A 126161-nucleotide genomic window follows, 5' to 3' on the forward strand; every position below is an offset into this window, starting at 1 on the left:
TATTCTACAGGTTTCATTTAATTGTAACATCCTTCTAGTGAGTGTGACCTTGAAAAACTTCACTCTGATGTAACTATTTTAAAGATAGTGAAAATTGAGGTCGGGCTGAGGGCTGTGGAGAGAGCTAGGTGAGTGCAGCAAAAAATGTGAAGCCATATTCGTGCTCGGTGGTATCGAATCATATGAAAACGACATCAAAATAACTTTATTTCCAAAATAGTGAAAATTGAGGGGGGCTGAGGGGCTCTGGAGGGGGCTAGGTGAGTGTAGCAGACAATCTGAAGTCATATTCGTTCTCAGCGGTATCGAATCATATGAAAACGACACCCTACTCGTTAATAGTTATTTTTTTCAAAATTCCCATTTCACCCCCTACCCCCCTAAAACACATTCATCCAATTTTTCACCACGGCGCACCAAAGCAAAAATTTCTAAAACAGTATATGATGTTTGGGGGCCGAAAATACATCCAAAAAACGTGTTTCCAAAATTTTACCTCGCAATATTGATTGTTAATAGGCATAAAAAATATTAAAAAACGCCATTTTGAGGGGTAAATATGAGGGGAGGGGGTTTAAAATTTTTGTGGAGATACTTACTAAGGATATACATAACATACTGAAAAATTTTCAAAATCGGTTGAAATGGGGCTGAGAAAAGTGTTATTGAAATTTCAGAAAAGGGGGGCTCCCCAAAAAGGGGAGGGGGCGTGGATCTGAAATTTTTCACGCGGAAGTTTCTCGATGGTACCCACCTTCCATGCTGGTATCAACTCGAACACTCTCCGGGACCATTTCATCCCCCATATGCGCCGATAGCTTTTTTGTTTTTTTTAGAAAACCCCTCTCATTTGAATGGTTCTGGCCCCACCCCCCTTGGGGGTAGAAGGGCAGTTGATATATCAATAGATCGGAAATTTGACGTAGAACACAAAAATAAAGCCATTTTCGACGTAAAATCAAACCCTCGCGAGAAAATCGCAAAAAACGCCGCGGCGGGACACTTTTCACGCTCTAGCACGCGACGCACGCGGGGTACGGGGTGGGACTTTTAGTATGTTAAATAGGACCCCTTCCACTACAGTATCCCGCAAAAAAACCTTTTGTAGGAATTAGTCCGAATAAATTCTCTCATTTCATCTAAAATGACTGAACTAGAAAAAGGAAAATGAAAAAATTAGAGAAATTTTGACCCAATAAAGATTGATGATTAAATTTTTAAATAAAAGAGTTTTTTGACAGAGAAAGGAGAGAAAAGATGGTGAAAAATCACTTTTTGAAAAAACTAAAATGATTATTTTTCTTTCAATATTTCACGAAATTGAAAGAATAAATTAAAAAAATGTGGACTAGGGGGGGGGTGAGGAGGAGAGGGTGAAATTTTCATATCAATGATCTTGAAAGTAGCAGTTTGAATTATCGCCGGTTTCATGAAAGCAGGATCAAAAGTCATTCGGAATAATGCCTTTTGGATGAAGTTGGCAACGATGGTGAGAGGAGGAAACAGGAGGCTTCCGGAATGAAGTTTGGAACGAAATGGATTATTCCCCTCCACCCCTTCTAATGTAGGTACTTCTGAAGATTTTTCTCACATTTTGTATTTTTTGAGTAAATAAGTATGTCTGTTTAAAGTTTTGACCCCAAAAAAACGATATTGGATTGAAAAAATTTCAAATCATCGAATACAATAATTGTATCGGTTTTTATCGAAGTATTGATTTTAGAGGGTGTTGATTCTCATTCTGATTTTGAAATAGGTTTGAGGCTAAAATAAAAATTTAATAATTAATTTAAGTTTAAATTTAAGATTTAAAAACTTTAATTTTGAAGATTAATATGTAGCTCAATTAATCTAAAGTCTTAAAGAATAAAAATATAACTTAATTAAAATTAATTTTTAAAAATATGTCATTAAAGTTTAAATTTGATTTATTTTTTATTTTTATGAGCCCCTTGGAGAGGATCTAGCCTCCAAATTTCGAAGAATGTAGAATGAGTACCTACCTATTTATATTTAAATTCTGAACCCCACTTGATCCAAAAACCAAAATTTGGTCTCCAAGAGGGAGGCTTAGGTGCCAAAAGTTTCATAAAATGTAAGTACGTATAATTTGCTTCAGATATTTACTCAAGTTTTTAAGAACACTGATTCTGACACTGTTTGATCCCAAAATCAAAATTAAGTGAATTTTCCAACAATCTGGGCACAAGCTCATCTCTGAGTGACTTGACTTTCATTTTGGGTCAAACCAATTCCAAAATCAGATTGCATTTTTCAAACATTTTGAACACCAAAATTTCTTTTTTGGAGGTCCAGTTTTGATTTTGAGGTTAAATATTTCTAAGGATTTGATTCAGCTCAATTGAAAATTTATAATGCTAAACCTATTTTGAGGTCAAATAATACATTTTAGATTCGGATCAGCGCTTTTGAAAACTAATCGTTCGACATCTTTATTGATTTTTCAAAAAATTTGGCCTCGAGACTTCTTCTGAGGCTTAGAGGGCTTGATTTTGGTTTTGGAGTAAAACAGATTTCAAAATCAGTATCAGAACTTTTGATACCTAAAGTTGATTCAAAACACATAAGAATTTGAGACTTGAGCCCTCCTCTTAGGAAACTTAATTTTGGTTCTTGGGCCAAACTGGTTTCAAAATCTGAATTAGCATCTTTGAAAACCTGTAATTCGATACCCATATTGCATTTTTTTCTAATCAAGTAATAAACCTCTCATCTCATCTCTAATTTGGGCCTCAAATCTATCTCTAGGAAGCTCAATCATGCTTTTGAGGTTGAACGAATTTCAAAATCAGAATCAGTGCCCTTGAAAACCTGTGTAATTTGATACCCATATTGCATTTTTCAAATTTCTGGGCACCAACTTCCTTTACCAGGGCAACAATAAAATTTTGGTTTTGGGGTCAAACTAATTTCAGAATCGAAATCAGAGTCCTCAAAAATTCTACACGTTGATGTTTCTATTACTTTTTTAATGGTTTGAGGTTTTTTGGATTCATCATAAAAATTTGAGCTTTCATTTTGAAAGTTTAATTCTGAGTTTTTCAAAATCTAATCACAAATGGATTTATAACCTGTAGCCCTCGCCCCCTCCCCCAAAATAATCACCGAGAGTACGTTCGAACAATCTTGAGATATGAGCTTCCAAAATTCAACTGTTTCACAAAAAAATCGCCCATGCGTGAGAAAATTCTTCCACTTCTACTTTCAAGCCTTTTAAGAATTAGAATGGAAATGAAGAGGACTCGTTAAAAAATTTGAAACAGAACTGAAAGACCAAAACCCAAAACTGAATCTTATAATTTTACAACGTGTGATCTATTTTTTTCATCGTGACTCCTCCCCCTCTCCCTTCAATCACTTCCACTCAAAAAATTCGGAAATGAAAAATAACCATCGATAAAATTTTAGAATAAAAAATTATTTTTGCAAAAAAAATGAGTATTTTTTAGCGATATTGAGTCAAATTTGAAGACCTGTACTTGCAGGAAAGTAACAATTGAGTCAAGAAACGAAATCTTCACCAGATTTTTTCGAGGTTCAAATACAACTTTTATCAATTTATTGTGATACATTACCCACCAATCCACTTTTTCATCCAACTTTCAAAAAAGTTGATACGATCATCCCCAATAGACACCTTTGGCAATTCGTTTCGTTGGCAGAAATTGACAATTTTTCTCACACTGCTTGAAGCAAAAAATTAAAAATTGTTAATTTTCAACTTTTTTTTGCTACTTTGAGTATGCATACAAAATGTTGAAATTAATCAACTACGACTATAGTGCTGATTTTAGGCAACGTATTTTGGTCCCACTTTTTTACCACGTTAAATCAGCACCAAAATATTGCCAAAACGTGTCCAGAGGAGCAGGGAATTCAGGATTATCAAATTGTACGATAAAATAAATAAAGTTTTCAAAACGATAAAATATTAATCGAAAGATGACGTGTAAACGAACGTGACGATTTTACAATCTTGCGTACATACGATACAAATTAGCTGCTATATTCGTCTTGGAAAATCGACAGATACAAATACATGCTTGTATTTCATCATCGGAAGACGCTGAGAGATGTGGTATGAAATTTTAGAGTCTCGCTTTACCAAGACTGTGTATTTTTTTATTGCTGAGAAAAATTTTCTCTTCACGATTTCATCGCGATAAATACTTTTATAAATAATTGAATGAGTTTCGATTTAGGAATAAAATATTTTTCAAAATGCCTCCAATTCTCTCTCTCAAAAAAAATCCATAATTTAAAAAATAATAAAACATCGAGTGCAAAGGAACTGGGTATATAAATCTGACCATCGCGATACACCTTAGACCATATCTTCAGCTTGATCATTTCGACGAGGTCGAGTAAATCTCGGATGAAACACTCCAAGCTGAGCTTCGTTAGTAGAAGACGATCTAGAATAATGATCATCGTCTTCTCCGGCAATATACCGAGCCATCCTACGTAAAATATTCCTCCTATGACTACCCCAATTCCAAGGAAGCCAGCTTCGAAATGAGAATTCAACCGGTATACTTTGGCGATTCAGGAACCAGTACACGAATGGGTTCAGAGCCGAGTGCGAGTGTCCCAAGAGTAAGAAAAGCGACATCAAGTCGACCAACCTGGAGTACCGATAGTCGGGCACGAATTCCAGAACTAAACGACCACTAACGTAGGGAAACCATGCGACGGCGAAAACGATCGCCATTACAATCAGCATTTTGGCCATTTTACGACGTACCTTGAATGAAGTAGGAGCTGGAGGAAACATCGATTGATTGTTACTTCTGCTGAATAATCGCAGCCGATCGCGCAGTCCTCCTCGTGAACCTGAGGCGACTGCATTGGCACTTTGGCGTTTGAGGATCTCGTTTCGGGCGTCTAAGGCTAGCTCTTGGTTCGTCGATAGTTTTCGTTCGTTTTTTGTGAACTGTAAAGGAGTACATCGAAAGGTGTTAGAAAAATGGTAAGCTCTTGAGGGGTCATTTTGAGTCATTTTAAATCGATTGAAATGAATCGTTTGGATCGAGGTTTTGAATTCGTGTATTTCGATTCCGGTCGATTTTAACGTGGAAATGTGAGGTTTTATGGTGGGTGGGAGGGGGGGGGGTCTTTCAGGGCACCGGGGCATGAAATTTAAAAATTGTAGTCATGTCTTGGATTATGGATATTTTTAATTTTTTTTCTAAATCCAAAGATTGAATCTTGAGATTTGAGCAATTAATCCAACTTGGGGAACTCGATCAAAAAAAAGTTCAACTTTGAAATTTTAGATTCATTTTTCAATATTCAGAGGGCTCCCATCAAAATTTTGAGTCATCACCCAGATATCCGGATTTAGGGGATTGGAATTATATAAAATCAACCATAGATACCATTTGAACTTCAAATACTGCATATTGAGGTTGAAAAGCTCAACTTATTCACTGTTTTGATCAAGGTCATCAATTCATCATCTTTGAAGGGGCTTACAGTGCAAAAGTTCACGTCCCAAGCAATTTTGAATAGAATTTTTTTTGTTGAAAATTTTACGTAGAACATTTTTTGTTTGAGACTTTGGGAGATGAATGCAAAAACTCATCAAAATAAGACCTATTCTAGATGAATAGATCCACATCCACAGGTCGATATTCTCCAAAAAAAAAAAAAAAAAAAAAAAAACATTGCAATTGAATCAGAATTTGACAATTTTTCATTTTTCTGGATTGTTCAGCCATTTGAAGGATTTTTCAAAAAATAAACAAAGAGAACGAAATCGAAAACACAAATTCAAAACCCCTTTCCTCTCGTTCGAATTGACTCCTACACAAAGAAACCACTTCAAACCACACACGCACATCTTACCATCGGATTCATTTCGTTAACCGAGGCCAAAATAATGACAGCTTGGTTCGGTGCTTGAATCGGCATCGGTAGTGGGACATCTCCATTAGCCATTGCTTCGAATATGGACGCTGAAAATATCCCAGTGCCGACGGAGAAATGACATTTGGCGACAATACCCATTGGTAAAAAGTACAGTACGAGGATGTAGCAAACAACGTAGATGTTCCGGAGCATTTGGTCGGACCAGATGTCGGTGCAGACGTCGTTGTCTACTTGTCTAACCAACAAAATTGGGATGCAGATTACTATCGCGACTGTCCAACTAATAGCGGCCAGTATTTTATTCAATTGTTGATCTTTACGGTTGAATTTGGCGAAAAAAGCTGGTCTCCTGATGGTCACGTAACGATCGATGGACAGCATCATCAGCAGCATTGTACTGGTCACCATAGGGATGCTCTGTAAAACGTCAAGTATTCAGGGATGTTTTGTAGGTACCTACATTCTATTGAGTCAGGAAAATCTGTGTAGATGATTTGATTGGGGGGGGGGGGAGGTGTGTGAGAGAGTAAGTTGATAGAATCCAAAAAATTATCTAATAATTTGGGGGGGGGTTTGATTCAATACTTGAGGTGCAAAGGATAAATTGAATCATCTGCCTTTAGAACTCGACTTCACGAAAACTTATCAGAGAAAACAATTCGAAATGTGTACATGTTTTGTTGTTTTACATACCTGCACAAAATACACGACTTTGCAAGAAAACCACCCGATGTTCCATTTAGGCTGCAATATTATGATCACAGTAGATGGGCCAGAAACTGAGCAAACCAACAAGTCAGCAATGCAAACGTGTAACAAGATTATATTCCTAGGAAGTCTGTTGCTCATGTACGCTCGTATTATGAGAACGTTCCAAAATATTCCCAAGAATATAATCAACCCGTAGACGCTGACTAAAATGGCGCTCAGAACGTTTTTTATATCGAAAAGCCAAATTGAAAACATCGGTTCGACTCTTGATTCTTCTGTCTGGTTGAATACGCGATCGGTTTTCTGAAAAAATCAAATCAAAATCGAAGATGTGAAATTAATAAAATGGTCATGAAAGAAGAAAATATTCTAAATAATTACAGAACATTAATTAAAGATCTAATATTTGAGATTCATTATGCCAAGTATCAATGTTTTACTTGATTTTTTCCGGGTTTTGGCTAATTTTTCTAATTTTCCAGACCCTCACTTAAATATTTGGTCCCGAGGAGAGGATGACCAAATTATTGTTTCTTAGTTTAACAGAGCGCTTAAAAGTCCCTGAACTTTCAGTCATAACTGCCCCTGTGGTAGTAAGGTCCAAGACAATGATCACATAGTCTACAAATGTCTGTATCCTCTGCCTATCATTTCCAAATATGAGTTCATAGACCAAACAAATAAGAAGATTACTTTTTGATGACAGGTTCAACGATTTTGACGTGGCTCATTAGGTTCAACTCAGAATATGAGGCTTGTTTACATAATGTAGACTAGTAAGACTAGCTGACTCAGACAGTGGCTAGTAACCCAATTAGGACTTAATATTATGGAATAGGTATTCTTCTCTTCTCTAAGTTGAGAGGTCACTCCCACACTTTTTTATTTTGTTTATTTTATGTAGAGTGACACTCCTTCCCTAGTTTTCCTTCTTTATACCGTGTTGATTCTACATAGTTTTCCTTTGTCGGTCTGGCCAAGACTCTGGCAGGTTTTATGATTGGGAAGATGAGGGCGAGATCAGATGAGAGTTTAGCTTCATGTTGAGGCTCAATTTTGATGTACACTGTCACACATACTACAACCATGGTGTCATAGTGGGGCTTACATCCTTCCTTAGCATCCTTATTATCTGGGTAGTGTATGGTGCTGCTGCGGTTATACTCTGGGACTACACATTGATAGGGATAGGCATTTATGTCCACGAGTGTTGCTTTTACTTGTGGGACACGTGTATCCTTGTGCCAAATTAGTGACTGATCTGCAACAGGGGCCTTCGGGGTGCTGGAACTCACTGTCCATCTATTCCTTCTCAATTTAGACAACTCATTGATTTACTTATTGATGTAAAGCAGACTAGGACAAATACAAGAGTGCCTTAAACCAAGCCTGTGAATCCTCCTTGTGCTATATTCAGGTTTTGTTATACTGGTATTACCAGATACCAAAATACCGGGGATTTGTCCCGGTATTGGGGCGGTATTCCCAATACTAGCAGTTACCGATGGGAACTGGTATGTCTTCCCAGTATACCAATACCATGCACCAGGAAAAATTAGATGTTTCCCAGTGTACTAATACCGCTTACCAAGTTCTATAATGAGGGTACCAAATACCAGATACCAATACCAATACCAATACCAATACCAAAACAATAGGTACCAAATACTGAATACCAATACCACTATTTATCTATACCAATGCCATATATCAATCCCCCAATACCACAATTAAGTTTTACCAATACCAGATACCAATCCCAGTACCACAATTTTTTTTGGTATACCAGGTTACTGCCGTACATACTGTGGTATGGTATAACAAACCTGCCTTCATTATAATTATTGTTGTGCTATATTACTATTTTATGTTGTAGGTATATCAATGGCTTGGTATAAAAACCTTGTAAGTCCAGATTTTTTCAAAAATGCTTTTTTTTGTGGTTTCTTTAGTAAAAAACAATGAGGAATCCGAGTTTAAAAACCTCGGAAGTCTAAAATGCATCCTAGTGCTCGAATCGGCAAAAATCCAACATTAAAAAACACGTAAATTTCATCAATTGTACTCGTAAACTTTGAAAACTTCATAAGTCCTTGTTAAAAGCCACGTAAGTCATAGGTACCTAAGTACGTTGAAAATCTTGTATGTCGTCTCTAGAAACCTTGTATGTCCATCCAAAGCGCTTTAATCAACTATGTAATTATATTTTATCAACCTATAAAATATTATCAGGCCATACCATTAAGACCTCTAAAACATAATAATGCAATCTAAAACTGCAAATAACAAAATATGAATGTTTTAAACGTTTTTTGTGTTCTCCTGAAAAATTTAGGATATTGGACTTACATGGTATTTATACCAAGTAGAGCTGAAAATGGTTACGCTACTCTCTACCTGGTATCGGGGTAAAATACCGGCGGAACCCGCTACGGCAGGTAACAAGTTGAGTCAGATACCAGATAGTATCATATAGAGAGAATGACACGGATTTATCAGCACTCGTACAGTGTGAGTCATAACACACATCGCAACACTTGTCACACAATACTGCTCCCCCACTGACTTGTAATCATCTACCATGTGACAATTGGGTGTGGTTGATGATGTTACACTGGTACACCGGCTGCGCATTCAACTCACTATACATTATAATGTGAACTGGTGCAACATTTTTTCAACTCGCTATGCGGTACTAGCGAGTAGCGAGAATTTACAATATGGGTACAGTAGTTACCCGCTATCAGTCAGTACCATTTTCAGCTCTGATACCAAGCCATCAATATCTACCATGCTTGAAACTAATAAACATGTCCAAGTGTTTCAGATATTCTTTTCTAGGTAAAATTGGCAATTGGCCGTCCTTTGTAGCAGTACCTACCGACAAACTTTTCCCTTCTGCCTGGAGGCAAGACACTGCTGGTCAGCAGCCACTGAGTGGGCCCCTGCTCCTGACTGTCTCTGCTGTGAACCTGATCAGGATTCATGCAGGCTCCTTTCCGTCATAGTTAAAGATTGTACATTTTTGTATTTAATTTAAAAAAAAAAAATGAATGTGGAAATGTATTAGTAATCTGTCAGGGATGTGTGAAGTAGGACTTGTAGTGATGGTGTGAATTGCTTTTTTCAGAGAGGCATGTGTGGGGGTAGCAGCGTTGTAAAAACGTTATTTTATCGAAAACAAAAAACGAACAAAAAAAACGATATTTTTGAGGTTTATGGCATCGATAGTTTATGGAGACATAATGTTAAACGAAAACGTTAAATATATAATAACGATATTTATCATAAAACGAAATCCATTTTGTTTTTTTTGCTATCAATTTTTTTTCTTCAAACACTGGAAATAGGTCTCAAAAATCAAAAATGCAAAAAAATGGGCCTGCAACGGCTGCAACTTCAAAAAAATGATCAGAACATTGTTATTATAGAGGATAAATTATCAGTTTTCTGCATATTTTTCATGTTTTCAATTGTTTTAATGTTGCTCTTTTCCTAATTTTTTTTTCTAAGTTCACTGAAATTGGCCAAATTTGAGGAAAATGAAGAATAACGAAAAAAAACGAAAACGTTATTTTTAATAACAAAACAAAACATAACTTAACGAAAACTCAATTTTTCCAAAACCCAAAACGAAAACGAAAAAACGAAAACGAAAAAATGTCGTTTTCACAACGCTGGGGGGTAGGGAGTGTAAAGTTTTGCAAGAGATCTTAGTAGGTATCTTATGTTTGCCGGGGTCACTTGCTTAAAGCTTGCTTCAACTACACCCCTTCCACAAAAAAAAACTCCTCTCGTTTTTCAAGTGCACAACATTGTTGTCATACGAGTATAATAAATTTCGAGTCTATTTTAATAACACACCTGTCACATGCCTAAAGCTCAATCCAACGTGCCTTATTATTGGTCAACAACGATAAACCCCATGAAATTAAATACCTATAAATCGAATCGAAAACTTTCGCTCAGCTGGAACTTATGAAATTTCATTTCACAATAACAAACATCTTCGTAAAAATATAACAATAAAAAATTTCCAATAAACTTTCACCATACACCTGCCTGTACCTTTACAATGTTGACATAAAAATGTCATCGAGTTCGTATGCTATAATTACCACGTGTTGCATTTTTAACAAGTTCCAAAAGGACATCGAACGCATAAATATTGGAGCCAACCAATCAATAAAATTTTAATTAAAAATGTCTCGCTTTATTGTAAAAACGAAAAAAAAATCACACAGGCCTTTGAAAAGAAAAAACACACCGGTGTAATATTCTCAAGTACCAATCTATAACGCACGAGCAAAGCACACATAGTATAAAATAAAACAATGCATGAAAAACTGTTGCTCTGGCTCTTATATAACTCAAGTTTTTTACAAAAGAAAATTAAAATTACTGAAAATTTCAGCCGCTTATATGGTATATGAGGCAAAACACTGCACAATGAATTTTCCAACATGTGAACGAGAAAGTAACGTATTTACGGTTTTAAAGGCAAGAATAGCATGTTTAAAGAATGAACGTATAGCTGTAAATTTTACACGAGCGAAAATTACGCTTAGGATGTTTTTTTTTCTCAAGCAGAATAGGAACTCCGAGGCCGGGTCGTTGAGTGTGTTTTTTTTTCATTGCAGTGTGACGTTACGCCGTGAAGTAATTTAAGGCAAAATTCGATACACTGTAATGTTGCTATTCCTTTAAATTGTAAATAAGCGGGGTAATCGAGTTGTGAAATTATTTCTCCGGGTGGCTGAAATATGGAAATTACCGCGCTCTGTTCGCTATATTTATGTTCTCAATTTTCAGACTGTAAATCTGAGCTGGTGAAGTTAGCTATTTCTAGTTTATAAATTAAAAGTGTAAGTATTTCGATTTGATTGTAGAACGTTGAGTTTTAAGATTAAAAATACTGCCGAGTTTTAAGAATGGGTTGGATCTGAAGAGAACGTTATTTTGATTAAAAACTCGAAATTGTTTTCTTTTTTTGAAATGAAAAAAAATTGAACGAATTACATACGTTTTTATATTATTGTTATCAATGCAGATACATGGATTCGGTGTGATCATGTATTACGGTGGCGCGAAAAAAATTCATAGTCTGCTCTTCGATTTCGCTGAAATTGAAGTATGTTGGAGATTTTGAGTTGAAATGACCCTAAAAAAATTTTCAGTCCCCCACATGCCCCTGCGAATAGAATTTGGAGTTGAACATTAAGTAGGTCTAATAACTTAGCACACAAATTCATTAAAAATTGAATTTTTCAGGAACGGCTAAACCGATTCTGATCAAATTTGAAATTTTACAACTAGGCTACCAGCCGGACATTTCGACATTATCATCAAGTTCCAAAAGCCCAAAGCTTCCGAGTTTAACGAGCGACAACATTTTTTTCAAAATTTTTCAAAACTCATATCCTATAAAACCGCTGAACCGATTTCGAATATTTCGATGAAACGTGAAATCTCACAAAGCCACCTCCATTCCTAACGAATCGTTTAATAACAAAGTGGATCTGCTTTCAAACGAATTGTTTACCTATAAATTGATCTAATTCTCAATGAATTGTTTGTGAGAGTATTAATGCATTTTTAAGGGAATCATTCATGAACGAATTGATTATCTAATTTTTTGAAAGAGCCATTCGCGAACGAATTGATTAATTCTTCAATTTATGAATCAATTCGTTCCCAAATGATTCACCAAAAATTATTGAATTCCTTCGCGAATGATTCTTCAACTATTAATCAATTTGTTCGCGAATGATTCACCAAAAATTATTCAATTCGTTCGTGAACGATTCACCAAAAATTAAGTGAATGAATCGATTCGTTCGCGAACGAGTCACTTATACCAATCAATTCGTTCGCAAACGAGTCACTTATACCAATCAATTCGTTCGCAAACGAGTCACTTACACGAATCAATTTCCTTTGCGAATGATTCACCAACTATTAATCAATTCGTTCGCGAATGACTCATAAAAAATTATTCAATTCGCTCACAAACGGCTCACTTATACGAATCAATTCGTTCGCGAATGATTCATAAAAAATTATTCAATTTGTGTGTGAATGATTTACCAAAAGTGCAATAAATGAATCGATTCGTTCGCGAACGATTCACTTATACGAATCAATTCGTTTGCCAACGAGTCCCTTCTACGAATCAATACCTTTGCGAATGACTCATCAACTATTAATCAATTCGTTCGCGAATGATTCACCAAAATTATTCAATTCGTTCGCGAACGAGTCACTTATACGAATCAATTTCCTTCGCGAACGAGTCACTTTTATACTATAATCAATTCGTTCGCAATCGAGTCACTTATACGAATCGATTCGTTCGCGAACGACTCACTTATACGAATCAATTCGTTCGTGAATGATTCACCAACAATTATTCAATTCGTTCGTGAACGATTTACCAAAAATGCAGTAAATGACTTATACGAATTACGAATCAATTTGTTCGCGAACGAGTCCCTTATATGAATCAATTCGTTCGCGAATGATTCACCATAAATTATTCAATTCGTTCGCGAATGATTCACCAAAAATTATTCAATTCGCTCGTGAACGATTCCCCGAAAATTGAGTAGATGGATCGATTCGTTCACGAACGAGTCACTTACACGGATCAATTCGTTCGCGAACGATTCACTTATACGAATCAATTCGTTCGCGAACGATTCACTTATACGAATCAATTCGTTCGCGAACGAGTCATTTATATGAATCAATTCGTCAATTCGTTTGTGAACGATTCACCAAAAATTAGGTAAATGAATCGATTCGCTTGCGAACGATTCACTTATATAAATCAATTCGTTCGCGAGCGATTCACCTTGAGGCTAGAAATCAATCAGTATTGTTCAATCGCCAATCAGTTGTGAATGATTCGATTCACTTCGCTTGAAAACAGATCAATTCCTATAAAATACTATCACAAAAAAAAACGAATCAGTTATAAATTAATTGATCCGTTTGCGAATGATTTGCCAAGAAATCAATCATTTTATTTAATCACGTTCGTAAATGATTTGATTCGATTGTAAACAAATCAAAATTGCTACACAAAAATGTTTCAAAAAAAAGGTACTCAATTTGTTCGTAAAAGATTTGTATTTGAAGAAGAGTCGGTCTTCTCACCCATAATGCGTGAGTGTTTTTTTTTTTTTGCTAAAATTTTCAAAAAAAAACTGTTTATTACCGAAATGGCCAAATATTGCCCAAAATTTCTTCCTTTTTGCTAGAATTGACAACAAATTTTGTTTTTTTAAACACAATATTGCAAGAAAATTGTGTTTTTCTGCCAAAATTCTTCAAAATTCTGCTTTCTTTCTAAAATTATCAAAACTTTGGTTTTTTGATAAAATTTCCATGAAAATTTTGATTTCATCAAAATTACAAAAATTGCCCAAAACCCTACTTTTAAAAAAAAATTACAAGAAATGATGATTTTTGCTGAAATAGCATTTCAAAAAAGTCCTCTTCAGGTATCCTGCCAAAACTAAAACAAATCGATCTGTCTTTCAAAAATCGCCAAAAACCTGTTTCGTTTTGCTGAAATTTTCAAAAAAATTCTGTCTCTAACCAAAATGGTAAACGTTGCCCATTTTTTTTTCTTGAAAAAAATCAGCTTTTTTGCTCTATTGCGTAAAATTTTGATTTTTTGTCACAGTTACCCAAATTTGGATTTTTTGGACAAATTACCCTAAATCCTGTTTCTTTTTTAAAAAAATTACCAAAACCTGATTTTTTGAAGAATTTTCAAAAAATCCTGCTCATTACCAAAATTGTTATGATTGCCCAAAATCGTCAAAATTGCTTTCTGGTTTGCTTAAACTGCCAACAAAATCTGTATTTTTACCAACATTTCTCAAAATTCTGTTTTTTTTTCTATACCTACTTGCTTTTTTGCTGAAATTGCTATTTTTTTATATTTTCAAAAAAAAACTTTTTTTTCGCTATTGCTGAGAATATTCTGTTTTACCTCATTTTCATATTGAACTTTTTTAATCGAGTTCTCCCTCTCTTGAGAATTTTTATTTTTTTGATGGAGGATTGAAGAATGAAAGCATTTAACGCGTTCTCCTTAAAAATTGAGGCATTATTACCTAAGGAATTCTTGATTTGAAAAAAAGTCGACTTGAAAAAAATAATTCCACTTCACTCTTCACCCCCCCCCCCCCCCTCAGCACATTAAAAATTAAAACATTTGAACGAGTTTGTCCTATCAAAAAGACTACTTTCGCCCTGCTTTTTCACTTTTCTGACTTCCTAATCAGTTTTTTTTCGACGTCCAGCAGACATACGTCTGCATTCAACAGGTCTCGCATCAACCGCCCATTTTTCTCTTCTGAATTATTAAAAAAAAATTGTACCTATGTAAATACTAAATAGGAATTTCTTGGAAATCGATACCATTTAACATCTATAATAGCCTTCTAATTTGAAACTTCGAATAGGTCGCATGAACTCGCGTGTTTCGGTTTCAAATACAACGTGACACAGGTACAGGTATCAAAAAAAAAAAAAAATAGAGTGGAAAATAACAATAAAAGGGATATAAAACAGAGTAAAATACACCGAACCAAATTCTATAGGTACTTTTATCAGCAAAAAAAAAATGAAAGCGTGTCCTGGAAAGAGACAGCAGTAAAGACTACACACACACAAAAAAAATAGGATAAAATTTATAAAACGCGACGCTGCCAATGCGTCGTCGAAACACCTGGTGGCAAATAGTTTTTTACAGCATTTTGATGAGATTAAAAATTCACGCATCGCGTCAACAATGGAAACAAGGACGACGACGACGACGACGATGGTATCGTGTAACTTAACATTTCGTCCGGTTTGCAGCTTTTATTATAGTACATAACAAAAGGAAACAGAAAGTTTATAATTTTCGTAACTGCTGTCAATTAATGAACGATGAGTTATTATGGAAATGGTTTTCGAGGGGGCAAGGGCAAACCGTTCGACAAGAAAATATCTCCATAAACAATACCCCGAAACGGTTTGAATTATTGATACTGGTTGAATTTGACCCGTAGCAGTATACAAAAGGCCTTCCATCGTTTTCGTAATTTCACTATGAAAATTATTTAGATTTACAACCTACGCCAATTAAATTCGTAATTGTTTTCTAAATGTTTGGTTAAATTTCATGGTCAGCAGGGTCGCGACGAATAAAACAATCACCACCGTTACAATATGGTGAAAGTTTTCAGCTCGTCAGCGCAATGTGAATAATTGAAAAGCTCGAATGCTGCGCTAGGTGTATCTACTCGGAGCTGAGTTATTTAAAAACTAGATTTTTTTCTCGCAATCGTTCGATTTATTAAAGTTTTCTTTTTTGGCGAAAATTTTTTCAAATGGGAATAAGAAACGTGAAAAGTTAACGAATTACTATTTCTTCTTATTACTTTTCCAACGTTTTGCCCCTATTTCGTTTTTTGCTTTTTTTTAAAGCTAACTTTTAAATTAGTAAAAGTCGTGAGGCGTTTGTACAGATTGGTAGGTACCTTATAAAACGAACAAAAAAGTTATTCGAATTCGAACTTGGAAAAAATAAAAACCAAATTATCTAACATTAAAATGTGAAATTCGACGTGAAAGTTCAAAGATGAAATGAAATTTAAAAGAAGAAAAAAAATGAATTACTTTCAATCTAGCATAGTCTAAAAAATGGGGAAAAATTGCCTAATCAAATTTCAACCATACCCATGAAATTTTCCAACCTTGAACATAGATACGTAATTTTTACCATCGATCTTACGTCCACATACTACAATACGACGAGTAGGAGAAAAAAAAAGAAAAAAAAAGAGCAAAAAAAAGACCAACTATACTGAAATTACATCAGCAAACGTTAATTTTGTGCGCGTCCCATTCATTTGACGTTATTTATCAAAGTTACTCCGGTTAAATTAATTTAACGCCGTTGCTGCGCTCACCAGCAACATGAATCAATAGGTCGAAAAACACCAGCCAGTGTAAAAATTAACTACATCCGCCAAGTTTTTTCTCTATTTTTTTTATTTTCGTCATTATTGTAACAAATGCCGGATAAATAAGGGCACGTTTTGTGATCTAATTAGGTAGGTTTTTACTCGGATAATCCGCACCGTTTATATGGACTAAGTTTTTGTCGAAAGGGAAATTCTTTCGAACGAGTATAATTCACGTTCAGCTGGCGAGTCCATGCTACAGGGTACAGGAGGCCTGCAGCGGCCGAGTTGGTTCAATTTTAACCAGACTCTCACAGACGTGTATCTAATATAGATAAATGCTGACGCAACAGATTACAGAATTTATCTGCGTGTAGAGATTACACCGTAGCTGAGTAATCTTCTGTTTACAATTGTCGATTCTCACATGTTACAATGTTACAGGTATAACTACCATTTATACAGTCTCATATTAGCAAAACTGCTACCGTTCTATAGGGTAACCGTGAAATTGATTATTTTATTGTATCCTAGCTCGAATCGATATACTAGTTTTCATTGCATAGTATTTGTACGTGGAGATAAAGACAACAGAGTACGAATTGTATGATAATCTACGTACCTTAGGCCTGCTTAGAACCTATTTAGAGTACCTACCTACATAGTACACATGGAAGGAAACTCAAAGCGATAATTATTCGGGGTTTCGATTCGTCATCGTGTTGTCGTCGAAACAGCACATTTGATAGAATTTTCGTTAATGAATTTGTAATTAGACATGCATGTAAGGAGATGAGCACTTGTTGATATATGTGATTTGGAATTTGCATTATTAGTCGTAATACTTTGATTATCGGTGCACAACTTATTGCTGGCAGTTGGACGAACGGAGGGAAGTCACGTATAGATGTAAAGCTGCAGGTACATATAACCATTTATGATACCGAATACTCGAAATTTAATTACTGTATTTTGGAAATTAATTTTCAACCATTTCATGTGTCTGTTACACGAATAAAACCATTTTTTGGGGACTTTTACCCCCTTCAGAGAGGTGCTGAGGGCCGTGGATGGGGTCCAATCGAAAATCTGACATCATATTCGTGTTCAGCGTCACCAAAAACATACTATTTCATGTGTCGCACGAACAAAACACTTTTTTGAACTTTTACCACATTTGGGGAGGTGGTGGGGGCCGTGGATGGGGTCCGATCAAAAATCTGACGTCATATTCGTGTTCAGCGTCGCCAAAAACATACAATTCGATACGTCACATGCCCCAGATTTTTAAAAACAGTTGTGCCCAAATTTGGGAGAGGGGGATGGTCCCCTTCAATCAAAATATCCCATTTCGAAAATCAAATATTTCCAAAAAGCTTCAAAAGGTACATCTATGAAAATTTTTTCAGAATTTTAAATGGGAGCTCCCACTTACAGCACTATTTGGAAATTGAAACTTTTAATTTGAAAGTTCAACTTTCAACTTTTGAAAATTTCAAAATACTTGAAAAGTTCAAAATGCAATGCCTTTTTGAACCGTGAAATCAGTTTTGATCAAAGTAGCATAGCTCTGGAGGCATGCGCTGTTGAAGTTGAGTACCTCGAGACAATGTGAAAATAACTGATGCCCCCCGCCCCCTGAGTAGGCTGCGTCCAAACTGATTACCGGTTTCTTACTTATTGAGTAGGTAGACATTGTAAACAAAATTGAGTTTTTCAAAAACGCAGGATTTTTTGGGGAAGCAGAAATTTTTTATTAAAAAAATCACAACTTTGAGCAATTTTGGTTTTAAAAAAATCTTAGTAGGTACCTTCCTAGGTACCCCTTGCAGAAACAATTCAAAAAAGCAGAATTTTTTATCAATTTTAGCAAAATGAAAAGAAGGAATTTTGACAATTTTTGGATATTTTTGTAAGAACAGGATTATTGACAATTTTAGCAAGAAAGGAAGTTTTTTGCAATTTTTAAAAGACAGTCAGACTTTTTGGCAGTTTTGGCAGGAAACAGGATGTTTTTGATAATTTCAGTAATAGGTAAACCGGATTTCTGGTATTTTTTCCAAAAAAAACAGGATTTTGAGCAATTTTTATAATTTTGATGGAAATGACATTTTTTTGGAAATTTCAGCAAAAAAGCAAGACTTCTGGTACTTAATTTAAAACAAAATTGATTTTTTTTGGGAACAATGCCAAAAACAAACATTTTTGGTAATAATATAAGTGGCAGGTTTTTTTTTAAATTCCTGCAAAACAGAAGGAATATGGGATTAAGGGTAAGATTTGAGCAAAAAACAGAATTTTTCAGAGTTTTAGCAAAGCAGAAAAGTTTTTGGTAAGTATAAACAGAATTTCTTTGAAAAAAAAGGAGGAATTTCTGTTTATAAAACAAGGATTTTGTTTTTGTGTGAATTTTGGCAATTTTGGCAAGAAGCGAGATTACATTCATTCATTCATTCATTCACCCAGTCTTTCCATGTTTCCATCTTTGGTCATCTTTCAGTCTTTTTGTCTTTTTCATGTTCTTCATCTTTTTCATCTTTTTTGACTTTTTCATCTTTTCAACTTTTTGTCGTTTTGTCTTTTTTGTCTTTCTTGTCTTTTTCATCTTTTTAATCTTTTTCATCTTTTTCACCTTTTTTGTCTTTTTGTCTTTTTGTCTTTTCATCTGATTGTCTTTTCACCTTTGTGTCCTTTCAACTTTTTGTCTTTTCAACTTTTTGGCGTTTCGGCTTTTCATCTTTTCAACCTTTTTTCGTTTTGTCTTTTTTGTCTTTTTCGTCCCTTTAGTCTTTTTTGTCTTTTTTCATCTTTTCAACTTTTTGTCATTTTGCCTTTTTTGTCTGTTTCATCTTTTTCATCTTTTTTGTCTTTTTCAACTTTTTCATCTTTTTCGTCTTTTTGTCTTTTCGTCTTATAGTCCTTTTTGTCGTTTTGACTTTTTGTCTTTTCAACTTTTTGTTGTTTCATCTTTTTGTCTTTTCAACCTTCTGTTGACCTGTTGTTATGTCTTTTCTGTCTTTTTCATCTTTTTCGTCTTTTTGTCTTTTCATCTTATTGTCATTTTGTCTTTGTGTCGTTTCAACGTTTTGTCTTTTCAACTTTTTGTCGTTTCAACTTTTCAATTTGTTGTCTTATTGTCTTTTCATCGTTTTGACTTCTCGTCTTTTCAGTCTTTTCAACTTTTTGTCATTTTGACTTTTTGTCTTTTCATCTTCTTGTTGTTTCGACTTTTTGTCTTTTCAACTTTTTGTCGTTTTGTCTTTTTTGTATTATTCATCTTTTTTGTCTTTTTGTCTTTCTGTCTTTTCATCTTATTGTCTTTTTTTCTTTATGTCCTTTCAACTTTTTGTCTTTTCAACTTTTTGGCATTTCGACTTTTCATCTTTTCAACATTTTTTGTTTTGTCTTTTTTGTCTTTTTCATCTTTTTGTCTTTTCAACTTTTTGTCATTTTGCCTTTTTCGTCTTTTTTTTTGTGTTTCTTGTCTTGTTTGTCTGTTTCTTCTTTTTCAACTTTTTCATTTTGTTGGTCTTTTTGTCTTATTGTCCTTTTTGTCATTTTGACTTTTCGTCTTTTCAACTTTTTGTTGTTTTGACTTTTTGTTGTTCTGACTTTTTGTCGTTTTCACTTTTTGTAGTTTTGACTTTTTGTTGTTTCGACTTTTTGTCATTTTGACTTTTTGTCGTTTTGACTTTTTGTCATTTTTACTTTTTGTCATTTTCACTTTTTGTAGTTTTGACTTTTTGTTGTTTCGACTTTTTGTCATTTTGACTTTTTGTCGTTTCAACTTTTTGTTGTTTCGACTTTTTTTGGTCTTTTTGTCGTTTCGTCTCTTTTCATTGTTTCGACTTTTCATCTTTTCCAAAGTATGGGCCTGTAGTTGAGACGACGCTATTTGAATAAGTGGGTGTTTTCAGACCCAAGTATGGACCTGTGGTTGAGACAGACACTGTTTCAATCAGTGGGTGTGTTCAGACCCCAGTAAGGACCTGTTATGCAAAAGGGCTTAAAACCATTTGGATTTTATTGGTTGTTGTGGTAGGTGGTTTTTAAAGGACTCAAAAATATTGGTTTTTGGTTATGGTTTCTGAATTCTTTTTTCAATCATAGTTTTTCTGGTTCTGGTTTTGAAATGGTTTCAATTTTTTTAAAAATATGGCGTGGATGTGGTTTTGGTTTTGTAATAATACTTTTTTATTGAGGTAGTGGTGGTTTTTGATATGAAAAACCATTTCAAATTTTCAAATGGTTTTCTTGGTTGTGGTAAAAATTTTTGAATTTTCAAATAAATCCACCTACCAAAAAACAAATTAAAGTACGAGTATTGTCTGATTTGAGACCAAAAAATAGGAAATTTTCATCACTGGTCTGGAAAAATTGAAAAAAATTGCAGAAACCAAAAAGAACCATTCCATGAATTGGTTTTTATTGGTTATGGTTACATTTGAAAATTGAAATGGTTCTTGTGGTTGTGGTTTTCTCCAAAAGAACACAACTATTTGGTGGTTTTGGTTTTTTCAATCCAATTTATTTTTCCAACGCATTGGTTTTTTGTTGTTGTTGTTTTTGAAATGTACAGAAAGAAGTTGAAATGGTTGTGGTAGTGGTTAAAACCAATTGAAAAACAATGGTTGTGGTGGTTTTATTAGTGTGCGTAGCACACTATTGGTTTCGCTTTGAGAAATGAAATTTCATTATACATGAATGTTCTCTTAAACTATCCAACCGTTTTTTGTACCTATTGGACACCATTTGAGAATCATTAAGGCGGAGGGAATAGATTATTTTTCATTCAATTCGGATGGGTAATTGCTGAGTAATTGCAATTTTAGTTCATTATTTTAATGCATTAAATCCTAAAAAAGGGAAAAGGGGACTTGTAGAACACCTGCCGCTCATTGTACCCTGCTATACCCCCAGTCTATTCCATCTCCGCTTTTCAAATCAGCTGTCTCATTGTACCCTGTTACACCCCTCATCTGTTAGCTGTATATTCTAAGTGGGAGTGGTTTGGTGGGGCGTTTACCCAACAAATATATTCTTTTAATGCCCTAACCCACCATGTGAACTCGTAGTCGAATGGTTAGGGCATGTAGGTAGGAATAGGAATTGTAGGGTCCCAGGTTCGAATCCCCATCAGGTAGGTAGGTATAGGTGACGAATTTTTCATTGGAAATATTGGATAGGTAAATGCTGTGGAGTGAGTACATGATGCTGGTGCAAAAAAAACGAATTTTGAACCCTGTAGCCCCCTCATTTTGATTTATAAAAACAAAGTTATGAGATATGATATCATTTTGCTAAATGAATTTTCATTTCATTTATTCAAATACTTTTTACTATACCTATAGCGCCGTAAGTACAGTAAAAATTACCTTAAGATGAGTAATTTTTACTTTTTATGATATAAAAATTACTTTAAAATGAGTAATTTTTACACTACTTGGTTTATGTAATTTTAATTATCATGCTTTAGTAAAAATTATTATTATAACTGAACCGTTGGAAATTACTAATTTTCAAAACAAATTTTATCATACTTATATTATGTATTTTTGAATGGGATCCAGTTATTGTGCTAAATATATAGTCAAATTTTTTTGTAAAAATTACCCATATTTTTGTCGTGTAATTTAGAGGCAATGCGAATTCTTAACATATATAATTATATTTTATATGATTTAATAATTTTAGAATCAAAGGCAAATTCTGAAAATTGGTTTGAAATGTTATAAATTTGAAGACAATGGAAATTCTAAAAAAAAAAATGAAAATTTGTCATGTAGAGACACTGAGAATTCCAAAAATTGATTAAAAGTTCTATAAGTTGTAGATAATGTGAACTTGAAAATGATAAATGAATTATTGTATGTAATATATATGAAGATAATGAGAATTCTGAAAAATTAGAGGCATGCACTGCTTAGATATGTAATAGCGGTTATAGCTGTAGAAAAGGCAGCTAGCTACGCACACTTTGCAGCTAAGCTTTGCTTAGCTGTCTAGTTTGGTTTTGGTTTTGGTGGTTTTAAGCCCTGTAAGGTAAGCAAAATTATCAATTTTTTCGATTCAACGAATGGTTTTTCAAAAAATGTTGTTCTCGAGTCAAACATTTAACAAAAAGTCATAGTATAACCTAGTTCATTTCGTTCACGTCCCAATTTAGTATACTTCTGTACCGCGAGTTCAAAAACGTCGACCTCCCTCGCACACCAACATCCTTCTCAGAACCCCGACTAAATAAATTTCCTCTCATAAAACGGGAAACCGGCGCGATTTCGCGTTTAATGAAATACGAATATAACACGCTGTAAGAGTTGGCAAGTCCGGAAATGAAATGTACATGGAAGATGTTCGTTTATACCTATAGTATGTTTCGATAGTATACAAGTATTATACATATAAAATGAGTAGAGGTAAGTAAGTAAGTGTATATTATTATATAGATCTTATAAATAACGGTGAAAGCGAGCGACGACGTCGACGTCTGCAACACTAAAACTGGCGAGCGAGTGAAAGTAATGCTCTGCTAAAAGAAGACAAAATTAATCATTTATATCGTACGTATGTTGAATCTGATTGTGTTGTGCTCGCGGTATCCGCTCAACTTTGGTGAAAATATACGTAAGATCTTCTATTATTATGCGATACAAGTGAACAGTGACGTGGTTTTGGAAATTTCAAATATGAGTTTTTTGTCGTGTGATTATTTTTGAGTGTTGGGTGACTTGGTGACTTTTTTAAATTTTACTCGTTGAATCATGGGATGTGTTTTTACCACGTGATTTAACAGGTAGGTTGAGAGTTATTTTTTGATTTAAATATTGTTTCGAAAATATGGACGACGGCCTTTCTTTTGCCACTTTGATTTGCAAAATTTTCAAATAAATTGGCATTAGGTAGGTAGGTAGACAATTTAATTAATTTTTGTTTTAAATTTTCAAAAAATATTTATTCGTTTTATAAGTTTTTAAACCCAAGAAATTGCCATATATTTTGCTGAAATGTTGGCAACACTGATTTCGACTCTCCAAAATCGACAAAAAAAAAGTAAGCCTCGCCAAAGTACCTACAAAAAGACAGCCAAAAAAATGCACCCACTCTTAAAAAATCTTAATACACTAAAATATTAAAATACGAGAATTTTTCAATTAAATAAAAAGAAAATAAAAAAAAAATCATCTTCCTCCTACCTCTTTTAAATTCCCAGACCGCCTTAAAAACACCCTTAAGTTAATTAAAAACCATAATAACCGCAATCCTTTTACGTTGAAAACTCGTTAAACTATGCAAATTGCAATACACAATCAATTACCCATCTTGAATTTCCATTTTTTTAAAGAAATACGATAAAAATGAAATTAATTTCTTATAAAATACGAGAAAGTGGGGGAGGGGAAAGAAGAAAACACACCCCTTTGAATGGAAAATAGTACTACACAACAACACGACGAGTAAGAGCATCTCATCCTATAAGCACGAAAGGCTGTGTAGAAGAACGCGGCCTTGAAAAAAGATTTCAATCATGCAAATGAACATCGAATTTTGAAGTTTTTAATCCAGTCTACTTTTTGTGTAGTAAAAGAAGGAAGAAGCCCTGTATACCGTGGGTTTTTATTTCCTTATTGCTTTTCAAATACCCTACCATTATTCTCTTTAATTTGCTCGAATCGGCGGAAAATTTTTCCTTTTTATTCTCTTCTTCTTACTTATTCGTATACTCGTATATACAGCGTGATTCTATTGATTTGGTATTTTCTCAAAATAATTCTGCTAGAGGCTTTTGAAGGATTTTCCAAAAGCCGAATACATCCTTTTTTTTTTATTTTTACTTTTTTCCATTTACTTAATTTAAATCTGCGGAACGACGAATAGCATGTAGAATGTTGTAAAAATACTCGAAGATAAAATAAACCAAACAGAATCGATAAATTCGTGATGCTGGATGAGAAGAACGAAAAGTTTTTAGTATTCTGAAATCTGAATTTTCACAAGGTTATGTAGGTAGGCCTACTACTCGTAGGTAGTAAATTTGCCTATAGCTCCCCAAAAAAATATCACTTTTTTTCAAATCGGAATTTTTGGTCATTTTATGCCTATACGATAGGATGTAATATTATACAACGAAATTATCGAGTCGTAATCATGCACCACACAACCCACAATCGGTTTCAAACTAACTCGAGACATTCACAAAAAAAAAAAAAAACTGGTTTCCATAAGATTACGTAAATATGTGTGTATTATGCAGTATGGTGTATTTTTAACGTAATTGTCAATCGAGATTCACGATTGCTGTATCAGTTACCAGGTCAAAGTGCTGTCTACATAAATGAGAGAAAGAGATGTTCCGAATTAGGGCATAAACATTGTACTCGTATCATATGGTATCTTAATGCTCGTATGAGTAATACGAGAGTTCATATATATACGTAAAATTACATCAGATTTTTTTTTCCACTGAGAAACCACGTAATTATAGTCGTATTTTGGGCGAGAAAAAGGGAGGAGGGTTCAATGATGCGATATGGATGGTTTTTTTGGTATGTTTTTAATGCAGGGGAAGCCACATGTTTGGGGAAATTTGAAAACTACGTATTAGTTATTGATATTTGAATAAAATGTCTGATGGATTATTTTTCAAAATTTTCATTTTTTTTTTTTTTTTTTGGTAAAATATTCTAAATATTGTTGGTACTTTTTCTTAAAATAAGACCCTGGAATTTTTTTTGTATTTTTGAGCCAAAATGTTTCGTATTTTTTATAATGTTGATCACGTGTTCCTATTTTTTCATTGCAATAGCTCAATTTTTGGTTAGTGAACGAAATTTTTTAAACATGGGCTATTCGAACAAAAACAGATGATTTGGCCAAATTCGATTTTTTCGAATTTTTCCTCAATCCTTATGAAGGGAGAAAGGCGGTAAAATATGATTGTAAAGTCTGTCATTTCAAAAACAAGTATACAATGCCTCAATTCCTATGTTCAAACTCCAGCACATTTTAAAAAAATTTTTATTAGCTTTTTTGAACCTCTAAACTCGCGATTTTGAAATTTCGAAATTTCGAATATGATCCTTTATGTGAAGGGTTATCAACACTGACAAAAATCTTATTTTAAAAAACTTCTTCCAATAGCATTTTTCAACCTATGGAAAGAGGCCCTTACTGGTCGAATTTTTTTCTCATCTCCATATTTCAATTAAACGAGCCGAATTAGGTACCCCAATTTTCAAGTTTTTCACGATGATTTAGCGAAATTTTAAGCAGGTACCAATTCCATTTCTTTTTTACACTGGAATCTGCAATTGTGCACAAAAAAAGCTCGTCTGAAGAACGAATCTTCAAAATTTTGGAAAAATTCTTATTTCAAAGCAGTTACCTAGTTGAGTAGAAAAAATGTCTTGAAAATTTTTAAAAAAAAAATTCTATGATTATCAGAATTCTCATCTGCTCAATTCATAACCCCCCTCCCCCTCCTCTTCATGGATTTGAACATCATTTTCCAAAACTTTATGGTTACTTACTTCGATTTTTTATTTTTTTCCCATCTTCTTTCAGTCACGTTATTTTTAACTCTAGAAAAACGCTCAAATTCTTCCAACATTTCGGTTAATTTTCTCAATTTGATGATTTTTTTCAAAAATAAAATCATCAAAAATTGAAATTTTTTGAAGATTTAAGATGAAATTAGTGCTTTTTCGAGCAATCATTTTTTGCTTTTCATAAAAATGCATAAAATTTAAAAGAACGCTTGTCGCCGTATAAGAAATCAAAAATTCCCTTCAACTGAAGACTTTTTGCTAACATATCAAAAAAATTACGTTTTTTATCAGAATGATAATTATTTTTTTATTATTCAAAATTTCAAAAATTCAGGAACATATACTTACTTTTTGTAAATAAATCTACTAGGTACTCACTTATTTTTCAACTCAGAAAACCAGATATTTTTATTTTAAGTTTACTCGTTTACTTCATGCGAGTCCCCTCCCCCCCCTCTCACCCCCGCCCCTCCTTCACGAATAATATAAACAATGGATTGGAGAAATGTTTTCATTGAATTTCTGTGAAAATCGAGTCCTTCTGAACAAATAAAATTGTGAATTTTCATTGAATTAGGTATCATATTATTCTATCATTAGTTCGCCGAAATCAAATTAAAAAAAATTGGTTTAATGAAATTAAAATAAAATTCACCCCTCCCCCCCCATAATGAAGAATAGAGACATTTTCCTATGTACTTGTTGCAGTTAGAATAATTGTTTTTTCGTAAAATTTTCTGAATTACAAAAATAGGGGGCCTATTTTTCTAACTTCTTTTTTTTTCAAAATTGACGAAACTTGTCAAAAAACTGTTATGAAATAATCTTGAAAAACTTACTCTTCCTCTCCCATTTGAGATTTTAAAAATATTGAAAAAAATGATTCTCATAAGAATCAACTTAAAGTGGATATTTTTTAATCTCGAATTAGTCTATTCTTTCGATTATTTTTATCCTCCCTCCCCCTATCACTCCTTCACTCCTCCATTAGAATGGAAAAATTCATGAAAATGCAATTTTTTAAGAGCTTTACCTATTCACAAAATTTCTGATTTTAAATTGATTAGCAAATTTTCGTCAAATTTTTTCTTTTTCTGTCTAGATCATTTTTGGGGTGCATAAAAACTAAAATGCTTACTAAATTTTTAATGAATTTTTAAAATGTTGTCGAAGGATGGGGAAAATTAATCAGGTGAAAATGGCTTCATTAGGAACAACAAAATGTATACCTATTAAAAAAAAAAAAAAAAACTTTCTCATTCATTTCTTCAACTTGAGAGCTAAAAAAATACACTATGACACTTTTTATGCAGTTTTTCTGCCTCTTCAAAAATGGAAATTGAATTTTTGGCCTCAAATTAACGATTAAAAAGTTAAGATGTTTAAAAATTCCAAAAAATGGAATTTTGAGTCATATTTCGGTCCCTATGGGCTCAAATCGGTTCAAATTTTGGGTGTGAGGTTGAAAAACGATTTGGAAAAAAAAATCTAAAATGTTTTTATGTTGATCTTGGGACCCTCTTATCCGAAATTTGGGGACCTTGATATCAAAATTAAGGTCATTTCATAACAACTATTTGCCAAATCCCATCAAATATCGAACAAAATTAAAAATCAAAACCTCACCTCCCCTCCATGAAAATCTCCAGACGAATATTTGCTCCTAAAAATATAGCGAAGACCCAATTTTGATATTAAGAGTCCCAAAATTCGGATAATCGGGTCCTAAAATCAACATAAAAACGTTTTAGATTTTTTTTCTAAATTGCTTTTCAACCTCACACCCAAAATTTGAACCGATTTGAGCCCATAGGGGCCGAAATATGGCTTAAAAATCAATTTTTTGGAATTTTTGAACCTCTTGATTGTTTTATTGTTTTGAATTTTTGGGACCAAACATTCCAATTTTCGAGTTTTGAAATTTCTGAACGCTAGAGCGAGCTGTCTGAGCGACGCGAGGGTACAAATCGGTATTGGGGGCTTGGAAGGGGTAGCTGTAGCCCCCAAGTATAATCAGAATTTTACATGAAGGCAATTCGGTTTTGAGATATTTTGAGCAAAAATTTAAAGCTATTGAAGGCAACTATTTCTCCTTTCTTTATTCCTCGTGCAAAAATTTTTTTGATCAGACTTTTTTGATTTCTCAGACCTATTAACACATTGGTTTTGACAGCTTTGGTCAAGAAAAAATCCAGAAGTCAAGAAATGTTCACTCCATCTGAACTAAAAAAAAAATCAAAAACTTTTTTAGCCAATAAGTACCTACATGGTTTTGATCCAACTCAATTTTTGTAGAATTCAAAAACCTATAAAGCAGTTCAGTGATTTAATTCAAATTTTTTTAAAAAAAGAAAAAACACTCGTTTTAAAAGGAAAAAGTACCTAATTCTTCTTCTTCAAAAGAGATTCTTTTCATAAAACCTTGACAAAAAATTGACAGTATCAGTCAACATCTCTCTTTGAGTAATTACAACACCCTTCTTCAAACGGTCTCCAGAGTATAGTACACCTTTAAAACCGGATAAAAACTCTTTTTCCTTCGACATAGCGAATTCTCGAGATTAAATTTCGTTTTCATATCTTCGCTATCATTACTCTCGTAATCGGGAATCGAAGCAGGAGAACGAGGAGGATAAGAAGGAGCAATGGTAAAGTTGGCATTACCATTTGAAATTCTAATACCCGTACTCGATGTCAAGTATACGACGTCGACGTCGACGTCGCCTCGCAATATTACCTACCATAGGCGAGATTTTCATATCGGAATATCTGATTAAGAAATATTCTCAATAAAAGATGTCGACTAGATGATATGAAAAGAGTTTACTGGTAGAAATATACTTATCGCGAAACTCTAATATCATCTACTCTGATGTAAGTGTTCTTAGTGTTCATAGTCAATACTTCTTTCTACGTGAAATCATATCGAAGCGGGAGAAAAGTCGCAGATTTGCATCGTTTTATAAATCCTAAATCGTAAAGTTTCATTGTACAGAGTATAGTATTTTTTTCCTTATTCCAAGTATATTATTATACCTACTATAGCCTTCGAAGTGGAAAAAAAATTATTCCTTTTTCTTTTCTTTTCCTCTTTTCTCTCAAAGTGTGAAAGAAAAACGCAACTGGCATTACACCTGTTTCAGAAAAAAAAAAAAAATGAAAAGAAAAGAAGGAATAAAGTTGAATTTGTAAATATTCGCCTTTTACTTTTCATATTACTCTATACGTGTTCGTGTACTACACAGACCTACTCGTATACACCTGCCTGTGCCTTTGTATATTCGCATTACCTTGGCAGACTCGTCCTGTGAAAATAAACACAGCAATAGAACCACGTCGAGTAGGTACCGAGAGAGCTGAATTCATTCTCTAGAGGATTAATTTTCTCCTCGTAATGTTTACTCGTGACTTGTTCGCATAGTTTTTCGGTTAAAAGAAAAATTCTCTTTTTGGGTATTAAATTTTAATACAGAATTTGAAATTTTCGACATGGTTTTTGACTGCGTTGTCTCGAACCACAACACAAGTAGGTACTTATTTTCTCTCGCTCTCTATGCGATAGATATTTGTGAAAATGAATTCGATTCGTCGAACTATCTACCTATATTTTCAGAACCTTTATTCTACATAAATAATTAAATACAGGTTCCATTGGGATGTGGGCGATGAAATAGACGACGGATAAAAATCCAAAAATAAACTCCAGCGCTGGAAATTTTTGATTGTAGGGATTTTAAGACCGGCTCTTTCGATCTAGTTTGGTTTCGATTAACTCGGAGAGGAGGGGGAGGAGTTCAAAAGGTTCTCTCGTGAGAAAATTTCGGAATTTCTTTTCGTGTTTTTCCTCTCCCACCCCCTAAAATTGTTACCTCCGATGATAAAATCACGATAAGAAAATGTTCAGCCCCCTCGGTAAAAAATAAGTAGTGCTGGTGCCCCCCCCGTTTTACAAAATATGAAAAAATCGAAGAATCAGACAAAATTTTTAAAATTGTGAACTCCCTCCCTCCCTCTCCCACCATTCTCAAAATACATAGATATATAAGAAATCCTAAAACTTTATTTTTTTGAATTTAGTCAATTTTTATTAGAAATACTGTTGAATATCTTTGACTCGACCCCTCCCCCCCCCCACCATGATGGAAAAAACAGAACTTGTCTCCTTCCTCAAAAAATTAAAAAAATGAATATTTTTACGTTTGATTTTTAAAAAAAAAACAATCCTTAGATTTAATCCATCTTCATCAGAAAAGCACTATTTTAATGATTTTGATTCCCCCTCCCCCTCGGTTCTTATCAATCAGAATCATTTAAATTTCAAGTGCAGGAATTATCAACACTTGATATTTCAATTTACTGACAGTGAGGAATTAGTCTGAAGGTGAGTTTTCTTTAAGCAACTCGATTTTGCTCAGACGCCCCTGACTCGCTCAGAAGGGTAAGGGGGGAGAGAAACAATAAGGAAACGGTGAAAAGCAGAATTCATAATTCAAAAAATAAGTAGATATTCGAACTCATAGTACCCTCGAATCAATGATATCGACTTCTCGCAGTCTTTTCGAAATGGTGAGGGAGCCTGGAGGGGGATTGAGAGGTCGTATCCAAAAAATAAGTCGATATTTGGACTCAGCACATCCAAAAACCAAACAAACGACACGTCACACGACATTTTAAATTTTTTGTCATTTTTGGACCTTGTTTGAGAGCCATTTGAGAGCCATGATGGGGGGGGGGGGGGGTTGATCGAAAAAACAAACCGATATTTCAACAAAGCGTCGACAAATAAATAACAATCGATGTGCCACTTTCTACTTCATTTTTTTTTCAAATTTTGATCATAATGATGGAAGGGGGGGGGGTGCGATTCTATTCCAAAAATTAGTTTGTCAAAAAGACAGTAGATAATAAGTATAAAAAACTAAAAAAAAAATTCTCGCAGAAATTTTTTTGAAAAATTTAGTATTTCCGAGAACATATTTTCACAATGAATAGAATTTAATGTGATTCGTTCTGGGATCCTGGTTTCATCCCCCCTCCTAATAATCTAGACCAAGACTTGAAAACAAAATTAAAATCATGCGGTATATCGTTTGTTATGTTCTTGATAGCCCTGATTTCGAATTCAAAGTTACTTTTTTGTAAACAGGCCCCCTAAACCTCACAGAATGAGCTCCAAAATTTAAAAAATTTTTAAAATGCATGTGACCTTGTGGTGAGGACTTTGGACTCTAAGTTACCCACCAAAGTAGGGAACTTTATGTCCAGGTGTAGGCCACGCTGAGTCTTCTGTGGAAGCTCAGCACTCTCTGGTGGTTTAGTGCTACAGAGACCAAGCCGGAGCTGCAGATCGTTGTCTGTTGGCAATTGGCAGTTTACTTTCTATCTTAGGCAAAGGATATTTAATGCTGGATCCTAGCCTGCTGTTAAGTAGACACTCAGCAGAAACAGACTAGCTCTGGTATTGTGTTACAATTGTAATTACGTTTAACACCTGGTGCACAACTGACCAATAAACCATTGCACGATACCTTCCTATGTTCATTTGGGTTATTGGGGTTGTTCCACCTGTTGGTATATACGTACCACATAAGGCAAAGCCCATTCAGTCCCTATACCAGGGTCCCCATAGGGAGCGTAAAAGACCACTTTGGGTACCTGAGAGGGCAAAGCAGTATTTCCCCCCAACATTGGCGCCCAACATGGGGCAAGGGAGTCCCAGTCCACTACGAGACGCTGTCACATAGTCCTTTTGGGCTTCGTAATTAGATGTGACCCTTGGTTGAGTCCATTATTCAGCCGGGGCATATGTAATGGGGACTTTGGACTCCAAGTTACCCACCTAAGTAGGGAACTTTATGCCCAGGCGTCGACTACACTGAGTCTTCTATGGAAGCTCAGCCCTCTCTGGTGGTTTAGTGCCACAGAGACCAAAATCGGAGCCGCAGATCGTTGCCTCTTGGCAGTTTACTTTCTATCTTAGGCGAAGGATATTCAACGCTGGACCCTAGCCTGTGCACAACTGACCAATAAACCATTGCATGATACCTTTGTATGTTCATTTGGGTTATTGGGGTTGTTCCACCTGTTGGTATACTACATAAAGCGAAGCCCGTTCAGTCCCTATACCAGTCCCCATAGGTAGCGTAAAAGACCACTTTGGGTACCTGGGACGGCAAAGCAGTACCCCCCCCCCCAAACAACCTATGGTTTGTTGGGTTTTCAAAGGCACTGAATTCGAATTTTGGTTCATTTTTTTGATGGAAGCTTCCTTAGCCCAACAATGAACAGTTAATTTTTTTTAATTCAACATTTTTTGTGATCTATGGTTTGTTGGGTTCAAAAAAAACTGTGAATGGAGATTGAATTTTTAAAAAAATACTTACTAATTTATTCAATTTTTTTTTTTAAACTTTGGATGTCCTTATGAAGGTGATCTACATTGTCGAGGGGGGAGGGAGGCTGAAAAAAAAGTAATCATGTTGAAGTATTCTGCTCAAAGATGAAGAATTTTTACATAGTTAATTTGTAACTACAGACATCAATTTTTCATATTTTTTGTAATTTTTCAACTTGGGCGGCTTCATACAAGAGGGCTAGCATCATTGGGAGGAACAAGGGAGGTTTTCAAAAAATTTGAACAGATATCAATTTTTCATTTTTTTGTTGATTTTTTTTCGATTTTGAGGGACTTCATACACATACTTAAGGGAACCAACATCATTTGGGAGACTGGGGGAAGGTTATTTTTGAAAAGTTGCTTTTTTGGAGAGATTCTGTCCATAATGGAAAATTTTCAAAAAGTTTCTATACAAACATCAATTTTTTATCTCTTTTTATTTTTCCCAAATGGGGGGGGGGCTCCATATAAAAGAGCCAACGTCATTTGAGGGTCCAACTAAGGCTTTGTATTCCTTGAAAAGGGGGTTACCCATGTAAAACAATTATTCAAATATGGAAATGAGATATTTTCAAAAAATTTTACCTGATTTTGATTCATTCCCATTTCTTCTGATTTTTTTCAACTTTGAGGGAGTTTTATTCCAAGGAGGCCAATATGCTTTGTAGGGCCAGGGAAGGTTTTTTTTTCTTGAAAGAGAGGATATTTTAAAAAATGCTGACGCAGAAACAAAGAATTTTGATAATTTTATTATTTTTCATTTTTTTCAATTTGGAGAGGGGGCTAGCCAGCACTATTTTTTTGCAGACAGGGCAAAAATAAGAAACGGAGAATTATTTTCTCATTTGAGGTACCTAACAACTTGGAGGCAGGAGGGTGGGAGGTGGAAAATTTCAAATTTGCAAAATAAGGTAGATACACACCTTGACCCTCACTCGATCAAAAGGTCAGCAAACCATATCCATTTTGCTAATAAATAGGTACGATAGGTATAATGACGAATGTGACTCGTAGTCTGATGAGTTTTTTTTTACTTCACTTTTCAGATATCATTTTTGGAAATCACCACGTGCTGAAAGTTCTTCATTGTGAATCGTATACAACTCGCAGATAATCGAGAACGATACGGTTTTGTTCGAAGCTTTTGATCTCAATAGCGTGAAATATGCCGTACAATTTGAAACGTTGTACAACGATATTGGTAAGTAAAACATACTCGTTCGAGTAGATATATAGCTGACGTAGGTCTAGGTATACAAAATGCTTTTCAATATTTAAACACAACACAAGCATCGAATAACCGCGAGCGAATAAGTTTCGAGTTTATTCGAGCTTTGGTAAATTTCGCAAACCATTTCTGTGTGGTTTGGACTTTATAGAGTTATTCGATTAGGTAAGTGTTATATGTTTTACTTTTCTCGTGCTTCGACACGTTGCTCGTCCTGTCGAAGATCGAATCGATGCCTGGTGAGAAATTTCACAAAATTCAGGCTACTTATTTGGCGTATTATTGGTGGGAATAGGTATACCTACCTATCTGATCGAATTGAATTATTAGATATTATTTTCGAAATGATCGATAGATTCAAATTCCACACCATTATCATCGTTGATAAAATCCATTACGAAATAAAACATGAAAAAATCACTTCCAAGTTGGAAATCTAATATCATTTATTACTTCCAACTCTACGAGAGCTTTCATCATCTCGGATAAATATCCCCAGGCGTGATTTCCCATAATAAAATGAAATTCATAAGAAAAAATACCAGTCGTAGGGAAAAAATCCACTCATACCCAAGTACATCGAATTGTTTCCTCAATGGTCAATTTTCAAGCATTTTCTAAAAAAAAAAAAAAAATACACGCGATTCCGTTTCATTTAATTTTATTTTCATCTAAAAGACCATTTTCACCGCTGCCTTTTGCGTTTTCTCTAAACATCTCTTAGTTTTCGTCAACTTTCTCCACGGTAACAATGACTTTAAACTTTTTTACTCGCTATTGTTATCGTGCCAAACAACACGAATTTAATATCTAATTTCTACGTCGGCGCGTTTCTCTCTCCAACTATCGCTGTGAAATAAAATGCTTTTCGAATAATCTTTTCATTTTAGTACAAACTTTTCAAATTTATCGATACGACAATTTTAAGCGTATACGAGCTTCTTTTACTACATACCTATACTTTTCCTACGACCGAGGTATATTTTGGGTAAATGTTTTTCCTGGGTAGAGATGTTTATTCGTGCGCCTAAAAGTTTCACATTTGTTTTATTTTCTTTCATGTGGGTACCTTACTCGAAAGTGGAGGTATTTATAATTACGAGTTTGAAGAATTTTTTTCTTCTCGTTTTTCAACACGATAGATTATATTTTTTTATTGACACGGAAGTGGAAATGTGGTTATGGTGTGCCCCCCCCACCCCTATAGAAACACATATTATGCTTATATCTTAGTCACTTACGTTTTGCAGATGATGTGGTTTTATTTGCTAATAGTATAGAAGAACTGGAACAAATGATTGTAGAACTGAGCAAAAAAGCAGAAATCGCAGGGCTAAAAATTAATTATAAAAAAACCAAAATTCTCTCAAAAGATACAGAAAAAGAAATGAGAGTTGAAGGCCAAAAAATAGAAATAGTATCAGAAGCAATATATCTTGGTCAAATTATATCTTTTGAAGATAGTACAAAAAAGGAGGTAAACAGACGTATAACTTTAACTTGGAAAAAATTTTGGGCGCTTAAAAGTATTTTTAAAGGAGCTTATCAGAACCATCTTAAAAGTCAGATCTTCAACGCATGCATTCTGCCTACTTTGGCCTACGGATCCCAAACATGGACATTAACAAAAAAAATTATGAAAAAAATTGAGACTACCCAAAACTCATTAGAAAGGTCCATGCTAAACTTCAAAAAAAGGGACAAAATTAGAATAGAAAGAATGAAGAGAAAATTGAGAAATAATCTTAACTTCAAACACTGGGTTAGAAGAAATAAATGGAAATGGGCAGGACATGTGGGCAGGATGACTGACAACAGATGGACTTATAGGGCAACTTTTTGGTTTTTGGGTCACGAAGCAAGAAAAAGAGGAAGGCAGAGGGCTAGGTGGACGGACGAACTTGATGAATTTCTAACTCACAAACACTTTCACAGGGTTGCACAGGATAGAATCGAGTGGGAGAGACTGCAAGAATCCTATGCCCGTTTCTGGGCCTAGCGGAGACGGGTTCTATTTTTATAGTTTACTCGTTAATTTTGTAAAACTAATTTTAAGAAAATTATAAGAATTCGCTAATAAAGGATTATGTATGTATGTATGTATGCTTATTAGTTTTTAGAATGTACACAATTTTGAATTTAAAAAAAATATCATCAAGCGAATATATTTACATAATCTTATTGTCATTATTAAAGACAAAACGTCATTATTGGTCAAGGTAAAAATCCGACGTAAAAAATTGAAAACACTTTCCTGGTAATTTTTTTGCTATTCTGTTCTAAGTTTATGAAAAGTGGGGAAAGGCGATAAAATAGGTTCTAGATCCAATAATGTTGTAAAAATTCAATTTTACGAAGACGTTTTTCAGTTTTTGAAAATTTGAAATCAATTTTTTGTGATGATCAGTAATTAGAAAATATGGCAAAACCTGATTAGAATTATTTTTTAACATCGAAATATGAATAAAATCACCTCTAATTTTAAAAAGTTGTGCTTGGGAGAATTTTTTCAGAATTTGTTGGTGCTTAAAAAGGTGGCAACACTGACTTTCATCACGTTTTCAAAAAATTCTGGACCCACAAGCTAGAAAAAGTCTTAAATTTGCACCATTTGTAGTTTTGAAATTGACTCAGCACAAATTTTAGAACATCTCTTCTCGACATGCATGTGCCTACTTTAAGCACCCCTAATCCCAATCTTCCAAGCAAATTAACTTTTAGAACTGCAGTTTACAGTTTCACACTATTTGACATCTTTGATCAAGGTTCATCCATACAAAAAAATATTTTAAAAATCGTCGATTTCAAGTGCAAAAAGACAAAAGTTTGGAAATTTGACACAAAATGGACCATTTTTGAATCTTCAATTCTTCAACAATTCAACATCTGCAAAGATTTTAAAATTTGGGAAGAAAACTACACAATTGTAGGTATTTTGTTGAAAAAGTTACGCACAAGAAATAGCTCAAAAAGGGTGAAATTTTCCCAAATTTGATAAACCCTGAATCTGCTTCAAAATCTAATCTAACAAGGAAGGATCCCAACTCACACAAAAAATTTGCAAATCATGTGCTAAAGTAGGTACATTTTTCCATTTTTCACGAATTTTTAAAAATCAAACCCACAGGCTAATGAGAAAAAAATTGAAATTTTACCAAATTGGTCTAGAAAGTTTAAATTTGGAAAATTCACTATTTTCGACCAACCAAATCCATTGGAAACGGTTTCAAACTGAAACTTGAAATTTCCACAAAATTTTACCAAAAGAAATTTAGAAAACTGAAATTCACTGTGCTTCTTGATTCAACACGCTGAATTGACTGAAGAAGATTACAAGTCGTCTCGGAGCCTTCAGCAACTTTTTGTAAATTCCAATTTTCCAAAAAAACAAACCTGCAAAAATATGATTCCAAACTGGAACACACCCATTTTAGAAAAATTGTGTATAATCGGTCAAGTGGGTCACCAACAAGCACCAATCTCGAGCATACGTGCTAAAGTTGATTTGAACAGCTTTTACAACGATTTTTTGGAAAACTGGAATTTCCAAGAAGTCGCTGGAGGCTCCGTTACGACTTTAAACCACCTTCAGCCAACTCAGCATCTTGAAATTAAGGCGCACAGTGAATTTCGACTTTCCAATTTTATTCAGTGAAATCTCAAATGGAAATCTCAAGTTTCAAAAATCTGCTGGAGGCTCCAGAACTACTCAAAATGGGTTGAAACCGTTTCCAATCTATTTAGCAGGTCGAAAATAAGACATATCCCAAATTTCAGCTTTTCAAGTCAATTTGGCAAAATTTTGATTTTTTTTGTCAGTTTTGGCCCAAAATTGATTTCAAAAATTGGCCAAAAATCGAAAAATTCACTTCAGTGCCTGAAATTTTGGCTGTTGATACATTTTTGCACGCAACATGTTGAGTCGGCTGAAGGTGATTTCAGGTCATGTAGAGAGTATCCGAAGACCACAATTACTTGGCATAGCAGGGAGCTTTATGCCCTCAGTCAGAGGTAGCGCTGCCTAGCAGCGCACTCTGGATGGATAGTTCTGCCAAAGCTGACGACAACTGAGGACAGCTATGTCCACCTCTTAGTTTTCTGATGGTCGCATTAGGAAGCAGAAGTTATAAGTTGTGCAGTTCTTGTACCAAGTTTGTAGTCCTGTGCATGGCACAGACAGATGCTATCCATTGTAATTGAGTATTGTGCGACAAACCTGTGAAAGGAATATTGTGTTGTCTTATTTACTGTTGATAGTGTTGATAGAGTGAGTGGTAAATCCCTGACTAGGTTCATACTAGGAAGGGTGGATGGGAGCTTACTCCAACCCATTTGTGGAAGAGTAAGTCAGATTCAGTGGTTACCACTAAATTGGCGCCCCACGTTGGGCGCCAATGTATTGGTAAATTAACACTCCAAATTGGTTACCTTCCATTTCCCCGAATCCATCAACCCAAAAACTAAAATTCCATCTGCCAAACACCTGAAAAATATTTTCCCAAATCCATATACCCAAACATCATTTCCCCCTAATGACAAAAGTTCGACAAAACAGCCAAGGATTTTTATTACAAAAGATGTAAGTATCAAAAATTTTGAAAATTTTTCATACATTAAGAGTAAGTTTTTTTCTAATTTTTTGGATCATTAATAATTGATTGAACTGACGACATTACCCTCTTCCTCCACCCCTTCACAACATCTTGTTTCTCTGGTAGATTTATTGAATTTAAAAAAAAAAAATTGAGTTAGAGAAAGATCATGTTCTTGGGGTTTATCACGCTATCTCTTTTTTCATCTATCAAATTCATTAAAAACTTCAATAATTTTCAAATTTGAATGCATTTTTTCAATTTTTTGGATCGTTCATAACTTATGATGAAAAACGCACATCTCCTTCACTTCACGCAATCATTCTGACATTTTCAATTTTTATCATACTCCTCCCACACCTCTCCTGAATATGATGCATTCAAAAGAGGATTTCTTGTTTAAAAATTGCTGGGACTTTTTTTCTCAAATATGGGACCGTTTTTGAATTTGTTTCAAAATTTTTCGACTGATCAAAATTAATCTTGGCATGGATAGAAAAGATGAAAAAAAATTGCCATTTTCCATGACAGAGAAAAATTAAATGATTATACAGTGGAACCTCGATAACTCAAAATCCAAGGGGAATGGTCATTCATTCGGCTTATAGAGGTTTTCAAGATGATCAGTTTCCAGTTATGCAGGTAAGATTTTCAGAGCATTCGAGTTATAGAGGTCTTACGAAATGAATGAATTGAGAGATATGTAAGTGCATAAAAGATAGAAGTATGAGTTGAAATATTCGAGTTATCGAGGTAAACGCCAGACAACGTACGAGTTATAGAGGCTTTCTCACTATTTTCGGTAAAAGTTTAGCTTATGGAGTTACAACTGAGATTTACGTAGTGCATAAAAGATAAATGTATGAATTGAAAAACATTCGAGTTATAGATGTAAACGCTCGACAACGTACGACTTATAGAGGCTTTCTCACTATTTTTAGCAAAATTTTAGCTTCGAGTTACGACTGGTTTGTGTAGTCAATTTCGACTTATCCGAGTAAAGTTAACATTGAGTGTTACAGAGATTTCAAGGGGAATGGAGGTTGGTTCAACTAATAGAGGTTTTCAAGTTAAAGAGTTTCGAGTTATCGAGGTTCCACTGTAATTCATTGAAGATTTTACTGTGTTCGGGATTTTTAATTTTGGGTATTTATAATTTGGGATTTTGGCGTTTGGGATCATAAAACAGAACAAAAGTCATTCTGGATAATTGATTCGGGATTTTATTATTCGGGATTTTGGTAGTCGGGCAAAAACATATTCGGGGGAATCGATTTGGGGAAATGTACTGGAATCCTTCAACTTGCCACATAAGTGAGACAAGTTAGAGTAGGTGTCCACCCTTCCTAGCCTAAGCTTATCCAGGGATTTACCAAGTACCTATTACCCAATAAATACACATACACAATGATCCAAAGCACATGAGTTTATTGAATGACTGATGTAAGATTAAAGGATAATATTTCTGTTCTGACCTTTTCAGGACTGAGAGCATAAATGATACTTCTGCTACAAGCAGCGACCTTTAGAAAACTATAAGGAGGCAACTGCCGTCCGTTTTGGTCATCCTGCGCTCTGTCCAAACTAATCCATTCAGAGCTCGCTGCTTCGCAGTGCAGCCTTCGCCAGAGGGCATAAAGTTCCCTGCTATGGTGAGTACTCTTGGTTCTCGAATACCCCCTACAGTCGTTTTAGAGTCTTCAACATTTTTTCAGAAATTCCAGTTTTCCACACAAAAAAAAAACAGCAAAAATATGGTTCTAAACTGGAACACATCTATTTTGGAAAAATGGTGTGTTATTGTTCAATTGGATTACCAACAAGCACCAATCTCGAGCATACGTGCTAAAGTTGATTTAAACAGCTTTTACACCAATTTTTTGGGAAACTGAAATTTTCAAAAAAATCGCTGGAGGCTCCAAAATGACTTGAAACCACCCTCAGTCGACTCAGCATGTTAAAATCAAGGTGCACAGTCAATTTTGGCTTTTCAATTTTATTTGGTGAAATCTTGAGGGGAAATGTCAAGTTTCAAAAATCTGCTGGAGGCCCTAGAATTGCTTAAAATGGGTTGAAACCGTTTCCAATCGATCTGACAGGTCAAAAATAAGATATATCCCAAATTTCAGCTTTTCAAGTCAATTTAGTAAAATTTTGATTTTTTTTCATTTTTGACCCTTTAGTATTTTAAAAAATCTGCCAAAAATTGAAAAATGCACTTCGGTACCCGAAATTTTGGTGTTTTTGCATGCTCTTTAAATCTCGCTTAGCCTGGTTCAAAAATTTTTGAATGAGTTGGGATACTTTCCTAGTTCCTAGTAAGTAAAAATTGATGAAAACTTCAAAAATTCGTTCACACGATCTCTAAAAATAATTCCAAATTTTATGATTTTAGTTCGTTTTGAATCCCATAACATTTAAGTACCTATGAGGTAAAAATTGGCCTATAAATCACGTTAACATTTAGATATAGTTAGTAGATGTACTTCGTAAGTAGTTTTCCACGACCGGCGATGGACTCGGGTACACGTTGGACATGACTATGGTTCTATGGCTAATACATATTTCGTTAGTATGACCTTTACAAGCATTTCCAAGTACATGCGGTAATAAATCTGGCATGTAATGACCCACTTAACGAGCCAGATTCCACTAATGCGTCGTCGTCGGCCGAATTACTATGTGGAAAAAGGTGAACGACGCGGACGACGCAATGCAGTTGTCGTTACCTACGAGTTTTCTACACTTCTCCGGTTAGAATTTTCTTTCGGTGCAAAAATGTGAAATTTTTTTCATTTTTTCGCTCGGTTGACGCGATAAAGTGAAAATTATCAACTCGAGTACCTATATACCTTGTAGCTGACGATACGTTTGTAATTATTTTTACAGAAGTGTGTTGGCAGAAATTTCGTACAAAGTGCAAAATAAGCATCAGTCGAGCGAGCCGGGCCAAAATAAACTAACACGAATACGTTCGGTGTATAGAAAAAGTTGAAGAAGCGAGTCAACAGGTGAGTCAATACACACTCGATTACCCTTATTGAAAACTCGTACTCGCAAAACGCACCATCCACCAGCCAGCCTCTTTCGACAGATGTCTTATGATTAAAGAACCCTTTCTCTCTCTCTCTCTCTTCCCAGTTTCCACCCTTGTAGTAGGTACGAGTATGATTTTAAATAGCGTCTTATTCATTTTGTGTACAACGTGTGCTGACGTATAGCGAATTTCGAATTTGACGCTCGTCTGTCTTCTTGTCTTCGGCTACGTCAGTGTGCCTGTGTATGTGGGCAGCTCTCTCGTAATCGATATTCGCCTATGATGGAGTTGTTTGGTACTTGACAGGTGTTCGAGCTCGGCTTTACCAACACTCCACAGCGTATAGTTTGATGAATTTTGAATTATTTCCACCCTACCCTGCCTCCCTTCGTATGTGGCGATAGCGTTCTCTTGAAAAATATCAACACCCACAATGCCAAAGATAATATAGCTTGTGAGAGATGTTTTTGCTCGCGAGAAGTTTTTTTTCCCGTACCAAATTTTGTAATAAACTTTCGCAAAGGCTCCTTAAGTGAAATTTCCTTCTCCGAAATGGGCGCCCATTTGTGTACGTTTACGGGTACCTCGTCGCGAAACCCTTGCTAATATAATTCTCGGAATAGGTAGGTATACGAGTCGTTGCGAAATTTCCACTATCTGCCGACGCGCAGCACGCAAAGTGTAAGAGGAAATGGAACAGAAATGAAAAGCGGAAGTGAGTGATTAAGGTGGCTATAAGTTTTCGTACAATAAGTTCAAAGACACACCCGCCTCCTTCTGTCTTCGAAGCGAGTTGTCGTATCGTTGATTCAAATTACCATTATGACATCGTGTATTGTATTAACTTTTGGTAGGTAACGAATTCGGCGTTTAATAAAGCGAAGGGTTGGACTGACGATGAGCCGGGGAAGCGTTTCGGGGGCTTAATGTTGGCGAAATTCACTTATAAGTTGGGGGAAATTGGATTATTGTGGCGAAATTTTCAAAAATGACCAGCATTTTTTTGAAGAAAGGGTTGTGAAATAATTTTCAAATGAATATTGAAAATTTCGTTAAAAAAATTTAAAGCAGTGGAATTATTGCAAAAATTAAATTTTTGAGTAGAAAATAAAGAGAAAAATCAAAGAACACGTATTTTTATCAAGAATTAATAAAACAACAAAATTGAGAACCCATAAACTCAAAATCCAAGTAATTTTTTCGAATTTCAAAAATTGTTGGGGTTGAAAAATGAGGCCATGTAATCTGAAATTTAGCATAAATTCCTACTAAAAACATGTCTAATAGGTAATATAAAAAACGATTTTTCGGATGGTTTGGTTTTCTTTAAAAATCTGAGTGAGTAGGCTGGTGGGGGGGGGAGAGGGGTGGCAGCAAAAAGGGTCTTCGGGGCTTTGGAAATGTTCTACTCCCCAAAATCAGTTGGTATTCGAAATCCAATTTTGCAAACTTTGGATTTTAATAGAAATTTAAGGGGTCATGGAGAGGATTAGGGGGCTACATCCCAAAAATGAATGGATATTCGAACTTGACATCATCGAAAATATGACAAACAAATTATAACACGATCCATTTACTTATTTGGATTCAATATTGTCCAAAATTTTAAGGGGCTGGTCATCTCTTCAAGAGACTTTAGGGTTCACATACTTGAACTAAAACATACCCCAATTTCCGAAAAAAGGTCAGAAGTTTTCAGCAAAAATGAACAGAGTCCTGCTTGAAGGACAAAATTTTCAAAAACCCTGCTTCATCTACACAAATTTCCCAAAATCCTACTGTTTTGCAATGACTATCCAAAATCCTCATTTTTCTGCGATAATCGATGAACACTTCAGCCGTTTTTACTAGAAATGCCAAACATTCTGCTTTTATTTGCAGAGTTGCCAAAATTACCTTCTTTTACATCCAAAGTGTCTATATTTTTTTTTTTGCCAAAATTGCCCAACATTCTGCTGAATTTCAATTGCAACAATTTGTTTAAGTTGCCCAAAAATATCCCTCCCTTTTTTTTTACAAAATTTACTGAAAGTTTTGTTTTTTTTTGCTCTTATTTCTTTTTTAAATTTTCAAAAAATCACAGTTTTTACCCGAATTGCCAAAATTTTGCATTTTTTTGGTACCAGTTACTAAAAATTTGCTTTCCACCAAAACTGTCTAAAATCATGTTTATCTTCCAAAAAAAATTTAGCTGGCCAAAAAACTCTACTTTTTTGCAAAAATTCTCCAAAATCTTTTTTTTTGTGGTAAAATTAATAATTTACAAAAATGACTAGGTACTAGAATTTTGCTTTTTTCCAACGTTGCCAAAAATCCTGTTTTTTGTCAAAATTACCCAAAATTCTACGTATTTTTAATTGCAAAAATTTGTCCAAGTTGCCCGAAAATGTTTCTCCACGTTTTTACAAAACTTCCTGAAAATTTTGTTTTCACATTTTTTTTTTTAATTGTCAAAAACTTGAGATTTTTTGTTTTTTGCCAAAATTGTTAATAAGATACAACTTTTCTGCAAAATGTACTGAAACATTTGCTTTATACTGCCAAAATTGCTCAAAGTCCTGCTAATTTATAAAAATTACTATAGTAGATTTGTTTTTTTTTTTCAAAATTGCCCAAAATCCTATTTTTTTTTTTTTGCCAAAATTGAGCGAATCTTCCCTTTTTTTGATAAAATTTTAGCTTGCCACAAGTTCTGCGCTTTTACAAATATTACACAGAAAGATAACTTTAGTCCCCAAATCCCCAATACATCAAGTCCCCCTCCCCCCCATGCCCAATATTTTGTTTTTCTGTAAAAATTACTCAACGTTTTCCTTCATTTCAAAAATGTCAAAAAATCATATTTTTTGCTCAAATTACCAACATTTTATTTTTTACTTAGTAAAAATTACTTTAAATTTTTGTTTTTTTCGCAGGATGTCCCAATTTTTTTTTTGGCAAGCAAAACAGAAGCAATTTCAAATTATTCCAAGAAGGTTGGTCGAGAGCCTTCCGCAAATTTTTGAAAACAACAATTTTCATAAAATATTAATAAATCAAATTATATTATAACGTTAAAAATCCGGTTCATACCCTTTCATCGATTTATTGAATCGACTAAAGGTGGTTTTAGGCTGTTCTGGAGCCTCTGGTGACATTTTAAAGAGTGCAGTTCTTCAAAACATCCTCTAAATTCTGTCCAAATGAACTTCAGCTCTTAGAAATGCATCTTTTAGGATTCTTAAATTGTCACTGGAGGCTTCATGACTACTTGAAATCACCTCTAGCCGACTCAGCAAATGAAAAAATATGTCTTTCTATAACCCTTACCTAAAATTAATATGTGGACTTTTGCAAAAATTGTAATTTTCAAAAAGTTTCTGAAAACTCCAGAACTTTTTAAAGCGGTTTAAAATCGTTTCTAAGCGATTCGGGGGGCCCAGGGGCGAGAGAGGATGTGTCAAAAGCAGGATAGATTTCAGATTTGTAGCTTACTTAACTAGATAATATTTTCATTTTATTTTCACCTTATAATACAATTTATAGAAATTTACAAAAATTCAAAAAAATAAATTTAGGCGCTTGACATATTTTTTGACGGGGGGGGGGGGTATTTTGGCACCGTCCTTATTTAGATTCAGCTTTGTTTGAACCAAAAATTGTATGTTGGGATGTCTCACTTGTTGACAGAATGAAAAAAAAACCAAATTTTCAACTCCTAAGGAAAAAAACTTTTTGAACTGGCTCTCTGGCTACAATTTGAACTAATCCAATCTACATCAAAAGAGCATGTCCTAAAACCCTCATAACCAAAATTTCAAGTCGTAAAGTTCGTTTTTAGTTTTTTGGTGAATTTTTAAAAGTATAAAAAATAAAAAAAATATATTCGAAGGCTGACTTTAAGCTTTTTCATGGAACAAAAATTGTTTGGGAAAAACACACCAATACGTGAGTAATTCCTTCAATTTGCACAACCACACAGATACCAGTTTTGGGACATTTTGTAGTCTCCAGCGATTTTTTAATTTTCCCCAGAAATTTCAAATTGTTGTGAAGGGGCAAAAAATGAATTTCGGAAGATATTTGAGAAATGCCAACAGCCAGTTCAAAGGTGAATTTTTTTGACCAATTTGTAAAGTGATTTTTTTAGAAAGATATTGCCAACTCAAAAACAATCGCAATTAAAACTTTTTTAGCCTCCAGAACAATTTGAAATTTCAGGCGGTATTTGAGAATTGCTCTGAGGGATCTAAAAAGGTCAAATTGCGATCATTTCGAGTCAGTTGACCATTTAGATATTCTAGACGATATCTAGCCAAAACGGAACCTTGCTCGTGATATAGATTTTTTGAAAATTTGATTTTTTTTACTGTTTCTAAAAGTTAAAAATTGGTCAAAAATTCACTTTTGAACTGTCACTTCTAGAATTTTGCAGTAATCTTCCAAAACGGTTGAGAATTTGCCCAATAAGCACCAACCAAATTTACAGCTTCTTAAGTCCAATTTTGGTCACTGTAGAGCGATTTGAAATTTCTGGAGAAAATTAAAAAACCAGTGGAGGCTCCAGAATAGTATAAAACTAATACCTAGTTGTTGGTACCTATGTGAGAGTGACATTGAAGGAATGAGAAGGGCTGGGGGCCGTGGATGGGGTCCAGCAATAAAAAATCTGACATCATATTCGTGTTCAGCGTCACCAAAAACATACAATTTAATATATCACATGCCCCAGATTTTTTTGAAAGTTCTGCCCAAATTTGGGGGAGGGGGTGCTCCTCCTCCATTAAAAGATCCCATCTCGAAAATTAAATATTTCGAAAAAACATCAAAAGGTACATCTATGGAAATTTTTTCAGAATTTTAAATGGTAGCTCACACTTACAGCGCCATTTTGAAATTTAAACTTTGAATTCGAAAGTTCAACTTTCAACTTTTGAAAATTTCAAAATACTTGGAAAGTTCAAAATGCAATGCCCTTTCGGACCGTGAAATCAGTTTTGATCAAAGTATCATAGCTTTGGAGGTATGTGCTGCTGAAGTTGAGTACCTCGAGGCAATGTGAAAATAATTACAGCCCCCCACCCCCCACACATCCCTGAGAGGACTGGGACCAAACTGATTACGGATTTCTTACTTATTGGATGGGTAGACATTGTAAACAAAATTTGAGCGAAATCAAAGGACATGACTCAAAAACGTTGGTCAAATTGAGGTGGAATGACCCACATGCTACTTCGATCCAACTTTGTTTCGTTTAAATCATAGAGTGTCACTTCAAAAAGTTCCCTTGAAAGTTAATTTTTGACATCCTTTGGAACGATTATGGGGAACACTCTTCTTGGAGACTCTAGATCCTCTCAAAAGTGGTTTCAATTGATTGATTTCGTTACATTTACTTTTTTTGTAAAGAGAAAAATTAATTATGGGACCAATTTCCACTATTTAATTTTTTTTTTCAAAAATCAAAAAAGTAACTTTCACAGATCAAAATTTTGTTCTGAGATGTGGGCAATAGGTATGCTCTTTCCATGAGCCAAATTTCAACTTGATCAGAGTAGGTTATATCTTAGCTCCTCCCTCCCTTCTTCATCATCCTTCCAACACATCGATCGAATTAAACGCAGCCTGCAGATATGTGTATATCTCGCGAGTTGACGAAAAAAAAAATATCTAGGAAGTATCACGCGAGCATTATCATCATCAATATTATAGACAAGGTCAAGTCTCATTTCGGCAGCATTAGTCTCACTCTCAGGCATACCTATACCTCCAGCATAGGCAGCCTACGTGATATTTTCCGATACGCGAGATACCTAATCGCAATGTAATTTGTACGTATTAAAAATAAACACGTACCAGTTGTCAACAAAATTAAAGCATTATTCACCTTGGCGACAGATATGCCCACGTTGAGAGAGGTGAATGGTATGTAATTTTACCGGCGAAATATCGACTCGTCGCGATAGTTTAGTGATTCTTGCCGCAGACTCTACTAAAATTACACCAATATAACGTCGATTTTTGTGCATATACTGTACGATTTCGTGAAAGCTTTTATCGTATGTATCTCGTCTATAGATACGATAAAACCAACCAACGCGAATAAGCGAACGGGAAAAAAAAATCCATTTCGAAAATAACGCGATATAAAATATCGAGTCATTTTTAACCCGCCGCGTAAAACATGTCGCTATTTTCCGTATATAAGTAACTCTAATTTAGTCAGTGTATGGAAAAAGCTGCAAATTCATCGTTTGTACGACGACTACGACGACTACTATTACAGTGACCGAAGCGTGTTCGAAAATATAATTTTAACTCGTATAACTATATAGAATGGGGTAAGTGCGAATATTTCACTTTCATTACGCCAACGTTTTTTCGCAACGAAAAAAAAAAGCAAACAAATTCGATTAAATTATTATTTTTTATCGTATTTATCGATTTAATTAACCCGATAGTCCGGCTAAAAAAATTCATCCCTTGTTTATCCGCATTTCTGTTCATTTTCCCATGCTCGAAAGCACGAACCAATGGTTTTAGCCTTTCGCTGGTGTAGGAAAAACGAGACACCGAGAGACAGCATCATGGAACAGCACCTCATCGTAACTCGCATTAAATCGGATATTCAATCGAGATTATAACAGATCGACGTTTATACGGATATAAGGGGGATTTAATCGATGAATTTTTCATCGTCCAGTTCCCCTCGTAAGCAATATTTTTTTCTACCTCTCACGTTGGTCTCATTTTCGAATAATCTCATCGCGGTTGAATGTCCATTTCGCCTCGCTTTTGTGCATTGTGAGAAGTCGATTTCGTAAAAGTTTTGACACATGTCAACGACCTGAAAATTTCAAGTCTGGACTGTCTTTTTTTCCCTTCGTCTTCGACTTTGACTTCGATGTGAAATCGCTTTAGCCTATAGCACAATTGATTACTTTTCAACTCGTTCTTACTAACTTGGGTTACACAACAAGCGTTAAAACACCACCGTTGACAAATTTCTCGTCGATATGTCATTTCCTACGCATTGAAAAATAAAGGTCGAATGGAAACATTTCATTTAAAAAGAGGGCAACTCGATGTTATAAGGGTTTAAGTTGAGCTTGCTGGTTCCTGAAATGTCGTAAAAATAACTATATAGATGATGCCGAGCAAAAAGATACGGGATACGGCTGTGAAATTTAATAAAATTGACGACTTTTGTAATTTCGTTCGTTGTATAAAAAGTAGGTATAGGCAGGTATTCTTTACGAAATTAAAGCGTTATAGAGGAATTAATTTTTGCAATAAAATAAAACCTCGTGTTCTTTTTTCTCGGAGGAGGTAAGAAACATTCGATATAGTCTAAATTTTACACTCGGGTGACTTCTCGAGAAATTCACTAATTAAATTATGTATTTGAATTCATCCGCTTTTCTGTTCCAAAATTTGCAATATGTAATTAATTATTTTCAAAAAGTTGTAAAAAATTTGATCAACACGAATTTGAATCAATTTAAATAAAAAGTTAATTTTAAAAAAAATTCTGGTATGTTCGAATAATTATGTAATACAGGCCATTTCACGTCAATTCAATCAAGAAGTGGCAAGGGGGGGGGGTCGGTGATTTTTTTGAAATTTTTTCTGTGGAAAGACCTTCCGAAGGGATGACCAATGGCCCAAATCGCAGCCCTATAGCCCTTTTTTAAAGGCTGTCAGGGGGTGTCAAAGTTTTCAGTGAACTTGAAAATATCATCCATTTCAGCAGTGGATTACTCGATAACCGCGATACCTACCAAAATGAAACTTTTTCCAATAGTTAGGGGTTTTGAAAAGCTTTTTGGTGGTATCATAAAAATCAGCGTTGCCACTTTTTTTCGTACGAAAAATTAGCTTGAAAAGTTTCAAAACGTAGTTTTTATTTCGTTCCGACTCTCAAAAATTCTAGAAAAAATATATTATCGACAACTTTTTATGCTGAACAAGAACAACATAATATTAAAAAATTGGAATGGCATTATTTTTCGTAAAGTCGATTTAAAAAAAATTGAAACCTTGTAAAAAAAATGTGATTTTTTGATTTAAAACATGAAAAAAAGTTTTGACTGGTGAAGTTGACTAATTTGACGCCTTTGTTTACGTACCCTTTGAAAAAGTTGAAAAACTCCTTCACTTGATGAAATAAACTCATCACATAAAAATCAAAATTCGAAAAAATCCAATTTTCAATTCCAAACATCAAAAAAAGTTCAGAGTTATTCAGATGTCTTATTTTGACCTCTTTCTGATGTATTTGATGAAAAAGTTGATAAAAATCACACTTATAGACAAAAAATTAAGATTTGTTTATTTTTTGAATTTTTGTGATGAGCAGATATGCCCTGCTCGCCTATTGTAGTTATTAGCGTAATCTTTTTATGAGCGTGAGGTATTGTAATCGTCCTGTGGGAGGAGCAATGAGCTACGTAATGTGCTCGCAATCCGAGCCTCGTTGCGAGGATCATGATGCTAGAAAAATCACTTGGTCCAGGACACTCGAGCTCTCTGGACCAATGTCAGTTACAGTGAATATTTAAACGGCTGGTATAGCTAGTTCCATACTCCCTACATGTGTTTTACCCATGTTTAGATGGTTTAATTAGTACTTGCAACATGACACTTCATTAACTTCCTCGTAAGATCGTGGTACTTTATTGGTCCATCTCTGATTGATTTCCGGACAATCGAGTGGATAACCCTACAAAAATGGATCTACTAAGCATACCTGCCGAAGCAACTATTATTGGGGTCGCCAGGGAGAGGCAGGCAACGTGTACAGTAAAACTATATGTATCTTCATCATCTAAGGTAAATTGTTTAATTCATTTACCTGGGTTGCGTTCGCCCTTACATAGTGCCCTCTAGTAATTATTAAGATGACGTCATAAATGTCATCTGAGTACTTTGCTATATTTTATGTTACGAAGTAGGTATACTATTGCCGAGTATGCTGTATTCACACTAGTGTTGTCTACCCTGCTTTTAATTATTAATCTAATCTTCCGAGTGCTAGGTGATGATGTGTTAATCACCACAGCATTCAAAACTAAAAGAATACAACTACATCGTATTCTTTTAAATACTTACAACTCGCTTTATAATAAGTTGCCAGGCTTGCCTATGGATGTTTTAAGTTACCTACTCGTAGAGTTAGAAGATAGGTAGTTTGTATTGTGTACCTATCTCACACACAGATTAATTATAATTAGTTGTTCACACTAACAACTGTAAATAAAAACCATAAGTAATTGGTTCGAGAAGGCTTTCTTTATTTATAATATAGTAACTTCTCACTGTGTTCATTGAGGTAGAAAGGATTGCCTATTCTAGAGCTAGCCAGGTATTTACAGTAAAAGCCGCTTAATGTTATAACGTTTGTCCCAGCCCAATTTAATAACATTAACCGACTTATAACACAAACTGATTGATCAAAAAGTGATTTTTTTGCCAAAAATTGTTATATGGTCAATTTTTTACTAAATATGTAGTCTTTGAACTAAAATTTTGCAAAAATTGCGGGAAAAGTGTTAAAAATAGGTTAAAACTTCAAAAAGTTATGAAAAAAGTATTAAAAAATGATGTCAATCAGAAAAAAGTCTGCAATTTCAGAAAAATTAGGAAAAAACTGGGTGAAAACGTGTTAAAAACATTTTAAAATTACATAAAAATGCGACAAACGCTTAAAAATCATTTGAAAATTATAACATTATCCGATGCTTTAATTACAATAACCGATGGAATTTCAATATAATTAGATATAAAAGATTGGGACCAAACCATTTTAATAACATAAAGCGATTTATAACATTAACCATTATAATAATAAGCGGCTTTTACTGTATTTGGAAAATGTTCCTTCTCAAAGGAATATTTCTCAGAAAACCACCTTGGGAGAAAATTATCATAATCCCTTCTTCTAGCAGTCCCGTCTAACCCCACTGTTACATTATTTCTTCAAATTTCTCTTCTCCCCCTGTCCTTCCTAAAAAAAAGTTACTGGCACGTTCTCACAGCATAAAACACTTCGTATTCTTTTATTTTCAGTTAAAGATTTTCCAAAAATAATTCATCATTTTTTTTAAAAAAGTACCTACCTAACCCATTTTGAAAATATCTTAAAAATTTGGGTTTAATATGAAAATAATTATCAAAATTTTCCAACTTTGGGTTTTTCGTCATTTTGGAAGGAAACAGAAGGAAATGAAAGATGGGAGCAGGAGGAGGTGGAGGGGGAGAGGGGTTGCTCAGTTGAAGAGCTCAAATTTTAACCACATGTTTGTGAAGATCCATTAGAGCCAAAAAAATTTTAATACGTCCATCCCAAAAATTTGTGAGAAAAAAATGGTTTAGCAGTTTAAAAAAAATGTACGACGAAATTTTTGGGTAAAAAATGGAAAATTCTATAGATTTTCTCTGAAAACTAAAAATTTTTCAAGTATAGGGTACCTACTTTAGAAAATTTAAAACGGATTTTTTCACAGAAAGTTGACCAGCAAGCTTCAAAGTAGGTACATATTATGAAAGTACCAGAGATCAACATAATGGGAAAGAGCACATAAAGAAATATTTGCAAAAAGTTTTATTTAGGATCCTTTTAAAAACTTCAAAATTGATTTCAAAAGTCAGAAAATATTTTTTTTTAATTAAAAAAATTGATATAGCATTTGAAGAGCTCATTGCAAAAGTAGCCCTTGTCACATGAACCTATGCAATCTCTAAAGCTCTCCCTTGAGCGTACCCAGTATCATGAATGTAAACTCTATAAAGCAATTCCTCTCAGAGCTACTCAGGGTAGACCAACTTGACGGTCATTTCATCATTACAACATGATCTCCGCAGTTGGCATTAGGTGCAATCGAGTGAAAAGGGTCTAAAAGTTCATGTGACAAGGGCTACTTTTGCAATGAGCTCCTCATTTGTTTTGGGAACTTTCACTTATCCACAAAATTTTGTACAATTTGACTAAAAAAATGCCCAAAAATCAAGAGCTGAACTTTATTTACGAGTAGCTATTTTCAATCAAATTTTCTGTAAATTGGAAATCTTTGAAAGCCCCCTGAGAACTTTCAGAATGACTTGAAACTTCAACTAATTGATTTTGAACGTAAAACATTGCTTCAAAAATCAAACCTCCGCATTCTGCTTCAATTTCATAAAATTTCGATATTTTTATTTTACATAGGCTACCTATAAGAAATAAAATGTCCTAGCTACTGATTTCAATTTTGAAATTTTCGCCAGAATTTGAAAAATTAAACTCAACGCTTAGAATTATTTTCTAAACATTTCTAAATTGTCTTAAAATTTTACTTGTTGCCAAACATAATCACTGTAAAAATATTTTAATGGATTTGACCCACTAACAAAGATTCCAAAATTACTGAAATATTCAATCGATCAACTTTAAATGTCAAAAATAAGGATTATTCTCAAAAATTCGTCAGTTCACGAGTAAAACTCAGCAACAAAATTTGCTAGAGGAGTATTTTTTGTTCTTTTGTTTTTTTACTTCAAAAAAATTGATTGGAAAATAATGCACTTTCAATTTCTGAAACAAAATACTTAACGAAAATTGTGGAATTTTTTATTGAATATTTTCAAAATTTTTCCAACGTTTATACAGCGTTCCTACAACAATTTCAGAGAACTTTTTTTTTTTTTTTTTTGGTCGGTAGGTCCCTTTCCGTATGTGCCCTCACATATTTGAATCCCGCCTCCCTCCCTTTCGAAAAAAAATGATTTTTGTAAGCAAAAAAATTTGAAAAAGTTACAAAACGTGAGCAAAACATTTCAATACAGAAAAAATTTACAAAAAAAAACAAAAGATTTTAATTCACTTTAATGCAAAAAGAATTATTACAAAAAAGACAAAAAGCAACTTCTCGACAATTCTTGAGAAAAAAGTGTGACTTCTCAGTATTTTTTGCAGCAAAAAAAACGAAAATTTTGAGCAATTTCTGACAATAAACAAGACTTTTCGGCAATTTCAACAAAAGGTGGAAATTTTGGTCATTTCTGGCAGAAATCAACACTGACAATTTCAACGAATGGCAGAGCTTTCAGCACTTCTGGCAAAAGTGTAAAATTTTTCAACAATTTTTAGCAAAAAAATGAACATTTTGGTCAATTTTTGATAAACAAGGATTTCTTTTGGCACTTTTTGTTAAAAAAATAAAACTTTATTCCGCAGCTTTTTGGGAAAACGTGGGATTTTTCAACAATTTTTGGCAAAAAAAAGTCAGAATTTTCGGAAATTTTCGTTTGGGTAAGTTTTGGAAAGAAATAAAAAAACCTTTCGTTATTTCAATTTTTAGCAATTTTTGGCAAGAAGCGACACTTTTTGGATTTTCTAGTCGATTTTTGTCAATTTCTGGTCAAAAGTGAATTTTTAAGGTACCTAATTTTTGGAAAGAAGTGACAACTTTCGAAACTTTTTGCAAAAAAGTGACAATTTTTAGCAATTAGCTTTGAAAGGCGGGAAGCCCATGAAGAGAAAGAATAAAAAAATTACATTTTCACATAATGTTGGCATCTTTTTCTTTTTAAATTGGATTGAGATTTCAGAAAAAATAATTTTTGATAATTCTTATTAAAAATAATAACTTTAGTAACCGAAATTTTGAAAAATTAACTCATTGTCAGTAATTTGATTACTTGAGTACAACGAGCCCTGTTTTTTGGGATTTCTTGAGTTGAGATTTTTTTTGAATTTTCTGAGGACTTCTTGTAGGTAATTCAAGGGTTTTCTCGAGAAGTTACGAAAAATCTCACAATTCCAAGATGAATCTTGAGAGTTTGCAAAGCCACTTCGGAAATTGTTGGGGGACTGAAATTCGGCATGCACATTTTAAGGGTGCACATGATTTCAACTTTCTAACCCCTTTCACCCCTTCCACCTCTTTCAAGTCACGATGAAGTGGGTTTTTATGCTTTTTAAAAAAAGTTTACGATTTCAAGTCATTGCCAAAGTCTCAAAAAATTGATCTAGCGAAAGTGAAATTTAGCATGGACGTCTTGGATATGATTTTTGAAGGTTTTAACTTTTCAACTCGATCTCTGTCTTTTTACGGCAATAAAAAAGTGAATTTCTTGCCTTTTTTTCAACGATGTTCCAAAGTCGAGGTATGAGGTAAGCCACACAAATTCATAACTTAGATCCAGGTTCTCGCAATAACTGCAATATAAGCAGTTCGGCGTATTTTAGAGCATGTTTAGTACCTATCATTTCAAATTTTTATGAATACCTATCGCATAATTATGATGATGATTATCATAGCCTAAATTGAATAATAATTACCCTACTAAGCGAGGTAATCAACAGTTTTTTACGATCTCCCTCAAATTGAAAACTTATTACAATTCACCGGCAGCACAATCCATCAAATTGCAACAATCCATCTACAAATACATAAATAACTGAACACCGTAGGTACCTAAATTAAGCCAATTTTAAACCAATTTCGAAAATTTGACCGCGAACTTAGCTCATAAATAAAACTCAGATGTATAATACACATATCACATGACGCAATTCCATCACAAATCGTACACATATCGCGTACGTAGGTAATAAAAATCGATCCAGCCAAAAATGTACAAAAAGAAAAGAATTTTGCAATATAGTAAGCCTATAGTCCTCGTACCTCACAAACATCAGCGGATTCTTTGCTTCATCATTAGGAAAAATTTTCGCTAGCAATTTCACCGCAGCTGCCATACCGTTAAATTAGGAAGAAAAAAAAGGGCCAAACAGAGACGACGAGAGAAACAGAGTGTAAGAGAAACGAGGAGGAAAAACTCTACCGATAAATCTCGTTATTGAAAGTCTTTCTCAATTTGTATTTGCACCAACTACAGGCAATATTCTTTGTTAAGCTCACGTCGAAATGCTACACGTCTTATGTATAGTAAAAGTACAAACCCACTCATCACAAGTGGATACACCTCGCAAACGGCGCAAATACTTCCAAAAAAAAAAAAAAAAAAAAAAAAAAGGCGTGAAACGATAGAAACAACGAGATGAAACAAAAAGAAAATATACAGTTTTTATAGAGAGATAAGTCGCAGAAAGAAAATACGAGAAAGTCAAATCAAATCGTCTAATACAATAGCAGAGGAATTAAACACCGCAGACACTTGCCATGTTTATGGTTGATGAATTTATCTGATAAGTGATTCCAAAAATATAATTCAGAAATGTGTAGGTGTTTACTGGTACGTCTACTTACCCTACTGTAGGTGAACTGAAACGATGGGGTATAATTATGGGTGATGGGGGGGGGGGGGGGTCATAGTTATCGTTCAATCGTATACTGTTAACTTGGTAAGGGTTGAAGTGTGTTTTTTTTTAAATGAACGATAGTATCACATTTGAATTGATAACAAACAAGGGAAGTGTGCTGTTGTAATCTTTCATCATTATTTTTTTTCGTAAAATAAACATCCTCGTGTGAGGATTTATTATCGCAAATAAAACGCGGATTTGCCACAAAAATATGCAAAGCACGCCGATTACCTCGAAAAATTATAATTACGTATTGGAAATCATTTTCCATACTCCATACAACAACACGTAACGACGAGGCGAACTTTTAATTAAAATTTTTTTCAACGATTAGATGTCATTTTTGTACCGAAATTTGACTTTTCTTTTATTAAAAATACTTTCGAGTTTACTCGTTCATTTTTCGAGTTATCTTGACGCACGTATTTCAAAATTACGAGTACGTTTTCGTAACCATTTCCGCATTCAGTTCTGGGTGGCGAACACAATGATAAAATTCAGCTATAAAATTCAACCAAATGCAGTATTTTCAAACTGGTGTCATGTACTTAATTTTGTTTCAAAATATGGTAAAGTTATTACCTATTTGTGCTTTGGAAATTTATGCATATGCTAAAACGTGTATGGTGAATGGGTGTAATTTGGGTTGCAGTGTTACTGATAACAGGAGCGTGATTTATATTCATACAATATGCATGGAGCACGTTCAGAAAGTTCTACCAGCATGTTCGTTTTTATTTTTCTCGGATTAAATGAAAGTGAAATTAATTTAATAAGGTATACAGCGAGCGTGAGAATATTTTACAGGGCGTCCTGAAAATCAATCGTCAAGTACTTAATGTAGTAATATTTTTACCTACGAATAAATTGGTCCCTCGCCAGATAAGCTGATAATTAATTCAAAAAAAACACGTAATAAGGTGGATCACAAAAAAAATTGGATGGGTTTTGGCCAAATTCTGTAATGCTTCCAATTATTGCTTTCACTCCTTTATTCAAATAAGAAGAAATTCTACAAAAATGGACAAGATTGACAAAAATTTGAAAAAAGATGGGAGTTTTGATTTTGAAGTCTCAATTACTGGAAAAGTTTCAAGTCCAAGTAGTCATGGATATGTTTTTTGCTGCTTGAAACTTGATTTAAGTACAACAGGGGTGTTTCAAGTATTCAAAAGTCTGATAGAATGTCTGACCTGATTTCATTAGTAACTTGCCAAAAAAATTACCAGAGTTTTATCAAAAAAAAACGAGTACCTAGGTAATTTACCAGAAAATTACGAGTAGTTTACCAGAAAATTACGAGTAATTTATCAAAAAATGACCAGTACTTTACCAAAAAATTACCAGTAATTTACCCAAAAAATTACCAGTAATTTACCCAAAAAATTAACAGTAATTTACCCAAAAAATTACCAGTATTTTACCCAAAAAATAACCAGTAATTTACCCAAAAAATAACCAGTAATTTACCCAAAAAATTACCAGTGATTTACCCAAAAAATTACCAGTAATTTACCCAAAAAATTACCAGTAATTTACCCAAAAAATTACCAGTAATTTACCCAAAAAATTAACAGTAATTTACCCAAAAAATTAACAGTAATTTACCCAAAAAATTAACAGTAATTTACCCAAAAAATTAACAGTAATTTATTTACCCAAAAAATTAACAGTAATTTACCCAAAAAATTACCAGTATTTTACCCAAAAAATAACCAGTAATTTACCAAAAATTACCAGTAATTTACCAAAAATTTACCAGTAATTTACCAAAAATTGTCCAGTAATTTACCAAAAAATTACTAGTAATTAACCAGTAAATTTATTTTATTTCATTTCAATTCAATGCTGAAATTGAAGGGCCTGATGGAAGAAGGGCCTCCTCGGAAAAACATACCTAGTTTTGAGAAAAACGCGTTTAAAGTTTTACTTTTGTTGCCAATTAAAAACTACTCAACGTAGTGATTTGTGATTGGTGTTTTTTTTTACCGACTTTGCCGTGAAACGGAAAAGTAAGGTATTGTATTTGTCATGATGGTTGAGGATTTGGGTGGGGGTGGGTTTTCTTGACGTTTTGGAGTGTGCTGATCACGATAAGACATATGGCGCAAAACGAGATAAGTTTATATATATATTTATATATAGCCGCATACAGGCAAACTCGTAATGTTTTGTATAAACAGCAATCTCAAGACCCCTCTATAACTTCGTTGCTGTGCATACGCTCGACGCGTCACCCCATAGGCCTGATAGTACTCGATGTTAGGCCGCGTTATATTCGTTAACTTGATTTTTGGGGGCCCTGTGGAAAAGTTGCTCATTGCCGAAACATCAATTTTTCAGGAAAGCTTTTTTTTTCAAGTCCTATGCATCCATGTTTTTCGCAAATACATTTTGAACAAAGCATCCTACAAAAAAATAACCAGCTCTGAGCAGAAAGGAAATTTTATGCTCTACAATTTCCTTCATTGCATTTTTTTCATAGGATGCATACTTTCCTCGTAAAATCAATGTTAATGTTGAAAAACACGAAAATGCGGACCTGTATAATCAACTTTAAATTGAAATTGAGCAGTCAAAAATTCATTTTAGACGATTTTTGATCACGCCATGTGAAAGAGGAGACCTTCAACCACCAGAATCACCAAACAGAACTTGAAAAATGAATAAAATAGTTCTTAGCAATAAGCACCTTTTTCTCATGTCCTCGTAGATAATAATTAGGCTATGCACTCATTTGAAAATTGAGTCAAATGAGAAATTGTATAAACAGCAATCTCACGTCCCTGCTCAAACTTCGCCAGTAGACTCCCCACACCTTGTAGATTCATATAGCACCTCATCGCAAAGTCACGTCCTAAAAAGGTTACGAGTTTGCCAAAACGTTATGAGTTTGCTGGTTAATCTAGAAAAAGGTTACGAGATTGCCCCCTAGAATATGTATTTATATATTTATTTATATATCAATTTATGTATAAATTTGTGTCACGCTGAACTCAAAAGCTCCGAACTTTAAGTCGAAACTGATGATGGCAAAATATTGCTTTGATACTGAACTAGAGAAATTTTTAATTTGGTCGAAATCGGTTCAGCCGTTTACGAGATATGAACGTTTAAGTGTGTTTCAACGTTATGGATAAGCAGAAATTTGTGTAAACCCTTATATCTCGCAAACGACTCACCCCCAACAAACAGATGGGGTGGTTAGGGTGTGTAAGTTGCAGATTGGTACGCCGAAGGTCGGGTGTTCGAATCCCGCGCGAGTCAAGAGGAGAAAATTTTTTGTTGATTTTTTTGTTAATTTTTTTGTTAATTTTATCCGTCCAAAATTTTTTTGCCATAAAAAATCAAAATTTTTCAAAAATTTCTAGTGTAATTTTTGTTTTAACAAAAACCATTAAGTTTTTGGTAAATAGCCAGTAAATTTTGATAATTTTTTTTTTTTTTTTGTTAATTAATAGTAATTTTTAGTAAATAAAATGATTAGTTATTTTTGGTGAATTACTCGTAATTAAAGTTGGTCGAAAATTTTGGTAAATTGCTTGGGTAATTTTTGGTAAATTGGTAAAGTTTGGTAAATTGGTAAAAACCTTTGACAGTAAATTACTGGGGTGATTAAAATTCGGTAAAAAAATTGGTAAATTAGTGAGGAAATGTCTCGTAAATTACTGAGGTGAATGTTGGTAAATTGCTGGGGTAATTTTTGGTAAAATGGAAAATTGGTAAATTAATGGGTAATGTCTGGTAAATTACTGAGGTAAATGTTAGTAAATTGCTGGGGTAATTTTTGGTAAATTCGTAAATTTTGGTAAAGTGATAAATTTTGGTAAATTGATAAATTTGGGTAAATTCGTAAATTTTGGTAAATCGGTAAATTTTTGTAAATTGGTAAATTTTGGTAAATTGGTAAACTTTAGTAAATTGGTAAATTTTGGTAAATTGGTAAATTTTGGTAAAATGGTAAATTTTGGTAAATTGGTAAATTTTGGTAAAATGGTAAATTTTGGTAAATTGATAAATTTTGATAAATTCGTAAATTTTAGTAAATTGGTAAATTTTGGTAAATCGGTAAATTTTGGTAAATCGGTAAATTTTGGTAAATTGGTAAATATTGGTAAATTGGTAAATTTTGGTAAATTGGTAAATTTCAGTAAATAGCATAATTTCAATTCTGGATAAAAATTAAGCCATTAAAAACCTCTAAATTTTGGTAAATCGGTAAATTTAGGTAAATTGGTAAATTTTGGTAAATAGGTAAATTTTGGTAAATTGGTAAATTTTGGTAAATCGGTAAATTTTGGTAAATCGGTAAATTTTGGTAAATCGGTAAATTTTGGTAAATTGGTAAATTTTGGTAAATTGGTAAATTTTGGTAAATAGGTAAATTTTGGTAAATAGGTAAATTTCAGTAAATAGGTAAATTTCGGTAAATAGGTAAATTTTGGTAAATAGGTAAATTTGTAAATTTTGGTAAATAGCTAAATTTCGGTAAATTGGTAAATTTCGGTAATAATTTTGTTTTTTGTCAACAATTTTCCTGATATATTATTCCACTTGTAATATGACGGTTACGTCTTCATAAGTATGCTAATTTTTATTTGAAAATCAATTTCATAAAAGTGTAATATGATGGCTACTTATGATTGACTATTTTATTTTGTCGATGTTTTCGACTTTTCGTATTCATTAAATCGGTAAATTTGGGTACTTCCGCGCATTTTGATAAATTGGTAAATTTTTAAGTAATGTCTGGTAAATTACTGAGATAAATGTTGGTAAATTACTGGGGTATATTTAGAGCAAAGTCGGTTGATCTTGCGAACTGCGCAAGATGTTTTTTTTATTTGAAGTGTCAGCAACAAGTATTGACCATCACCTGCCAAATAATTTATCCACATCTTTGAAAAAAATGAGATTTAAAAACTCACATGGGAGGCCCTTCTTCCATAAGTTGATTTTGATTTTCATTAACTTCATCTTTTAACGTGATTAAATCGAAAACTAAGCATTTTTAAAAAAAAACTAATGACATTATGTCGATTGGAAATTTAATTCTCTGCAACTTTGACTACTTGAAATTTTCATAGGATGCTTCCTCTCACCTCTATATCAATTTTTTTCTATAAGCTGATTTTGATTTTCATTCAAATTCATCTTTTACATCATATAAATCAAAAACTAAGCATTTTAGGAAAAAACTAACGACGTAATGTCGATTGGAAATTTAATTCTCTACAACTTTGTTTACTTGAGATTTTTGTAGGATGCTTCCTTTCGCCTCCTGATCAATTTTTATGAAACTGAAACAGGTACCTATGGTATGGCTGTAGTACACCTATTGAGATGTTTTATTCAAAGAGATATGAATAAAACATCACGTAGCTTGCTCTAGGAACAAGATCATGAACTGAAACTCACACCAAAGGTAGTAAAGACTTCAAGGAACTCAAATCACCAAAAGGCGGAAAAAGGGCCTCCGGCAGAGGAGGCTCTTCTTCCATCAGGCCCTTCAATTTTATTTAATTTAATTTAATTTTTTTATTCTTTGTCTCTTCGTCTTTTTGTCTTTTCGCCTTTTTGTCTTTTTGTCTTTTTGTCTCTTTGTCTTTTCATCTCTTCGTCTTTTTGTCTTTTTGTCTCTTTGTCTCTTTGTCTTTTCATCTCTTCGTCTTTTTGTCTTTTTGTCTCTTTGTCTTTTCATCTCTTCGTCTTTTTGTCCCTTCGTCTTTTTGTCTTTTTGTCTCTTCGTCTTTTCCTCTCTTTGTCTTTACTCCTTTTGTCTTTTTGTATGTACATATTTTTGTCAGTCTTTTCATCTTATTGTCTTTTTGTCTGTTTGTCTTTTTGTCCCTTCGTCTTTTTGTCTCTTCATCTTTTCCTCTCTTTGTCTTTTTGTATGTATTTTTGTCAGTCTTTTCATCTTTTTGTTTGTCTTTTCTTCTTTTTGTCTTTACATCTTTACCTACCTCTTTACATCTATTCGCCTATCTGTTTATTAGTCTTTTCATCTTTTCATAGCCAGAGCTTTATGCTCAGATTTACTGCAGCCAAAAGCCCATCTCCAGTCAAATGTGCCTGTACAGACATGAGTCATCTAACCAAAATTTTATCTGATTTCAAGGTCATCTGACTACCTCTCCCTCCTCTTAAGATCATTAACTGTCTCACTGGCCTATAAAGCCCTGTCACTCTAACCTCTTTCGGTCATATGCCTGCCTGTCTGGCCTCTGTCTCATCTACTAAGGTCATTGACCGATCTGCTTGACTTCTCAATGGTGTATGTCTTCCTGTCTGGTCTCTTGAGGTCATTGACCCGCCTGTCTCACGTCTCAAGATAGTCTACCTACCTGTCAGACCTCTCAACACTTCAACAGTTCTGTTTATTAATTTTGGTTTGAGTTCTAATTAAGTCAGATTTGGTGTATAGAAGTCCACATTAATAGGTAGGGGTGCTTGTAAAAATTTCATAGATTGGTAATTTCTTTCAAGTTTTCCAAAGTCTAAACTTGATGTCCGGAGTTGAATGCAATTCTTTCCAAGTTCTTCAAAAATTTACCAAAAAAAATCACTTGTAATTTACCAAAAAATTACCAGTATTTTACCAAAAAATTACCAGAAATTTACCAAAAAATTACTAGTATTTAAACAAAAAATTACCAGTAATTTACCAAAAAATTACTAGTAATTAAACAGAAAATTACCAGTAATTTACCAAAAAATACCAGTAATTTACCAAAAAAAAAGGGTGCAATTTATCGTTACTTTAAAAAAGGGGGTTAGCACGATAACAGTAGTGGGTTATCACGATAAATAAGTATTCACGATAAAAAAGAGGATTGCACGATAAAAAAGTGTATTTCACAATAAAAAAATGTATTGCTCGATTTCTTAAAAAACGAACGATAAATTAGGTGGTATCCACGATATATATGATAGTAAGAACAATAAAAGATTAACAATTTCCACAAGAAGTTTCTGACAGAAGGAACGATAAATAAGTGTTGTTCACGATAAAAATAAGGATAAATGAACGACAAAAAGTATAAGATTTTCGCGAGTGAATAAAAAATCAAGTGTTCTAGTAAGTACCAATTTCAATAAAGCTTCACGAGATAACGCCGGTCTACCTCGTTTATATTTTTGACCCAATAGGATGGATTTTGCTGCCAAGGGAGAGTTGAAATTCGGTAAATTTTCGCCTGAGCCTAATACTTTTTCTCGAAATGTCCAGATTCTCCCCTAATTGGACTTGGAAAAATCATAGATTTTCAATGAAATTATGAAAAATTCTATATTTTTACCTATTCAATGGCCTTTGCACCTTCCTTCTGTGGCCTCACTTGAGTTTCGAACCAAAATAACGTTAAAAATGAATTTTGGAGCCCAAAAAACGTACATATCAATACCCTACTCGACTTTTTCATAAATTTACCCCCTTTGCACCCCCCCACCCCCTCCAGAATCCCATTTGGGTTTCGAACCAAAATAACGTCAAAAATGAATTCTGGAGCCCAAAAACGTACATATCGATGCCCGCCACTCGACTTTTTCAAAATATTTACCCCTTTGCACCCTCCTCCTGAGGCCCCCATTTGAGGTTCGAACCAAAATAACGGCAAAAATGAACTCAGTGCCTCAAAATACCTGTGTATTAAAAAGATTGACGTCCAAATTTGCATTCATTTCTGAAATATGATTTTTGACACCCTAAAAAATAAATCTGTCCCACTGTGTGCGAGCGTTTTCTTTTGTCAATGAAAAATATCGTGCTAATCAAATGAAAAATATCGTGTTTATCAATGAAAATTATCGGGCTAACAACCTTTTTCAATGGTTGAAAAATGCTGTGCTTACCACCTAAACTATCGTTACCAAGCCACGTTTTATCGTTCAAATGGTTATCGTGCTAACCACCTTTTTTATCGTTCGATTATATATTTCCCAAAAAAAAATACCAGCAATTTACCAAAAAATTACCAGTAATTTACCAAAAAAAATACCAGTAATTTACCCAAAAAATTACCAGTAATTTAATACAGATTTACGAGTAATTTACCAAAGAATTATGAATAATTTACCAAAAAATTTCCAGTAAGTTACCAAAAAAATTACTGGTGATTCACCAAAAATTATTACTTCCTAATTCATTGAATGTTATAAGTAGAGCTCGGATTTTTATGCGCTTAAAAAATAATTTTATGCGCATAAAATATGCATTTATTTTGATCAAATTATGAAAAAATATGCCCTTATTCATCAAAATATGCACTTTTATGCAACATCAATATGGGTATCTATAGAAAGGATTTTTCATTTTAAAGGTGAAGAGAAGGCTACAAAATTAAGAAATTCAAAAAAAGGAGGCTAAAGTCTTCAATTTTACTTCGAATAATCAATTTTAGGTTAATTGTAAATCAATTTGAAAAATCGTTTTTTCAATTTTTTCAAGTTTTTCAATTTTTAATGAAAAATCTTACCAAAAATGGACTTTTTATCCAAAATTTCCAAAATATGACTGAAAAATGGAAAAAATGGTCAAAATATGACGAATATGCGCTTAAAATGTCTAAAATATGCATTTTTATGCATTTATACCCAAAATATGCAAAATATGCGCTAACAAGTTGGGCTCATTTTACTCAGAATTGTATGATTCACAAAAATCCATAGGATGTGCGCGATCTTCTGCGAAGAATGAAAATATGACAAATCATAAAAATCCGAGCTCTAGTTATAAGTGATTTACCCATAATCTTTTAAAATTAACTTGTAATATACCTAAAATTGTGACGACAGGGAATGAAAACTTTCTATCAGAATGTAATTATAATCAGAATTTGAGTGAGTAGGTACGTTACTTATTTCTTCAATTTCGCAATGGTAATTCAATACTCACCTGGAACAAACAAAAAATAAATTGAAAATTAGTATAGGTAGGTACATATAGCTTTGAATTTTCAAACATTATAAAAATGAGCATTTGAACCAATTACAAAGAATCAGTCGTACAAACTCAGCTAATCAAGCTATTTGTAAATTAGCTGAAATCGTGGTTCAGTCCACATGAGTTCCAACATTGCCATAATTTCAAGAAAAGTACAGTAAAATAACGCCAGTACTTATTCAGCATTTTCTCGAATTAAATTTAAAACTAGGCAACTCTTTTTACACTGTTGTAGTTTGAGCTACAGCATCGTCAGATATAAGGCGAAGTACTGCAACTGACACACACTGTATGAAAATTTTCAACTTTTTGTTGATAGGTCATTCGACAAACGTAATAATATTCGTGTTCCTACTTTGCTCAAGACAGCTGCCCACTCTTTTCCTCCATTCCATCAGATTTAATGTACATTTGCAAAATTCACTCAACTGTGGATAATTTACTCCAGTCTCCATCTTATATACTACGATTGGATTTCCAATTAAGGCTTTTTTCAACGGTCCACATAATAAAATAAATATAGATAAACGAGTGTGCATTCTAATAAATTAATTTTTTTTTATCCAAATCGCGATAAATATACCAAGCAGCAAAATGACTCGTCCTTTCATTTATGAAATGATATTTCTCAAAGCAGAGCGATTTTCAATTTAGGTTTTAATGAGTCTTGTACCGCTGGTAATACCTACTAGAAAACGTGAAAAGGTAATAAAGTACCTACCTATTTAAATTTTGATATAATTTCTTGTAAAGCGCTTATTAAAAGAGGATTTCAATGCACGTACAAAGGTTGCCTTATATAGTTTAACAAAATAATACGGTGTACCCAGATATATGTATACCTGCGTTCAATATTTATTCAATTTCATACCCAAACGTGAAAAAAAATAATACGAAATCATCTCCCCAGTAAATTAAAAAATATATAATATATGTTTGATGAAAAGTACCCATGTAATAAATGCAATAAGCACTTCAACATCCTACACGTATTCGTGTCTATAACCCTATAAGGAAGAAGAAGAGAAAAAAAATGAGGAATATACAAAATACTCGACAATATACACGTAGAATAAAAGTACCATAAAAATGAATTTATTTTGTACGCCAAGCTATCATTTTCTCTGGTATATGAAAAATGGAATTTGAAAGATTTTTTCGCCTAAGCTCCTTTCCATCTAAAACGCTTTTCACCGTGAAAAACGAATCCGTTTTGAATATAATATTTGCACTTGTTGTTTCACGTCGACGTCGACGTCGTCGTCGTCGTCTTTTCAACCTACAACTACTCGTAATACACCATCACCGTGTACCTAATTTTTCACTCTGCTTTTTTCGCCTTTGTTTCAGGATGGAAGATAATTGCGCCGGAGAATTTGAAAACATCGTTACTTCAGTGTATACGATAACCAACGATCCACGATTTGCCAGTCTCGGCTTCAAACCGCAATGCCTGGCTAAGGTTTTAAAGAAAACCTCTAATGAGCAAAATGGTTTCGTTATATTTGCCCGCAGATTTCTCAATATACCGATGGATGCAGCGTTGTATTTTATAGTAGTTACCTTGTTGGTTTTCATTGTGATCAATTTAACGTGTAAATTATTGCTGTACGTGTTCACGTGAATGTGATCGCAGGCCAGATTTATACAGATGGATTCGTGAAAGGTAGGAGTAATATTTCACTTTAATGAATTTTCGATAATTCTATGAATTAAATAGAAATTGAAAAATTCTATTTTAAAAAAATAGATTCTCAAGTGGGAGTTTTTATAGAAATTTTGATGCAATGAAATGTAAACACTCTGCTCTTTTTATAGCTTCCATTAATAAAAGGGTCCTATATACTCCTTAGTTTTGATGAAGCAATCAAAATGATGAAATTACAGAAAAAACTTTCAAAATATCATTATACAGGGTGTCCTGGGGTTAGAGTAAGATTGTAGTAGACTAGTATAGCTCAGCAATTAGGCAACCCTTGATACTTCTGTGCACGAATGGCTGCATAATATGCATCGAGCAGGAGAAATACCTATTCCAAATTGCATCAAAACAAACTATTCGAGTTTACTAAAATATACTTTTTAAGATTGTTAGGTAGGTATAGGTACGAATAGTTTTTCAAAAACACTCGACGTTTTTAATAAAGATTGTAGGATTCAGAAAATTACCTATCTTAAAATTCAAAAAATCAATAAAAATAGACAGAAATATAGAAATTTATTATTCTAATAAAAAAACACCAACTTCACAAACCAACTATCTACCCAGTATTGTTGTTGGAAATGTCCTCCAACCCCCCCCCCCCCCATGAAAATACTATGCTAAAATTCCGTAAAATTTTCAAAATAAGAACGAAATATCTCAAAATGATCCAAAGATTGACAGAATTGATGCCAAAATGGTTTTAAATTGATAAAAAATTGGTTGAAATGAGGCAAAAACTTCTCAAAATAGAACGAAAATTGGCTAAATTTTCTTTTAAATCGTTGAAAGTAAAATGAAGAAAAAAAATAATGCAAAAAATGCATAAAATGTTCTCACAATACTCTACTATCAACAGCAAAATTTAAAATTAGGTAAATAAAAAATACAAAACAATTGCGTAAAATGAATTAAAATCGAAAAAAATACCAGAAAATTTCTTTGAAATTCCATAAAAAATGCAAAAAAAAAAAATGCTGAACAGCGAAATAGTGTAAAAAATTCTAAATTTTTTTTGAAATTATCAAGAAAAAATTGATAAAATTGACGGAAAATGGTTGAAAATTAGGGGGAAAACATGATAAAATTATATTAAATTTTGTGAAATGCTGTAAAAAAAAAAATTTAAATTTACGAAAAGATAAAATGAAGTCAAAGTTGGCTAAAACTGAAAAAAAATCTCAAAATAGTTTTAAATTGAAAAAAAAAAATGATTAAAATGTGGCAAAAATTTCTCAAAATTGAACGAAAATTGGCTACATTTTATTGAAAATTGTTAAAAGCAAAATAAAGAAAAAAAATAATGCAAAAAATTCGTTAAATTTTCTCACAATACTCTTCAATTAACAGCACATTAAAAAATTGAATACAAAATATAAAAAAATAGTGTAAAATTAATTAATTGAAAAAAAAATGTTTTGAATGCTACAAAAAATGAAAATTCAGGACAAAAATAGTGTAAAAAATCCAAAAAATTGTTTGAAATTATGAAAAAAAATGAATAAATCTGTAAAATGGTTGAAAATTGAGAAAAAAACTGATAAAATAATAAATAAGTATAAAATTTTGTAAAATGGGGTAATTTTTTTTTTTAATTCATGAAAAGATGAAATGAGGTCAAAATTGCCTAAAATTGAAAAAAAATCCCAAACTTTCTTAAAAATCGTTAAAAGCAAGTAAAACAGAAATGAAAAAATAGTAGAAAAATGCACGAAATGTTCACACAATTTCACACAATCAGCAGCAAACTAAAGAAAAAAAATACAAATGCAAAAAAACCGCGAAAAACAATTAAAAATTCGAAAAAAAAAATTAAAAAGTAGCTGAAAATGCCACGAAAAGAGAAAATTTAATACAAAAATAGTCTAAAAAATACTGAAAATCGTCTAAAATTATCAGAAATTTGAAGGAATTTGCGTATAAAATAAATTGAAAATTACGAAAAAAAATTATACACAAAATATTATATAAGTAGGATAAAATTTCGCAAAAATGAGTAAAAAATTTCAAAAAATTCATAAACAATCAGCAAAATTTACCTAAAATGGTTGAAAGTTGAAAAAAAAATTGCAAAATGAAGCGAAAATTCCACAAGTCTATAATAACAAAATATCAACCATTTTTTTTTTCAAAAATTCATGAAAATTTGGTAAATTTACCTTAAAATAATTGAAAATTGAAAAAAAATTTATAAATATCGCAAAAATGCTACAAATATGTACTTGTTTAAATATAAAGTGAAAATTAGCAAAATTGGGATAAAAAAATTGATACAGTTTGTGTAAAATTTGATAAATCGTGCTCAAGAAAAAAATAACGTAAAAATTGTTGAAAGTATTTTTTTTTTTTTTTTGAAAAAACAATGAAGTGATGTTAAAAATTTGAGAATGAATGAAAAAGGGACCGAAAAACCTTGAAAGATCAGAGCAAATTATTAAATAATCAGGAAAAAGAAACTAAAAAATTGTTGAAATTTGAAAAAAAAAAATGATAAAGTACGATGAAAAAATCCGAAAAAATAATGCTAAAAAGTTTCTAATTTGATATAAATTGATAAATCGTGATCGAGCATTAAAATAGGTAATTTATAAAACACTGTCAAAATTGTTCAAAATCCCCCCTCCCCCCCTCCGGTTTTCCAGAAAATTGCATAAAAATTATCAGAAATCACAAAAAATACAAAATTTGAACAAAATGTTGACATTTTTTTTTTCATTTTTTCAAAAAATGTTTAAATTTTGGAATAAAAATTAATAAACAATGATAGAATAAGTATCTCAAAACACCAAAACGTTGCGGAAAATTGATTTAAAAAAATACGAAAAATCGACATTAATTGTTCAAAATCAAAATACTTGAAAGAAAATTATCCAAAAATTGATAAAATTGACAAAAAGTTTTAAAATCGAAAAAAAAATGATAAAAACTATTGAAATTGAGAAAAATGTGCAAAGATTGGTGGAATTTTCATAAAAACGTTCAAAAATTGAGAAAAGAAATTAAAATTATCAAAATAGTAAAAAATAGGTAGGAAAATTTTGAAATTGAATTCAAAAGTACGTAGCTGGATTTTCATGAAAATCATCGAAAGTTTGAATAATAATCAAAAAAGTTTTGTAAAACGTGGCAAAAAATTTTGAAAACTCTATCGCAAAATTTCAAAATGGACCCAAAAATCGTACCTATCACTTGGCAAAAAAGTGCAGAAAACATCAGAAATAAGCACGTAAAAGACGTGATGTAAATTTTACAAAATGGACGCAAAAATGATCAAAAAGGGAAAGAAGAAGAAAAAACTGCTTGAAATTAACAGAAAATCACTCAAATAAGCAGGATCAAAAACGGAAAATTGATCGAAAGCATCAAAATGACGTTAATGGTTCCTAAAATAGGTACACAAAAATTGATGAAAATGTTGAAAAAAAAATCCACGAGAAATTATTAGAAAATCAATATGAAAATGGAAGAAAATTGGGTGAAAATTAATTGAAAAATCAACAAAAAATCATGAAAAATAATGCAAAAATTTCATAAAACCTATGAAAATTAGTTTTTCCCTCAAAATTATTCAAAATGCAAGAAAAGTTTGCTCAAAGTACTAAAAAAAAAGAGTGAAAAAAATTGACAAAAATGACGCACAAATTTTTGAGAATTCTGAAAAAATGACGTAATAAAATAACGTTAAATTGCTCAAAATTATTCTAAAATTGGCATAAAAATTGATTTCGAGCTGCTTTCTGAATTTTTAGTATTTTTTACTGCATTTTGCGATTGTTTTTTCAAAGATTTTTCCAATCTCACAATTTCAGTATGGCACAATAAGGTTAAAATGTTCCCCAAAAAATGAAAATAATTCGAAGTTAATTATTCGAGTACTTATTTAGATTTTTTTTCTCAATGTTCTTGGTAACTTTTCGCTCAAAAATCATCACGTTTATGCAATAAAATTATAAATTGTATTTCTTTTTTCAGTTTCCATTCAAAGAAGAAACACTAATGAAGAAAACCCTAAACTTGTGCGTAAAGAAGAAACCTTTCCATCACGGTTGCTTTCAACAAGAGGTCAGTGTAAACATTTGAGCACCACTGAGAAGAAAATACGTTCAACGTCGTAGATTTTCCATTCACCAAAAAGCATATTTCTTACGATACGATGTGTACATATGTAGTACCATGTCGTTATAAAGGGAAAGTAATTGAAGGGGGATATCTATTTAATTTCATTATTATTAGATGGTTACATTTATGATTAAAAACCAGTATAGTACAGATACTGCGGAGCTCGAGTGAAATGCATGACGATACTACGATATGGCTGAAAGGCGAAGTTGGCAACGAGCCACGGTTAATTACATTTTTGAAAGGCTCGAAAGGAAAACAAGCTTTTCATAATTTTATTAAGATTTATCAGGCCGGAACGATATGAAATGAAATTTCATATCTAGATGCGAAAATCGTAAAATAAATAAAATGAGAAATGTACTCTACTCGTATAGTCTCATATAACGTGCTACCATCGCCACACGTCAGTAAAGGGAAAAAAAGAAATATTTCGAAGAATTTTTAAACAAAGGTATCCTCATCATGATGAAATTTTTATTTCTTTAAATTAAATTTCGATACCAAAATACCAAATATTTGTAGTAAACAAAGATTCTTTATTATCTGGCGTTCCAAAGTGAATTCCAAATTTCCAATAAATATAAAAACAGATTTATTGGATTTTACAAATAAATAGGATATCTACCAGTAGGCTTATGATATTTCATTTCAAAACCATAATATTAAAAAATACCATTGTTACGATTGACTGACTTGATTACAAAAATAACCCTCGAGGGCTATATGTCAATTGTATCTGAATTTATTAATACAATAAATTACATTCCAAGTGAAACAAATAATATTCCAGTGACAAATACCTTAGTGTGATTTTTACAATATTTTTTATAACTTATTTGTGAACTCGACCCTGTGTCAAATTATTCAAATACATAATTTTCCCTAACTTCGTCGATTATTTTGCACTTCCCGTTGAATATTTTGGGAGAAATTTGCAAATAAAAATATAGTGTAGGAAGATACTCTCGAACGTAAGTATTACAATATGTATTTTCGCAACTGGTACAAAAATACCGCGAACAATTGTTTCTAAAAATATTCCAAATTGGATATTTTGATCGTTAAAAAAAATGTGCGTGGTAGACGAATAAACGATGAACGAAAAAGGGTCGTGCGGTTGACGTGAGATAATCTACTGCGTATATTTTCACGTATTTTAACAAACAATATAATCTCATTTCGATTATGCTGGCGGTTTTATCGCGTAATTGTTTGCCTAAAAATATAAATATATGCAATTTGTCTGACTTGTTTGCGCCGGCTATGGCCTATGGTAATTGCCTATTCACATCCCTTATTTGTGCGAAAACACCCGGAGTATAGAATGATTAAGCGAGGCGAGGCGAATAATAAAATGGTAATATTATTTCGGTTAGTCTTGAGCGAAGCAAAAGATACGTCGTAGAGTAGCATTTTAGCAGCTATTGTGAATCATGGGGAAGAGTAAGTATATTATTATGCAATTGTACGACAAATATGTTCGATTAGTTGCCTATTTGTCGTCTTAATTTGGATGTGCCCGGAGATGGCAGGTGGAAATGAATGAATATTTGCGACAAAAATAGGTGTCGATGAATGATCAATTTTTTTATCGATCTAGATGCATCGACGCAGCTTTCAAATATGAGAAGTAAAAAGCATAATTCTCAGAATAATGAACTTTTAGACAAATTTTTCAAAAATAACATAAATTTGAACAAGATACTTGGAAAATAGTTCAGAATCAGATTTTTGGAGAAGGGGAGGGGGGTGACCAGAATACATAGGTACGTACAACTACTTGAAAAATAAAATGCAACGAACTACGATTTTTTTGGAGTCCTGTAAGTTGTCTTTTTTTGAGGGACTCAAGGATACTCAAAATGCTCCAATTATGGAGTTTCGACTTAGGTAAGTACTTATTTAAGAAAGAAAAACCAAAAAAAATGAGAAGATTGAATGAACATTGAACAAAAAACGTTTGAGTTTTGAGTCGAAACAGAAAAAAATTGTAAGAACATCACAAAATTGAAGCTCATAAAAAAAATTCCAAAAATTGTAAGAACATCACAAAATTGAAGCTCATAAAAAAATTCCAAAAATTGAATTTCATTTTCAAAGTTAAGGAACATTACAAAATTTACGCTCATAAAAAATTCCAAAGTTGGATTTCATTTTCAAAATTTTGCTGAATTTTTGAAAAATTATTCATGACACCACCATGGGACAGATTTTTTGGGAACTTTTGTAGAAGTTTTTGGAATGGTTTCTTCAGCTGCTTGGACAATAGAAGTTGTGAAATATGCAACTATAGTGTTCAGATCATCTGGTGTAAAGTCAATTAGGAGAACTTTCTTGTTGAAACGTGACTAGTTTACCTTGTTTAGAATCCATTTGGGACATTTTTCATGGGTGGGTTTCTGAGTTTGAAGAGGGATGTTGATGGTGATTGGGAGGTGGTCACTATAATAAAGGTCATCATAGGGGTTCCAGTTCAAAAGATGGGAAATGTTCGGGGACCTAAAAGCTAGATCAATGTTTGAATAGGTACCATTAGAAATGTTAAAGTGAGTGTGTTTTGACTCATTCAGAAGGAAGGTATCATTTTTCAGGAGAAATTTGTCAATTACATTACCTCTATTATTTGTGATACTTGTTCCCCAGGTTTTGGAGTGGGCATTAAAATCTCCTACAACAATGTAAGGTTTTGGTATTTGGGCAAAAAGTTGATCTAATTCATATTTTGTTATGTCCTGGTGAGGAGGAATGTAAACATTACAGACAGATATTTTTGACTTGTAGAAATTTATAGCCTCAATAGTTATTGCATTGGCTTGAATATTGCCTACAGAAATATTTAAGGTAAATGATGAGGTAGTTTTTTTTTTACAAAAATTGCTGTGCCTCTGCAAAGAGCTGTAATTTTGGAGTTAAAAGAGTGATGATTGTGGAGATGTGTCTTTTGTAAGGCAATAATTTCAGGGTTAAATTTGCTTATGAGAGTCCTGAGTTCACCAGACTGGCTGTAAACATCCATTGACGAGATGCAAAACTGCAACTTGACTTAAAACTGGACCATCGAAATAAGGAAATCATTCAATAAAATACTAGGAGCTTTTTTTTTGTCCAAAAAACTGTAAACACGAAGTTTTTTGAACAATTAAGCATGCTCCAAACTTCCAAAGACGAGAAACTTTTAGTGTCGTACTCGTATGTACAATTTTATTTCACTTCAATTTTTTTTTGTATGACTGACAGTTTTTGGCAAAGATTATTTCTTTTGTAATGAAAAAATTGATTTCACTACGAACAATCAATTCGAATTTACCAGCTAAATTTTGGCTCAAAATATTTCAAAATCAATAAGTTTTCCAGGGAAAACTTGCATTTTGATGGAAATTTGGTGCTTTACAAATTCACCCTTCTTCGTTTGTTTTGTGAGATAAGAACCCTCGTTTTTTTCCAAACTTGATTTTTGGTGATGAAAAATTGAATTTAATCTTAAAAAATCGATTCAAATTGATGATTTTGGCTTTTGCTCAAATATTTTAAAGATCTCCAACATTCCAAAATAAAAAAAAAATTAGTAACATTTTTTCGATAAAAATATCACTAATTTTTTTTTTATTTTGGAATCATTTTTGAGGTAAAACCGTTAATTCTTCCCAAAAATCGATTTTTTGTGATAAAAAAATTCAATTTCATCAACAAAGATCTATCCAAGTTGTTCATGTTTAATGTTGCTCAAAAAATGAATGAAAAAAACAAAAGCCCCTTCAAGTTTCTGGAGGGAAATTTTCTGCTCCACAATTTTATATACCTACCTACCTATTTTCATTTTATTTTTAGGGCCCCTAGTTCTTGCAAACAAAAATCGATTTTTTGAGATAATTGATCATCAATTAAAGTTTTGTTCAAAATGTCTGGCAAACTAAACTTCATGGAAGAAAATTATTCACATTCTTCGATGGAAAATTTCATGATCTGTAACTTCGTTCTCATTCATTTTTTTCTGCAAAACTGTTGGTTTTTCACAAAAATTGATTTTTTTGTAGTTAAAAAGTCAATTTTATTTTAGGAAGTCGACTCATTGTTGATCATTTTAAATTTCCCTCAAAATGACTACTGAAAAACGAACAAAAAAGTAGTTTCATGCTTTTGGTAGAAAATTTTCAGCTTCACCATGTCATCTTTATTCTTTTTCTTCGTATTTAGGACCCTTCGTTCTTCCTAAAGATCGATTTTTTGTGATGAAGGAAGTTATTTCACTCAAAACAATCAATTCAAATTTACCAGCTCAATTTTGGCTAAAAATATATCAAAATCAAAAAGGTTTCCAGACAAAGCTTGATTCACGGTGAAATTTTTGTGTTTTATAAATTCACCATACTTCGTTTGTTTTGTAAAATCCTTAGTTTTTTTTCCAAAATTGATTTTTTGTGATGAAAAATGGAATTTCACTTTGAAAAATCGCTTCAAATTAATCATTTTGGCTTCTGCTCAAAATATTTCAAAAGTATCGAACATTCAAAAAAAAAATACTTAGGTGCTCACATTTTTCTGATGAAAAACATTATGCTCAATAAATCTGGTTCAGATCATTTTTGAGGTAGAAATTGATTTCTTGCGATAAGAAATTTTTAATTTTATTCAAAAACATCCTTTCAAAGTTGCTTATTTTTAATTTTGCTCAAAATACGTAGTTATCTCAAAAACAAAACCTCCATAAAAAAATAATTATTATCTATTTGAAAAAAAAACAAAGCCCCTTCAAGTTTTTGATGGAAAATTTTCTGCTCCACAATTTTAGTATTTTCATTTTATTTTTAGGACCCCTTGTTCATCTAAAAAATCGATTTTTTGAGATAAAAAAATTGATTTAATCATTAATGAATGTTTTGTTTAAAATATCTGCCAAACTTGACTTCCTGAAAGAAAATTATTCACATTGTTCGATAGAAAATTTCATGATTTATCATTTTCGTTTTCATTCATTTTTTCTGCAAAATATTTGGTTTTTCTCAAAAATTGTTTTTTTTGTAATGAAAAATTGAATTTTATTTTTAAAAATCGATTCAAAGTTGATCATTTCAAATTTCCTTCAAAATTACTTAAAAGCAAAAGCATACTCAAAAAAGTAGTTTTACGTTTTTTGACATTTTCAGCTGTACAGTTTCATCTTTTTTCGTTTTCTTCGTACTAGACGAACCCTTCGTTCTTCCTAAAAATCGATTTTTTGTGAAGAAAAACTGAATTGGTTCTTCTAAAAATTTATTTTTAAATTGAATTAATCATTTTAAATTTTGCTCAAACTTTTTGTTCTATAATTTCATCTCTCCTTGTTTTTTTTTTGCAAGACCCCCTTTTTTCGAAAAAAACTGTTTTTTTTGTCATAAAAAATTAAATTTTAAAGATAGTAGTCGATTTTCAGTTGATTAAGTACTTCACATTTTTATTAGAATATCTCAAAAACAGACACTTTTTGGAAAAAATTACCGTCACGTTTCAAAATATGATAATGATTTTTTTTCGAACACAAGACCCTTTTTCGTTCTTCCAAAAAATCGATTTTTCTCGATGAAACATTAAATTGGTCCTTCTCAAAAACTTGACTCTGCAAATTGATCAGTTCAAATTTTGCTCAAATTTTTTGCTCTATACGATTTCATCTCTCCTCGTTTTTTTGCAGGACCCATTTTTTTTGGGATAAAAAGTTTTTTTTGTCATAAAAAAATGAATTTTATGGAAAACAGACGATTTGCAGCTAATTACTTCTCATTTTCATTAGAATATCTCAAAAACATAGACTTTTTGGAAGAAACCAACTTCCTGTTGTAAGTGAAAAATTTTCTGCTATAAAATTTCATCTTTTTTTTTCGGAGGACTCTTCGTTCTTCCCAAAACTTGTTTAATATAATATCAATAAATTTGTTTCAGTAAGATCATTTTGAATTTCGATCAAAAATTACTCAAAAAAAGTTTCCTATAATTTCACGTTTCATGTTAAAAAATTTTCTGCTTCAATATTTCTCTTCGTTTTTTTCTCTTTTTTCTTTGATAAGACCCTCCCCCCACCCCCTAGTTTGTCCCCAAAATTAATTTTCTGCGATGAGAAATTTAATTTCATCTGAAACAAATGATGCAAATCGGTTATTTCGACTTCTGCTAAAAATACTTTAAAAGTAAAATCTTCCTGAAAACATTATTGACGCATTTCTTTCTCTTTGTTTTCATCGTAGGACCCTTACTTTTCTTCAAAAATCAATTTCTAAGTGATTAAAAAATAGTTGAATTCGATTCTTGAAAACAATTTCGATTCAAGTTCATCATTTTGAGCTTTCATCCTCAAAATATTACTAAAAAAAACTGCCTAGAAAAAACTCACCACACTTCACAAGTGGGAAATTTCATGCTCGACAATTTTGTTCTTCTTCATTTTTTTCACAAGATCCTAAATTTTTCCCAAAAATCAATTTTTTGAGATGAAAAATTTGAAATCTGTTTCATCACAAAAAAAAAATGATTTTCGAAAAAAAACAAGAGTTGGCCAAAATAATGAATAAAATTGTAGAGAAAAAATCCATCTCTACTGCCCATCTGTTTTTTTATGTAAGTAATTTAGTTTTGAGGTTCCTACTTCAAACTAAAATCAGGAAGCTTAATTTTATTGAAAGATTTTTTTTGCTTCGCAATATGGACCAACCTGTAGTTCTTCAAGATAAATTATGACTTTTTTAATTTCATCTTGATGAGTTCAAGTTTTGATGACTTTTAAAGATAAAATTTCATTATTAAAAATTGACCTAGTTCAGCACATCAAATTTTACCATTTTTTTTTCAAATTTTTTGGCATTAACGATGAAAAAAGGTTCTGCTAATTGAGACATCTCCCTTGATATTTTCCCCATCAACGAGTAAAAAAAATCCTATCTGATAAAAAATTGAAAAAATCGAACTATTCATCAATTCAACAAAATATCCAATCTCTTCCACACTATAAAAATTGACTTCTCAAAACCACACAAACCCCCTCCCCCTCACCATCACAAATAACACACACGCCACGGTGACTTTCACGTCAGATAAACGGCGAACCGAGTATGCAAAATTACTCTCACGATAATATAATCACATCAAATAGCTCAGCAGTTTATCTAATACCTTCTCGCATACGGCAGCACTTATTTAACCCTTAATGAATATAGATGGTTTATACAGGCGACGAACACCGCATAGTCATTTTTCACCAACTTTCAAACACCGAACGGAATGGAGGAACGCTCCCTGTGGGAAAATTCCACAAAAAATATTCTATTTATACAGCCACCTCTACCTACTACGTATACATTTCGACGTGGTGGTTCATAATTTGAAAAATACCTTTATCAGCTCGACTAACGTACGTATCCGTCTATCCGTATCTCAACACTGGAAAATTTGACACAGATACTTGAAAATAATATAAAGAATAAGCGCGTGAGCTCGTTCGAGAAAAGAAAAAATAAAGCTATCTTTGACGCGAGCTTTGAAATTTTATACACATTTTTTTAACCCTGTTATTTTCAAGTTTGTTTTGTTACCTATATAGGAAGAATTCGTCGCATGGGCAGGTACCTTTTTCATTTTTTTTTTCAAGGTACAAGTTATCTATTCTCGCACTTCTTTTCTATCAACTGGAACAATGTTTGTAGATAGGAAAGCTCTTTTCATTGCGAGGAAATTAGATTATTTTAGATGTGTCGCCTTTGGCAAAAGGTTTCTTATTTGTTCAAATGCATTGTAATGGATACCACTTTTTATTGCGATGTTGTGTTAGTGTTGCGATCGAATGTGGTTGGATTTCATTTGAGTGATTGAAAATTACGTCGAATTGAGAGCAAGATGAACTACTCGAATGAAAACTTGGTTAAAATCCTCGAATGGTTTTTTGCAGGTAAGTTTATTGGATTGATTAATTTTCCAGATTCAACGTACTTATTTTACTCTTACAAGTCAACTTCTTGAAATGGAACACTCTGATTTTAAATAAACCAAGCTAGATTGAAAGAACATGCCTCGACACTTCCATAAGCAAAATTTCAGGCACTGGAGTTCATTTTTGGATTTTTAGCTAATTTTTGAAAATTAAAAAAATCTGTTTAAAATCCATATTCTGTAAAAATATCTAATACGAAATTTTCCGCATCCGTGACCCCCTTCCCTTTCCCTCCATTCCTTCGACGTTACACAAAATAATCCAATATACCCTCCTGGCCTTCTACACTATCTCGACTTGAAATACGACCCTATTTTCGCTTTGAAAACGTTTTTTTTCCTTCGAAAAAATAGAAAACAAAATTAGCAATAATTATAATCTCGAGTCGAAATATTCGGAAGCTTTTTAACGAACTCAATTAAGTAAGAATCGGAAACAAAAATAAGTCATTAAAAAAGGGCATCTTTTTAACAAAGAAAACTCGACAATAAATCAAGCTTAAACATTATCAATTCTTTTACGCGAGTATTGGAAATTGGCAAAAGCGAGAAAAACTTGGTTCTCGAAATAAAGAAACGAGCGACGACGACGCCAGAATTCGAAACACATCGAAAATAGTATATTTTAAAAATTAATTTTTGTAAAAAGATAGCTAATTCGATCGAAAAGAGTTGATTTGCGAATCGAATCGATATACTAAAAAAAAGTACATACGAAAGTGAAAAAAATAAAGGTGTAAGTGCGAGAGTGCGAGGGATGAGGAAACAAAGAAAGCGGATTGATTGATGGGGGATGCACGCTAAAAATGGCAAGTTTATTATACGTGTAATGAAGATGTATCACATACATTAAGAGGGAATTTTCATCGTCGCGTATAAAGAATGCAAAAAATGCCTTCTTTCGAATCGATTATTTACTTTATAAGGTCGTCGGTCTTCGGCACCGTGTTAGTAGCATTAAAAAAATTATTTTCAGCCGAGTTTTCGCTTGAACTGTTGCCAATAAATTCGTGTGTACCTAAGGTTGGATGAGGACGAGGTGAATTTGACACCGCGAGGTTTAGGCTGTTGCGAGATAGGCGTGTAGTAAAAGTGTCATACAGGGTGTCCCGTTGAATGTCTGTCTTTGGCATACGTATGTAGCATTTGAGCCGAAATGGGTGAGAAATATAAAAAAGCTTCGGATGACTACAATCGTAAATTTGATGGGATAATTATTTTGAAAATGGAGAAAAAAATTAAGCATGAAAGAAATTATTGAACATCCTTAAAGTTGAAGGGATCGGAAAAATGCGAATTTTAATTAAGTACTTGGAATACTTATATATTAAATTTACCCAGAAAATTTCACAACACAAAAAATTTCAAATGGTCAGATATCAAAAATATTTCAAATCCTTCAGCTTCGATTTCAAAGATTTTTTTGCATTTAGAAAGAGAATACCCCCCCCCCTCATTATTAGAAGTTTCAGCAAAAAATTTGATCTTGACCAGAAATTTTAGATTGGCTCACATCAAATGGAAATTAATTTCTGTAGCAAAACTTTTTGGGTTAGAAATGGCGAATTATTTGGGTTTTTCTTGGAGTCCCCAATGCAAGATTAATTTCCTCCGGAAAATTTGACCAAATTCTTCGATTCATCCGAAATCCACTAAAGATATGAAAATTTCAATTCAAGCCTACTTCTGGATCAATTTTATGAAATTTCTTGCTGTTTTGTGGTCTCCAAAGTAGAATCCGTTATCTCAAAAAATCTTAATTTTTTCAAGTCGAGCGAAAATTTACTTTGGCAGCTAAAAATTCAATTCAAACCACTACTCTGGATCAAGTCGAATACAGATTGGGTGCATTTTCATCATCTTCAACAATTTTGGAGCACCCAGCACAAAACTATTTCTTCCCTGCGATTTCAAAATTTTTTAAACAAGATGAAACCAACTGTGGCAGCCAATTACACACTCGTCCAATATCGGCCAACAAATTCGCAAATTTTTCATGATTTTCAGTCATTGTGGGAGTTGAAAGCGAAATCTATTGCAAAAAATTCACATTATTGCATCTCATTGCTATAAAATCGTTATTGATAGGTATCCAAAAATTCACCAAAAATCCGCTTATAAGAGAGAAGGGGATTTGGCTCAAGTTTGGTGGAAAAAAAAACATCACACGAAATTTTTGATAAATTATAAAATTTGAGGACTCATTGCGAGGTAGGATGCTCGTATCAAAAAAGTATGTTGAAATTCGAACCATTTTTTTCTCAACTAAGGGCCTGAGAGCCTCATTATGGAGTTCAGGAGGGTTGTATCAGAAAATTAAGTGGAAATTCGCAATCAGCACTTCTGAAAACCTAGCAAACCATAGGTCACACGATTTTTCATTTTTTTTTCAACTTAGGGCCTAGGGGCCTCATTATGGAGTCCAGGAGGGTCGTATCAGAAAGTTAAGTTGGAATTCGCAATCAGCACATCTGAAAACCTAGCAAACCGTAGATCACTATATAAATTTTCAATTTATTTTTTCAACTTAAAGAGCTCAATGTGAAGCTCGATCAGGAGGGTCTTATCAGAAAATTAAGTTGAAATTCGCAATCAGCACTTCTGAAAACCTGGCAAACCATAGGTCACACGAATTTTCAATTTTTTTCTGCTCAGGGGTTCATTCTGGGGTTTAGGAGGGTATTATTAAAAAATCAAGTTGAAATTTGAAATTAGCATCTCTGAAAACCAAGCAAAACATAGGTCACAATACGAATTTTCAATTCTCTTTTTTTCAACTTGGGTGCTCATTGTGGGGTCCATGAGGATCATAATTCATATCACATCAAGAAATGAAGTTGAAATTTGAGATTAGCATATCTAAAAATCAAACAAACCCTACGTCACACGAATTTTTTCAATTTGGGGCCTTATGAGGGGCCAGGGGGCTTCTCGTATTGAAAAAGTAACTCAAAATTCAAAATTAGTGCAATCGAAAACTTGACAAAGGATGTGTCTTTGTCACGTGATCTCTAATCATGTAATTAAAATTGGAGGGGGCCAATTTTCAAAATGAAATCTATACATTTTTTGAGACATAGGGGCCCCAATTTTGAATATTAAGTATTCAAAATCAAGAAAAAAATTCAAAAATCAAGTGACATATCGATTATTACTAATTCGATAACGCCGAGTTCGAATATTGGTTTAATTTTTCGACAGCACCCCTCTGAACCCCTTTTTCCAACATTAGAGTCCTTAAACAAGGTCAAAATAGATACCAAAGAAATTCAACATGATGTGTGACGAGTTGTTTGTAATATTTACTAAGGACTGAGTTCGAATATCAAATCATTTCTCGGAGAAAACCCCTCAGTGTGTTCCCCCCCCCAGCACCCCCTCTCCATCCCTCTCTCCCTCCCTCCCTCCCTCCCTCCCCTCTCCTGGTTGGAAAGGAAATCGAAAAATTATGGTGAATGTGGAGTGACAATTCCATTACAATTAATTCGAATATCAGATTCTTTTTTGAAAAACACCTTGTCAATGCTCCTTTCATATTTTCACCTTTCTCCTTTTTTAAATTTAAAAAAAATGAAAATGTGGTGTGACAAGACAACGATGATTGAAAACGTCGAGTTCTGATACCTGCTGATTTTTTGAATTCGTGCCCTCAGTGCATCCCCTCCCAGCTCTTGACAACCTCCTAATTTTGAAAAAAGTATGACAGGTCATCAAAGAAGACTCATCGTGGAAAAATTTGAGTGAAATTGGAGAGCTCGACATGATTTTCGGTTCGAAAAACTACCCCCCCCCTATTATTTCTGTTCCAACTCCGCAATTGAAGGGGGAGAGAGAGGACCTGCATTTTTCACGAATTTGCACTTTCTTGCCAAACCTATGAGTATGATTTTTGAAGACCTTTATCTCAAGACTAATAATTGAAGTAGGAACAGAAATCGATTCAAAATATTTCAAATAGGGTCAAAAAAATTTCAAGATCAGTAATTATGTAAAATTTGAAAATGTAAAATCTAAACTTTCAAAACGCAAGCTCAACTTTTCATGCTAAATTCAAAAGTTGAAAGTCAAGTTTTCCCTCAAAAATTCTAGAAAATCACAATTAAGATACTTTTTACCCCCCCCCCCCCAATTTAACAAAATCATTTTTTAAAATGAGATCTGCGCGAACATCCCTCAAAAAGGCACTACCTTCGGAATGCAATGCGAGCCTGGGGCAAATATAAGTTTGCTCCATTTCTAGGTGTAAAACTATAGAGGTTTTTTGAGAGGGGGGGAGAGGTTGGATTGAAAATTGTCAACTGATATAGGGAAAAAATACCAATTTTGGTGATTAATATATTATTATTATTATTATGACTTGCAAAAATTTTCATTTTCTGTTTTGGTTTTTTTGGGGGTCCAAATGTGATTTTTTTATTTTTAAAACAAGAATCAAATTTTCCCAAGCGAAGCAAGGGCGAAAGTTTTTGTAAATTTGATTTTGAGAGGCCTAATAATGATGTTTTCTTATGCAAGGTGTTCATTTTTTAGGTAAATGCCGCCAGCTCCACCCACATCAAATTTGAAGTTGAAATATGCACCAATCGTTAGTGCATCGTTAGTGCACGTAAGTGCACCAATGCATTTCGTTAGTGCACACCCCCCTCTCCCCCTGTACAAGAAACACTTGGGTGGAGCTGGGGGCATGGTAGCGCCACCCACGTGGAATTTCAACTCGAAATTGATGTCAATCGTTAGTGCATCGTTAGTGCACGTAAGTGCATCCATTTATTTCGTTAGTGCAAACCCCCTTCCCCCTCCCCCACAAATTTCCACCCCCGCGACCCCTCAAATGATATGTGGGCGTTGAAAGTGGCATCAATCGTTAGTGCATCGTTAGTGCACTACAATGCATGTGCACATTTTCAGATTCCACTCCCCCTTCGTCCCCACTGATTTAAATTGATATTTAGGTGTTTGGGTGGAGCAGGCGGCATGTTAGCACCACCCACATCGAATTTCAACTCGAAATTGATGTCAATCGTTAGTGCATCGTTAGTGCACATAAGTGCATCCATTCATTTCGTTAGTGCACACCCCCTTCCCCCTCCCCGGAAAATTTCTACCCCCGCGACCCCCCCCCCCAATGGCATATGGGAAATGAAAACTGAAATAATCTTTAGTGCATTGTTAGCGCACGCGCTTGCATCAATCAATTTATTTGCCCCCCCCCCACCCCATGAATTCAGCACCCCCATCATCAAGTTTACCTCAAAATTCACCCCTCACTTCCTAAAATATATTTTTTTAGAAAAATTGTCCACAATCACATCACTGATGCATTGATACATCTATACTACCAAATTTCAGCTTGTTCTGATGATTGCAACCTTTCAGGCCCCTACGTGGAGTGGATGAAATTTTCAATTTTTTAAATTTTGAACAACATTGAGTCTGAGATACGAAGTTTTCAATCTATAAGTATGTAGCCGAGTATGAAAAATCGAATAGTTGAAGAAAAAATTTGAAAATTGGTGTAATTGTTCCTAAGGGGTCGAAGTATCATACGAGTTCAATTCCAATTTCCTGCGGACCCCTGGTGATTGAAGGGGGGGTCTACATTTTTGAGTACCCCATAAAGAGGGGTTAAAATTGGAATTTTTTGCTCGAATAAAATGGAATCGTCTCTTGAGACCCTCAAGAACAGGTGGTCAAAATTTCAGGCCTCTATGTGGAGTGGATGAAATTTTCGATTTTTCAAATTTTGAAAAAAAATCGAGTCTGAGATACAATGATTTCAGTCTATATTTGGCCTAGTACATATGAAAAATGGAATAGTTGAAGAAAAAATTTGAAAAATTGTATAATTGTTCTTACGGGGTAGAAGTATCATACGAGTTCAATTTCAACTTCCTGCTGACCCCTGGAGGTGGTTGGACTTGATTTTTTTCAAAATTTTAAAGATCAAAAACATCCACTCCACGTAGGAGGCTGAAATTTTGACCTGCAGCTGATCTTGAGGGTCTCAGTAGACGATTCGATTTTATTCGAGCCAAAAATTCCAATTTTAACCCCTCTTTATGGGGTACTCAAAAATGTACACCCCCCCCCCCTTCCACCACCAGGGGTCCTCAGGAAGTTGAAATTGAACTCGTATGATACTTCGACCCCTTAGGAACAATTACACCAATTTTCAAATTTTTTCTTCAACTATTCGATTTGTCGTACTCGGCTACATATAAACTGAAATCTTCGTACCTCAGACTCAATTTTTTTCAAAATTTGAAAAATTGAAAATTTCATCCACTCCACGTTGCGGTTTGAAATTTTGACCACCTGTTCTTGAGGGTCTCAGGAGACGATTCGATTTTATTCGAGTCGTGGCGCGACTCTTCAAAAAAAAGAGTCAGACTCCTCGAAATTGCGACTCGTTTAATTAAAGAGTTTCAAAAGAGTCCGACTCTGAGTCGCACCGTTGCGACTCCCCGCGACTCTTCCACGCGACTCCGAGTCGCCCCAGCTCTGAGTATATGTTATTTGCTAATCAACTTTTTATTTTCACATAACAAACCTATAGTTTCGACTATTTTTGTGCCTTATATTAATCAAAAACTGCGCATTTCAGCATTATTGAATAAAAACAAACAATTTTTATCTAGGTTATTTTCAATTGTCCCTGAAATCAAATACTGGAAACTTGGGAAGGGGGTGGATCCTATGGAATCGAGGAGGAGGTGAAGAAATTGGTTGTGATACGGGTCTTCTGAAAGGAAATTTAATTCTAAATACTTTTTGTTAATAATATAATTTTTAATGTATCTTTGTAAATTTCGGCAGAAAATTAAAAAAAAAAATGATTTTGAGAACGCTTTTTTGAGCTTTTAAGCTCAACGGTTGTTCCAAACAAAATTAAAGATGACCGCGTTGTAGAGGACATTGTTAAGGAACAATTTTCATTCAAACTTTTTCTTTTAGGACCAATAATAGGTGAAGAGATAGACGAATTTTCAAGCCTTGTGGGGAGGAGGGTGGATTCTAGAAAAAGGGGGAGGGGAAAAAGGACATCTGAGCTACATTTTTTTGTATTGACTTGTAGAACAGTATTCAATCATAAAATTGCTTTCGACAGAATTAGCGAGCGGATGTCCAATTGAGACCTGACTAATATCCTGGTATAGTGTATAAGCTCTACAATGCTTTATTTCGCGACCTGACAAAAAAATCACTTTGTGGGGTTGCAATCATCAGAACAAGCTGAAATTTGGTAGTATAGATGTATCAATGCATCAGTGATGTGAATGTGGACAATTTTTCTAAAAAAATATATTTTAGGAAGTGAGGGGTGAATTTTGAGGTAAACTTGATGATGGGGGTGCTGAATTCATGGGGTGGGGGGGCAAATAAATTGATTGATGCAAGCGCGTGCGCTAACAATGCACTAAAGATTATTTCAGTTTTCATTTCCCATATGCCATTGGAGGGGGGGGGGGGGTCGCGGGGGGTAGAAATTTTCCGGGGAGGGGGAAGGGGGTGTGCACTAACGAAATGAATGGATGCACTTATGTGCACTAACGATGCACTAACGATTGACATCAATTTCGAGTTGAAATTCGATGTGGGTGGTGCTAACATGCCGCCTGCTCCACCCAAACACCTAAATATCAATTTAAATCAGTGGGGACGAAGGGGGAGTGGAATCTGAAAATGTGCACATGCATTGTAGTGCACTAACGATGCACTAACGATTGATGCCACTTTCAACGCCCACATATCATTTGAGGGGTCGCGGGGGTGGAAATTTGTGGGGGAGGGGGAAGGGGGTGTGCACTAACGAAATAAATGGATGCACTTACGTGCACTAACGATGCACTAACGATTGACATCAATTTCGAGTTGAAATTCCACGTGGGTGGCGCTACCATGCCCCCAGCTCCACCCAAGTGTTTCTTGTACAGGGGGAGAGGGGGGTGTGCACTAACGAAATGCATTGGTGCACTTACGTGCACTAACGATGCACTAACGATTGGTGCATATTTCAACTTCAAATTTGATATGGGTGGAGCTGGCGGCATTTACCCTCATTTTTTGGCTTTTGAAATTTTAGAATTTGCATTTTTTTTAGGATGTTAGTTTTGATTGTATTTTTAGAGGCATAAAAATGATACTTTTTATACGAGAAGTTTATTTTTTTGTTTTAAAACTATAAAAAGTTTTTTTTTAGAAATTTCAATTTTAAAAAAGCAAAGAAAACAAGTCAGAGCGAAAAGAGGGCAAAAGATTTCGAAAGTTTGTGTTTTGAGAAGTAAAAAAACAGCGTTTTCTTTCATCACAGGCCCTTCTTTTGCTGGGCCAGCAGAAAGCGCGGACCTGGGACACTCTGCCTCTTTGCCCCCCCCCCCCCGCTTTCAACGGCCCGGCAAAAGGGCAGAGAGATCCCCAATTTTGATCAAAATTCAGAAAAAGTTTTAAAATGAAAGAACATAAATCATCATTTGTTAATAGGTACATAATTATGTAGTACATACATTAAATTAGGTAAGTGTCAAGTTCAAATAATGACCTATTTTTGTCAATCCCACCACACTCACCGTGTTTCTGGACAAGGTCAAAATGCTGAAACATTGAATTTGATGTGTAGAGCTGGGATTTTAATTCAGAATAATATAATGAAAATATGCAAAAATATTAGTTTGAGTAACGTACTGTATCCCTAAAAAGGATTTTTCAAGCTGGAAAACATGAAAACTCTTCATTCAAAACAAAATGAACCCAGAGATTTAAAAATACATTCTTTCAAAAATAGGCAAGACAACTCATTTATAAATTCATAAATTATTTCGGAAAAAAATTTTCTTTATAAAATTTTAGCAGTGTTACGATTTTTTGAAAAAAAAAGTTTTAAAAATCGAAATTTTTGCAAAATTACCGTTAACATGCAATAAAATAAGTACCAGAGAATGCTCAAATATTTAAAAATATGCAGGTTTTTTCCTAAAATGTGCAATTTGGTCAGAAATATGCAAAATATGCAAAAATGATATTGGATTCATTCATCAGAAAAGCTCATGATTCGTGGAGATCTTATCAAAATAATAATTACCCATGCATTTTTTTAGTCCATAGAAAAATATGCAAAGCATAAAAATTCCAGCTCTAATGATGTGTAATGCATCGTTTGTTAGGTGTTCGAGGGTGCTAAATTCGAGTAGGTACATAAAATAGGTAATTAGTTTTTGAATTCGAGCCTTCGATGCTTCTTAAACTTCCAAATTTTGAAAAAACAATCGAAAAATTATGGAATTTTGACGTGTGGTCGCTCAGATTGATTTTTTTTAGTGTCCTTTAGTTCCTCGGATTTTTCAAAATTGGGAGCTGAAATGTCACTCTTCACCCTTCCCTTTTCATAAACAAAAAAAAAATGAAACAAAATTTCCATTTGTCAAACTTTGAGCTCTCGAGCTTTCGATTAGGTAGGAGAGTTTGACATTGACTTAATTTTTCTTACCTATGTCTTGCTAAGGTCACTTGACCACAATTTTTTTAACGCTCCATCTGATTTTTACACAAACCAGGCACTTTTAATACACACATTGAGTCCATTTTATCAATTTTTTTTCAAAATTCCAAAACTTGAGCATTTGTCTAAAGACAACTGAATAATGACTTCCCCAAAGCTAATATCTACTTTTACATTCGGGTCAATTAGATTTCAAAAAAGGTTAAAAATCGACCAACCCTATCGCTCACATTCAAACACGTACCTATCTAACACACAGCAGACATTCAACGATACACCTATGACACCCTGTATACATATAAATTTACGAAAGAGGAAAAAAAAATAAAGGTAAGATTTCAGCTTATTTCAAGTTATACGGTTGGTGTAAAAAGCGATGCCTGGCGAATATGACATTTCCAACTCTTATCAAGTTCACTCATCAATCACTTTTCTCGCTACGTTTGTTGTAATTTTGTACGCCTTACAAGGCCTGTTAATGTTTATTTTTTTCACTCGAGCTCAACGCGAGCGCAACCGAATGCACGACGAGATACTAAAACAATTTATTATTGTCTAGTTTCAGTTTCGTATACGTATAGCGAAAGTTTCATTTGGCAAAGGCGAAGGCGAAGGTGCGCGCGAATATTTCCAAATCTTGGGAGAGTTTTGTTTATAAGCGCGAATAGCTTAGGCTGATTTAATGAAAGTAATTCGTAAAGCTCGAAGAGAATTCATTAATATGCGGCCTCTAAAGTCCTAACTGATTGATGGTTACAATAAATGATAACACAGCATCGAGCTCTTTCCACATCGAATATATACGTATACCTACCTTTTCGTATAGCTAGATACCTACGTCTGCAAAAAAAAAAAGACCACGATTTTGGCCAACGCACCGTATATTATGATGAGTGGGGGGGGGAGATCCCACGCTCCATTAGCGACTTTTTTTAAAATTAAAAATTCTGCCACCGCGTAGAGGCATTTTTTAAAAACGCGTGCAGCTTTCAAAAAATGATTAATAATTAATTTTTTTCCGCGTATAAAAATGCTTCGACGAGTTTACCTCGCAACGGTTTAATTTCGGTAACCTATCAAGTGTGCCGGAACATTTATTGATATAGTAGTTTGTCGCTTTTTCCGTCGTGTTTACGCCCTAATGACGAGCGTCGCCATCAATTATATTTAATAGTTTAAATGTCGTAATCGATTCTCCGACTTGTTCTTCAATTTGGCTCGAATAGTGATATACGAATAAGTATGGTTAACACAGGATAGAGCCAGATAGCGAGGAGACGACCAACTTAACGGCATCGGTAGCTCTCCACTCTACACGCAAACCGTGAAGGAAATCGCATTAAGATATCAGCACATAGACCTTAATGATGTTCGATATCACCCTCAATAAAAATTTTATATCAGGAAAAACCTCGATTTTCTTCTCTCTTCTTTACTCTCTCCTCTCTCGCGCACGTAGCTCTCTCGTAAAGGAAACCTCGACGTACTCGTAAACGTATTTTAAATTATAATGCAGTTGTTAAAATCGAGCCGTTCTGCAGGTTTTTGTTATACTTCGCCAAAGTCCACAGGGTTTAAGGATAAATAGACTATACGCCGGATGGGATATTCAACCGAGAGGCTCGAATATCATTTTTTTCTTTTCGCTTTTGCTCGGTGCTCACAAAAGAATTGAAAAGGTTTGGAGAGAAAATTATTCCTAGCCAGAGTTATGGGAATTGATTTTTATATGAATCAAAATATTGAAGTAGAATATTTTTTAAATGGAAAAGGAAAACTGCAGTAAAAGGTGAAGTGCCTAAATATGGCTACCTACCCTGAAGTGACCACTTTGGTGTTCAATAATGGAAAAATGAGTGAAATAAAACGAAGAATGAAAAGGAATGGGAAATGAGTGAAAAAAATAATGACAGAAAAAAAACATAGAAAAATGATGGGAAGTAACAAATTGAATAAATAATGAAAATTATTAAAAAATAATGAAAAAATTAATGAATACAACCAAGAAAAAACGATGAAATGAAACCAAAACGAAGCCAATTTGAAAAAATAAGGCTATATTCGTGTTCAGCGATATCGAAAACATACTATTTCATATGTTACACGAATGAAACCATTTTTTTGACTTTTACCCCCTTCGGGGAGGTACTTGGAGGCGTGGATGGGGCCCAATCAAAAATCTGATATCATATTCGCGTTCAGCGTCACCAAAAACATACGATTTCATGTATCGCACGAACAAAACACTTTTTTGAACTTTTACCCCATTTGGGGAGGTGCTGGGGGCCGTGGATGGGGTCCAATCAAAAATCTGACGTCATATTCGCGTTCAGCGTCACCAAAAACGTACAATTCGATATATCACATGCCCCAGATTCCTTTTTGAAAGTTTTGCCCAAATTTGGGGGAGGGGGTGCTCTTCTACCATTAAAAGATCCCATCTCGAAAATTGAATATTTCGAAAAAGCATCAAATGATATCTCTATGGAAATTTTTTCAGAATTCTGAATGGTAACTCTCACTTACAGCGCCATTTTGAAATTTGAACTTTTAATTTGAAAGTTCAACTTTCAACTTTTGAAAATTTCAAAATACTTGGAAAGTTCAAAATGCAATGCCCCTTCGAATTGTGAAATCAGTTTTGATCAAAGTATCGTGGCTTTAGAGTTATGCACTGCTGAAGTTGAGTACCTCCAGACAGTGTGAAAATAATAGAAGCCCCCCCCCACTCGCCCCCTGAGAGAGCTGGGACCAAACTGATTGCGGATTTCTTACTTATTGGATGGGTAGATATTGTAAGAAAGAATTGAGCGAAATTCAAGGACATGTCTCAAAAACGTTGGTCAAATTAAGAGAGAATGACCCTAACAAAAAAATTCCATCACAAAAAAATTTAAAAACTAAATCAATTAGGAAAAAACTGAACTGATATTTAAAAAGTCAAAATAAAAAACTCAAACCGAATCGAAAACCAATACAAGAAAAATTGCAAAAATAAAACCGAAAACAAAAAATCAAAACAAAAACCTCAAATATGAAAACTAACAAAAAAAAAAGCAGAAACAAACCATCGAAAATTGAAACATTTCAAAATGAAAAGGAACCAAAAAAAATCATTTTTACAACCTCAAAATTTACCCAAAGAATTTCAGAAACGAAATAGAACATAAAAAAACAAAATGGAAACACAAAAACTTGAAATAAAATTCTGGAAAAGAAATCAATCTTGAAAAAACTGAATCAAAACAATAAAATCAATCGTGAAAAAAATGAATCCAATTGAGAATCAAAAGTAAGAAACAAACTTGAGAAAACAAAATGGAAAAACTTGAACATATTAGTAAAATTCTGGAAACGAAATTGATCATGAAAATACTGAATCAATAAACGAAGAACTGAAATCAAATTGAAAATCAAGATCAAGAAAAACTGCCAAACCATAAACCAATATCAATGAAATCCAAATTAAATGTGACAAAAATGCATAGAAAAACTAGATAATCATTAAGAAAGTTGTCAAACGATAAAAAAAATATTTAAGATTTAAAATCATTAAAAATCAGAAAAAAGTAATAAAATATTAATAAAAATACATGAAAAAGTGTTAAAATGGAATAAAAACCCTCAAAAAGAATCGAAATTACTGTAAAGTAACAAAACTTGATGAAATTATGAATGAATTTGTCAAAAATGCTCAAAACGTTATGCAGAAACGTATTATGTAAATGAAATCAGGAAAATACGCGACAAGGCAAAACGAAACATTCTTTCATCAATCAATAAAAATTATAGTGAATAATTCGTTCGCGAACGATTCATCTCTTCTGAGCAAATCGTTCGCGAACGAGTCATTCACTACCTATAATTTTTATTGTTAGATAAAAGAATGTTTCATTTTGTTTTGTCACGTATTTTTCTGAAATTCTGACTTGATTTTCAAGTGATCCAGTCGTTCTCAAATGATTCATTGTTTGATTTATTGGTGATTGATTCATTCGCGACCGGTTTATTCACTTCTGAGTAAAGTATTCACCAACATCATTTTCAATTCTTTTTGGAGGATTTGAAAAAATCAAATTTTGTGACGTGATTCAGTCGTTCTCGAACGAGTTTTCTCGGTTGAACGAATCGTTCACGAACGAATCACTCATAATTCAATTGACAGGTTAAAGAATGCTTCATTTTGATTTTGCCTTCTGATTCTTTCAATTTTCAGTGATTCATTCGTTCGCGAACGATTTTTATCGTCTGACCAAATCGTTCGCGAACGAATCACTCATAATTTAATTGACAGGTTAAAAAATGTTTCATTTTGCCTTCAAATTTTTTTCAATTTTAAATGATTCATTCATTCGCGAACGATTTTTATTGTCTGAGCGAATCGTTCGCGAACGAATCACTCATAATTTAATTGACAGGTTAAAAAATGTTTCATTTTGCATTCTAATTTTTTTCGATTATTAATGATTCATTTGTTCGCGAACGATTTTTATTGTCTGAGCAAATCGATCGCGAACGAATCACTCATAATTTTATTGACAAGTTGAAGAATGTTTCATTTTTCCTTCTGATTTTTTTCAATTTTCAGTGATTCATTCGTTCGCGAACGATTTTTATCGTCTGAGCAAATCGTTCGCGAACGAATCACTTACAATTTAATGGACAGGTTAAAGAATGTTTCATTTTGCCTTCTAATTTTTTTCAATTTTCAGTGATTCATTCGTCCGCGAACGATTTTTATTGTCTGAGCAAATCGTTCGCGAAACAATCACTCATAATTTAATTGACAGGTTGAAGAATGCTTCATTTTGCATTCTAATTTTTTTCGATTATTAATGATTCATTCGTTCGCGAACGATTTTTATTGTCTGAGCAAATCGATCGCGAACGAATCACTCATAATTTTATTGACAAGTTGAAGAATGTTTCATTTTTCCTTCTGATTTTTTTCAATTTTCAGTGATTCATTCGTTCGCGAACGATTTTTATCGTCTGAGCAAATCGTTCGCGAACGAATCACTCACAATTTAATGGACAGGTTAAAGAATGTTTCATTTTGCCTTCTAATTTTTTTCAATTTTCAGTGATTCATTCGTTCGCGAACGATTTTTATTGTCTGAGCAAATCGTTCGCGAAACAATCACTCATAATTTAATTGACAGGTTGAAGAATGTTTCATTCTGCCTTCTAATTTTTTTCAATTTTCAGTGATTCATTCGTTCGCGAACGATTTTTATTGTCTGAGCAAATCGTTCGCGAACGAATCACTCATAATTTAATTGACAGGTTGAAGAATGTTTCATTTTACCATCTGATTTTTTAAATTTTCAATGATTCATTCGTTCGCGAACGATTTTTATCGTCTGACCAAATCGTTCGCGAACGAATCACTCATAATTTAATTGACAGGTTGAAGAATGTTTCATTTTGCCTTCTGGTTTTTATAAATTTTTAGTGATTCATTCGTTCGCGAACGAACCACTCATAATTCAATTGACTGAATTGACAGGTTAAAGAATGTTTCATTTTGCCTTCTGATTTTTTTTCAATTTTCAGTGATTCATTCGTTCGCGAACGATTTTTATTGTCTGAGCAAATCGTTCGCGAACGAATCACTCATAATTTAATCGACAGGTTGGAGAATGTTTCATTTTGCCTTCTGACTTTTTTAAATGTTTAGTGATTCATTCGTTCGCGAACGATTTTTATCGTCTGAGCAAATCATTCGCAAACGAATCATTCACAATTTTCATTGATTGATGGGAAAATGTTTCGTCTTGTTTTGTTGTGTATCATTTGATTTGATATCCAAAAGTGAATCAGTCGTTTTTGATAATCTTTCATCGTATCTGATTTATGGTATGGATAATTCGTTCATTCTCGAACTATTTTTCAACCTCTGAGTGGATCATTCGCGAACGAGTCGTCTTCAATTCTTATGATGGGATTTGAAAAAGTCAAATTTTTCCTCGACCCCATTCACTGAGTTTTATTTAATAGTGATTCAGTCGTTCTTGAACGATTTGTCGATTCAGAGCAAATGGTTCGCGAACGAATTGAGTTCAGTTTTTGGCGACAGGATTAAATCTGCGAAGTTTCGTAATATCATGTCGTCACGTTGTATGTATCTAATTCAATTTTTCAGTGATGTATTCGTTCGCGAACGATTCTTCTTCTCTGAGCAAATCGTTCGCGAACGAATCATTCATAATTTTTATTGACTGCTGAATGAATGTTTCATTTCATCTTGTCGTATGTATGTTGCAATATCATCTTATCTTGTATGATCTATTGATGATTCATTCGTTCGCGAACGATTTTTCCCCTCTAAGTAAATCGTTCGAGAACGATAAAAGAAATTTACGAACAAATCATCTTCGATTCTCATCGATAGTTTTGAAAAAGTGAAATTTTGTCACCTTATGTCTTTTTTCACTGGATTCGATTTAGGAAAGATCCAGCAGTTCTCGAATGAATCGTCCGTGAACAAATCATTCGCGAACGAACTGACTCGTAATTTTGACGATAGAATAAGAATAATTAAAACTGCCACGAGAACACGAAACACGCTGCCCCCTCTCACTGTCCATCTACACTTTGACAGATAAATATACAATTACGTGCACATTCAATTAAAGAAAATAGAAACGAGGAAGTTTCCACATTAATTTGACATACCTAACGAAACATCTACCTACTCTTTTTTCCAAGTCAGGTTCTGGCAACAAAAACTCAATAGTCAGCTCTCGTTTTATTTTATTTTTTCAATCGTTCTCTCTCGTCAAATACTGTTCTGTCGAAGTCGATATAGGCCTATACTTGAACGAACGAAACAGCGTACAGTAAAGAATCACGTCATGTTAGCGTTCACTGATTGACAACGAGACAGATTCGTTAAGTTAATTAGTACCCTTGAAAGTGAAATTAAATTTTCATTGCGGCCAAACGCGATCGAATTTGGTATAATTTATCCCTCTAATGGAATGTTCTCATTCAAGAAAACGAGTCCCTGTGCAATCGTAACCGAGATACGCACGTTACCAATTTACTAAAGTAGCTCGCCAATCTATTTGTACATACAGCCAACGGAAAGTCTCGCTGTGTTCAGCACACCACACACACGTAGGTATGAGATTAAAAGTAAATAGAAAAAAATTCACCTTTGTACTCGTACGTACATAGAATGCTATAAAATTGGGTGAAATTGCCACGTCCGTCGTCGGTATATAATGACATATTTACAGGGGGTAAGAAAAGATCACCGACGATTACCTATGAAAAGAAAAACCAACTACTATTTGTGTACTCGAATGCATATACTTAGTAAGGTAGCTATTGACATCTGCTATGATTGCTTTTGCACTTGAATGGTTTGTGGTGATGGAACGCAATTTACACATGCGAAAGCTTTTCACTTTTCTTTCCCCCTTCATCGCGTCGAAATGTGTCAGCGATTAAATCGAGAGCTCAAATGATTGCTATTACCACGTTGAGTTCTTCTTATCGTCGAACCAATGTCGCTAAAAATCTAATGACCCGAAGGGTTATTACCTTCAGCATTTAACCGACCAAGCTATTCGAGATTATACACAACTTTTATACGAATTTCGCTCTCGGACGAAGCAATAACGCGTAGAAAAGACCAGATTATCTGTTTACTTTGATGTTACAAGTGCCACTTGTAGTACCTAGTACCTACTATAAGGTGCTCGGAAAACTTGTCAGATTTTAAAGAAGGGTCGTCTCGAGCTTACACCTCATCGCTCGTACCAGCAGCGAAAATAACTATCAACATATCTGCGATTTATGAGCATTACGGAAACTCCTTGGGTGATATTTTCTACTCGAATGTGGTGGAAATTCCAGCTTTCGAGTACACTGATGGATTTAAGATGTCACTTTACTCTTCGATAAATTCCATTTTACAACGTTAACTCGACAGCGAATAAAAATTCCCACTGAATATACGAGATGATTTGGAAAAATTTGATTCCTTTGAAAAGCTAAGTAGATAATCCGCGTTACATCATGTTGTCGTGATTGCAGATCAGTGAAATTGAAGGGATTTAAGTCAAGATGGATTTCGTTCCTGTTTTTTTTTTCTTCGCTCAATAAATGAAGGGGAAAAATATGCAGTGGGAAAGTTTACTTATAAGAAGACAACAACGCGTTGAAAAAATTTTATGGCAAATTTATTAAAATAATGAATAAATTTGCTCAAGGGCGTGCGGAAAGTTGAAACATTGAAAAGGCAACCAGCCAAAGGAAACAAATGTTTAAACTTTTCCGCCAAAAAAATCCTACAAAGTCGAGTTGTTTGAAAACAATTCCATTATAGGTCTACACTAAAAGGGTATATTTATAACGAATGAGACCGGAAGAGAAACTTGTAGTACGCGACGCCAAAATAGTTTCGTATCTTTTTTTTCGAATTCTTCTACCCTTCTGTTTCAAGGTGAATGAGAATTTTTACACAATAATAACTATAGAGAGCTCCACCCTTGCTTGGTGGGGTCATACCTGCGGGTAAGGTGGGTCGAAAACTGTCATTTTCATGTATTACAAAATACCAAAAAAAAAAAAAAACTTTGAACTAAAATTATATTTAAATGCAAATTTTAAATTCAAAATTCAAATCTGCAATTGAAACATTTATCTATAACTTGTGTTTCAATCTGCAGTTTTTGCTCAAAATATTGTAAAATTATTCAAGTTTTTCATTTGTTTTACATTTTCCTCATCTCATTATTTTTTCTAATTTTTTTCATTTTTCACTTTTTCTTCGATTTTTTTTCTCTTCTTTTTTTTTTGGTCTAATTTTCCATTTATTTATAATTGATTATTTCTATAACTTTTTCGAGCATTTTGGCAATTTTTTTTCAGAATTTCATCAATTTTTGCTACTTTAGGTACAGTAATTTCAATTCTTTTTGAGGTCACCAAGGTCCACCAAAAGTTATCCAGTTCAAAATCGATCACCATCAGATAATGAAATATGAATTTTCTATGTTTTGGTGATTTCTTGGTGACTGATTCACTAAAAGTTACCAAGTTCAAAATCGATCATGAATAGTCCCTGCTTGGCAAATCTGTCACCAAGTAGTCACCAGACAGTCAAATATGAATGTTCTACATTTTGGTAACTTCTTGGAGAGAGATTCACAAAAAGTCACCAAGATTCATTAAAAGTCACCAAGTTCAAAATTGATCACAGATGGTCAATGCTTGATGAATCCATTACGAAGAATTGTTCACGAACGAATGAATCACTGAAAAATCAAATTAGGTAAAGGTACAGATGACATTACGAAAATTGACAGTTTTAATAGGCACTATCATTATTCATCAAAAACTATCGACTCAATTCGTTCGCGAACGATTAGCTTAGATTCGACAAATCATTCAAGAACGACTGAGTCTTTTCTAAATCAAATCCGGGGAATGAAGAAGTACCAAAATTCAGTTTTTTTAATATATCTACTTCGATACAAATTGAAGAAGATTCGTTCGCGAACGATTTGCTCTGTCACGTACTCTCCTGATTTGATTTTCAAGTGATCCCGTCGTTCTCAAATGATTCATTGTTTGATTTATTGGTGATTGATTCATTTGCGACTCAGTCGTTCTCGAACGAGTTTTCTCGTCTGAGCGAATCGTTCGCGAACGAATTACTCATAATTTAATTGATAGGTTAAAGAATGTTTTATTTTGCCTTCTGATTTTTTTTAATTTTCAGTGATTCGTTCGTTCGCGAACGATTTTCATTGTCTTAGCAAATCGTTCGCGAACGAATCATTCACAATTTTCATCGATTGAAGGGAAAATGTTTCGTCTTGTTTTGTTGTATATCATCTGTTTTGATATTCAAGTGAATCAGTCGTTTTCGATAATCTTTCATCGTATCTGATTTATGGTATGGATGAAATGATTCACTCAGAGGTGAAAAAATCGTTCGCGAATGAATCAATCACCAATATAGATCAAACCAGTAGAGATTAAAGCATGAAACTTGACATTAAAAATCCATTAGCAAAAATTGGAGTTGATTCGTTCGCGAATGATTCGTTCAGAAATGATGAACCATTCGACCGAATCATTCAAGAACGACTGAATCAATTGGAAATCAAATCAGATGATACGTGACGAAATAAAACGAAAAATTTATTAATCTACGTATCAATAGTAATTGCCAACGATTTGTTCGCGAACGATTTGCTCAGACGAGAAAAATCGTTCGCGAACGAGTGAATCACTGAAAAAAATCAAATTAGGAATTAGGCACGGGCGACACTACAAATTTGACTAGACAATTTTTCATTATTCATAGCCAAAAGTTAAAGGTGATTCATTCGCGAACGATTTGATCAGACGAGAAAAATCGTTCACGAACGAGTGAATCACTGAAAAAAATTAAATTAGGAATTAGGCACGGGCGACACTACAAATTTGACTTGACAACTTTTTAATATTCATACCAAAAATTGAAGATGATTCGTTCGCGAACGATTTGCTCAGACGAGAAAAATCGTTCGCGAACAACTGAATCACTGAAAAAATCAAATTAGGCACAGGCGACAATACAAATTTGACTTGACAATTTTCAATATCAGTAGCCAAAAATTGAAGGTGATTCAATCGCGAACGATTTGATCAGACGAGAAAAATCGTTCACGAACGAGTGAATCACTGAAAAAAATCAAATTAGGAATTAGAATTACTGAATTAGGCATGGGCGACACTACAAATTTGACTTGACAACTTTTTAATATTCATACCAAAAATTGAAGATGATTCGTTCGCGAACGATTTGCTCAGACGAGAAAAATCGTTCGCGAACAACTGAATCACTGAAAAAATCAAATTAGGCACAGGCGACACTACAAATTTGACTTGACAATTTTCAATATTCATAGCCGAAAATGGAAATGAAGGTGATTCGTTTGCGAACAATTTGTTCAGACGAGATAAATCGTTCACGAACGAGTGAATCACTGAAAAAAATCAAATTAGGAATTAGGCACGGGCGACACTACAAATTTGACTTGACAACTTTTTAATATACATACCAAAAATTGAAGGTGATTCATTCGCGAACGATTTGTTCATAGGAGAAAAATCGTTCGCGAACGAGTGAATCACTGAAAAAATCAAATCCGACACATAGGACACTACAAATTTGACTTGACAATTTTTCAATATTCATACCCGAAAATGGAAATGAAGGTGATTCGTTTGCAAACGATTTGCTCAGACGAGAAAAATGGTTCGCGAACGACTGAATCACTGAAAAAATCAAATTAGGCACGGGCGACACTACAAATTTGACTTGACAATTTTTTAATATCTATTCAATGCCATAAATTGAAATGAAGGTGATTCGTTCGCGAATGATTTGCTCAGACGAGAAAAATCATTCGGGAACGAGTGAATCACTGAAAAAAATCAAATTAGGAATGAGGCACAGGCGACACTACCAATTTGACTTGACAATTTTTCAATATTCATAGCCAAAAATTGAAGGTGATTCGTTCGCGAACGATTTGCTCAGACAAACAAAAATCGTTCGCGAACGAGTGAATCACTGAAAAAATCAAATTAGGCACAGGCGACACTACAAATTTGACTTGACAATTTTCAATATTCATAGCCGAAAATGGAAATGAAGGTGATTCGTTTGCGAACGATTTGTTCAGACGAGAAAAATCGTTCACGAACGAGTGAATCACTGAAAAAAATCAAATTAGGAATTAGGCACGGGCGACACTACAAATTTGACATGACAACTTTTTAATATACATACCAAAAATTGAAGGTGATTCATTCGCGATCGATTTGTTCATAGGAGAAAAATCGTTCGCGAACGAGTGAATCACTGAAAAAATCAAATCCGACACATAGGACACTACGAATTTGACTAGACAATTTTTCAATATTCATAGCCGAAAATGGAAATGAAGGTGATTCGTTTGCAAACGATTTGCTCAGAGTCAGACGAGAAAAATCGTTCGCGAACGACTGAATCACTGAAAAAATCAAATTAGGCACGGGCGACACTACAAATTTGACTTGACAATTTTTTAATATCTATTCAATGCCAAAAATTGAAATGAAGGTGATTCGTTCGCGAACGATTTGCTCATACGAGAAAAATCATTCGCGAACGAGTGAATCACTGAAAAAAATCAAATTAGGAATGAAGCACAGGCCACAGGCGACACTACCAATTTGACTTGACAATTTTTCAATATTCACAGCCAAAAATTGAAGGTGATTCGTTCGCGAACGATTTGCTTAGACAAACAAAAATCGTTCGCGAACGAGTGAATCACTGAAAAAATCAAATTAGGCACAGGCGACACTACAAATTTGACTTGACAATTTTCAATATTCGTAGCCAAAAATTGAAAATGATTTGTTCGCAAACGATTTGCTCAGACGAGAAAAATCGTTCGCGAACGAGTGAATCACTGAAAAAAATCAAATTACGCACAGGCGACACTACAAATTCGACATTTTGACTTGACAACGTTTTAATATTCATACCAAAAATTGAAGGTGATTCGTTCGCGAACGATTTGTTCATAGGAGAAAAATCGTTCGCGAACGAGTGAATCACTGAAAAAATCAAATTAGGCACAGGCGACACTACAAATTTGACTTGACAATTTTTTAATATTCGTAGCCAAAAATCGAAGGTGATTCGTTCGCGAACGATTTGTTCAGACGAGAAAAATCGTTCGTGAACGAGTGAATCACTGAAAAAATCACATTAAGCTCAGGCGACACTACAAATTTGACAATTTCAATCTTCATAGCCAAAAATTAATAGTGATTCATTCGCGAACGATTTGATCAGAGGCTAAAAATCTTTCAAGAACGACTGAATCGATTTTTTCAGGACACCCGGTGGAAAAAACAGAACAGAAAGGGTCCGGATGAAGAATAATTTCCGAACCTAGATCTAATCGTCCTGCAAAAATGTGCAAATTCGCATTTCATCCAAACTCGTGCAACTTGGGTTGCAGCCTTTCAACTCTGCAGGCAACATAGCAAACGTAGCACACACCGAATAAATTCAATAATTAGATAATCATTTATAATAATGTCAAAACCGAATCAATTTTCAATTAAACGTAAAATTAATCGCGTTCATATTGCAGAACACAGAACGAACCTTTTAAGCGTAGCAAAACCCTACAAAACCCAGACCACGTACGCAATATCCATATACGAATATGAGTTATCGGCAAAATTAAATGATAAATTGGCGGTAATTTTAAAACTTGCGGAAAAAAATTGCGCCTAGAACAAATAAAGAGACCAAGTTTATCGTACCAGGGGATGAGAAAATAAGGAAAATATGATTTCTCGATAAACGCATCGTATCGCGTCGTCCTAGTCGTCGTCAGCAAAGGGCTTTCGCGCGATACTCATCAGCGAGAAAATATTACTCTGGTGGTTTCTTATACGCTGGTAGGTACTGGTATAGTATAGTAATTTTACATCGTACAACTATTCGAATATACGCCACCAGAGAGCAATTACGTTGGGAAATCAGTTTTCACTGTTTTTCAACCACATGCGCAAGAGGGGCTACAGAGGGAGGCGAACGCGGTGTTCCATCGATCATGCAAAGGTTGTCATCGGATAAATTATCGCTGCTGGCGATGGCGAATTTCACCAGGGTGTATTTTCGCGCAGCAGGGAATGGGGGCGGGGGCGGGGACGGAACTGGAAGCGTTAATTTGTCACACGTTAGATATTATTATGCTAAGCGTGCGAGAAAATTAAAAGAATTTTTCACCATTCAAGGTCATCCATCTGCGTTAGGTACCTACCTATGGTATTAAACGAGAAGCTAGAGGTTATCTAATCGTAAAAAGTAATGTAGAAAAGTGTCTCGCAGCAGGGATTTATCCACCCCCAACACCTTAAGACAAAAAAAAAAAAATTTACAGCTCTTTACTCGTAAAAATTTTACTGCGTCGTGGAGCCATTAAACGTATGATTCTCTGCGGCTAAACAGCTGATAAATTAAATTAATGTCCTTCGAACAATAGAGAAAATGGTACGAAAATTCGCCCAGACAACGAAAAGAACGCAAGAGGCAGCAGCAACAACAACAACGAGTAGCAAAACGCGAACCGTCGTCTCGGAGCACGCTAAATCTAATGTGATAAATTACAAATTGTTTTTATTCTTTTCTCTTTTGCTTCTGTGCCTGTTTCCGCTTCTTTTTTTTTTCAACCCCTGTTTTTTCATCTTGCTGCACATTCTGCTCTCTTCTTACAACATTTAAAAGCTCTTTTCAACAACTCGCGATCACGGTACTACGAGACCGACCTTTAGCTAAACCAAAATGGAAAATTCGGCTGAACCAAAACGTACGAATAAGTATTTCGAATGAAAAATTAATTTTATATACGAGTTCTTTCCTTCTCTACGCTTTCAGATGCGCTTTTCACGAGTGAAATTACTACTACGAGTACGCGACGTGAACGTCGTCGATATACCGCGGATTTATATTCGATAGTGACTTTATACAATCAGTCCGGAAGCGCTTCTTTTCTTCTATTTTTCAAAATCGAATAAATCGAAGGCTTAGAGGAATCCACCTTTAATCTCATTACAGAGGGCGACCTGCTTAAAGACGAGAAAATTCGATTTATTTCGCGTACTGGTAGTACTCGAATGCGAATAATTTGAGAAAGAGATGTTTTTCGGTTTCAAATTCTTTTACTGTGTGTGTGTGTTTTTTTTTTCATGTTACCTTTTTACCTCTTGTAAAAAGTATATGTATTATGATGCTAGTGAAAAAAAAGAAAAGAAAAGAAAAAGAGTTTCATCGGAGGATTTACCCATTTAACAAGTTACCTGCAGCCGAGTGTATGATGAGATATTTTATTTTAAGCTTTTACTCAATGAAACCTTTACGAATGAGAATTTTGCAAGTTGTAAAAAAAACTAATTTGATGGATAGATTGCGCATTAGAAAATTGAGGGAAGAAGAAACATGCATTGAATTTCAACCGAGTAGGGCTGAAAACAAGATGAAACTATAGAAGCCCAAAATGGGCTAATTCTTTCAACAAAAAAAATCGTCACTGGCTTTCCTCTTAGAGTGCCGAAGGTACCTTTTTCACGACAGTTTATGGCACATGCATATTCATTTCAACCACTCAAGGTGCCAGCCTCCGAATTGGCCGGAGATGTAATTTTTTGATCAATTGATCATGACCCCCTATAAATCAAATTTCAACCACCCGAATTGATTTTTCGATTTTTGGCGAATTTTTGAAAATCCAAAAAAATATTGATGTTCTGAAATGTTTGATTTTCTAAACCTTTTTCGGTAAAAATGATGAAAATCAGTTTTGAAGCTAATATGGATTCCTCCGAACCGAATTCCACCATTTTTAAACATTCTGGAGCCTCCAGTGCGATTTTCGACTTTTTTTCAAGCTTTCTGATGTTTTCGACCAGCAAAATTCGTTTAAGGGGAAAAATTCAAAAAATGAAAACCTTTTGGTTTGAACCTCCTCGATCCAAATTCACGACTTTCAGTCATTCTGGAGCATGTGGTACAATTTTTTATTTTTCTAGATTTTTTAAATTTCTCAAGGAGGTGCGAAAATTAATTTGGGCATCATGAAATCAAGTTCTGGAAAAATTCAAAAACCTTAGAAGAGGTCGAAAATTGGGCCAGAGGCTACAAAACAACAGTAACTGGTGGAATTCGCTCAGGAGAAATTGATATTAGGTTTAAAACTAATTTTAATGATTTTTACTGAAAAAAAGAACATTTAAAAAAATGATAGATAATAAATTTAGTAATTCCACGTCAAACGTGAAGTAATCAGAATTTTTAATATACATATTTGTGCTCAATTAGGTGGTAGGGGGAATTTTTTTCACTTTTCTGTCGAAAAATGATGAAAAAAGTAAAAAATTTTCGAAGGAAACAAAAAACGATATTGCAATTTTTCTAAAATTATTCTTTTCATAATTTTTTCAAAATTTGAACTCGTAAACTTCATAATTTTTTTAATTAAATTTATTTTAATAGGTAGGTTTGTAAAAGTGGTAACACTGATTTTGGTCATCATGGGCGGATAACTCTTCGATAACAGAGTAAATTGAAAAAAAAAATACTTTTTTTTGCCTGATACAGCAGTTGGAACCAAGGGTGGATAGTGGCGTAGTCAGGGGCCGAAGGGGCCATTCCCCCCTTGCGTGCAAAAATTTAAAATAAAACATGCAAAAATGAACGTTTTTTCGTTTTTTGAACAATTTGCCTTCGTTTTTATAAAATTATCGCACCTCACGAAAGATCTTTCAGAAAATTATCTCTAATTTCGATTTTTCATGCCTAAAAATCTGGGTTTGCCCCCTTCCCCTCGTTGAGAAGTTGGCTGGCGATTTCCTGAGGTCCCCTGAGACCAAGGGGCCTTCCATGAGTCCATGTTTAAACCAAAAATATACAAAGTTTCACTCTCTCTAGACATGAATTTTCGCAAGCTTTTGTCCTAACTTTGCTCGAGCCTGTTTGGTTTTCTTTTATTTCAAAAGTGATATTTTTCGTCACTTAATATTCAAATTCCAAAATTCTGGTGTCAAAAAAATAGACTGATGATTTAAAAAAAAAACATTATTTTCCATCTCTCAAAATACAAATTTTTGAAAGCTTTTGCCCTCGCTCCATTTGGGCTTCTGTGTTGCCTAATTTTTGGGGGAGGGGGGAATTTTGAGGGGCCTAATCGATGCATCCGCCAGAGGCCCCAATCGACTCAGTTCACGCTTGGTTGGAACCGGGATCATTCCTTCCGCATTTGAAAGTCAAAAATGACGCCATTTTGTAAAAGGGGGAGTTGCGATAAGGCCATTTTTTGGGCCCAGGCAGTTATCGACTCGTCCTCTCTAAAATGTAGTAATGAATGTCCCAAATACGAATCCGCAGTTAGTCAACCCAAAATGACCATTTTTTTGGGGCTCCAGGGATTCCCAAAGTTATGAATAAAAAACGAATTTTAGGAACCACTGAGCATTATTTTCAAAAACTTTTTCAACGTAAAATGAACGTTATGCGAGATGATTTTCCTATTTTCGACCCTAGGGACAGAAATAGAGGGAGGGGGGGGGGTTAATTTTTTGAAAATTTTGGAACCACCATTCTGAATCTACCCCTTTGAACCCCACTAAAAAGCTTTTTACAGTTTATTAGTATCTGAAAGACCCCCATCCTACTAAATTTTGAACTCAATAAAATTTTGCCCTTGGACTCAAACATTCAATTTTCCAATTTTCCAATTTTTCAAATTTTTGATATTTCGGGAACCCCTGGAAAACTAGAAACCTGTAATTTGCGCCAAAAGTAACGTTTTGAGGTATATATTCAATTATCTAGATGAAAAAGTTAAATTAAGCTCCCTCTATATCCTTTATTTTGAACCCTTTTTTCAGAGCCCCCCCCTACTTTAGTCACCCTTTTAAAAAAGCATTTAGGTATGGGTATTTTTTCAAATAAATTGAGGAATTTACATTTAAAACACACTAGCACTTTTGGTACTGTAATTGTCCTCCACAAATCTATCTTTGAATTTGTAGTCTACCTGGACCATTTCTTCTGAAACATAGTGAACATGAAGATTTGTTACACTATCATCCAGCAGAAGTTTGTATAAGTGACATGGTTCAGTAACAAATTCTGTGTTTCCCATATTTTCACGTTGACCAAATTTACCCCACAGTGAATTCAGATTTTTCATTTGATTTTCCCTGTAACTTTTGTAATTGAGCTATTTTGGGTCAACTTCTCAGATTTTATCTACTCTACGGAAATAATGTTAAAAATTCAAGTTTTCACGATATCAATGAAGTAAAATCTTTGAATTTGACCCAAAGTAGCTCAATTATGAAATGGGTTTTGAAAATTCTTCGAAAATCTAAAAAATCAATTTGTGCAGCTGAAAGCTTGGTTAACTTATGAGGGTTTTGGGCTATGTTCACTCCTGCAATATTTTTTTCAAAATTTGAAGGCACGAGCCTGCCAAAAAAAAAATATGAAAATGGCTTTTAATGAACATTCATGTAGGTAATCTTCTTGCTCAAGAAAACTCAATTCTAAAAAATTATTGGGGAAAAAGGCACATGAAAATTGACTTTGTAGGGTATTTAAAACTTCCCTCGAGGGGTAGACTTTACACCCATTTTTTGCAGAGATTTTGCCGTGTTGATTTTGAAATATTTTGAGCAATCACTTAGACAAATTCAAAAAAAAGACACTCACCGAAATGTCCTCATGACAACAACCCGGAAGATGGAAAGCATGTAACACTGTGATGTCAACACATTTTGTAGAAAACTGTCCACTAGATCTATACTCATCTCAAGAAGTCAACATACATAATCCAGACCACCTGGCATTCATGAAAACAACTACAGTGGAAATCGCTTATAATGAGATCGGTTAGTACAGGATTTTGGATACAACGAGCAAAATGCTCGGTCCCAAGCACAACATCATTTAAACATGTACAATATGGTACCTGTTAGAACGAGCTCATTTATAACGAGGAATCCGGATAGTACGACTGAAATTCTTGAAATTTGGTTCATTTTATTGTTTTTTCTTCCGCTTATAACGAGTGTTCATGCAGAAAACATTCATTAAATCCCAAATTTCAGTTTTATAGTTTAATTTGGTAAAATTTTGAAATAAGGGCAGACTTTGTGGCATTTTTTGAAAAACAGAACTTTCTAAAAAGCTGCTGGAGACTCTAGAACTGCTCAAAATGATTTGAAACTGTTTCCAATAGATTTGACAAGTCAAAAATAATAGTAAAATTGACAATTTTTTTGCTACACGTGTTATCCGAGTATCATTTATAACAAGAAGCTCTTTGTATCCAGTTATTACAAGATACTCGTTATAAATGCAATACCTTTTAGTACGAGAGAGTGGATACAAAGAGCAAAATGTCTGGTCCCTTCAACCTCGCTGTAAGCGATTCCACTGTATTCGCAAACTGCTGGAAATTGAGAAAGCCGTAGAAATCAGACTACCTTGTTGCCGCATGTAAGTGAATAATAACTCATCCTCAAAAGTAAGCTAATTCTCATATGAACCCTTGTTTATTGCATAACGCAAAATATGAAGAATAACTCGAAATAATATTCGAACAATGATCAAAAATTGTTTAATTAACGAAACAACATAATGCACAAAAGCACACACGAAATACAGACCATTTGGTCAGGTAAAATTACATAAGTTACTCGAAGTACGAGATAATGATGTGAGAACATTGCTGAAAGTACAGCTAAAATGATTCGGCACGAGCATTGCTGAGTAGAAACGAATACAAGATAATAATTATTACCCCAACAACCCTATTCCTCCCAAAACAAGTATCCGAACTGTAAATGTACGCACACGTCTTAGTAGTGAGTTTTGGATGTGAAATAGGGGATCTCAATTCACAAAAGTCATAGTATTATTACTTTAGAACAATTATTCTAATACATTGTTCATTTGTTTCATGCACCCTGGGAGCCAATTATCAAGATCAATTATCACAGAAAGATGCACCAGTTCCAGATCAACAATCCAAACATTTACCCTTAACATTTAATTAAGCCATGGATTACCAATAAGTTTATTGTTTGGTGCTAAGGTTGTACAGTTGTAATACCCCCCCCCCCTCAATGGTAACACATCTGTACCCCCATATTATACTCAAATAAACTAGCCCCACCCACAAGAGGTTGGAATTGGGGAACCTGCAAAAAAAAAGTTGAAAAATTAAATTTGGGTTAACTGATAGGTAGCTTGTGGCAAAAAATAAACTTTTTTGCGAGAACTGGTACCCTACGTGGAAAAAAATTAAAATATACGAAATTATACAGCATAAAATTTTTCAGTAGTACATTTGTGATTTATTTTTTCCGGCAGATTTTTTCCCAGATACTTTGAGCAATGGTCGAGAAATTCATTTTAAACGCACCTCATCATAACATCGTCGATGATAATGACGAACCTCTTGGAATTTATTAACGTAAAATGTTTCATTTGTTGCATTCTTCATTCACTTTAACTTTTCACCTGTTGAAAAATTACCTTATTTTTAGCCTCGATCATGAAAGTAAATATCAGCCCTTTGTAATATTTTGTTCGCCGGAATGTATTTTCTTTCTTCCTCTTTCCTTTTTTTTTTTTTTCACAATTTTCGCGAGCTCGACGAAACGCTTTTACAAAATATAATTCAAGTGCATGCTATCACTTAGCTTTTTTTATACACGTGAGTGAATTGTATAGAAATACGTACTTAATCTAAAACCGAACCATCGCGCGAATAGTGTTTTGAGTGAGTATATGTGGGAAGAAGAGAGAGTTATAGTAAATTCGACGTGTAGGTAATTTTTCTTAGCGCATGAAAAGGTTAGAAAAGAGCCACATCGGCGCAGTAGAACATGGATGAGGAGATTGGGGATACCGGTGTTTATATTTTAACACATGCTTTTATAAAATTACTCTTAATGTACACGCATTAGAATAGAGTGTTCTCAACGTGAACTTTTACTTTCGTCAATAGTATAGTAGGTATATGTACAAAGCGAACTTCAAGTTAGAAAAGGTGGAAAAACTAGCGCATTTATTCTCTTTGCTTTTCACTGCTTTTCGTCGGCGAAATGATTTTTTTTTCAAATTGCCCAAAAACATTCATTCGACGTTAGAGAATCGTCGAATTGGAAAAGTAATAAATTTCTTATTACGTGAGAGGTGATTTAAAAGAGTTGAGGGCTCATTTATTGTGAGAAGTGCTGCTTCTACTCGCTGTGTATTGGATAGTGAGACTTTTCCCTCTTTAATGTTTGATATAATTTATTGACGCTTTTTTTTTCTCCTTTTTTCTTATTTATGGATATTGATAAAGTCTTCGGGGAGGGGTTAACGTTTTGAAGCATTTTTTTTTCACTTTTTGGAACGAGAATGGAACAGAATTTCGGCTAAATGTTTTAAATATTCGACGGTGTAAGTGAAAGGAAAAATACAACGAGTGAGGTGTAGTAATTTGCAAGAAAAAAAAAAGTATCAACCTATGCGAACATTTTTCGCAGTTACGTTTTCCTGGAGGAAAAAAAGTTACCAAGTTTTAAACTCGTGAATTATGAAAAAAAAAAACCTAAACGTGGAGTTATTTCATCTTCCTCTTATAAACTTGTTATGACGTTCGGATGCTTATGGTATTAATTTTTTAACGTCTACGTGCCTCGAACATTTTCACGCGGTTGACATTTCATTGTAGTAAAATGACATCGAAAGATGGCTGAACATGATGGTGACTGGTGAGTTTACAGCTATGTAGCGTATGTATTGGAAAAAGGTTTAGAAGAATCGATAAAACATATTTTCTCTTCTATACTTATTGGAAATTTTTTTGAAATTTATTTTTTATTGAAATCTCGACCCGAAAAAATTATATACTGAAATTTGCTCGAGAAAATGTCACAGGTTGGAAAATGTTGAATTTTTAAAGGGTTTGGAGGTTTCTGATTCCCTTTTATTTGTAAATTATTCTCGAAAAAGTTTTGTAATTATACAAATGAACACTAAAGCTCTTGCCTTTTGAGTTATTTTATTGCCAATTTAATAAATAAATGAATTTTCGTCTAATTTTGTGACTTTTTGTCAAGAGTTTCGAGGGCTGGCTGAATGGGGCTATTTTTGACTCTTCGAGACATAATTTTGATACAGTTATAGTTTCATCGTGTTTCAAGTCCTACAAATCATGAAAAAGTCTTGCACTTTTCAAAAAAAAATTCTTCAAAAATTCATTCAATTAGAATTATTTTCATTTTGAGAAATTGCTCATGAATTTCATAAAAAATTCTTCAAAAATTCATTCAATGAGAATTATTTTCATTTTGAGAAATTGCTCATGAAATGAAAAGAAGAGGGTGGGGTTCGAACTCGAAAAATTATCCCAAAGAAAGATGATGAAATTTTCTGGGGGGGGGGGGGGGGAGGTGAAATCTGAGAAACAATGAGTTCAACATTGTGTAGAAATTTTCAAAAGAACTGTCCAAAGTCCAGTAAAATGTTTGAATTTTAATTTGAAGATTTTAATAGACCCTTTGAGACCATTTTCGATGAATTTTTTAATTGATCTTTTTTTTAAGGGTATAAATTAAAGTGGCTACTATTCTGAAGTTTCGCTTTCTTGCACTCCCAACTGCAGAAGTCGTCAGATTTTGTAAGAAAATAATTCCTTATTACCTCCCCCCTCCCACTTCCCCCAGGACAAAAAATTTGTATCTAGAGCCCTCATTTTTTTCCAAATTAAAAAAATCCAAAAAATCCAAATAATTTGAAAATTTTTCATTTTTGGCCCAGAATTCTTTTAAAAAATGTCTTTTAGTAGAAAAAACCTCCTTCAGCTCTCTAGCTGTTTCAGTTCTCTTGATTGGCCCCCATCCCCTCTCCCCACCTCGTGGAATGAAATTGAGAAAAATGAATTGAATCAAAGTCGGTGACAAATTTTTGAAAATAACTCATATCTGTGTTAGAATTTTTCTAAATTCGCCCCTTTTCGAAAATTAAACCCCCCTCCCCCCATATCTAACTTTGTTCCTCTTGTAAAGATCCTCAAAAATTGAAAAAAAAATCCAAAAAAGTTGAAAAATTGAAGGGTGCAAAATTTTTTTGAAAATTTTTCATTCCTGATCAAAAATTCCTTCAAAACTTAACACACTTTTGAACGTATTCAGAAAATCATCAAAAAATCAAATAAATTTCAATTAGGTATATTTTTCTAATTTTCAAAATTTTTTGAAGACTCGAATTTTTTATTGTTTTTTATTTTTTGAAAGGTGGGGGTGAGGGGAAGGTTCATTCAAAGGAACTGATATTGCTTGGGGTGGCTAGAGAGGATTTTTCTTGAATAGGAGGCTATTTAGAAGGATTCTGAAATTTTCGAAAAATATTGGTCCACAGAATTTCATTTTTTTAGATTATGGGGGGGGGGGTGATACAAGGGAACTAGCATTGTTTGGGGTACTGATAAAAGCTCTCATTTAAAAAAGAAGTTACGAAGAAGTTTCACGCAGAAATAAAATATTTTCAGCAAATTTTTGAAGATGGGAAATTTTTATGTGAACAAATTTTGACACAGAAATGATGAATTTTCGAGTAGGTACTTTGAATCTTGTTTTGTTTATTATTTTTTTTCCAACTTTATGATCTTTCTATAGGACTTGCATTTCAAGTTGGAGGGCTAAAATTTTTAAGGATTTTTAGTTTTTATAAAAACGAACAATTTGAGGGGGGGATAGGAGGGTAAAAAACAACCAAAAAATGTCCAAATAGGATAAGTATAACAGCCATTCTAGGAAGGTACACGAGATGACAAAGAAGTTGTATTTTTTTTGAATTCTTTAAAATGGAGGAGGGATTGATGAAGATGATTCTGCTTCCTGAAAATGACTGCTTTAAAATTTTAAAAAAAATTCAAAAATGATGCCCCAATCATAATTTTTAGATCTTGAGGGAAAAAACAGAAAAATAGTTAAGTAATAATTTATTCACCTCTTCCCTTTCCATAAATGGCAACAGTGAAAACAAATCAAAAAAAAAACTTTTTTATAGTAAAAATATCCAACTAGGTATGCAAAGTCAATTTTCGTGTGATTTTTCCAGAATTTTTCAGAATTTGGTTTTCTCGAACAGGATGAGAAAGGAGAGTGAACTGTGAAATTGACCTGAATGTCTCTAAAAAGCCATTTTACACAATTTTTATCCAAGCTCGTGCCTTCAATTCTCCAAAATAATATTTTTATGGAGTGAGCATGGTCTGACATCACCAAAACCGAAATTTCAGCTGCACAAATAAATTTTTAGATTTTTGGAGAATTTTTAAACTCAATTAATGATGGTTTTTTCGCATTTATTTTTTTTTTTTTCAAATTTTCTTATCGACTTTATTCACTGATATTTTTAATGTCAGTTATTTGCAATAAAGTTTTCTCATTATTCGACTAGCTATATTCAACTTTTTGGTCACATTTTCAATCACAATTTGAAAAACTTTTACCTTGCGTTTTTTGAAAGTGAAAAAAACACATTTATTCAAATTTAGCTCATTTTTCGATGCACCATTTATCCTCAAAATCAAAAACTGATTTTTAAAATTTTTTTAAACATTGTTTGTACCTTACAATTTTAAGACAGGCAACACGTTTACTTGAAGTTTTTTTTTCTACTGAATCTTTAGTTCTCATTTCTAGGACACCCTTTAGATTCGAATACATGATAATTAAAACAGTAAATACATAAATTGAACCATGCACACATTTTCAAATAAATAAATTTAAAATCATCAACATAAAATTATTTACGAATAAAATAATTAATTTTAAAAGCACATAAAACAAAAACTACTCCAAGTACATAAAATATCACTCTAAAAAATTATTTCGGTCCCAAAAAAAATCCCCTGATAAAACTACATGTACTTACTAGTTTCAAAAAAGCTAAAAAAAAAATATTTCCAAACTCACAGTCACGTTCCACATGGCGCGTATTTCAGCTCAAAACGAATATCTTAAGAATCCCCTGCTGGCAACAGGTGTATTATCGAATAACTCCGCCAGAATATAGTCAATAAAAGATAATGTCTGGTCAGTCACATGATCAACGTCGACTAAGCAAAATACAGCGGTAAAAATTAAAATAGTAGAAAACACGACGTGAAAAAGAAATGAATCATACATAAGAGACTCGAAAATTCGATGTTTTACGTATACGAGTACTAAAGTTACATAGGTACTTGGTTAGAGGATAAAATACAAAGCAAAAGGAAAAGCTAGAGCAGACTGTGTTGGCTCAGTACATAGACCGAGTTTATATAATTTTTGACCAGAATGATGTGCGCCGAAACATACCGAACAGGTAGTTTTTTGGGTGGGAATGGGGCGGATGCGGATTTCACTGATGCGTTGTTTTGCTCGGCTGAGGAGAAAATTTATGGTCGGAAAAGTTGAAATGTATTTTTAATTTCTATATATACAAATGAGGACATGGAAGATAGCGCGGAGTACGTGTACGAATATCTACGTGTGAGCTTATATTTTCCCCTATTTTTTGATCAACCGTAAAAAAAAAATATATACATTAAGTAGGTGGGTAGTTGGTTTGGTACTGGTACATGGGATGGTATTAGCGAGACTTTACCAAAATATACCTATGTGTCTTTTTCACGTTTTTATTTTTCATCATTAAAATACCATCGAAAGGGTTTACAGGATTTTTTTTTTACAAGTAAAAGAGTAGAAAATATAACGTTAAAAAGGCAATTGCAAAATGATTGAAAAATTGTGTCGAATTTTTTAGCCTTAAGGGCATGTTATATGTTAGACTTTTCAATTTATGAGGTTTCTTATAGGTGGAAATTCTTCCTTGTTGGGAGTGAACGAGTTTTTTTTCTTCAAATATTCGTGTACTTACTCGTATGTGAAAAATAAATAGAATATTAATATTTTAGTTGATGATGATGATAAAACATCTTTTTAAATGATTAGGTTCGTGATTTTTTTCGGTGGCGAAGATATACTCTTCAGTAACCTCGAATCAATCGGAATCAACTTTTCACGTAAAATGCTCAAGTACCTATTTTCATTTCTTTTCTTCAAAATTGGGGGGGGGGGGGGAGCTGAAGGGACATTGAGTGGCCAAATCCAAAAAATACGTCGATATTCGAATTCAGCACTCTCGAAAACCCAACAAACGATACGTCACACAGTATTTCAAATTTTTGTAATTTTCACCCTGTTGGGGGGGGGGCACTAGATTTATGAACAATTGAAAAATTCGAGTGTTAAGTTTTATTTTGACGAACTTAACTACCATTTTTTTTCAACTTGCCCTCAGAATTTCGAAAAAAGCTTCAAGGGGGTTATAATATACGATGAATTATGAGGATTTTTGCAAAAAAAAGTGGTAGTTAAGTTTTAATAAAAATAAAACTTAACTACCATTTTTTAATTCAACTGTTGACTAGTCTAACCAACAGTTAAAACGTTTCAGAATTTTTAAGTAGTTACTAACCAGAGATTACTGGTATCAAAAATTGAGCTTTTCGAGTTATCAGTGGTATTCAAGTTCTATTTTTATTAAAACTTAACTACCGATTGTTTTTGCAAAAAACCTTTCAATTCATCGTATAATATTACCCTCTCGAAGCGTTTTTCGAAATTCCGAAGGTAAGTTGAAAAAAAATGGTAGTTAAGTATTATTTTTATTAAAGCTTAACTACCACTTTTTTTTTGCAAAAATCCTCATAACTCATCGTATATTATTACCCACTCGAAGCCTTTTTCGAAATTCCGAGGGCAAGTTGAAAAAAAATGGTAGTCAAGTTCTTCCAGAAATACACCTTTTTCTCTATTTTGACGAACTTAACCACCATTTTTTTTCAACTTGCCCTCGGAATTTCGAAAAAGGCTTCGAGTGGGTAATAATATACGATGAATTATGAGGATTTTTACAAAAAAAAAGTGGTAGTTAAGTATTACACTACTACCCGAATTTCGAGTTACTTTTCTGATACGAGCCTCCCGAGCCTCACAATAAGGTCCGGTATTTCTAAAAAAAAAAAAATGAAAAATTTGTATGACCTAATGACCTTCAAGCCGTATTTCCTAAAGTTACCAGTATCCAGAGAATACTGAATAGTTGTCAGGTGAAAAATGAATAAATGAAATGTGAATTTATGTTGCCAAGAGAGATTTTTTCAATTGATTACATAAGCATGTTGAAAATACAAAGATAAACTTTTTTTTTAGTATCCTCTTCTCAAACCAAAAGAACGCGAAACATCAAAATCAATCTGGCGATTTCTGAGGCATCAATATATTGGTAAGTATTGCTTAAATGTGATTTTCAGATAGCTTGTAGAATGTATTATTGAATTGGAAACCAGGGATACAATCCAATTTAGATAATGAAAAATAGACAATAGATAATTGCCATTACCAACTGATGAATATTTTTTCACAGCTAAGATTAAGATTACATTTCATGTCTGATTTCCAACTCCAAGTGATCAACTCTGTAGTGTGAAAGTTTTGTTCAAACAAGTTTTGGTCTTAGAAATCAGCAGATAAGTAAATAAAATTAACATTTTTTTGTAAAATTTCATTTCTAAATAATTGAAGTAGGTAGTTACTTACCAAAAGTTTGTTTTTGTATCTCCAACATGATTATGTAATCAATTGAGAAAAACTCTCTTGGCAACATAAATTCACATTTCATTTATACATTTTTCACCAGTCACCCATTCAGTGTTCTCTGGATACTGGTAGCTTTAGAAAGTACGGCTTGCCCATTTTATTGCATTTTTATTTTTCTCTCTTGAAAATTAATTAGTAGCGTGTTTTCAAAATGTCTGGTGATTCCTAAAATTTTAGTTTCTGTCAAGGAGTGGCTCTACTGAACTTGACCATAAACTTATTTCTGTAACTTAAACATAAGATTGGCTTATACATGTTCAAGTTCAGTTAGCTTATACAATTTCAAGTTCAGTATAAACCATGTATAAACAATAGGTAGTACATAAGTATAAACCAATCTTATGTTCAAGTTACAGGAATAAGTTTGCAGTTAAGTTCAGCACAGCCGCTCCTCTACTTCATGATTTACTCGCCTTTTTTCATTCCATTACTTGCACGTTTTTCTTGGAGCAAATGACTTTTTCATAAGATCTTCAATTTGAGTTCACTCAAACCATGATACCCTCTAAAGGGTTAAGAGTGATGAAATTAGATGTTACTGTAATTTTATAATTATAACACAAAACACCTTTTACAATATGAAACTATTTAATGAAAAAATTCTAAAATTGATACATAAGCGTGAGACGCGTTTTGGTCTGCTTAGTGTTACAATTAAAAATGTGCGAAAAAGGTGATATAAACTACACGCGAAGTAATTTAGTAATCTACATTGTCTTTATTGTTCTTCAGAGGCGTGGCCTCCAAAGATTTGAAGTATTGCTTGTTGCTGAGCAAATTCTGAATTGTGATACTCCATTGGTCACTATCAGGAATGTTGTCGCTCCATGGGGAGCTTTTATCTTCCTTCAGTGTTTCTCACCAATTAGAGCTGTCAAGGATTTCTGTATCAGGAGTTGCTGGTCTCAAAATGAGCTACTTGCTTGTTTGAGGAACACATTATGTTACCAGCCGTGAGATTTTCAATTTGCTTCATCATTCTTGGATGCAATCAGTTGTTTTGATGGCACTTCTAATCGAGAGGTTTCATGAAACATACCTGGTCTGTTATTTTTTTTTTTTAGCAAGTTTTCTAAACCTTGAAGATTGATGCCAGTATGTCTTATTTTAGCTTCTGGAACATTCTGTCAGTGTCATTCACTAGTGGAATTTCCTTAGATTTTTCTGTTGTAGAACTGTTTTACAGCATTTGAGCAAACAAGCTACCTACGTATTCATGAGAGTTGCCACATCTTCAGTTTCATTTCAATGTTGGAGGTTATTTATGGCTATTTGAAAGATTTCATACTAAGTATGTACTTACTTGTCCAAATGCTTTCACTTGTGTGGTATTCGTCTTCTCTGTAAGTAAGAAACAATATTCTTAGTTTGTTGTTTTTTGAGCTTGTTCTTATGGAACAATGGGTTGCTTGCGAGGTTTGGTGTAGTTTTCAACATGTGTTGCTGCTGCTGATGTTTCTGTTAGCTTAGCAATAGCCATATCTCGCTTATAAAGCTCGGGAATTGAATATTCATGATATGCCTTAATGAATAATAGGTACATGGCAAATTGATAACTCAACTCACACAATCGTGTGTAAAGAGAGGTGGTGAAGTATAGAGTACTTACCCTCGCCTTGTTATATTTTCTTTTCTTTGTTTTGAAACATCTCTTCTTCTCTCACTTTATGAGCATAAAATGCTATTGCCCTCTTGTTCATAATACTAGGCAATCCACTCTGATCTTTTTCTTACTAGGTTACCTTCTTAGGTTTCTATAGATTATGCTTTGTATAAGTGTACAATTCATATTCGAATTCAATGTAGAAAAATTCATTAGTTCACATTATGATGTGCAGATGATGAATTATTTGATAAGGGGTCACCTTTAATGATTTGAAACTTTTTTCTTGTTTTTGAAACATTTCTCTTTCTCTCACTTCATGTGCATGAAAGGACATTGCCGTCTTGTTCATTATACTAGGCAATCCACTCTGATCTTTTTCTTACTATGTGACCTTGTTAGATTTCTATAGATTATGCTTTGTATGAATGTACAATTCATACTCGAATTAATATAGAAAAATTCATCAGTTCACATTATGATGTGCAGATGATGAATTATTCAATAAGGGGCTACCTTAAATAATTTGAAACTTTTTTTCAAAAACATCTTTTTTACTTTCACTTAATATTCATAAAAGGCTGTTGCCCTCTTGTTCATTATACTAGGCAATCCACTCTGATATTTTTCTTACTATGTGACCTTGTTAGATTTCTATAGATTATGCTTTGTATGAATGTACAATTCATACTCGAATTAATATAGAAAAATTCATCAGTTCACATTATGATGTGCAGATGATGAATTATTCAATAAGGGGCCACCTTTAATAATTTGAAACTTTTTTTCAAAAACATCTTTTTTACTTTCACTTAATGTTCATAAAAGGCTATTGCCCTCTTGTTCATTATGCAAGGCAATCCACTCTGATCTTTCTCTTACTATGTGACCTTGTTAGATTTCTATAGATTATGCTTTGTATGAGTGTACAATTTATACCTATTCAAATTCAATGTAGAAAAATTCATTAGTTCACATTATGGCATGCAGATGATGAATTATTTGATAAAGGGTCACCTTTAATAATTTGAAACTTTTTTTCAAAACCATCTTTTTTACTTTCTCTTAATGCTCATAAAAGGCTATTGCCCTCTTGTTCATTATGCTAGGCAATCCACTCTGATCTTTCTCTTACTATGTGACCTTGTTAGATTTCTATAGATTATGCTTTGTATGAGTGTACAATTCATATTCAAATTCAATGTAGAAAAATTCATTAGTTCACATTATGATGTGCAGATGATGAATTATTTGATAAGGGGTCACCTTTAATGATTTGAAACTTTTTTCTTGTTTTTGAAACATTTCTCTTTCTCTCACTTCATGTGCATGAAAGGACATTGCCCTCTTGTTCATTATACTAGGCAATCCACTCTGATCTTTTTCTTACTATGTGACCTTGTTAGATTTCTATAGATTATGCTTTGTATGAATGTACCTACAATTCATACTCGAATTAATATAGAAAAATTCATTAGTTCACATTATGATGTGCAGATGATGAATTATTCAATAAGGGGCCACCTTTAATAATTTGAAACTTTTTTTCAAAAACATCTTTTTTACTTTCACTTAATGTTCATAAAAGGCTGTTGCCCTCTTGTTCATTATGCAAGGCAATCCACTCTGATCTTTCTCTTACTATGTGACCTTGTTAGATTTCTATAGATTATGCTTTGTATGAATGTACAATTCATACTCGAATTAATATGATGAATTATTCAATAAGGGGCCACCTTTAATAATTTAAAACTTTTTTTAAAAAACATCTTTCTTTCTTTCTTTCACTTGATGTTCATAAAAGGCTATTGCCCTCTTGTTCATTATGCTAGGCAATCCACTCTGATCTTTTTCTTACTAGGTTACCTTGTTAGGTTTCAATAGATTATACTTTGTATGAATGTACAATTCATATTCAAATTAATATAGAAAAATTCATTTGTTCACATTATGATGTGCAGATGGTGAATTATTTGATAAGGGGTTACCTTTAATGATTTGAAACCATGTGTAACTGTGTAACATTATATCACAGATATCTTTGCAGCAAAATTAAGCTTGTTTTATGAGAAAATATTTTTTATTGGTGACAACTTAATTCCAAGAGGGTGTGTAACTTAATACTGTGATAAATATTTCTTTATGAGTAATTTGAGCAAGCAAAACTGCATCAAAAAAGGATATTCAAAAAAGAATGATGTGATGTGTAAACAAATTATGCCTGGTTAAAATAATTAAGAATTAAATGAAACATTATGGATGTTTCTGGGAATTTTTATTAGAAAAAAGTGCTCAAAAAATGTATGAAGGTGATGGGCATTGTTCTATTGGAATGGTGAGCTCTTTTTGATCTTATTATGCAGCATTTTTCATGATGGACTATTGAGAATTACTTTTCATTAAAATCACATATTCTACCAAAATTGAGTTTCCTTTCTACTTTGGCTCAATTTTTCCAAGTTCCTTTCTATCTAATTCTTTAAGGTGCGAGGGTACTGGTCTTGGAAATGTAGTACATATGAGTTCTGTTGGATTATTGATCTCTTTTTGACCTCATTGTGCAGCATTGTTTCTAATAGGCATATTAAGAATTAGGTACTTTTCATTAAAATCACATATTCTACCAAAATTAAGTTTTCTTTCTACTTTGGCTCAATTTTTTCCAAGTACCTTTCAATCCAATTCTTCAAGGTGTGAGAGGATTGGTCTTGAAAATGTAGCATGACTCATCTATTCTAACTAATTAATAGTTGATAAATTTCTCCCTGTGAATGCTCACTGTGGTGACTAATGCTTAATATGTATGTGGTAAAATTAACCAATTGCATTTTTTGTGAATATCTTCAAAATGCACTCAAATTGAAAACCTGAGGGGTCAAAAAACAAATAAAAATTCAATTATTCACAATTTTGGCTCTCTTCATTTTTTTACATAAATGTGCAATTTTCAAGATTTTGAGGAAAACTCATCTCGCTTCACCACTAGTATTACTGGAGGCGTACAATAGTTCCCAATAATAATCTTCAAAATGATTTTAGACTAATTAAAATCAATTTGGATGTTGCTTCTATCCCACCTTCAGGGCCTTATTTTTTAAAAGGCTGGCCAAAATTAGAAGCTGTAGGCGCATGGAAGCTGGAAGGGTCTTGTGTTGTACTTATAGCTGAGGTTTCAATTTAAAAATGGAAAAAATGTTAAAAAAGACTTCTCAAGAACTTTTTTACATTTTAATTGGGTATCAATTTTCAATCACTTATTCAGACCTATTCTCTTTCAAAATTCAAATAGATTTTCTCATAAATTCAACCACTCTTGAGCTATCTACCTATGAGTTTTCACTTTTCAGGAATAATTGAATACTTTCAAGAAATCATAAATGCCTGAAAATTATTAATTTCAGTTTAATTTAATTTAATTCAAATGAAGAAATAATTGATCTAATGACTCCAATCAAAACTCTGACCTGCTTTAAGATCTATTAGAATTCTTTAAAACTTTTTCACATTTCGATTAAGTGTCAATTTTCAATCACTTATTCAGACCTATTCTCTTACAGATAGATTTTCTCATAAATTCAACCACTCTTGAGCTATCTACCTATGAGTTTTCACTTTTCAGGAATAATTGAATACTTTCAAGAAATTACAAATGCCTGAAAATTATCGATTTCAGTTTAATTTAATTTAATTCAAATGAAGAATTGATTGATCTAATGACTCCAATCAAAACTCTGACCTGCTTTAAGATCTATTAGAATTCTTAAAAACTTACAACTTTTCCACATTTCGATTAGGTGTCAATTTTCAATCACTTATTCAGACCTATTCTCTTTCAAATAGATTTTCTCATAAATTCAACCACTCTTGAGCTATCTACCTATGACTTTTCAGGAATTAAACACTTTCAAGAAATTATAAATGCCTAAAAATTATGAATTTTGGTTTAATTCAATTCAAATGAAGAAATTATTGATCTAATGACTCCAATCAAAACTCTGATTTGGTTTAAGATCTATTCAAATTTGGTTAGATTCATTGTTAGGCTGGGATATACCTTTAATGACAACCATGAAATAGTTGTTATCTGTGCAATGAGGGAAACACTGATAGTGGTGAGTCAGGCCATGGCTATGGAGTCTAAGGAGCAACGCTTGCTCATCACAGTTGTATTGTATGTTGAGAGTGATTGTCACAACAATGTATCATTTATAATCATATTATTTTTAAGGGTTCAACTTGTATTGTTTTGTACTTATTACTTACATAAGGAATATGTGTGTTTATTTTATTATATAGTTTATATTTGTTGCAATAATTGTTGAAATAAATGTAAAATTTGAGTCATTATTGGTAATATTACTAATAGGTATTATACTTACGTATTTTGGTCATTATTACCAGTAATTCATCGAACTATCAATGTCGTATGTATTTGTCGAGTCAAATAAAATCAATTGTGACTTTGTAATATTTTTACTTGTGAGATCTCAGATATATTTTTTATTTGCTACTAATGTATTCAATATTCATACTTGCTAATGTTCGCATTATATGGTTTTCTATGTTTTCTAATTTCGTGTACATATTTTATTTGTTGTAATTGTAAATATGTGTAAATACATTGATTATTTCAAAGTGCAGTGCGTATTTCATCAATATTTTGTGGTCTATCCTTATTCATTGTGAGGTTTGCTTTGAGGTTCCCTTATTAATAACCCTAAGGCTGAAAAACTGATTTTTTGTTTACTACTTATCCCCATAAAGTAACTTCTAAGGACATCGTGACGTAAGCACTTTGGTAGCTGTATAAAGATAATTTTGCTCAGCGAAAAAAAGGAGAAAAAAATAAAAGATACATTTCACTGTCATCTTGCAACATTGCAACGTAAATAAGGGTTTGTATGATGATATAATTTTTTTATAAACATTTCATTAAATAAAAATCATGTAAGCGGAAATACAATATGAATCCTTTTCGAAATGAAATACAATTAGTAGGTAACTATGTACCTACATTTGCAGCTCTAAACTACATAAAAAAAAACTCTATAAGATATTCGATACAATTTTTTCTAAACCAAAAGGTACACAGAGCAAAAAAATGTCAACGTCTCGTTGTTTCAGCTAAAAACATTTTTACTTATAATAATGCATCAATGCAAAAAATTCAGTTAGCATACTTACTGAAAGTTGATTGAAATCAAGGCGGAACGTCATTCTTATAACAATTGAACCATTTTATTTTAAAAAGTAGGTAATGGAATTTTATTTCAAATGTATTGATGCAAAAAATTCCAGTTAACAAATGGTAAATGGAATCAACATGAAAATATGCTTCGTTGGAAATTTAAACTACACACAAGCTACCTACATATTTTATTTCTGAAAAATAAAATAATTAGACAGGTACCTTTATCTTGATACTTGCATTTCCTTCTTTTTTTTTATGATAGGTACATCCCATTAAAAAGGAATTGGATCCACTCTGCTTTCTTTCGACCTTACTCAAAAAAATACATGACCCAGTAAAAATAAAATACAATTGGCTTTATGACTAACAAACAATTTCTCATCTCTATATACAAAATATATCTAGCTTTTTACTAAAATTCACCATCGATATAGAAAAAGTTTCCTTCCAAGCAGATAGGTAAAAAAAATTCTACACTTCAATTGACATCAACGTGTTTGCAAGCTTTCCAGTAAAAGCTATATCCCAATGAGAAAAAATAATTTAAAAAAAAATCAAACGAGTAAAAAATAAATACCATTTTCATCCTTCGACTTGTAAACAAAAAGGTACAATAAATAGGCTTATACAGGAAACAAATCTTCGCCATATTCAATTCTTCGTCGCGGGTACCTATGGTATATAAAAATGTACATTATACTCGAGGTGTTCTTTTTTTTATACTTCTTCCATAAACCTTCATTTCTTTGAAAGCGAGAAAAAAATTAATACTCGCGTAAGACTCCAACGTTGAATACCAATAAGAAAGAGTATCATGTTTTACTCAGCTAAAACTGGGAATTTTTTTTCACAACTGGGTTACTCTGTTTTTATCCTCTCGTTTCAAGTTCCGTTTTTTCATTTTTTGTACTCGAATTAACATAATTTCCTTTCATCTGTTTAATATGAATTTCAGTTGTGGGTGAAACACACCGTACACTATGCTTCGAGTGATACGCATTTCTAACAGAAGACGAGGTATAATTTTATCAAATTTGTATCACGTAAAGCGAGGAAAATTTTTTAGGCAATTTTCGTATTCGTTTTTACTCTTAAAAAAAAATCAACGTGGTTTGAATTCGAAATTTTAATAAGGCTGGAATTTACAAGCAAAGGTCGACGATTTCTTTCGAGTAATTATTAGAATGCGAAATATGTAACAATTTGAAATTGTAAAAATTCTAATTTTTGGTAGAATCACATTAATTGTGGGAACATTTTTTTTTTATGAATGGGTCCATTTTACGAGGGAACCTTTTGAATTGTCATGCTTCGATTTCAACTAAACCAAGCTAGATTCAAAGAGCATGTTTTAAAAACCCCTTAACTAAAATCTCAGATCATGAAGTTCATTTTTGGATTTTTGAAGATTTTTTGAAAATTTAAAAAATTAAAATACATAGGATGTTTTAAGGGCGATTTTGAACTTTTTCATGAAATATGATTTTTTTTTTTACCAAAGTAAACCAAGCAATGTGAATAAATTTTTTAATTCAATCCCCACACATCAAGAACTACTAGTCTTGGGTCATTCGAGAGCCTCCAACGATTTTTAAAATTTTCTACAGAAATTTCAAATAGCTCTGGAGGGGTCAAAAATGAACTTTGGAATCTATAACTTTGTTTGGTGCTTATTGAACACTCTCGCGACTATTTTAGGGGATTATCACAAAATTTTAGAAGTGCCAGTTCAAAAGAGAATTTTTGATCAATTTTAAATCAGAAAATGTGGAAAAAGTCAAACTCTCAAAAAAAAAAAGTGATATAACGAGCGTTTTTTTTTTTTGTTGAGTGATAACGTATGATGTGTCTACACGATTATTCGACTCGAAAAGTAATTCGATCTTTTTTATGCCTCCAGGGCTCCAGCAAGTTTTGAAATTTTTTCAAAAAATTCTTATTACTTACTCTGAAAAAGGCTGAAGATGAACTTCTAAAATGAACAAGCAATAGGAATCGACTCAATTTTCCACAAAAAAAAGTACCTACCTTTAGAAACCAAAAAAGAAGCGATAAAACAAGAGCAAATAATGCATAAAAATCGCCATAAAAAACGAATATGTACATAAATTATTAATTGAAATAAAAAGTTGGAACCAGGCACGTACATATTTTGCAAACGAGATTTTTTGGCATTTTTTGGCAATCAAGTAAAAATTGTTGCAATTTTTGGGAAAAAGTCAATTTTTAGGAAAAAAACTAGACTTCTGAACAAGTTTTGAAGAAAAGTAAGTATTTCAACTTTTTAAAATAATTTCAATAAATTTTGAGACTTTTTGACATTATTTTGGCAAAAAGCAAGACTGACAACTTTAGCAAAAAAGAGGACATTGTGAAAATTACTGACAAAAATATGATACGACTTTTGGAAAAAAGTTGAAAGTTCCAAGCAATTTTGCCAAAAGACAAAAATTCAACAATTTTAACATAAAGTAAGTATTAATTTTTGCAATTTTATAGATAAAAACATTCTGGCAATTCTTGGCAATTTTTCAGAGCTTCTGCTAAAAAAATCAAGAACTTTTGGCAATTTTTTGGCAAAAAAACAAGACCAAGTATTTTATTAAAATGAAACTATTAACTATTTTTGGCAATTGTACGCAAAAATGATACTTTACCAAATTTTTGCTTGAAAACCGAGACTTACTTTCAATTTTTTCGTAAAAAATGGAACTTTTGGTACTTTTTGGCAAAGAACAAGACTTAATATTTTATCAAAAAGCAAGTCTATTTTTGGCAATTGTACAACAAAAAATGATACTTTACCAAATTGTTGCCTAAAAGCGAGACTTTTTTCAATTTTTTCGTAAAAAACGAAGCTTTTGGCACTTTTTGACAAAAAATGGGACTATTGGGTACTTTTGGAAAAAAACCAAAACTTTTTGCAATTTTTGTAAGAAAAAAACAATTTTCTGTTAGTTTTTGCGAAAACGAAACTTTTTTGCATTTTTTTTGGTAAAAAGCAAGAAATGAAAATTTGAGCAAAAAAGCAAGATTTATGGAAATTATCAGCAAAAAAGTGATACTTTTTGACCATTTTTAGCAACAAAGTAAGTACTTAATGCTTTTTAGAAATTTTCGGCAAAAAAGCTAAAATTTTAGGTAATTTTTCAAAAAAAAAAAAAAAAAAAATTAAAAATTCCAGTTGAGCAGGTTTTTTTACATTTTTTTTTGTCAAAAAAGTGAGCTTTTTCGCAATTTTGTACCAAAGTTGGATGTTTTGGTAATTTTTGACAACTTTTTCTAAAAAAGCAGGACTTTAAAATTTTGCTAAGAATCGAGAATTTTTGACAATTATATGCAAAAAAAAAAACAAACTTCTTCGCAATATCGTGTCAAATAAGCTGAACTTTTTTCCCAAATTGGTCGTAAAAAAGTGAGATTTTTGTCACTTTTTCACTTTTTGGCAAAAAACCGAGACGTATGCATATTTTTTTTATTACTTGAACAGGTATTATTTGCAATTTTTTGCCAAAAAACTATACACAAATTTTTTGTAATTATCGACAACTTCTGCTAAAAAAGCAAGACTTTGCCATTTTGCTGAAAAGAGAGAATTTTTTGCAATTTTTGGCAAAATGCAGCACTTTTTGGCAAATAGGCAAACAAAAAGTTTTCTTTTTTCAATTTTTGTCAAAAAAGCGAGTCTTTTTCAATTTGTTCGTGAAAAGTGATGGGTCTTTTGGCATTTTTTTTGGCTAAATTTTTCGATGATTTTTGAAAAAAAATCACGACTTGGAAGTTTCTGGGAAAAACGACAACTTTTTGTTAATTTTTGACAACTGCTGCAAAGAAAAGCAAGACTTCGCAATTTTGCTGAAAAGTGAGAAGTTTTTATGCAATTTTTCGTAAAAAGTATGACTTTTTAGAAAGTTATGTAAAAATAATGCTTTTTTGACAATTTTGTCCATAAAAACGAGCATTTTAAAATTTGTTTGTAAAAAAGTGATGGGGCTTTTGGCGTTTTTTGATAAAAAAAAACGAGACTCACTCTTGGGTGATTTTTGGGGGAAAAAATCGAGACTGAACAGCAAATAAAGCGAGAATTTCTTACAATTCAATGAATGAAATTATTTATTCAAGGACGCACAATACATTTACATTGTCTTTACAAATATGCTGACTCAGGTGAACAAAATGTATAAAATTACAAATTAGATAATCAGGCAATA

General features: G+C 33.3%; 1 protein-coding gene and 1 long non-coding RNA gene across 4 annotated transcripts; one reads left to right on the plus strand and one right to left on the minus strand.

The window, feature by feature from the left end:
- Nucleotides 1-911: 911 nt before the first annotated feature.
- Nucleotides 912-112729, minus strand: LOC135846553 (orexin/Hypocretin receptor type 1). Its single transcript, XM_065365717.1, has 4 exons — nucleotides 112427-112729; nucleotides 6586-6906; nucleotides 5869-6309; nucleotides 912-4954 (listed from the first exon to the last, which is right to left on the minus strand). Exons 1-4 carry the CDS (start codon nucleotides 112439-112441, stop codon nucleotides 4346-4348), a joined length of 1386 nt encoding a protein of 461 aa, XP_065221789.1. The 5' UTR covers nucleotides 112442-112729; the 3' UTR covers nucleotides 912-4345.
- Nucleotides 17284-71308, plus strand: LOC135847007 (uncharacterized). Of its 3 annotated transcripts, none has more exons than XR_010559067.1 (5): nucleotides 17284-17489; nucleotides 33557-33711; nucleotides 41220-41341; nucleotides 65949-66264; nucleotides 70273-71308. It is a non-coding gene; the product is annotated as an uncharacterized LOC135847007 (long non-coding RNA). The 3 variants fall into 3 exon arrangements; XR_010559066.1 differs by lacking the exon at nucleotides 17284-17489 and adding an exon at nucleotides 23048-23361; XR_010559065.1 differs by lacking the exons at nucleotides 17284-17489; nucleotides 33557-33711; nucleotides 41220-41341 and adding an exon at nucleotides 47252-47687.
- Nucleotides 112730-126161: the final 13432 nt, after the last annotated feature.

The sequence above is a fragment of the Planococcus citri genome, chromosome 5 (assembly GCF_950023065.1).
Source record: "Planococcus citri chromosome 5, ihPlaCitr1.1, whole genome shotgun sequence".
Taxonomy (NCBI): Eukaryota; Metazoa; Arthropoda; class Insecta; order Hemiptera; family Pseudococcidae; genus Planococcus; species Planococcus citri.

What these genes read in the sequence shown, in the direction of transcription:
- LOC135846553 (XM_065365717.1), bottom strand. An exon ending in AAGTCGTGTATTTTGTGCAG is followed by an intron (nt 6,310 to 6,585) that starts GTATGTAAAACA and finishes GACGTTTTACAG; the next exon opens with AGCATCCCTATGGTGACCAG. An exon ending in TTAACGAAATGAATCCGATG is followed by an intron (nt 4,955 to 5,868) that starts GTAAGATGTGCG and finishes ACTCCTTTACAG; the next exon opens with TTCACAAAAAACGAACGAAA.